General features: G+C 44.4%; 1 protein-coding gene and 1 pseudogene across 1 annotated transcript; one reads left to right on the top strand and one right to left on the bottom strand.

Annotated features, from left to right (window-relative positions):
• Window positions 1-16,458: 16,458 nt before the first annotated feature.
• Window positions 16,459-91,305, bottom strand: LOC147610952 (uncharacterized). Its single transcript, XM_086785618.1, has 4 exons — window positions 90,940-91,305; window positions 90,642-90,850; window positions 17,945-18,052; window positions 16,459-17,728 (listed from the first exon to the last, which is right to left on the bottom strand). The coding sequence occupies exons 1-4, from the start codon at window positions 91,214-91,216 to the stop codon at window positions 16,856-16,858; spliced, it is 1,467 nt and encodes a 488-aa protein (XP_086641744.1). The 5' UTR covers window positions 91,217-91,305; the 3' UTR covers window positions 16,459-16,855.
• Window positions 91,306-121,213: 29,908 nt separating this feature from the next.
• On the top strand, window positions 121,214-121,878 carry LOC147610951 (mitochondrial uncoupling protein 4 pseudogene; annotated as a pseudogene).
• Window positions 121,879-128,018: the final 6,140 nt, after the last annotated feature.

The following is a 128,018-nucleotide window of genomic DNA, read 5'->3' as shown; positions in this document are numbered from 1 at the left end:
TGATGGATATTCTTCCTCGCATGGTTCATGAAGAACTTAAAGGATTTTTTTAAGCAAAGAGAAAGGTCGAAAGCAAGCATGGAAAGGTGGTGGTTAGTGCAAGAAGTGTGCATCCATATTTCACAGTATCTCTCAAGTCATTAGCAAAATTATGAGCTCATTTTGGGGCCCTCTAAGGAGTTTTATGCTCTTTATCTCTCTAAAAAATGGGTCCACGATGAAATTTGAGCACATCATTCCCAAATGTTTTGGAGTTTGTAGATTTAGAATGTACTTGTCAAGATCTTTCCAATGGTATATAACATGATGGTGTTTTAACATAGGATAGTGAAGCTCCCCAAAAAGTGGTTTTTCAAAAGTGATGATGAGGCATGTAATGTTACATTTGGGCATCTTAAATCTTGTTCTTGGTGCATCTTGAGCATTACTACTTGAACGTTTTTAGAGATTGTATATTTAAAATCTACTCATCTCATAAGCTTCTTAATGATATGTCACATGGAGGGGTTCTAACATTAGATTGATAGGGCTCACCATGGTAGAAAGTGTACCACCTTATCATGCTTTCACCTACCACCAACCAATGAAGATGAAGGTGTCCCTATCCAAGATTAGGACAAAACAATCGAATCCAAACATACAAATGATGACGATCTAGGTGATGATAATGATGTGGAGTCTGCCTAGCACTGGCATCCATAGATCTTTTTGTCAATCTTGCAATGGGAGAAGATATGGATCTTGAGATAGACCAATTAGCATGTATGGATTCAATTGAAGAATGTTGCCAATGTCGGGCCAAGCTCACCCTAATACGTTATTTATTTTCTTAATTAGCAATGTTAATTTAATATTTGTAATTGAGTTCTTATTTCTAAATATGATCATGTAGATCTCGATCCTCCTCAAAATTGAAGATACGTGATAAGTGGTCTCAAAAGGACACCTCTATTACATTGGGCCAACATAAACCAACACACATTTTCTCTCGAGTGTCTATGAAAATATTACTCTTGGGTATGCCTCTAGAATTTTATAATAGCACGGTTATATATGCGGATGTATATGTGTATATAGCTGTGTGCTATAATGCGACACTTCTACAACATTCACTTAGTGCAACTGCCACTCTCACTATATTCTCTCACTAGTGGCATACCTATATCATGCAACTATGCCCTCATCGTGTCTTGTAATAAGGGTTTAAAAATGTACTTTATGCATTTTCTCGATGCTTGGGATCACAGAGATAACAAAATCCATGATGAAGCTTTTTGCTAAAGGACTGCATGCATATATTGGTGGCAATGTGGGGAATACGTCATGAGTACGGTTTGCATGCCAGATTTGTTGTTCAGAGTTGAGGATATTGAAATTTCTTACTCGGGGATTTCACCTAAAAGTATGTAAGTCTAGTACATGTGTTCAAAAGGAGGGGTTTTTTTACCAAGATTTTGAGAAAAATTTACAGAAATCATGGAAGATGGTGTTGCTATCATTTACATGAGTTTTTTAATGACACTTTGGAAAAAATCCCATAATCTTATAAAGAAAAAGGGGGTCATTTTATTGAGTCAAAACTCACATAAAAGAGTATCTTTTAATACCCTTTAAACGCACATTATAAGCAGTTCTTCTTAAGAGTGCAATCACCAAGGTTTCTAACTCACCCATGGCACATTATAAGCAGTTCTTCTTAAGAGTGCACCCACCAAGGTTTCTAACTCATCCATGGCCTTCATCAGCCAACTATCTAGATAGCAACATCCTCCTCCACTTCCCATCTCAGTACAACACATCGAGGCCATAGCAGCGTTTTCTAGCAGTGCTCTAGTAACATTGAGGCAATGGGAATGTTGGGGGTTTTTCTGCTACACCCAATAGTGTCCTTTTACTGCCCAATGACGTTATTTCGCTACCTAGCTGCTCTGCGAAATATTGCTGCTAGAGATAGCATTTTTTTACAGTGTAGCAATGAAATTTTGTTACACTGAGTAGTGACCATAGCAGTGAAATTTTGCTACTTTGCTACACTATTTTAAAAAAAATTTGAGAGAGTGGGGATTGATTTTAGGTCAAAGATATCATATCTATACAGAAAGGAAAGATGGTTTGCAAAAAAACATTGTTCAGAAGTTTGAAAGATAAAAAGATAGCTTGAAAGAAAAATCTTCAAATGAAATAATCACATAATAATTTTGAGATCATGAATCCATCCCATCTCATAATAGATCGATTTATGTTGCTTTATCAATCTCTACATCTAAGGACAATGAAAAAAATGGGGTTTGATGTCAATAGATCACTATCATTATTCAATAAAGCATCTTATAATAGATCGATTTATAATAGATCCATCCCATCTTATAATAGATCGATTTATGTTGCTTTATCAATCTCTACATCTAAGGACAATGAAAAAAATGGGTTTTGATGTCAATAGATCACTATCATTATTCAATAAAGCATTGTCATGATCAATAGGTGATTGATCATTATCTTCTTCAGAATGAAGTTTCTCATGCTCTTGATCAGCCTTCTCTAGATTGTTTTGTTTATTTTTGTCATCATATTCTTCCAATGAGTCGATTTGGGATAGTACTTGCACCTCATCTAGAGATTCTACCTCAACATCTTTATCTTGAAAGATATGTTTTGAACAAGGGGAAACTTGTATAACATACCACCACTTTGGATCAATTCGATCTGTGTGAAACACAATCTAAAATCATAAAGCAAAGGGCATATTATTAATCATGCTTGCAATCTACACATTCATTATACTACATCATGATTTACTGGTAATTGGTTTGGAGACAGTGTTGAGGTAGTACGAAAGTATCTTTTTCTCATCATTGCAAAACTTGGTGGAATCAATTTGAAAAAACCCATTGGGATGTTCCTTCACCAGTGATGATTGAGCACCTCTATATATCACCTTAAACCATTTGATATCAAAGATGAATAGACTGAATGCTCTAAACCCAACCTTAAGAATATCTTGAATAGTTCCATAATACTCAAGATTGTCCTCTATGATGGACATCGGTATCATGTCTAGTAGCTCTTCTTACTCAAAAATTACCATGATACCACGATGTGTTTCTTTTAGAATCCACATGCTCTGTGCAAAAGTGTCTTCCCTCTAAACATATTGCATTATATAATTTGTACTAATATTAAACAAAAGCATAATCTTTAGTACAGTGCATCAAATAAGGTATATAAGAATCAAAGCATGACAAAGAGATGAAGGAGGATATAGTTACTTGAGAGTCACATCCTCGCATACTAATGCTCTTCTGTTGTGATTATGTCTTATTTTTTAATAACTTTAATATTGCCTTATGAAGCCATTCTATATTAATCACACTTGAGATGGATTCTAAGTCAGATAGTGGCAAGCGTCTATTTACTCGGAGTGTAGAGTATGAACATCCCTCATATACAAAGAGGTACTTGCCTCTTTGCATAAGTTTTTCTTCTCTTGTGACATTGGAGCTTGCTCTCTAACATCTATGATTATGCATGCATATTAGAGCTATTCTTGCTCTATGTGTGCTTCGAGAATGCATAAGAAATAATATGCATGCTTAGAGAATGCATAAGAGGCTTATATGCATGTGCATTACCTCTAGTCTATAATTGTAGATCTTCTTTGTTTTGTTCCATATGTAGGCTTTATGCATGTTCTAAGCATGCTTTAATATGTACACATAATATGCAAAGCTACAATAATATGTATGCATAGAAAATACATATGTTCTATCTATGCATGCTCTATGTGTGCTCTAATATGTATGCATGCATATGTATGCTTTGTGTATGCTCTCTGTAGACTATGCATAGGAGTTTTAAGTATTTATGTTTATGCATGGATAGATGGCAAACAACTTGTAATGCCATGTTACGTGTAAAGGAGGAGTAGATATCCCAGCAGTCTTTATAAGTGTGTTAGATATCCGTAACGCCGCTACGGGCGTTACCACAAGAGGGGACGGCCTCTGACTCACCACCCAGCCATAGAGGAAGAATGAGGATTGCCCCTCATCCCCCAGGCTATATAGTGTGTGGCCTGCCGTCCACACTAGCCTGGCCGCCCATGACTCCGCATGGGCGTCCTCTCCCACTGAACCCCGGATATGGCCATCCGGTCTGCCGTCGGGTCTTACAGGCGTTACAGCCTACATGACATTACCCCCCCCTTAAGAAGAGTTTTCGTCCTCGAAAACAAACTGGGGAAACCTTTTGGTATTTGCACTACGGCGTTTCCAGGTAGCTACCTCCTCATCCCTATCTGTCCATTTAACAAGTATCTCATGGTACACTTTATGTCGGGTTTGTCTACCACGATACTGTAGAATCCTTTCACGTTCATGTTGTATCTTTGGTGGCTCTATCAAGTCCACCAAAATCTCTGGAGAAACTATGTTCTCTAACCCGTGAACTGATTTCTTCAGTTTACTGACATGGAAGACAGGATGGACTTGAGAACTCTTCGGTAACTCAAGTTTATATGCTACATCCCCAATCTTCTTAAGGATTTTAAAAGGACCACAATATCTCGGAGAAAGTTTATTACACTTTCCCGTTTTCATGGTTTCTGACTGCGCAGGAACCTTGAGGAATACAAAGTCACCTTCTGCAAAGGTCACCTTTCTACGTCCTTTATCCGCATAAGTCTTAGCGCGATCCTGCGCTACGAATACTCTCATGTGCGGCTCTGAGCATATCATTTATATCTTCAAGGAAATCCTTGACAGATTGAATCTTCTCCTTTTTTAGGCCTACAGCCATCGGAGATCTCGGCTGAAAACCATACATCAACATGAATGGTGTAAATCCAGTCGCTCGCTGAGTGTTTGGAGCTGTTATAGGCAAACTCCAATAAGAGCAAGTACTCTTCCCAATTAGATTGCTTCTTACTAACATAAGAACGCAACATATCCTCTAGAATTTGGTTAACTCTTTCAGTTTGACCATCAGACTCCGGATGATCTGCCGTACTCATACTCAGAGTAGTATCCAACTTTTTGAAGACTTCCCTCCAAAAATGACTATTGAACTTTCTATCTCTATCCGACACTATATCTGTGGGCGGGCCATATAGTTTGTAGAGATGTTTAATAAAGAGTTTTGCCAACTTTGGCGTTTTAACAGTTTTCTTCGTGGCAATAAACTTTGCCATTCTAGTTAATATGTCCACTACCACCCACACCGAGTCATTCCCTCGACTCGTCTTGGGTAAACCGGTAATGAAATCCATGGAAATGCTTTCCCATTTCCCTTGAGGAATCTCCAGCAGATGGAGTAGTCCTCCAACCTTAAGACGTTCATGTTTATTGACCTGGCACTTACTGCTATTCAGCACATAAGTCTGGACGCTCTTAAACTAGGCCAATAAAACTGTCTTTTTACTAGTGCATAGGTTTTCTGAATCCCAGGATGACCCGCACTTGGAGTATCATGACTTTCTTTAAGAATTTGGGCCCGAAAGTCACCAATAGTTGGTACACATACTCTACCCTTGTAAAGTAAGTACCCGTCTCGTCAATGGAGTAATTAGCATATTTCTCCCACGTGTCCGATCGAGCTCACCGTCGCTACGGGCAATCCGACGTGCCATTAACTGGGGAAATCATTGGTAAGCAAATGTCTAGTAGTACTCACGCAAGCCGTGATTTGGTATTTCAACCAAAACCCCAAGGCAAATTTCATGCCTTGATTTTGCATCATGTCATTAGCACAGAAGCTAATGTACTGGAGAGCACTCTAGTAGCGCAAGTTCTTAGACTATGCTAGTAGATATTTGTAGACTACGCTACCATGTTGCATCACCAACTTGTAAAAACTTCTCCTTGGAAAGCTCTACGACCATAGGAGAAATAAACTAGAGCCAATCTAATCATGCATCACAAGGATTAGTTCCAAAGTTGAGAGATACTTTCTCTCTTAGAGTAACATCTTTGCACAAGCATATGCTCTAGAATCTTGTTGAGTTTCTAACTACCATCAATCTACGGATGGTTAAACTCCACTCTAACTCAGAGTAAATGTAAGTTTTGAAAATTTCCCTTCAAATATAACAATCAAACTTCTATCTCTTATGCCATACTATATATGCGGGCAGATCATATAGTATGTGGAGATGTTTGATAAAGATTCTTGCACCACTACGGGTGTGTAGAGTTACATCCAATCACTTACAACTCTTTGTTGCTATTACCAGACACATCCCTTCAAGTATTGTCTCGACTCACACAACTATTCGAGTTTATGTGATATTTGAGGATATCCCTCCTTTCCCTCAAGAAAGGTTTTTGTCCTCAAAAACTCTACTCTCAAGCGGACTACGCGCTAGTGTCATAGGTCCAAGAACAAATCTAGACCGTGTTTAATATCATATGTTATATTCTTGAGTCCTTCCAAGAAACTTTTAGACATCTTGCAACGAAGATGTGGTATAGTGTCTACGCACATATGGTGGTACTATTGATAAACTGCTTTGCAACAGATCAATGGTTTCACACTTGTAACAAAGTGCTTCATTTTTGCATATTATTACCCTTCATAAGCGGTTACACACTTATGAATCATTTGGGTGGGTTGCACCATCTATCAAGAAAAATTCCAAACTACTAATAACCACATTATCAATCCACAGATAATGACTGAGCTTGCTGCGAAGCCATAGGTTGCTAGATAATTGATGGTAATTACACAAGCCCAATGTCTCATTACATCATACATTCAATATAAATGTAGCATCACAGTACTTCGTGATGATGAACTTAGGAATTTCATCCTATTCCTATTTGGTGTTGGTATGAAGTATAACTATGAGAACATTATTTGCTGCCTCCTCATTATAGCGGCAAAGCTACCTACCCATCACAGGTGGCAATCTCTACCAAGCTATAACCAATGACAAGCAAATAAACGAGTACTCTGGTAAGAACTTCATAACCATATCTCACACCAAACTCATAATCACTACGGATTAAATGCTAGGGCTTGCAAAATTGAATGAGGTAGAGAGGATCATCAAACTACTACGGATGACCTCGACAACTCACTAGGACTAGTGATGTGTAACTTTTAAGTTACTCCACTCTCCTTGCTTATTCCATACCATCGAACAAATCGGTCCCTCGATTTGAGCAACGTCAACATATTTATGAGTACCTCGATACTCATGGATTGTGGTTCGGTAATTTAAAATATTGATCTAGAGTATCTTTCACTCGAGGATCTTAATTTTATTAGCAGCTATGTATTAGTAGTGAGTAACTACGTACCCACTATCATCACACTAGTAGCTCCATACTAGTCTGTGAGTAACTCCGTACCCAATGGCGTACATCCCCCGAGTGGGAGTACCATATACAACCATCTATAACAAGATGCTTAAGTCACTTGCTGCTAAGAAGTGACTACACAAATTGACATACTAGTCTGTGAGTAACTCCGTACCCAATGGCGTACCTCCCCCGAGTGGGAGTACCATATACAACCATCTATAACAAGATGCTTAAGTCACTTGCTGCTAAGAAGTGACTACACAAATTGACCCCTCCATTGCACATTGCAGTACAATTTCTGGTATTACAACACGAATTTTTGGACGTCCTTAATAGAGGTCAACTTAAAAACTAGTGCATAGGTCTTGTGGAGTCTCGGCTGACCTAACCACACCACTGGTGGCTTCCTACAAAAAAATGTGGCGCCGAAGTCACCACCTATGTACTTTAACTCCGTAAAGTACATGGTCTCATCTATCATTATGGAAAGTTGTAAAACATTCCTACGATGGATTTTTATCACCCTAAAATTATTGTGCACTATTTTAGTGTGAAGAGCTTTTTTCCTGGGTACCATGGTTCACCCCAAGCTCATCTTTTGCTAAATTGTCCGATTTAACAAAAGGTATGTCTGCCTCCGAACACTCCAGTTCAGCCCCAGACTTTGAGTTTACTTCTTAACACTCCGGTTAAGTCAAAACTCACCAGATACAGTAGGATTTACCACTAAGCTCTCCGGCTTAGCCTCCTATCCTAACTCAGCCCGAGTTTATGTACACTACATATGTCGGATTCGATACTAACAACAACCAGGCTCGTCTGGAGTGAGATACTACTCACTATTGCCATGTAAAACCTTATTAAATCCTAGAAATGCTCCACTCATTCCCCAGGGGTCATACGACTTATAGGGTTTACATGCACATAAACTTTGTAAGCAAAATAGCCTATCATGCAATATTACAATTGCTTATGTAGGAAAGTAATATATTTACCAACTTCATATGGTAGCAACTAAAATGTGCTCACAATCGCACACGTATGTTGAACATAGGCAAGACTACGCTTGCTAAATGCTATAGGGCGTCCCCCATGCATGAAACTGTCCAACCAAACTAGTCTTACTGCTAACCTCTAGATTTAGATCACTCCGGAACTAAATCACTCTGTTAGCACTAGTACACCATCATGGTCTTGCTACCTAGAGCTTCTTCGAACTCTGTAATAACTGGGTTTTATCCCAACTTATGGCTATATTTGGTAATTTTCAAAGTTCAAATTTTATCTTGCACACTTTATCACTATAGACAAGTGTACATATAGACTTGCCAAAGAGTCAAGTTACATGCACAAGCCTTGGCGTCCCATTCCACCAAGACTACAATCGATTCCGTGAGAATTTGATGTCCCATACCATCAAATTACCACCAAACCAATTGATGTGACATATAAAAAGGCTCTTTCCCCCCTCGAAAGATCACCACAAACTCTCGAGCAGTGGGATGTCAACGCATGGCAATAAAAAGAAGAGAAAACCATGCTAGTAAGTTTAAGAACAGTTCTCTTCGTCGATCAACTTCTGTAAGGGCATTGAGCATTACATCTCAAGACTATACCCCTTCAGATTTACCTTTGATTTCTACAAATCAATCCTAAATCTGCTATTATTATCTAGGCGTATGCTAATCCCTCAGATTAGTACTCCTAGATAAACCATTCAATTGAGTACTGCTAGCAGCACTACTAGCCCCTTTATCCCAAGTAATACACACCTTAGGGATTACTTTGACAAGGCAATCTACGTGACTAAATCAAACTAGTCACCACTCTCTAGGCCCAAGTAGTGACACTATTTTGTTACTACCAACAAGGGCCAGCTTGCCTGTACGGGCCAAGGCTCTCTTGTTGCTACAAACAGTAAGCAACTTGTTTGGACACAAGGCATAACCACATCAAGACTACGCTTGTACATGGTTCTCATTTGCCAAAGTTTATCACAATCTTCTAGCAACTGTTAAAAGATTGTGAAGGGTTATGAGCACTACGGCTCAATTAGGCTTACCTTGATTTCTCGTGATAAGCACTTCGTGTAATTTGGGCACAACTGACACCACTACCGGTCCTCTTAGCCCAAGTAAAACACACCGCAGTTTTAGATTTACACTATAGCCAAACTACGTGACTTTGATGGTCAATACTAAGTCTATGCTCAGCTTAAATTTAGTCTCTCTGAACCAAATGTGTGATCACCACATGTGCTACTTTCGAGGCGCTATGGCCATAGAAGTGTTCACTAGGCACAACGGCCATAGAACGACTCTCTCTCGAAGGACTCGGCCCTACGGCCGTGGGATTTGTCTCTCTCTTAGCACGCGGCGCTACGGCCATGTGCGGTGGGTCTCTTTCGTGGTAGAAAACGGGCACTACAGCCACACGACGCGACGGCTGTGTTGGGTTTGTTTCGTGGGGTGCACCGTTGTTTTGCGTTTTTTTTATAAAAAAAATAACAAGCCGGGCCGTGGCCGCCCGCCCGTGGGGGGAGTGTTCGCCTGGCTAGCTAGCTGCCGTTTGGCTGGCCGCCCGCTGGGCTCGCCGCCTGGGCTCTGGCCTGCCCAAGGCTGGCCTGGCCGCCCACACTGGGCTGCCGCCGGGGCTGGCCGCCCCCCTCAGACGGCGCACATGCGGCGGCAAAGTTGGCTCCGCTTTCGGTGCAGTTGGCACTGCCCTAGGTGGAGCTGGTACGCTCGTGGTGGTGGTGGTGGTAGGCTTCGTTTGCGCTTGCAGGGTCGACATTTTGCCACGTGAGCTCTCTTGTGGAGAGTCGTCTGCAAGGGCAGATGAACTGCACTGTACACGCTTACTTGCCTGCGTGTCAGTTTGTTCTGTCTCTTCTGGCCACTTGCCACTGCGCGTACGTCTGGTTCCATGGCCTCCGCCGCCACCACTACCTCCATCTTCTTCTTGTGTAGCCGGCTCCTTCTTTGGGCTTCGAAGCTTTGGCGCCATATCTCTACAGATGGAGTTCGCCCCACCTCAAAGCAGGCGCTCCAGCACAAGCTTCGCCGTGGGTCTGGTTTTCGGCCCCCCCCCCCCCACACCAAACGTTGCCTTCGCCCCCCCTCCCCTCCCCCACACACAGTAAGTCGATTTTTCTCTCCTACCAAACGAATTCGGTTTGCAGACAATTTCAACGCAGAGAGAAAAAAAAAACAAAACAAAACAAAACGAGATGCTTACCTGCAATTCATATAGTTGTGTGAGACGGGGAGAGAGAGAGAGAGAGAGTTCTTCCCTTCCATTCTTCTTGGTCGCCTCCCTCCACACACTCCATTGGAGATAAGGATAAGGAGATGAATGGTTGAAAACCATCGAGTGGGCTCCGGTCCCCCGGTCACGCGCGGGCTCTGACAATCCCATCGAACCACGCTCTGATACTAGTGTTAGATATCCGTAATGCCGCTACGGGCACTACCATAAGAGGGGACGGCCTCTGGCTCACCACCCAGCCATAGAGGAAGAATGAGGATTGCCCCTCATCCCCCAGGCTATATAGTGTGTGGCCTGCTGTCCACACTAGCCTGGCCGCCCATGACTCCGCATGGGCGTCCTCTCCCACTGAACCCCGGATATGGCCATCCGGTCTGCCGCCGTCGGTCTCACGGGCGTTACAGCCTACGTGAAAATTCGTATAGTTGTGTGAGACGGGGAGAGAGAGAGAGAGAGAGAGAGAGAGAGAGAGAGTTCTTCCCTTCCATTCTTCTTGGCCGCCTCCCTCCACACACTCCATTGAAAATAAGGATAAGGAGATGAATGGTTGAAAACCATCGAGTGGGCTCCGGTCCCCCGGTCACGCGCGGGCTCTGACAATCCCATCGAACCACGCTCTGATACCAGTGTTAGATATCCGTAACGCCGCTACGGGCATTACCACAAGAGGGGACGGCCTCTGGCTCACCACCCAGCCATAGAGGAAGAATGAGGATTGCCCCTCATCCCCCAGGCTATATAGTGTGTGGCCTGCCATCCACACTAGCCTGGCCGCCCATGACTCCGCATGGGCGTCCTCTCCCACTGAACCCCGGATATGGCCATCCGGTCTGCCGCTCGATCACAGGCGTTACAGCCTACATGACAAAGTATATAGTCTCGAACTATATTTTATCTTTTAAGAAAAAAAGGTTACCTTATGACAACACAAAATCAATGTTCATTTGCTTCAGGAAGTGGACCACTCCTCTGTGCAGGATGAATATGACTTTGCACCCTACTGGTATGTCTTGATAATTGTACATGTGAAGATTCAACCACCCACAATCTAGACAAGATAATTTCCTCTATCCTTTTCACCGCTGTTAAGAGGATTAAACAATTCTGTAACTGTCTATGAAACCATCACAAGATACCAAGGGGAGGCATCCATAGGTCCCTACAACATTTGATTATAACGGAATTTTTTTTAAATCGCTACTAGAAGGATGCGAGTTTTAGCAAAACAACGTCATTGTTTTGCCAAAACTTGCACATTTCTGGCAATCCCTTTTTTTAATTTTGTGTTGAAAAAAATGTTGTGGAGGGCCTATGGAAGCCTCTCCTTAGTATTTTGTGATGGTTTCATGGACACTTATAGAATTTTTTAATCCTCTAACACCGATGTGAAAAGGATAGAGGAAATTATCTTATCGAGATTGTGGGTGGTTGAATCTTCACATGTAAAATTATCAAGGCATGATAGGGCACCTTAGCAGCTAAATAAGCTCAACCAGTTAGATTTCATGATGGTTTCATGGACATGAATTCACATTTTTAGCCTCTATAACACTAGTAAAAGGGACAAGAAACTATCTTTGTAGAGAGTTGGGAGATGAATATTTCCATAGACATTTAATATGGGCATGGTAGGGCACCTTAGCGAGGGGGGCCTATGGAAGCCTCCCTTGTGTTTTGTGATGGTTTCATGGATAGTTATAGACTTTTTTAATTCTCTATAGCACCGATGAAAATGACAGAGGAAATTATCTTGTCCAAATGGTGATGGTGGGGGTTTAAATCTTTAGCTTTTCTGCTATCCATACTTTTGTGCCCTTCAAGTTATTTGACCACTTTAAGATACCTTTTTCTAAGAACTTGAGTTATGCATAATAATTGCAAGGCTTCCACTATGATTCATTATTGTTACTACTAGCATATTTCCCTTAATTGTTGTCAATCACATTGTGGTTATACACTTTTGGGCTTTGTAGCATTTATCATCTTTCTACCACCTCTCAAGTAATCCTATTTGAGTGGGCACAGACTCCCTTTGTCTTCTCTATTCCTCAAACTCCACTATGCCTTAAGTCTTCATTTGCCCAACATTCTCTTGAGAAATCTTCTTTTCTTGGTGGGCCTCTCTCCAAGCTCAACTCAAACTCTGTTGTACCAAATCATGTGAAGTCATCCAACATTGAGTGACATGTTTTCATGTTAGAGGTGGATGACATATTGCTATAAGGAGACAATCCACTCATTTTGCCGAATGTGATCTTTTAGGTAATCCCAAAGTGCCCACAAACGAGAGGATGGTCTATGTATGTGAATGCATATGGCACTTCTCTACTCCATATGAACCCACTCAAAAGTCCTTAATACAAAATATGATATTTTAACCTTGAAAAGCTAGGATGTGGGCAAATTGAGCGTCATCGGTTCATGGTGAACCCAATGGTATGGAGGAGGTTATAGATGCACGCTGGAATATGATAAGCTGTATCAATGGCTATAAAACAAAGAATTGAAAACACACCTTTACCCAAGTATTTGTGCGTACTATTGTGGTTATTGTACTATCGATAGATTGTGAAGGGTGTTATTAGATTGTGAAGAGAGAGAGAGAGAGAGAGAGAGAGAGAGAGAGAGAGAGAGAGAGAGAGAAGAAAGATTTTATTAACGTCTTCCAAAAGACCGAACTCGGCCTATGAGACAAATCGGAGTACCTGTATGGGGTATCCTCTGTCATCCCAACAAAATGAAAAAGTACTGAACTAAAAAGCTGAATCTGGGTGTGCAATAAGTACAATGAGTGGTGAAGGGGATGGAGCTCTACTACTAGGAGAATGCAAAGCTATATGCATGGTGGCGTCGGTATGTGGGGGGCTGGTGATACTGGTGATCCGGCTAGTGAAAATGCCAAGTATGTATGATCTACCCCAATAGGACGAGGTGGAATGGAGGATGAGGTGACAAGCTGTGATGCCTCCAAAGACCCCATAATGTAGTCTACCACCGTGCCTCCGGTCCGTGTATGACCCCCATGTGGGAAGCATGTCAGCCCTCCTGATCCCGGCCACTGTAGCATCCCGTTATAAATAACGAGACGATGTCTGGCTCCCAACTCTAGTAAGTGGTCCCCATAATGTCCTCTGTCTGGTCCAATGTCCTCTGATGCCCGACTAGCCCCTATCTCCTCTGGATCCACAGAGTGGAGGATCTCCATGTCATCAGTCATACACCTCACACTGTCTGCTCTGTGTGTGGGCATTGAAGTCGCCCGTAAGAAATACTTCCCCTAGTGTAGAATAATGCATAATCTCCTCTGTGAGACAGACAAGTGTATGGCGAGGCTCCTGTCTCCTCCTCCTCTGGCATGTCCTCTGTAATGACATAGGAGGATCCTGATGGAGAAAAGTAACATAGAGCTATGTATATAACCCTGTCCTGTGAGAGCTGTAAGCTGATCCACATGTATCTTGCCTCTGGATCCTGTGCTACCACTCTCAGTCTCCCTTGTAGCTCCCGTTTGAATAGAACTGCTACTCCCCCCGACCCTCTCGAGGTACCCTGGCGTGTGGTCCTCCTGTATGCTAACTCCCACTGGAATCCCTCTACTCGAGGTAGCCTTCTCTCTCGGCTCTGATGTGTCTCTGTCAGAAGTATGATGTCTCTCCCCACCATAACATGCTCCAGTCGTCCAGGCTACACCCATAGTGAACCATTACAGTTCCATACTACCATATGTATCTCTGTCAGTGGCCTCGTCTGTGTCCCATAGGCCCCAAACCGCTAATCCATGGGCCAGCCATCAATGATGACCCGACCATCTCGATAGAAGGCCTTCTTGCCTTCTCTCCTCGCGTGTAAGAGTATAACCCAAATAGCGTGGGGGAAAGTGGGCATCCTTGCTTCACACCAATTGTGCTAGCAATAGTCTCGGACATACCTCCTGGGCATCTGACTCGCCCAAAAACCTGCTCATATAATGCATAGATGCCCCATGTCATATCTGCTGGTATGCCAAGAGACTGCAGGCGCTGAAAGAGCCTCTCTCGTGGTACTGTGTCAAATGCCTTGCGGAAATCCACAAAGGAGTAATAGAGCTTTCTCTTCCTCACTCTGGGGCTCTGACGTGTCTCTGTCAGAAGTATGATGTCTCTCCCCACCATAACATGCTCCAGTCGTCCAGGCTACACCCATAGTGAACCATTAAAGTTCCATACTGCCATGTGTATCTCTGTCAGTGGCCTGGTCTGTGTCCCATAGGCCCCAAACCGTTAATCCATGGGCCGACCACCATCAATGATGACCCGACCATCTCGATAGAAGGCCTTCTTACCTTCTCTCCTCGCGTGTAAGAGAGAGAGAGAGAGAGAGAGAGAGCTTAACTATGAAGAGTGTTGATTTATCTACCCCTTGTTTACTAAGTGGAAAGAGTGTGTATGCACGTGTGTGTGTGTGTGTGTGTGTGTGTGTGTGTGTGTGTGTGTGTGTGTGTGTGCGCGTGCGCGTGAGAGAGAGAGAGAGATGGGCATGAATGTGTCCTGTACTACTCTCTCTAGGTTGGCATTTTTCAACTATGGGTAGATGAGAGGCCATATTCTTCACCATGGTTTTCTTTATTGAGGTGTTTATATGTCCTCAAGTAGATAATTGGGACGTCTACCCCCTAGAAGGCAAGTGAATACACTATGAACTCTAGGATTAAATTTAAAAAGGTGACTCTGTCTTTGCTTAAAGAAGCTATGTTGTGCCTAAAAGTTTTACACAATTGTCAAGTGCAAATCCCTTGAGTTTTGATGTTGATAGTCACTCTTTATTCCTCATTATTGTGTCTAGGATATGAAATTTGATATTTGCCACTACCTACTTAACTGAAATGTTGACATCATGTGCATGTGCATGCATGCCTGCACGAGAGAGAGAGAGAGAGAGAGAGAGAGAGAGAGAGATTTAATCCTTGTTGTCTTGAAGATAGATTGATCACCATCAACTAGAAACTCTTTCTAATTAATTCAAAATTTTGATTCTCTATTTGGAAGCAAAAATTGACCACTACTTCGTTAAAATTTTAATTTTAGTAATTTTTTCCAAGTTACCTCTTTATTGTTATTCACATTGAAGACTTGATTACAAATAGCATGCACACCAAGTCTATCCACACCAATAAATGTAGGATTCTAAAACTCGTCCGTAAACAATCATATTCTCCCCATTTAATCAAGATGACTTCTAGGAGGAGGTGGTTTTTCAATCTGAAACAAGTGCACAATGACACTGAATCTCAAGCCTCAAGATAAAGTGCCAATTCAAAGATCTTACAATTCTTGGCTCTGACATAAATCTTATAACTTTGCCCCATAATAGATGGTAGCAATCTTGATGAGGCCTTTTTTATTGCTCTCTTGTTCCAAGGTTCACTACATATCATGTCTAAGACCTAGCCTAGGGAGATCTCAAGCCTTGTATCAAGGTACTATAAATGAATAGGTCAGAATGATACTAAATGATCCAAGTATCAATCTAATACAACTCACTTCACTATGAAAATGATACATGGCAATGCTAAGGAAATTGCTCTATTTTCCACACCCAAACTAGAGCTTTTAGCATTTCAACCCCTCCTTGCTTTAGAAAAACCACTATAACTTGTCTAGCCTTCTAACTCCGGAAATTAAAGCTCTTTTAACCTCTTCTCACTTTACACTGAAGTGCCATTTACATGTCTTGTCATGAAGCTAAGCTCATGTAGCAGCCTAGGCTACTGCTCCAAGTTTATGAGATGCTTTTGAGATGACCAGGCATGAAGTAAGTGCAAATTGTAACCCTTCAAATTTCTAGGGTCTTCAACATAGAGCATTCAACATTTGACACTAGGTTGATGGCTTGCTTGTATGGACTTATCATCAAAAAAAAAAAAAAACATAGCTTTTCTTGAATCCATGCAAGGTTTTTGTCCAACAAGTCAAATGACACGAGAGATTTACAAAGAAACTTTAAGCTTCCAGCTGAGATCACCAGTCTCTCTCTCTCTCTCTCTCTCTCTCTCTCTCTCGTTATCATGAGCAGAATCACACCATAGAAATGCTCATCACCCCTTCTCTTCCACAGTACAGCCCAAAGCCCACTGAGATGGCATACCTACTGCCTTTCTTAGATTCATAACAAGGCCCTAGGGGTTCATGTCTTGCTGCCATCACTAGTAACAACAGAGACAGACCAGTGATGCTCCACTACCAACCTTTCTCTTCCACAGTACATCCCAAGCTAGCTGAGGCTGCATATACCTGCAGCAAAAAATGGGTTCATGTCTCAGACCATAGAAATGCTCCACCACCTCTTCTTTTCCGCAGTACAGCCCAAGCTTGCTGAGCTCGTTTACATGCAGCCTTTCTGAGTGTCTTTCTACCTTGCACTTTTCTGCAAAAATGGTGGTCTTTACCCGTGTGTACGAGATCCTCATTCACAATGTGGTAACAGTCAAGTACACTCGTAGGCATACTCATGCCCTTATTGTGTATGCCATCCTCATTCACTATGTTGCAACGTTGCACCCTTACATCATGCTTATGCATACTCATTGTACGACTCGTCTCATCAAACCTTGGAAACTGCTTTGGGTTCTCCTCTTTGATGCAGCATGTTTGGTGCAGAGTCTGGCAAGGGTTGATATCCACATGAGAAGAACTCAGATTACCCTTCATGGAGGTAGGGTTGACAAACTCCACAAACTCTTTTAACTCGGAAAAGCAGCTATGGAGTGAGTACGACACAAAGAAGATGTCTTTTCCTATCAACGCTGGCTTCACTTGACCATTTTCACCCTCTTCCCCACAAACATTCAGCCCATTGATAGGTGTCTTTGAAGAATGCAAGAAACCATACTCCAGTCCTGCTTTGGCCTTGGCATATGTATTGCCAAAACAGCTATCACTTTTACTAGTCCCAAGTGTTCCATTCAGACATGAGTTGGAAGAGTGAGCCTTAGTGGAAAGACACCATAGTCCACTAGGAAGGACTGCTATTGTTGGCTTTATTTCATTCAGCATGCGAAGTGTCTCATGCGAGATACTGTACCGTGGAACTGCACGGATTCTGGTGGCAGTTGTATCAGTTATGAAAAATTCCGAAATCCCAAGCAGTCGCATGGTTTGTAGACGCTCTGGCCAAATCCAAAGCTGTCAAAAAAGAACGCTTTTAGAACTACTAGAACTAAATCCTGGAACAAACGAGTGGATGAGTTCACCATCTACAAAACTTTAGGTAGGTTATAGACAAGACAAGGATGCACCCGTTGGCATGGGCCCAACCTGGCTGCCCATTCATGACAAATGAGCAATCTTGCCCATCCAACCCGGTGGGATAGATGGGGACATTTGTGTAACCAGCCTCACCTTTGTTTTCAAAGCTTTTGCTATCGAAATCAAAAGCTCTTCCTTGCCCAGCATATCAACTCCAACGAGTACATCATAACCCTCATGGCTGGTGATTATATCAACAACCTGGAACCTTTCATTCATATCCACATTGTGAGATTATGGATATCCAAGAGGTTATCACTTGAACTATCCCAATGAAGCCTACATCCAGTGGATAATATATCTTCAAAAAACAAAACACACATTCAAATTAATTTCATCTCCTCGGAAAATATTTCACACGTGTTCAACTGCTGGCATGGCTATTCTCATCACACAGCCACTTCCTTATTGCAAAATGGCCAAGAAACAATCACAGAAACATTCAGTATCCCAATTTTGCAATGTATGATTCACAGAACAATCTCATTTAGCAACAATGTGTGCAATGCATACAACCTTCTCTATCAAAGCAGCCAACAATCAAGAAGAAACCCTTAAAATGATCACCAGATGCCCCTTCCCACCACCAATGACCAGTCGGAACTAAATTGACCAAGATGAACTGGGTGTTATGGCTGGAAGAAGTTCTGGAAACGGGATCAGATCCTTGGCATGGCATGTAACCGTGTCTAGGGTTTTTGGGCACACTTGAACTCAAACATGAACTTCAAAATCTATACAGAAGCTTTTGCAATTTCTATGGTGTCCTGGCTGGAGGAAGTTCTGGAAACGGGATCAGATCCTTGGCATGGCGTGTAACCATGCCTAGGGTTTTTGGACACAAACGCAAACATGAACTTCAAAATCTATATAGAAGCTTTTGCAATTTCTAGGGGGTTTGTTCCTAGGAACGGGTGGACGTGGACTAGGCTATGGGTGAGGGATGGGAAGTTGGAGGCTGGGGAGGAGCCACAAGTGCTGCAAGTGGGCGGGCGCCCGGCCGAGGGGGGAGGGTGCTTTCGGCAACCTAAGGGGGAGGAGGGACCTCTTTGCCTCCTTAGGAGTGGCCTTGTATAGTCACTTATATAGTGCTTATTGCTGCTACAAATAACAATCCACTTGGATTTATTAATATTGAACCTTAGCCACCCATCCAAGCCTGCTTTCCCTAATCCCAGGTCCTTGATCAGGAGGGCATATTCAAGGATTCTTCTTCTTTCATTGCACAGAGAGGGGACTCTAAGGATGCAAAGCCGAAGGGGTCTTCAGCTCCTAATTCATCCGCAACCAGAAGGTTTGTGATTACTGCTGCAAACAGGGGCACTTATGGCAACAATGCCGGAGTCGCATGTGGAACTTGGAAGGGAAGTCAAAGGACAAAGGGGCGAGCTCATCCGCCAAAGTTGTGGAGTCGTCAGCTTTCCTCACCCTAATTGATCTAGAGTCCAGTACTCCCCATCTAGTGGTGGAGCAAGCTTTTCCTTCTTGTTCCAACTCTCATTGGGTTTTGGACAGCGGTGCCATACAGCACTTGACTTATCGCAAGGATTGGCTTGATGAATTGTAGCAATGTCGCAGCAGAGTTGCCATTGGAGATAACTCTTTTGGCCCCATTCTTGGCGAAGGGACAATAATGCCCCTCATTCCGGATGGTAACGGAGGGAAGTACACCTTGAGAGTACTATATGTACCAGATTTAGGATTCCATCTCCTTTTTGTATATGAGATTTGCAAATTGGACACTAAGGTGGAATTTATGGAGGACTTTGTGATCATTTGTGACCCTATCACTAACAGGATCCTATGGCAAGGCATAGAGGACCACAACCTCTACAAACTCACAGCTCTTTACTCTCACACAATTACCCGCACAGGTGATCCTTAGCATACTCGATTTGGACATCTTCATTTGGAGGCCTTGTGGATGGCTTTTCAGGAGTAATTGGTGGATGGATTGCCTGATGTTGGCACACGTGAGGACCCTTGTCACTCTTGTCTCAAAGGGAAACAACATCGCGAGGCCTTTAAGAAGGCTACACCGTGAGCTACAGCACCTCTGGAATTAGTTCATGCCGATTTGTGGTGCTTGATGCGCATTCCGTCTCTGGGTTCTACCAAAATTTTTTTTTTCTTGATAATTTTAACATGTATACCTAGGCCTATGTTCTCAAATCCAAAGACGAAACTTTCGACAAATTCCAAACATGGAGAACCTTGGTGGAGAAACAGTGGGGACACTCTGTCTTGACATTACGAGCCAACAAAGGAGGCGAGTTTACTTCTCGCCCCCGGTTTAAACAATATTGTGAGCTCCATGGCATGCAATGGGAGTTCACCAACACAGGTACTCCTTTAGAGAACGGCATGGTGGAGCGGAAGAACCGAACGGTGATTGAGATGGCTCAAACAATGTTGGAACATCAGAGTCTTCCTCAAAAGCTTTGGGTAGAGGCAATGGCTGTTGCCGTTTACATTCTCAATCGGTCCCCTACTATTGTTGTTCCAAGGCAGACCCCCTTTTAGGCCTACCTAGGAAGAAAACCCTCAGTTTCACACTTTCGGGTTTTTGGGTCAGATACATTTGTACATGTACCTGATGGTGACAGGGGAAAGCTGGACGCTAAGTCCAAGCATCATATTTTGGTTGGTTACAGCTCAGAATCCAAAGGTTATCAGCTCTACAATCCTCCATCTTCGAAGACCATCGTTAGCAGAGATGTGGTGGTTGATGAGACTTCATCTTCAATGCAGAGGGGGTTTCTTCATCATCAGGGACTGAGTTCCTCGTAGTCCTCTAGTTCCTCTTCCTCGACTTGAGCCGGCACGTCCTCCAACATCCCCGGTGGAGGATTCATCCGACATTGATCAAGAGGAGGAGATTTCAGTGGATGCTCCACAACAGGTTACACCTGAGGAGCAAGGTTCAGACTTTTGAGGGGGGATCTCATATTCCCAATTGGTTGTACCAGACATTACGGGACGGAAGGGTAATGCGATTGCCTTCACCTACAACAAGGGGTCCCCATCAATCCGAGCAGGCATACCACGACATCATCTCAGGAGAACCCGTGCGTCAATGATGCACTGATGTCACGCATCCAAAAGGACTCGGAACCTACTCATGTTGGGGAGGCACTCTCCAAACCGACTTGGCAGTTGGTTCAAATGGGTCTATAAGATCAAGTACAAATCAAATGGGACTCTAGATAAGCCAAAGGCTACTCTTAGAGAGTTGGCGTGGATTTTGAGGATACTTTTACACCGACTGCTCAAATGGCGACCATACAGACAGTTCTTGCTCTTGCTGCACACTCTCATTGGCCCATCTTTCAGATGGATGTCAGGTCGGCATTCCTCAACGGGGAGCTAAAGGAGGAAGTTTATGAGGACTAGCCCTCAGGATTTCAGATTCATGGCTCCAAAGGTATGCTCTACTAGCTGAAAAGGGCCTTGTATGGTTTGAAACAAGCTCCCAGGGCTTGTATGAGAACATTGATGCTTTCTTTCAACGGAAGGGTTTCAACCGGTCGGCAGCTAATCCAAATCTCTACATCTTTGGATACTCTTATCATTCTCTATGTGGACCACTTGATCATCACAGGTAGCTATCAAGCACACATTGCTCAGACAAGGGTTGCCCTTAATAAGGAATTTGAGATGACAGATCTCGGGTTGCTTCACTTCTTTCTTAGATTGGAGATTTTTCAGCGCTCAGATGGCATATTCATTTCTCAGCAGCGGTATGTTACAGAGCTATTAGAGGCTTTCAGGATTATAGATTGTAAGCCCATCACTTCCCCCATGGATTCCCACCATCAAACTGTCATGTACAAGACATGCACTGGATTGATCTCAAGGCTAATCCTGAGGAGAGCAACCAAACAAAAAACATATCAGAACCAGATAAGAGCAAATTTTGGAGCATGAGTTGCTAGATTTGGCAAGTGATGGACTAGTGATGGATGAGGAACTCCTGTCGGCTGTAAGGACAGCAGTCAGCTGCAGCCCGACTTGGATTTGTTTGTCCAGAAGCTAGCCGCAGCCAGTTCACTAGGTCCTCCAAGGCCTATAAAAAGGCACAATTGCTCATCGTTTTCTTCATTCAGTCCAGACTTGGGGTTGAGTCATAGAACTAGGATTAGACTAGGTTTTTTACCTTTTCAAGGAGGTAGCCTATGGCTGCAAGACAGATGTACCTTTTGTACCATATTATATACAGAATTCTCAACTATCTCTCTCTATCTTCTCTCTCTTCCACTTGCATTTTTGCATTAGCATGTTCCAAATGGTGTTTAGGGCTGAAAGAAGACTCCCAGAGCTTTCGCATGTAACATTGGTATCAAAGCATCAGGCTCAGCAAGGCTAAACACTGATTCAGTCCCAAATGAAGGTGTACAAGTCCAAGGTACAAGAAAGTGCACATGTACGAGGCCCAAGGCAAGGAACACGAGACCGGGAAGAACTCTTGGGAGGTTTGTTGGTGGTGTTCCACAAAGCCCAAGGGGATAGCAGTCCTGTGAGTCCGGGTGCCACTTGGGGCACCCAGGAAAGGCTTTCAGGCAACGGTTCCAAGGGAGGTTGATCTTCCAAGGGGTGGAGTGAGAGTGCCAGACTCATTTCTCAAGAAAGAAGACCAAAGACAATGTTCAGGGACAGCGCAAGAACGGAATGGGGACTGGATGGTGTGAGGTGAAAAAAAGAAAGAAAACCCTGCCTCTATAGCCCTTCCACCTCCCAAACTTGGAAACACACACACGAACGGGGGCACCACCAGCCACCGGCTGGAACACTTTCACTTTGTTCACCACCCACCCACACCATAAGAAAGCTCAGAACCACGATGAACAGATGATTATCCAGCAACAAACATACAAGCACCAACCATGTACAACTCAGCAAATATACCAAAAACCAGGACTCTGGCCAGGATTTACTGCCAAGGGAATTCCACCCTTGCGTCTGACAACCAAAGCCTCTGTCTTCCCGTCTCTGCAATTTCCAGAGGGCGCCCACACCAGCAACCTTCTTCACTTCCTCTGTAGCCCGGCTACTCTCTGTCTACTGCTACCTGCCAAGTGTCGTAGGCAAGCCCCACTGTCTCCAGCCCACGCATCAGCACCTCTTCAGCCAACACACAAAAAACCCAAGGCTCTCTCTCTGGTCAGCATCCACTCTCTGCCTGCAACCACCGCCCACACAAAACCAGCTACTCTCTCTTCAGAAGGCGCCCACACCAGCTAACCTTCAACTCAGCAGCTCCCTCTCTCTGTGTGTCGTGACCAGCAGCTCGCCAACCTTCTGAGCCTCTGCACAATCCTCACCACAATGAACCACTGCTCAACGCAGCATCACCATCTGCATCCAGCCCAAGCCACATCTTCAGTCCTTGCTAACAGCCCGACTCTCTACTTCCACAATTGGCACCTTCTTTCACTCATGTAGCCAACCGCTACACATCCAAAACCCCAAACCCTCCGTTGCGGCCAACGTTACCCCAGGGACCTCCCCTTGATCACATGACGGCCACCTGCGTTCTCTTTGAGGGCTCTTCTCTGCAATATCACCCCCAGCTCTCCACAAGGTGGCCAATTCTTCCTTCACCACCTCTCTTCGCAACCACTTCAGTGCTGCCACCTTCCCTTCGGCCCCAGCTGCGCCTCTCTTATCTGCAGCGCCTACCCAGCAGCTCAACACAGCTGCGTTCCCTTCACACGATCACCTCCAGTCCCTTCACGACTCCCAGCAGCTTGCTCTGCCCAAGGCGGCCTTCTTTTCCCTTCCACAGCTGCAGCGCCTCAGCAGTAGAACCACTCTTCATCGCTTCATGTTTCACTCGCCTCTGGTGGTCTGCAGCGCCTCGCCAGGCGTTTCTTCTACTCAGCAACCCCCTCTCCTTCAATCAGTCTCTGTAGAATCCCGCCAGCCCTCTACTGCGTGGCGGCCACCTCTTCCAGCACTGCGCCTTCCTTGACGTCTCTTTTCTGCAGCGCCTCGCCAAGGTTATTCTTCTACTCCCCGGCTCCTACTCCTTTTTTGCGGCCTCCTCTTCCCGCATTTTCGCCACCTTCCAGACCTTCGTGCTTTCGAGATGTTGCGCTGGTGGCAGCCTACAACCCTTCCATGTGGCTATTAACATTATTGGCGTCATGGATTATATATATATATATAATCATTTGCCCTGTTAGGAATCTGAGAGGGTAAAGGATACATATCACCTCCCATTCGCTGAGGCTTATCACAATCTGTACTTAGATGACCCAATTCACCACAATTCCAGCATGTAGGAATAAACCGTCTACCCCTGCCATAACCACGGCCACTTCCATAGCCTGTCTGACCTTCAGCTCCATCCTGATTGTAGCCTCTGCCTCGGCCACGTCCACCACCTGTGTCATCATCTTCAAGCTCAGATTCTTCATACAATCTACCATTTGCCTCATGTCCTGTTTAAACCCTTCATCAGAAGCTGTAACAGCTGTAGGTGCTACCTTTGTCCCCTGTGGTATGGCATTATTCACCTGAACTTCTGTCGGTTGCACTCTTTCCAGCACGGTTCTCATCGGTACCGCTTCTACTCTTCTCATTTCAGGCCTCACTGCCACTGGAACCATCCCAAGCTGGTTCATCCGTTGCAATTTCCAATCCTTTCACTTAGCAATCTCCACTACATCCTCATAACTCCACCTTCCAGCGAATGCCTCCTTTCAATCCTGCAATAAAACGATCCTTCTTCATCATGTCCGGAGGTACCTGATCATCTCCCAAAGCCCTGCATAAAGTCTCCCACAGCAAAGAGAATTTCTTCACATAATCCTCAATCGGCTCCAACTCACCCTGTATCAACCCCTGCACTTCATGCCAAACTTTATCTGGATCCTCAACCTTCTTGAACCTGTTCATCAGTGCAGTCTTCAACCCATCCTCAGTCATCTCAATGCGTGGAACAGCATCCTTCAATGACTCCTCATAAACTCTGTACCAAATCCTTGCATCCCCTTTCAAACATATGCTTAGCAGCCGCAATACCTGTGTCGGCTCATTGATGTGGTTGCTTATGCATGCAACCTCCATTCTTTCCAGAAAATCTGCCACCTCTTCATTTGGACCACCAAAAAACTCCGGATACGACATCATCTTGACCCTCAAGCTTCACTTCAAATCTCAAGAAAAACCAGAAAACACTTTCCTTCAATCTCTCACTCTGGGGCATACACCCTCGTAAGAGAAATCCCTGAGCAATCCTCAGTGGGGGCACCAGAAGGATGTGAGGTGAAAAAAAGAAAGAAAACCCTGCCTCTATAGCCCTTCCACCTCCAAAACTTGGAAACACACACACGAACGGGGGCACCAACAGCCACCGGCTGGAACACTTTCACTTTGTTCACCACCCACCCACACCATAAGAAAGCTCAGAACCACGATGAACAGATGTATCCAGCAAAAAACATACAAGCACCAACCATGTACAACTCAGCAAATATACCAAAAACCAGGACTCTGGCCAGGATTTACTGCCAAGGGAATTCCACCCTTGCGTCTGACAACCAAAGCCTCTGTCTCCCGGTCTCTGCAATTTCCAGAGGGCGCCCACACCAGCAACCCTTCTTCACTTCCTCTGTAGCCCGGCTACTCTCTGTCTGCTGCTACCTGCCAAGTGTCGTAGGCGAGCCCCACTGTCTCCAGCCCACGCATCAGCACCTCTTCAGCCAACACACAAAAAACCCAAGGCTCTCTCTCTGGTCAGCATCCACTCTCTGCCTGCAACCACCACCCACACAAAACAAGCCACATCTTCAGTCCTTGCTAACAGCCCGACTCTCTGCTTCCACAATTGGCACCTTCTTTCACTCATGTAGCCAACCGCTACACATCCAAAACCCCAAACCCTCCGTTGCGGCCAACGTTACCCCAGGGACCTCCCCTTGATCACATGACGGCCACCTGCGTTCTCTTTGAGGGCTCTTCTCTGCAATATCACCCCCAGCTCTCCACAAGGTGGCCAATTCTTCCTTCACCACCTCTCTTCGCAACCACTTCAGTGCTGCCACCTTCCCTTCGGCCCCAGCTGCGCCTCTCTTATCTGCAGCGCCTACCCAACAGCTCAACACAGCTGCGTTCCCTTCACACGATCACCTCCAGTCCCTTCACGATTCCCAGCAGCTTGCTCTGCCCAAGGCGGCCTTCTTTTCCCTTCCGCAGCTGCAGCGCCTCAGCAGTAGAACCACTCTTCATCGCTTCATGTTTCACTCGCCTCTGGTGGTCTGCAGCGCCTCGCCAGGCGTTTCTTCTACTCATCAACCCCCTCTCCTTCAATCAGTCTCTGTAGAATCCCGCCAGCCCTCTACTGCGTGGCGGCCACCTCTTCCAGCACTGTGCCTTCCTTGACGTCTCTTTTCTGCAGCGCCTCGCCAAGGTTATTCTTCTACTCCCCGGCTCCTACTCCTTTTTTGCGGCCTCGTCTTCCCGCATTTTCGCCACCTTCCAGACCTTCGTGCTTTCGAGATGTTGCGCTGGTGGCAGCCTACAACCCTTCCATGTGGCTATTAACATTATTGGCCTCATGGATTATATATATATTTTTTCCTATTTCAAAACTTCAATTAGATGGCCACACTCTCCTCTCTTTATTTTGTGCTTCAGGTTCGCATGCGGGCCCATGACCTTCCAAAACCAGTGCTACCCGCCAACTTTCGTCAGCTACATCATTATTTCCAAACACAACCATTCCAGTCGGTGCCCAATATCAGTAACCACCCGCACATCATATTGTTGCCATAAAAACTTCCAGATCCCAGCATTTGCTCCCAAAAAAACACGTGCATATACCAGCTCACAACAAAACCGCTCGGCCTGTACATTTGCCAGGGCATTCAGGGCAAAGTTTTATTGCACATCACGCACACCATATGTACACGGACTCAAAACATCTTTCAAATTTTTACCTGACATACTTTGCCAGGATGTGAGGTGAAAAAAAGAAGAAAGAACCTGCCTCTATAGCCCTTCCACCTCGCAAACGAACGGGGCACCACAAGCCACCACCGGCTGGAACACTCTCTCACAATTCGCCACCCACCCACACCAGACAGACAGCCAAAAACAGGGGCACCATAGACAAAGCAAACACCCAGCATTATATTTCCAATCAACACATCATACAAGCTTCTCTCGACACAGAAGCCTTACTCACACAACCATAAACACTCAGACCTGTCAACACTGCCGAGGATACACCACATCCCCAATCACCATAATCCATTCGCCTGCCTGCTGTACCAACCACACCAGAATGAACCCGGCCACTCTCACTTCAGAAGGCGCCCCACCAGCTAACCCTCAAGTCTCTGCAGCCCATCACTTCTGCATGTGTCGTCAGCAGCAGCTCGACCATCATCTCTCTCTCTCTCTCTCTCTCTCTCTCTGTGCTGATCCTCTGCCAGCCTCACCCTCGAACACTTCCTCTGCAACCACTGTAATGCTACTGGCCCACCACCAAGCAGCAACACTTCATCACTCTCTGTTTCACTCGGCACCCACTCTGCTCTTCACTATCAGTCTCAACTTACGTGGCCCACACCAGCCCTCACATGGCCAGCCTTACTACTTTCACACAGCCTCTGCTTTCACACAGTTTGCAGACGGCCATCACCTCCGCTGAGCGCCCCAGCTGCTCTACGCCAGGCCACCCACTTACATGTCCTCTCTACTGTCGCCTAGCCCCTTAGTGCTCGCCCCAGCAGCCATACGCAAAAGCCTCCTGTCCTCTGGCAGCTCTCCCCGTGTCAGTCAGCTGCGCTACCCACTTCTCTTCTGCGCATCCAACTGCTGTTTTGCCCACAGTTGCCTTTGCTACCACAGACGGCGCCCTCTACAACTGACGTATCCAGCCACTGCAGCACTTCCTAGCGGCTCCTTCTCCCCAGCCTGTCTCTGCAACAGAGGCCACGCTTGTTTTGCTATCACCAGCTCCCTCTGGTCTGGACGCTCAGAGCCCGTCCTCTCACCGCTCGCGCCCTCCACACCAGCTTCTCTGCACCACTCTTTCTTTGGCATTGTCCTGCAACTACGCCAAAGAGCACCTCGACCACCCTCTGCTTTGCCACTTCTCTGCGCTCCTCAGCTTCCCTTCGCTTTATCTTGCAGCTGCGCCAGACCTTGCCCATAGGCGGCCTCTACACGCCTGTCTTCGCTGCTTATTCTCCTTTCGCCAGCAGTTCCTAGGCGGCTCCCACACGCCAGCCTACGCTTTAACACCCACTGTACGCCAGCCCAAGACGGCCTCCCTTGCTAGCTCTCCTTCATACAGCTGCGCTCCACAAGGGATGCCTGCGGCTCTGCCTTTGCGTCTCTACTCGCTGACGACCATCACACTCTGGCCTCTTCTCTGCACGCTTGCAGCAGCTTCGCTCCAGGCCGCTGATCACCCAGAGAGCCCTCCTTCTTGCCAGCCAGCTGCGCTCACTGAGGTGGTCCAGCCCCTCTTCTGCTACACGACGGCCACACACCTCTCCTCGCCAGCTTCTCAGACTGACCCAGGCCCTCTGAAAACAAACAAGGCGATACCTTTTCTATCTCCCCGGCCAACTCCATGCTTCGCCAGCTTCGTTAATCTTCTGGAAGATGCGCTGGCAGCCAAATAAGTCTCCACGCCAACTTTGCCAGCTGGCCACATCATCCTTTTTCTATATTTTATTTATTATAAAAAATGGCCACCATATTATTCCTTTTATTGTTCAATGCTACCTTGGCCCTTTTATCATCAATTATCCCCAAGATTTTCCACACACATTTCACATATAACTTCGTGTGCCCACTGTACTTCTAGGACGCCCACACACTTCAAGACGACCGAGCAGTTCATATCATCTCCAGCGGACCTCCAGTAGACCACTTCCGGACAGGCGTACAACAACAGGCCCAAAACAAATCCATCCACACTGAACACCTGGCAACGCCCTCCAAAGCCAAATCTTCACACACGCCACGCATCCATATATACACGAGCCCAAAAGATCTTCCACAAAAACGCCTGACATACTTTGCCAATCCCCCCATCTGCTAGAGCATTCATGCTCAGCAGCAAAAAGCAATATCCAATAGCTATCCACCAGGATCAAAAGGAAACAGCTCCTCACCATCCAATTCCTCGACATCTTTGAAACACCATGGCTGCATCACTGCATACCAAATATCAACCATATGGGCCACAAAATCATCCACGTCCACTTCACCCACAGCAAACCTCTTCGTCTTCAAAATCTGTGGCATTGCAACCTTTAGCATCCCATTCATCAACACCAGTGAAGGCCAGGTTCCAACATTTTGACTTTTATCCACACAAAAATCCACATCCTTTCCAACAGCAGTGTCCACCAGCACTTCCAGCTCTTGTAATTCAGGCATCTCTTCAAAACCATACAGCTCAACTGCTTCACAACCTTTGTCCTCCATAGACTTTGCTTTTAGCATTTCAGCAACACGCAAAGAAGCCTTAGCTACACTCTCAACCATATCAGCATCCATATCCATCTCTGGCTCCTGCTCATCAAGGCTAGCAACTTCCCATATATCATCCTCAAGCACACTACTCTCATCACAATGCTCTTCATCAGCCAAATGCATATGCATACCTTCTTGAGTGTTGCCAACCCCCCTGGTATCATCGTCCAAAGACTCCCCAGCACATAATGCATCAAATGGAAAAACATCCTCATCATTCATCACAGGTACCATACCACCATCAAGCTGTCCAAGAAAATCCAGAATAATAGGATCTTCCTCCATGCTCTCCACATCTGCATCACAAGCCATCTTCACTTCATCACAAGTCTCTACCCCATCCTCCTCCCTTGTAGAATCTGGCAAAGAATCATCCTCAAAGCATCCTGTATCCAGCTCCTCTTCCTTCTCATCATCAGCCAATCCCAAGACATCATCCTCTTTGTTTTCATGTGCATGCATGTCATCCAGATCCAAATGCAAATGATATCCAATAGAACCTTTCAACTCACTGTCATGTACAGCCATGACCTCCAAATCCAAAGAAGAATCCACTGGCAACTCCTCATCTTCACTTTGTTCCTTCACCTGCTTTTCATCCACCTTCGCCTGCTTCAAAAACTTTGGAAAAAAATCAGAAGGCAAATAGAACATCCCCCTTTGCACCTGTATCGGCCTTTGAGGCTCCTCTCTAATCAAATCTTGCATAGGACTCTTATCCACCTCAACCAAATTTACCTGCATATCCCTTGTTGCAGACACAACACCTTCATACGGATAAATACCCATCTCCATCTGCTTCAAAACCTTGCCTTCCTTTTCCCTAGCAACCCTAACTGCATCATCAAATGACCTGGGATTCTTCAACTCAACCCTGATCCTCAAATGAGGTAGCAAACCATCAATAAACAAACTCTTCTTCAAAAACATAGGAGGAACTTCCTGCTTCAATGTCATACACCACTTACTCCACAAACATGTAAATACCTGCACGAAATCATCCAATGATTGCCCATGTACCTGCTTCAAGATGCTCAACTCCTGCCAAAGCACACTAGAATCCTCCGCTTGCTGAAAACGCTCCAAAAGGCCTTCTTTCAACCTGTCTAAGGTCAAAACACCATGTATCTCACATGCTGCATCCTGTCCTTCAAAATCCTTAAGCCAGCTTCGCGCATCTCCCTTCAAGAAAATCTTTATCAGCCTCAAAACCTACTCTTCATCTGGGACATGGTTGCTAATGCATGCCAACTCCATCTGCTCCAAGAAGTCACACACATCTTCACCGTTCCTGCCATGAAACTCCGGATAAGACCACATCATGTGACAACCTGTACAATCCCTGACCTCTCCTCAGTGAAACACACGCCCTTCTAGGCAAAGACCAACGCCAGAGCTATCCTCAGTGGGGGCACCAGAAGGATGTGAGGTGAAAAAAAGAAGAAAGAACCTGCCTCAATAGCCCTTCCACCTCGCAAACTTGGAAACAACACACACGAACGGGGCACCACCAGCCACCGGCTGGAACACTCTCTCACAATTTGCCACCCACCCACACCAGACAGACAGCCAAAAACAGGGGCACCATAGACAAAGCAAACACCCAGTAATATATTTCCAATCAACACATCATACAAGCTTCTCTCAACACAGAAGCCTTACTCACACAACCATAAACACTCAGACCTGTCACTGCCGAGGATACACCACATCCCCAATCACCATAATCCATTCGCCTGCCTGCTGTACCAACCACACCAGAATGAACCCGGCCACTCTCACTTCAGAAGGCGCCCCACCAGCTAACCCTCAAGTCTCTGCAGCCCATCACTTCTGCATGTGTCGTCAGCAGCAGCTCGACCATCATCTCTCTCTCTCTCTCTCTCTCTCTCTCTCTCTCTCTCTCTCTCTCTCTCTCTCTCTCTCTCTCTCTCTCTCTCTCTGTGTGTCTGCTGATCCTCTGCCAGCCTCACCCTCGAACACTTCCTCTGCAACCTTTGTAATGCTACTGGCCCACCACCAAGCAGCAACACTTCATCTCTCTCTGTTTCACTCGGCACCCACTCTGCTCTTCACTATCAGTCTCAACTTACGTGGCCCACACCAGCCCTCACATGGCCAGCCTTACTACTTTCACACAGCCTCTGCTTTCACACAGTTTGCAGACGGCCATCACCTCCGCTGAGCGCCCCAGCTGCTCTACGCCAGGCCACCCACTTACATGTCCTCTCTACTGTCGCCTAGCCCTTTAGTGCTCGCCCCAGCAGCCATACGCAAAAGCCTCCTGTCCTCTGGCAGCTCTCCCCATGTCAGTCAGCTGCGCTACCCACTTCTCTTCTGCGCATCCAACTGCTGTTCTGCCCACAGTTGCCTTTGCTACCACAGACGGCGCCCTCTACAACTGACGTATCCAGCCACTGCAGCACTTCCTAGCGGCTCCTTCTCCCCAGCCTGTCTTTGCAAAACAGAGACCGCGCTTGTTTTGCTATCATCACCAGCTCCCTCTGGTCTCGACGCTCACAGCCCGTCCTCTCACCGCTGGCGCCCTCCACACCAGCTTCTCTGCACCACTCTCTCTTTGGCACTGTCCTGCAACTACGCCAAAGAGCACCTCGACCACCCTCTGCTTTGCCACTTCTCTGCGCTCCTCAGCTTCTCTTCGCTTTATCTTGCAGCTGCGCCAGACCTTGCCCATAGGCGGCCTCTACACGCCTGTCTTCGCTGCTTATTCTCCTTTCGCCAACAGTTCCTAGGCGGCTCCCACACGCCAGCCTACGCTTTAACACCCATTGTACGCCAGCCCAAGACGGCCTCCCTTGCTAGCTCTCCTTCATACAGCTGCGCTCCACAAGGGATGCCTGTCGCTCTGCCTTTGCGTCTCTACTCGCTGACGACCATCACACTCTGGCCTCTTCTCTGCACGCTTGCAGCAGCTTCGCTCCAGGCCGCTGATCACCTAGAGAGCCCTCCTTCTTGCCAGCCAGCTGCGCTCACTGAGGTGGTCCAGCCCCTCTTCTGCTACACGACGGCCACACACCTCTCCTCGCCAGCTTCTCAGACTGACCCAGGCCCTCTGAAAACAAACAAGGCGATACCTTTTCTATCTCCCCGGCCAACTCCATGCTTCGCTAGCTTCGCTAATCTTCTGGAATATGCGCTGGCAGCCAAATAAGTCTCCACGCCAACTTTGCTAGCTGGCCACATCATCCCTTTTCTATATTTTATTTATTATATAAAATGGCCACCATATTATTTCTTTTATTGTTCAATGCTACCTTGGCCCTTTTATCATCAATTATCCCCAAGATTTTCCACACACATTTCACATATAACTTCGTGTGCCCACTGTACTTCTAAGACGCCCACACACTTCAAGACGACCGAGCAGTTAATATCATCTCCAGCGGACCTCCAGTAGACCACTTCCGGACAGGCCTGCAACAGGCCCAAAACAAATCCATCCACACTGAACACCTGGCAACGCCCTCCAAAGCCAAATCTTCACACACGCCACGCATCCATATATACACGAGCCCAAAAGATCTTCCAGAAAAACGCCTGACATACTTTGCCAACCCCCCCCATCTGCTAGAGCATTCATGCTCAGCAGCAAAAAGCAATATCCAATAGCTATCCACCAGGATCAAAAGGAAACAGCTCCTCACCATCCAATTCCTCGACATCTTTGAAACACCATGGCGCATCACTGCATACCAAATATCAACCATATGGGCCACAAAATCATCCACGTCCACTTCACCCACAACAAACCTCTTCGTCTTCAAAATCTGTGGCATTGCAACCTTTAGCATCCCATCCATCAACACCAGTGAAGGCCAGGTTCCAACATTTTGACCTTTATCCACACAAAAATCCACATCCTTTCCAACAGCAGTGTCCACCAGCACTTCCAGCTCTTGTAATTCAGGCATCTCTTCAAAACCATACAGCTCAACTGCTTCACAACCTTTGTCCTCCATAGACTTTGCTTTTAGCATTTCAGCAACACGCAAAGAAGCCTTAGCTACACTCTCAACCATATCAGCATCCATATCCATCTCTGGCTCCTGCTCATCAAGGCTAGCAACTTCCCATATATCATCCTCAGGCACACTACTCTCATCACAATGCTCTTCATCAGCCAAATGCATATGCATACCTTCTCGAGTGTAGCCAACCACCCTGGTATCATCGTCCAAAGACTCCCCAGCACATAATGCATCAAATGGAAAAACATCCTCATCATTCATCACAGGTACCATACCACCATCAAGCTGTCCAAGAAAATCCAGAATAATAGGATCTTCCTCCATGCTCTCCACATCTGCATCACAAGCCATCTTCACTTCATCACAAGTCTCTACCCCATCCTCCTCCCTTGTAGAATCTGGCAAAGAATCATCCTCAAAGCATCCTGTATCCAGCTCCTCTTCCTTCTCATCATCAGCCAATCCCAAGACATCATCCTCTTTGTTTTCATGTGCATGCATGTCATCCAGATCCAAATGCAAATGATATCCAATAGAACCTTTCAACTCACTGTCATGTACAGCCATGACCTCCAAATCCAAAGAAGAATCCACTGGCAACTCCTCATCTTCACTTTGTTCCTTCACCTGCTTTTCATCCACCTTCACCTGCTTCAAAAACTTTGGAAAAAAATCAGAAGGCAAATAGAACATCCCCCTTTGCACCTGTATCGGCCTTTGAGGCTCCTCTCTAATCAAATCTTGCATAGGACTCTTATCCACCTCAACCAAATTTACCTGCATATCCCTTGTTGCAGACACAACACCTTCATACGGATAAATACCCATCTCCATCTGCTTCAAAACCTTGCCTTCCTTTTCCCTAGCAACCCTAACTGCATCATCAAATGACCTGGGATTCTTCAACTCAACCCTGATCCTCAAATGAGGTAGCAAACCATCAATAAACAAACTCTTCTTCAAAAACATAGGAGGAACTTCCTGCTTCAATGTCATACACCACTTACTCCACAAACATGTAAATACCTGCACGAAATCATCCAATGATTGCCCATGTACCTGCTTCAAGATGCTCAACTCCTGCCAAAGCACACTAGAATCCTCCGCTTGCTGAAAACGCTCCAAAAGGCCTTCTTTCAACCTGTCTAAGGTCAAAACACCATGTATCTCACATGCTGCATCCTGTCCTTCAAAATCCTTAAGCCAGCTTCGCGCATCTCCCTTCAAGAAAATCTTTATCAGCCTCAAAACCTGCTCTTCATCTGGGACATGGTTGCTAATGCATGCCAACTCCATCTGCTCCAAGAAGTCACACACATCTTCACCGTTCCTGCCATGAAACTCCGGATAAGACCACATCATGTGACAACCTGTACAATCCCTGACCTCTCCTCAGTGAAACACACGCCCTTCTAGGCAAAGAACAACGCCAGAGCTATCCTCAGTGGGGGCACCAGAAGGATGTGAGGTGAAAAAAAGAAGAAAGAACCTGCCTCTATAGCCCTTCCACCTCGCAAACTTGGAAACAACACACACGAACGGGGCACCACCAGCCACCGGCTGGAACACTCTCTCACAATTCGCCACCCACCCACACCAGACAGACAGCCAAAAACAGGGGCACCATAGACAAAGCAAACACCCAGCAATATATTTCCAATCAACACATCATACAAGCTTCTCTCGACACAGAAGCCTTACTCACACAACCATAAACAATCAGACCTGTCACTGCCGAGGATACACCACATCCCCAATCACCATAATCCATTCCCCTGCCTGCTGTACCAACCACACCAGAATGAACCCGGCCACTCTCACTTCAGAAGGCGCCCCACCAGCTAACCCTCAAGTCTGTGCAGCCCATCACTTCTGCATGTGTCGTCAGCAGCAGCTCGACCATCATCTCTCTCTCTCTCTCTCTGTGCTGATCCTCTGCCAGCCTCATCCTCGAACACTTCCTCTGCAACCTCTGTAATGCTACTGGCCCACCACCAAGCAGCAACACTTCATCTCTCTCTGTTTCACTCGGCACCCACTCTGCTCTTCACTATCAGTCTCAACTTACGTGGCCCACACCAGCCCTCACATGGCCAGCCTTACTACTTTCACACAGCCTCTGCTTTCACACAGTTTGCAGACGGCCATCACCTCCGCTGAGCGCCCCAGCTGCTCTACGCCAGGCCACCCACTTACATGTCCTCTCTACTGTCGCCTAGCCCCTTAGTGCTCGCCCCAGCAGCCATACGCAAAAGCTTCCTGTCCTCTGGCAGCTCTCCCCGTGTCAGTCAACTGCGCTACCCACTTCTCTTCTGCGCATCCAACTGTTGTTCTGCCCACAGTTGCCTTTGCTACCACAGACGTCGCCCTCTACAACTGACGTATCCAGCCACTGCAGCACTTCCTAGCGGTCCTTCTCCCCAGCCTGTCTCTGCAACAGAGGCCGCGCTTGTTTTGCTATCACTAGCTCCCTCTGGTCTCGACGCTCACAGCCCGTCCTCTCACCGCTGGCGCCCTCCACACCAGCTTCTCTGCACCACTCTTTCTTTGGCACTGTCCTGCAACTACGCCAAAGAGCACCTCGACCACCCTCTGCTTTGCCACTTCTCTGCGCTCCTCAGCTTCCCTTCGCTTTATCTTGCAGCTGCGCCAGACCTTGCCCATAGGCGGCCTCTACACGCCTGTCTTCGCTGCTTATTCTCCTTTCGCCAGCAGTTCCTAGGCGGCTCCCACACGCCAGCCTACGCTTTAACACCCACTGTACGCCAGCCCAAGACGGCCTCCCTTGCTAGCTCTCCTTCATACAGCTGCGCTCCACAAGGGATGCCTGCGGCTCTCCCTTTGCGTCTCTACTCGCTGACGACCATCACACTCTGGCCTCTTCTCTGCACGCTTGCAGCAGCTTCGCTCCAGGCCGCTGATCACCCAGAGAGCCCTCCTTCTTGCCAGCCAACTGCGCTCACTGAGGTGGTCCAGCCTCTCTTCTGCTACACGACGGCCACACACCTCTCCTCGCCAGCTTCCCAGACTGACCCAGGCCCTCTGAAAACAAACAAGGCGATACCTTTTCGATCTCCCCGGCCAACTCCATGCTTCGCCAGCTTCGTTAATCTTCTGGAAGATGCGCTGGCAGCCAAATAAGTCTCCACGCCAACTTTGCCAGCTGGCCACATCATCCTTTTTCTATATTTTATTTATTATAAAAAATGGCCACCATATTATTCCTTTTATTGTTCAATGCTACCTTGGCCCTTTTATCATCAATTATCCCCAAGATTTTCCACACACATTTCACATATAACTTCGTGTGCCCACTGTACTTCTAGGACGCCCACACACTTCAAGACGACCGAGCAGTTAATATCATCTCCAGCGGACCTCCAGTAGACCACTTCCGGACAGGCGTACAACAACAGGCCCAAAACAAATCCATCCACACTGAACACCTGGCAACGCCCTCCAAAGCCAAATCTTCACACACGCCACGCATCCATATATACACGAGCCCAAAAGATCTTCCAGAAAAACGCCTGACATACTTTGCCAACCCCCCCCATCTGCTAGAGCATTCATGCTCAGCAACAAAAAGCAATATCCAATAGCTATCCACCAGGATCAAAAGGAAACAGCTCCTCACCATCCAATTCCTCGACATCTTTGAAACACCATGGCTGCATCACTGCATACCAAATATCAATCATATGGGCCACAAAATCATCCACGTCCACTTCACCCACAACAAACCTCTTCGTCTTCAAAATCTGTGGCATTGCAACCTTTAGCATCCCATCCATCAACACCAATGAAGGCCAGGTTCCAACATTTTGACCTTTATCCACACAAAAATCCACATCCTTTCCAACAGCAGTGTCCACCAGCACTTCCAGCTCTTGTAATTCAGGCATCTCTTCAAAACCATACAGCTCAACTGCTTCACAACCTTTGTCCTCCATAGACTTTGCTTTTAGCATTTCAGCAACACGCAAAGAAGCCTTAGCTACACTCTCAACCATATCAGCATCCATATCCATCTCTGGCTCCTGCTCATCAAGGCTAGCAACTTCCCATATATCATCCTCAGGCACACTACTCTCATCACAATGCTCTTCATCAGCCAAATGGATATGCATACCTTCTTGAGTGTTGCCAACCCCCCTGGTATCATCGTCCAAAGACTCCCCAGCACATAATGCATCAAATGGAAAAACATCCTCATCATTCATCACAGGTACCATACCACCATCAAGCTGTCCAAGAAAATCCACAATAATAGGATCTTCCTCCATGCTCTCCACATCTGCATCACAAGCCATCTTCACTTCATCACAAGTCTCTACCCCATCCTCCTCCCTTGTAGAATCTGACAAAGAATCATCCTCAAAGCATCCTGTATCCAGCTCCTCTTCCTTCTCATCATCAGCCAATCCCAAGACATCATCCTCTTTGTTTTCATGTGCATGCATGTCATCCAGATCCAAATGCAAATGATATCCAATAGAACCTTTCAACTCACTGTCATGTACAACCATGACCTCCAAATCCAAAGAAGAATCCACTGGCAACTCCTCATCTTCACTTTGTTCCTTCACCTGCTTTTCATCCACCTTCACCTGCTTCAAAAACTGTGGAAAAAAAATCAGAAGGCAAATAGAACATCCCCCTTTGCACCTGTATCGGCCTTTGAGGCTCCTCTCTAATCAAATCTTGCATAGGACTCTTATCCACCTCAACCAAATTTACCTGCATATCCCTTGTTGCAGACACAACACCTTCATACGGATAAATACCCATCTCCATCTACTTCAAAACCTTGCCTTCCTTTTCCCTAGCAACCCTAACTGCATCATCAAATGACCTGGGATTCTTCAACTCAACCCTGATCCTCAAATGAGGTAGCAAACCATCAATAAACAAACTCTTCTTCAAAAACATAGGAGGAACTTCCTGCTTCAATGTCATACACCACTTACTCCACAAACATGTAAATACCTGTACGAAATCATCCAATGATTGCCCATGTACCTGCTTCAAGATGCTCAACTCCTGCCAAAGCACACTAGAATCCTCCGCTTGCTGAAAACGCTCCAAAAGGCCTTCTTTCAACCTGTCTAAGGTCAAAACACCATGTATCTCACATGCTGCATCCTGTCCTTCAAAATCCTTAAGCCAGCTTCGGGCATCTCCCTTCAAGAAAATCTTTATCAGCCTCAAAACCCGCTCTTCATCTGTGACATGGTTGCTAATGCATGCCAACTCCATCTGCTCCAACAAGTCACACACATCTTCACCCTTCCTGCCATGAAACTCCGGATAAGACCACATCATGTGACAACCTGTACAATCCCTGACCTCTCCTCAGTGAAACACACGCCCTTCTAGGCAAAGAACAACGCCAGAGCTATCCTCAGTGGGGGCACCAGAAGGATGTGAGGTGAAAAAAAGAAGAAAGAACCTGCCTCTATAGCCCTTCCACCTCGCAAACTTGGAAACAACACACACGAACGGGGCACCACCAGCCACCGGCTGGAACACTCTCTCACAATTTGCCACCCACCCACACCAGACAGACAGCCAAAAACAGGGGCACCATAGACAAAGCAAACACCCAGCAATATATTTCCAATCAACACATCATACAAGCTTCTCTCGACACAGAAGCCTTACTCACACAACCATAAACACTCAGACCTGTCAACACTGCCGAGGATACACCACATCCCCAATCACCATAATCCATTCGCCTGCCTGCTGTACCAACCACACCAGAATGAACCCGGCCACTCTCACTTCAGAAGGCGCCCCACCAGCTAACCCTCAAGTCTCTGCAGCCCATCACTTCTGCATGTGTCGTCAGCAGCAGCTCGACCATCATCTCTCTCTCTCTCTCTCTCTCTCTCTCTCTCTCTCTCTCTCTCTCTCTCTCTCTCTCTCTCTCTCTCTCTGTGCTGATCCTCTGCCAGCCTCACCCTCGAACACTTCCTCTGCAACCTCTGTAATGCTACTGGCCCACCACCACAATAACTAACCTTGGCCACCCTTTTATAGGCTCTTGGCCGGTCATCGGGCGTCCACACTTGCCCGCCCGCCCGTCCATACTTGGGTGCCCGCCCGTTAGTATTTCCCTAACTCAGCTCGTCAATCAGCCTGCCTAGTTCCAAGCTTCCCCAAGCCTCGAAACTAGTCTTGCATGCGTATAGCACACGGTAGATACACACTGTGCACATGACAGTAATCCACATCAATGACAACAAGAGAGCAAAGCATAGCTCTGTAACTGCACCAGTGATAAGCATAAGAAGTGGTAGCAAATATACGCATGTGTAAAGGCAACAAGATCTAGAAGTCATGCCTGTGAGACATGCAATGTAAAGCTGCAAGAGAAAAACTCATCAATGGAGGATTCGATGAGGAAAAATCAGCAATGGTAGGGCTGATAAAAGTAAAAATTCAGCAATGGGAAAAGCTAAAATCGGGAGATAAAGTGGGGGCTTGAGGCAGGCATCAGCCAATGCTATGAGAGGATGGGTAAACTCTTAGCAATGCCATGATCAGTGGCATGTATGGCAAGTGTAAAGATGCATAATCCCACAATGAATAATATATATGTGACATGTCAAAACCATGAGAGCAAGCCGACACTGGCCAAGTGTGTAGAAGGCACTCCCAGTTAACATCACATGTGAGAAAGTGACAATGTCAATAGTGTAGAAACAATCCTGCTGCAAGGGAAAACAGCATTAACGGCATCTCCAGTAGACATCACATAAGAGAAAGTGTCTAGCATAGACAAGCATAAGGGTCAACAAGCATAAGTGACCATGAGGCATCACCAACTGCATGTGGGCAAGTAAAATCCCCCCCCTGAAATGCATCTGCCAGACAATGCATACCAAGGAGTACTGACTATAGAGCATAGTCATCAAAAGCAACGGCATCAGAAGACATCTCTGCAGGTGATGAAGATGTAAGGGTCAAGGCTGATACATGTGTAACCAAATTGGCCTGATCCGCACCTGTGGAAGAAGATGCCAGCTTCTTCTTTTTTTCACTCTCAATACGCTTCTTGCATTCCTCTATGGTGTGCCCTGTTTTCTTGCAATAATTACAACGCTTTTTCTTTTCAAGCTTGTCCTCTGTCTTGGGAGGATCCGATGGGCTAGGTTTAGGTCCAGATCTATTCCCACGAAAGGGAGCAGCCATTGCGGACTCAGCAGACATCATGTTGTTCCTGTTGGAACGAGATTGCTCTTCACTGAGCAAGAGAGTCACAAGGTTGTCAAAAGTGATCGCATTAGGTGCATTGCCAGCCAACAACCGCAAAGTGGTGCCAAATGTCTGATAAGAGTCGGACAAATTACGCAGAACCGTCTGAACAAGATAGCCATTTGTCAAGACCTCATCAATGTTAATGAGCTGCTCTCGTAGGTCTTTCACGTGCGTAAGGTACTGATCGATAGAGTCAACTTCAAGCATGCGGTCAGTCTCAAGCTTGCCTCGAAGAAGGTAAGCTACACCAGCCTCATTGCGACCTGAATACGCCGCCGCCAAGGTATCCCAAGCACCCTTTGCAGTGGTGCAAGAATGAATGTGCCGAATGATATGCCTGCGGCACGAGAGAGCAATCAACGCATGGGCCTGAGCATCCCTAGCATCCCAAGTACGTTGCTGCTGAGTAGGAGGAGGACGAGGAGGTGGACCTGTAGAGGGTGAGCGGGAATCACTTCACCTTCCGTTTGGAGTGAGTGCAAGAGGGCGCTCCTCAGTGCCATCCACATATAGCCATACATTCTTGGCAACCAATACATGATGCATCATATAAGCCTACATAGGGTAGTTATCCCCATTGAGCTTGTCCTCTTGAGATAGCATTCCAAAGAGGTCATTATTACTGTTGGCCATGATAACATAGCAAATTTGTCACAAGTCACCATGAGTAGGCAATGCAGGGAACTCCTTCACCACGAGAAATACATATGCATGTCCCAAATCTGCAAGTGTACTGCATGATGATGCAAATTTGTCAAAGTGTCCACAATGGCATACATATAGTGCAGCAAACCACAAATGTATACATGTGCCGTGAAAAACATGATCAACTGACACCTGTAAGAGCTACAAGTACTCAAATCCTGGCAAAATCAAAGGTAAATTGGTTGAATGCTGTAAAAATGGGCTCAATGTAGAAAAGCCCCAATTTTTAGGCAGTTAGACCAAATCTGAATCAGATTTGCACCTGTAAATCTGCTAAAGCAATTGTCACCTATACCAAATGCTGTAATGCCCAAAAAATTGGGGGAAATACCCCAATGCCAAGTAAATGTGCCTATAATATCCAAAATGCCTGCAAATAGTGCCAATTTCTGCAAAATCCCCAAATTTCTAGTGCGATTTCGCACCAAATTTACTGAAATCAATGTCAATGTGTGCCAATGTTGGAATTGCAGGCTCAATGGTGAAAAGCCCCAAATTTCAACAGGCAAAATGTGCAATTTCAGGTCAAAAACTGCCAAATCTCACAAAGTCAACCTGTATGGGTTGAAATTTTTGAAAATTTTCAAATAGCTCAAATTTTCCAGTGTGTAGGTACACTTTGCAGGAGCGGTGTAGATCTGTACGGATGGGTAGCTAGGCAGGGCGGCACAGATATGAGGCGCAGATCTGAAGCAGGCGGCAATACCAAGGGCAGGCGGCGACGGCGGCGCAGATCACACAGATGAGATGCAGGCGGTGACGGCGCAGGTACAGGGCGGCGCAGGGCGCACAGATCTGAGGCGTAGAGGGCAGCGAAGTGCAGGCGGTGCAGGGGTAGCAAAGTGCAGGCAGTGCAGGGAGGGTAGCGTATGGTTGGCGGCACAGTACAACATAGGTACAATCGGGAAGCAGCGTGCACAGCAGCGTACGATCGGGCTGTTGCAGTAAGTAGCAGGTAGACGGGCAGTACAGGTCGCCACCAGCAGGGGAGAGAAAACACGACTTAAAAAAAGAAAAGAAAAAAGAAAAAAAGAAAGAGAGAGAGTGGCGTGTATGCACGATAGGCTAAAGCTGAGCAATAAGGGCAAACCCTAGCTCTGATGTGTAACGCTAACCCTAACCCTAACCAAGCTCTAATACCAATGTTGGGTAGGAGGACAGCTAGCCTGCGCGCGCGCACACACACACAACCTCAAGCTCAGAGAAACGTGAGTGCTGGAAAAGATGTACTCAATAATGATATGAAATGAAAGTACAAGTGAGTACTAAAAAGCCTAGGGCTAAGTGCCCAACACACATAAGTGTGTTCACACGGGGAAAAAACCTGTGTCCAGTGAGAAAAAGTGCCCGTGAGTAAGTTGGGTTCACACTTGAACTAGCCGGGAGTGGACATGACCAACAAGGATGTCTGTCAGCCCTATCAAATGGGTAAGCAGCATCGCTCCCATTCCCCCAACATGCTACTCATCGTGCTTCGGGAATCCTCAAGTTGATTCATTTCGACTTAAGTGGCCAATCCCCAACCCCTTCCTTGAATGGATATCTCTACTACATGCTGATTGTTGATGATTATTCAAGGTAATGTGGGTATATTTCCTAAAAGCATAAATCCAACGCTTTCCAATACTTTTCCACATGGGTTCGGTTAGTCACTAATCAAATGGGCGTCTCGATTGGGAGTCAACAATGCGGTGTACCTTTTGAACCGTTGCCCCACGGTCGCTGTTCCCCACAGGACTCTATTTGAGGCATTTTTTGGCGAAAAGCCAACTGTTTCCCATTTCCGTGTCTTTGGGTGTCGTGCATACACTCATACTCCGAATGACAAGGGGCAAGCTTGAGCCAAGGAGTGAGTTGCTCATTTTTGTGGGCTACTCTTCTGAATCAAAGGCTTACAAAGTTTTTGATCCACGATCAAACAAAGTTTTCGTTCGTCGAGATGTTGTCTTTGATGAGCGAGACTTACTTCGCCTTCCGCTGCCCATACCAACTAAACAAGAATCTCTGACTGTGCCAAATGAACCCCATTAGTCACCTACAACTTCACCTCTTGAGGAGGCTTCCTCCTCGCGACTGCCACCCAGGGACCCTTTACCTCGTTGGTATCAACAAACCATGCGTGATTCTGGCATGCTTCCCCTTGATATCCCTTTGGACGGTCCCCGTCGGTCAACCAGACTCGCTCCTTGTGCCACGTTCACCTCTGTTTTTTCCACAGACTATGTGGCGCATGATAAGCCAACATCGTGGAAAGATGCTATCAAACCTCCATCCTGGAAACAGGCTATGGAACTAGAACTCGAAAGCATTGATTGTAATGGCACATGGTCCCTTGTGGATCGCCCTCGTCATAAGAAGGTCATTGGAACCAAATGGATCTTCCGTACCAAATTTAAAACCAATGGTACCTTGGACAAATACAAAGCCCGACTGCTTGAGCAAGGCTTTCGCAAAAAAGAAGGCATTGATTTCGACGAGACCTTTGCACCCACTGCTCGAAGGATGCCAATCCGTCTTTTACTCAATTTGGCTACTCACCACAAATGGCCAGTCTATCAGATGGATGTTAAGAGTGGCTTTTTAAATGGCATTCTCGAAGAGGAGGTCTACGTTGACCAACCTCCGGGTTTCCTGCTCCCTGGCTTTGAGGACAAAGTCTTTCGCTTGCATAAAGCTCTTTATGGGCTTAAGCAAGCCCCTCGGGCGTGGTATCATCGCATCGACAAATTTTTTCGTAGCCAAGGTTTTCAACCATCTCACTGTGACCCCAATACCTACATTTACACTGATCAGGGGATGGTTTGCTACCTAGTACTGTATGTCGATGAACTCATTATTTCAGGTTCACATCAAGCCAAAATGGCTGATCTCATGGCACAGCTCAGACGAACTTTTGAGATGATTGATCTCGGTCTTCTCTCATATTTCCTTGGCATGGAGGTGATCCAACATCTTGATGGTATTTTTGTGTCTCAACACAAGTACTGTCTCCAACTCATTACTTCCTACTTTCTTGATGGTGCTATCCCAGTGGCTACTCCATTGGATCCCACCGTCAAAGTGTCAAAGGAAGTGGACTCACCTCCACATGAAGAGCGAGCCTACCGCCAAGTGGTTGGGAAACTTATTTGGCTCACAAATTCTCATCCTAATATCTTTTATTGCACATCCATTTTAAGTCAGTATTTCAATGCTCCTAAGGGGCCACATTGGAGTTCAAAAATGAGAGATGTTCGCTATCTAGCAGGTACCTATTTGTATGGACTTCACTACAGTCGTGGGATCACCCTGCGTGGTTACATGGATTCCGACTGGGCTGGTGATTTCGATTCCCGACGTTCTCTGTTGGGGTAAAGGCATTATGCCCACCCTTATAGTGTGTACAAGCCCATAAGTTATAGTACATAGTACACTTAGTACTTTTAATGTACTAAGTGCACTATGTGTACTAGTGCAATATACATGTGTGATAGGGGAGTCACACACTCATACGCTGAGTTGACTTATCCCCACACTCTCTCTCTCTCTCGTATGTCTCCAAAACCTAACCCTAATTAATTCTCCCATTCAACTGGTATCAGAGCCCTGGTTTTAGGGTTTTGTTCTCAAGTGCTGCATCGCTGGAAATCAACTGTAGAAGAGCTGCGTGTGGTGCCGCCTGTTTGTGCTCCCTGCGTGTGCTGTACGGACTTGTTTGCTGCGTGTGTTGAACTAGTCGCAGGCAGGTGGGGGGAAAGAGGAGGAGGCGAGGGCAGCCATTTCTCCTTCAGCAGAGCGACGGGTGAAGCTTGCGGGAGGGCGGAGGTGGAGAACGGGTGCAACGGGGAAGGGCGAATCCAGGGGGGCATCGGCGTGGTACCCGGATTCGAGTGGTGGCCCATCAAAGCCTACCGCCCCTGCCCGGCCTTCGTCCAATCGGGTGGCCGGCACAGGCGGTCCGGCCAAAGCCTCGACGAGATCGCCTTCGGGCGCAGAGGAGCCAACGATGACCTGGACGTCTCGGAGAGGCTCAAATGGTGATGTGCCTCTTGCTTTCTACAAGCATTGTTTCGTGTCTCGTCAATCACCTCTCAACGCCTGGCGGCCAAGGCGGTTCTGATCTACGTGGCCCTGCCAACACGACTACAAAGGTCAACGTAGACACGTGTAGTCGTTTGCAGTTTGCTAGAGCGTGGATCTGTAGCATCCGTACCTTTTCAGCAGCAGCAGCACCTGCACAGCAGCAGCATCATCACCCCCTTTTCCTGCAACAAAAAGAAAAATAAAAAATTACAAGGTATTTGCTTCATTTTTTTTTTGGGATTTGCAATTGAGCAGGTACAATTATCAATTGAGCAAGTACAAGTGCCAAATTGCTCAATTTTTGAGCAAAATTGGCAAAATTGGATGACATTGGTCACATTCAAGATCAATTTGCAGGAAATTGGATGTCGAAATTTGGGGCTTTTGATGTATTTGTGCAATTGGGCATTCATACATGCTGAATGATGTGAGCAATCTCACATTCGGGCCTAAATTGCAGAAATTGAAGTGCAGATCAAAGGGCTTTTGTGCCGATTGGGTTGATTTGCATGCAGGCACTCGCATTTGATGCTTTGGGCAATGTGTTGATGCCTGTCAAGCACTCAATGTGCCTGTAAATCAAGGGGCTTTTATGTACTGGATGTATATGTGGCCAGGGGGAAGCATTGTGAAGACTCTGGATGCCTTCATGTGCGTTAATGTACCATGAATGATCAGAAATTGATCTTGAATCAAGGGGCTTTTCAAGATTTTATGCTTGTTGAGCTTGGCAAAGCAGCAGGCAAGACTTTTATGCCTTGAATCCTCAGAAATCAGCTTGCAGTCAAGGGGCTTTTGCCCAATTTCTGTTCGGGACTGTTGTATACAGTGATCGGGACTATAAAAGTCTGATTTTCACTCATTTGGACAGCCAGGAGAGCATTTATTGCTGCTGTACTTGCTGGTACAGATTTGGTACATCTTTGTACAAGTTTTGGCATGGCTGATCATTGATTTGAGTGAGGAAAAGGTTCATTTTCAGCTATTGTACTTGCCGGTACAAGTTTGGTACATCATTGGTAAGCACTTAGTACTGGTGTACAGTACTTTGGAAGGGCAACAGAGCACATTTAAGGTGCTGTCCTAAATCTGCAGCAACCAGATTTTGGTGATTTCATCACATACAGTGGGAGTAGAGTTGCATTTGTGCTTCCGCAGTGGGAGATAAACTTTGGGAGAACAACTGTGAGCACTTTGTGTGCTTTTGGTGCAGTGTTTGCACATTTTGCAGGGAGTCAGGCATTGAAAGGTTGCATATTGCTATGGCAACCACAGGTGAGAGCTCTTCATTGCTTCACATCAAGAAGCTTGAAGGCTCACATAACTATGATATTTGGCAAACCCAGTGCTATAATGTGTTGCTCCAGAAGACGCAGCACAAGCCTATCAAAGAAAGGGGTGTAATGCCCGCTTCTCTTACTGCTGAAGAGTGGGAAGATATGGATGAGCTAGCAAGATCCACCATCATGTTGTCTGTGTCAGACACTTTACTTTTCAGCATTCGCGAAGAGAAGACAGCTTGGGGAATGTGGCAAAGATTGCAGGACTTGTATGCCCAGCAAAGTGCCTCAAGCAAAGTGTATTGGTTGAAGAAACTCATAGGTCTTCAAATGAAGGAACGGGCATCTATGACAGCCCATCTAAATGAGTTTAATGGTATTGTCAGCCAAGTTATAAATCAAAAGTTCGCAATGGACGATGAGTTCAAAGCCACCTTTCTCTTATGCACTTTGCCAGAGAGTTGGGACACATTCAGGACAGCCACTAGCAATTCGAATGCTATGCTGTCATATGCAGATGTTGAGGGTGCTCTTCTTCAAGAAGAGATGAACAGGAAGAACAATTCTGTTGGAAAGTCCAATGCAATGAATGCACATGGGAGATCCCAGCAAAGGGGAAAAAGCCAAGAACGGGGAAGGAGCAAGTCTCGCTCCAAAAAGGACTTGGAATGCCATTATTGTGGCAAGAAGGGACACATCAGAAAGCAATGCTACAAATGGAAGAATGATCAAAAGGAAAAGGGAAAAGGCAAAGACAAAGACAAAGATGAAGCCAAAGGGCAAAAGTGGAGTCAAGATTGAAGAAGTCAATGTGTCACATGCAGGTGACAGTGAGGATGAGGTCCTATTCACGTCTTCACTTGATGCCCATTCACTTCTTACAGGAGATGGTCATGGTATGCACTCATCGATCATTGATTCAGGTGCCTCCTTTCATGTCACAGGTTGCAGAGACTTGTTTGTCAGGTATACTGCTGGCAGTGAAGGAGTAGTTTATTTGGGTGACAACCATGCATGCAAGATTCTTGGTAGAGGTGATGTGAGGCTTGTGTTTTCAGATGGCTCACAGCTTATGCTCCATGATGTCAGGCATGTGCCTGAGATCAAGAAGAACTTGCTTTCTACTGGACAGCTTGATGATGCTGATTATGTTACCACATTTGGTCGTGGAAAGTGGAAAATTAGTAAGGGCTCACTGGTTGTTGCCAGAGGCTCTAAGGTGGACACTCTTTACTTCATGCATGCACGTGTTTGTCACCATGCTAATGTAAATGCAACCGAGCTGCCGGAAATCTCTATGTGGCATAGCCCGGTTGGGACACACGAGTGTCAAAGAAATGGAGCAATTGTCTCGTTTTGGTTACTTGCCTTCTCTAAAGTTTTCAAGTTTTCAGTTTTGTGAGCATTGTATATATGGCAGGCAACTCCAGTGCCCCCACAAGAAAGCTCTTGGATAGAAAGATGCTCAATTAGAGCTTGTGCATACAGATGTATGTGAGATGCCTCAGCTTTCTTTGGGAGGGGCAAAATATTTTGTGTCTTTTATTGATGATGCCACACGCAAGGTGTGGGTTTATCCTCTTCGTTTGAAGAGTGATACATTCTCAGTGTTTGAGAAGTTTGTTGCTCATGTTGAGAATCAAACTGGCAAAACACTGAAGGCTTTGCATTCCGACAATGGTGGAGAGTATATGTCCGAACAGTTTCAGGACTTTTGTGATGCTAAAGGCATCAAGAGGGAGCTCTCTACTCCTTATGATCCTCCACAAAACGGGATAGCAGAGAGGATAAACAGGACGATTCAGGAGAAGGTCCGTTCTATGTTGTCACATGCTGCGTTACCTCATTGCTTTTGGACTGAAGCTGTTATGACAGCCGTTCATCTTATAAACAGGTCACCTAACACGAGGCTTGGTGGGAAAGTGCCAGAGGAAGTATGGATAGGGAAGCCTCCGTCATACAAGCACTTGAGAGTGTTTGGTTGCGTTATACGCAGGGAAATGCGCACCAAACTTGATCCTAAGTCTCACAAATGCATATTCCTAGGATATGGTGACAGAGGTGAAATGGGGTATAGACTTTGGGATCCAGTGCATAGAAAGATTATACGCAGCAATGATGTCATTTTTGATGAAACATGCATGTATAAGGAGCCTGCAAGGCAACAGGAGCCTCGCAGAGTCATCTTTGATGATGATGGACATTATGGACAACAACAAAGGGCTGTAAATCAACCATTACAGCAGCACAACCAGCCCTTAAATGGTGCTGAAAATGGTCCAAATGGACAGCCAGAGTTGGCAAAAGATATCCCTATGGATATCCCAGAGTTTGAGGAGATACCGGGCATGATTTTTCAACCTTATGGCATGGAACAGGAGCCACCAATGGGTGATATGCAGATTGGACAGCAACCTACAAATGATGGTCGGAGGTCCACAAGACCCTCCAGAGCCCCTGACAGGTTTGTTCCAGGGGTTGACTACTTGATGCTTACTAACTGTGGGGAGCCCTCATGTTATAAGGAGGCTTTACAGAGGGCAGACAAGGCTCTTTGGGAGCGTGCCATGAAGTCAGAGATGGATTCTCTGCACAAAAATGGAACATGGAAGTTGCTGCATTTGCCTGCTGGCAAGAAGGTTTTGCCATGCAAATGGGTTTACAGGCTCAAAGTTGCACCAGATGCAAAGCCAAGATACAAAGCCAGGTTAGTGGCTAAGGGCTTCAAGCAGGAATATGGTGTGGACTTTGATGAGATCTTCTCTCCAGTGGTCAAAATGACCACACTTAGAGCTGTGTTAGCTTTGGTTGCGCATGATGATCTGGACTTGATTCAGATGGATGTGAAGACTGCTTTTCTTCACGGTGATCTCCATGAGGAGATATATATGCAACAGCTAGAGGGTTATGCAGTGAGTGGAAAGGAGAAGCTTGTATGCAAGCTGAAAAAGAGTCTTTATGGGCTCAAACAGGCACCAAGGGAATGGTATCATAAATTTGATACATTCATGAAATCCCAGAAATTCAGGAGAAGTGACATAGATCACTGCTTATACACCAAGAAAGCTTTGGATAGCAGTCTATTGATCCTCATCTTGTATGTTGATGATATGTTGATTGCCGGGAAATCTCGTAAAGAGATGGATGCCTTGAAGAAGAGGCTGCATCAAACCTTTGATATGAAGGATTTGGGTGATGCAAATCACATTTTGGGTATGCGGATACTTCGGAACAGAAATCAGCATGTGTTGTATTTGTCTCAGAAGGAATACATTGGCAAAGTTTTGCAGAGGTTCAATATGGACGGGGGGGAGAAGACTAGTACTCCTTTGCCTCTATATGTGAAACTCAGTGCTATGGACAGCCCACAGTCAGATAGTGGCAGGGCTGATATGGCCAAGATTCTGTATGCTTCAGCTTGTGGCAGTCTCATGTATGCCATGGTTGCTACTAGGCCGGACATTGCGTTTGCAGTGGGAGTGGTTAGTAGATACATGGCCAACCCTGGCAAGAAGCATTGGGAAGCAGTGAAAGGTGTCATGAGATACCTGAAGGGCACACAGGATATGTGCATTTGCTTTGGCAAACAGGATGCATTAGTGCATGGTTACACGGATTCGGATTATGCCGGTCATCCAGATAACTGGAAGTCTACTACCGGTTATGTGTTTACATTCACAGGAGGTGCTGTGTCATGGATATCCAGGATGCAGAAGTGCACTGCCTTATCTACTATAGAGGCCGAGTATATTGCAGCCACAAGGCTTGCAAGGAGGCATTATGGCTATCTCGGTTAGTGGTTGATTTGGGTTATACAGGGGATATTCCATTGTTGCATTGTGAGAGTCAGAGTGCCATCCTGTTGGCAAAGAACCCAGTCTTTCATGCAAAGACGAAGCATGTGGATGTGAAGTATCACTTCATCAGAGAGGTGATAGAGAACAAGCAAATTCAGCTTGTTAAGATCATACGGATGACAACCCGGTTAATCTGTTGACAAAGAATTTGCCTCCAGAGCGGTTTGCTCATTGCAGACACTTGATGGGCATTGGATGAGGCCAGTTTCAGCCTTGATATGGCTGTTAGAAGTCATCTCCTGTCTAGATTTATACACCAGGGCCTTTGTTGTGGGTGTGCCCGCCCTTATGAGGTGTTTTCCCATTTTTCCCTACTCTCCGTATTTTTCCCCTATTTTTTCCCATTTTTCTGAGGCTTGGGAGGGCTGCCAGATGATGCCGGGAGCACCCCAGTGCTGGCCGACTGGATCTTGATCAGTCGTGGGCTTCAGGGCTGCTGGCCGACTGCATTTGATCAGTCATGGGCACCTGTTTTGCTGGCCGACTGCATTTATGCAGTCGTGGGACCTTTTATCAGTCGTGGGCTTCTCTTATGCTGGCCGACTGCCCTCTAGGGGAGTATATATAGGTCCTCAGCCCCCATACCTCATTTGTATCATTCCTCGGGATCTTCTTGTGTATATCAGAGCAAAGTTACACGCCTACATCTCTCTCTCTCTTGTGCTGTTTTTCTGCCTGCGTTTTTGCTTTTGCTCTTGTGTTCCCCGATCTAGTCATCATCTCCGCTGCATATTCTGACATGGTATCAGAGCCTAGGCTCTAGATAGGTCTTGGGATTTGTGTGAGCAAGAGGGGGCTGTTTTGTGGCTGATTGGTGGACTGTTTTGGACTGTTCGGGAAGAGGAGAAGCAAGAGGAAGGCGGGCTGATTTGCTGGACAGCCACTTGCAGGTATCAGTTCTTCTTTGTTCCCACCCACCCACCCTTTTCAGAGTACATCCCCGCTATGGCAGATCTGTTTGAGATGGCCGAGAGACATGTGAAGATCCCGACACTCCCCACGTTTCCGCGTGGACCGTCAGTTGGACGGGAGCAACTACGGCATATGGAAGGTGATGATGGAATCCGTTCTGGAGTCCTACGATCTCGCCGATTTCGTCGTTGTTGGTGTTCCACGGCCGGAAGTAGAGGAAGGGGAGGTACCGTCAACCCGAAAGGACCGGGAGGCCCAGACGCAGATGTGGGATCGCGTCAACGCTAGGGTCCGTTCGTTTATTTTCCTCAACTGCACACCACAAGTAATCAATCATGTAAAGCACATGACGCTGGCCAGAGGTATATGGCAGCATTTGGCCTCACTTTACAACAGGGTATCGCCCATGAAGAGGATTTCCTTGGAAGTACAGATGCGGGTTATGAGCCCTGCATAGTCGTCAACGATGCGGGAGCATATTAACAAGCTGCAGGCTCTTCAGCAGGAAGTTCTTCAGGCTGGGAAGGAGATATCGTCAGAGGACATGGCCATAACGTTGCTGTCACATTTGCCCTCTTCGTACTCAGCATTTTACTCCTCTTTGATTACCAGTGGCAGGCTCAGCACCATCACGTGGGAGGAGCTTGTGCCTATGGTCCTGGACCAGGAGGAAAGATTTACGAACCCTCCTCAGGATGGAGGTTCGGAGGCCTTAACTGGCCAACGGTCGAAAGGCCGTAACACGGGCAAGGGGAAGGCTTCATCGGAGAAGTCTTCTGAGAAGAAGTCCGACGCTGACCGCGAGAAACTGAAGGCAGAGAGGACCTGTAATGATTGTGGCGAGAAAGGCCACTACTGGAGGCAGTGTCCCAAGCGGAAGACCGAGAAGGGTGAAGACTCCTCAGCAATCATGAAGACTCCGGCTTTTGTGCACTTGGAGGTGATGGACACCGATGCTTCATTTCCTTCAGGCAGGGAGGAGATTGGAGGACTCTCCGCAACGGATACTCGGGAGTGGATTCTCGATAGTGGTGCTTCCAGGCACATGACTCCTTCCCGTTCCGGTTTACAGGATCTCTGCAGGCTTTCTGGTCATATTCTTACTGGGGATACGTCCACTATCCCAGTTCACAGTGAGGGCAGGATGGAGATAGTTCCCAATGGCAGAGGGGGGAAGCATTCCTCCCAGGTGTTGTATGTTCCGGCACTTGGTTTTCATCTGTTGTCAGTGCATCAGGTTTGCAAGACTGGCGTACGGGTGGAGTTTGATGAGCATTTTGTTGCTCTCCGGGACAAAGCAACAGGCCAAGTGGTTTGGGAAGGTGGAGTGGAGAATGGAGTCTACAGGCTTTCAGCACTCTCTCTCCCAGGTCCTCAAGATTGTGATGAGTGGCAGTGTGGTAATAGCTACTCAGGGGTGGATACGCTGCAGAAGCGGGCTTTCCGAGACCAGGTGGTGGATAGCTTGCCAGTAGATGGCAGCAGTTGGCAGGAACTTTCCAGTACTGAGGTTGGTAGTTCTTGTGTTCGTGAGTCAGAGGAAGCTGAACAGGTCACGTATGCTCTGATGTCTCGTCGTGTTCGGGACAAAGAACCTCCAATAGATGAGGATGTTCTTTCCACGGGGACCTTTCGGAAAGCCAGGCAGGTGGCAAGTGCTTACTTGCAGAAGGAGGTGGTTTCTCCAGGCTTTGTGGTTCCGGATTCAAAGGGGGTGTTTGACAGGTTTCATCAGGTTTCCAGGACTTGTTTGTGCACCGTAACAGGTGTTGATCCTTGTGAGCAGTGTGATGTCTCTGTGACTCAGAAGCTGTATGGTTCATTGATCTGGTTGATGGACACCGGATTGGACGGGAGCTTCCTGATGAGGCAGTTGAGCTCTTGGTTGCAGATGTCTCTTTGTGAGGCAGGATTGCGTTTCCTGTGGTTTCTGCGGCATGCGAAGGATCATGGACTCTTGTACACAGGAGGGGGATTGTTGGATGGAGTCCGACTCCACGGTTGGAGTGACTCGGTTTGGGGAGGAGATCCGGACACGAGGGGATCTACTTCAGGCCCAGGAGCAGTTTTACGGAGCAGCAGGAGGAGGTTACATTGCAGGTTTGGGCTTCCATTGGAGGAACCCATGGTCATCCAGAGGCACTTTGTTCGTGAACAGATCGTTGCTGATAACATCTTGCTGGAGTTCTGTTCGACGGAGGACAGTACGATGGACCTCTTCACAAAGTCGCTCTCAGGATTTGCTCAGGCGGCACCCCAGCTCCCAGTGGTTGGTTACACAGCCAGGAGCTGAGAGGGGGTGTTAGAAGTCATCTCCTGTCTAGATTTATACACCAGGGCCTTTGTTGTGGGTGTGCCCGCCCTTATGAGGTGTTTTCCCATTTTTCCCCACTCTCCGTATTTTTCCCCTATTTTTTCCCATTTTTCTGAGGCTTGGGAGGGCTGCCAGATGATGCCGGGAGCACCCCAGTGCTGGCCGACTGGATCTTGATCAGTCGTGGGCTTCAGGGCTGCTGGCCGACTGCATTTGATCAGTCGTGGGCACCTGTTTTGCTGGCCGACTGCATTTATGCAGTCGTGGGACCTTTTATCAATCGTGGGCTTCTCTTATGCTGGCCGACTGCCCTCTAGGGGAGTATATATAGGTCCTCAGCCCCCATACCTCATTTGTATCATTCCTCGGGATCTTCTTGTGTATATCAGAGCAGAGTTACACGCCTGCATCTCTCTCTCTCTTGTGCTGTTTTTCTGCCTGCGTTTTTGCTTTTGCTCGTGTTCCCAGATCTGGTCATCATCTCCGCTGCATATTCTGACAATGGCCTTGTATATTATCATGTACATGCTGATTTTTCTTTTCCTTCATTTAAGGGCACTTTGCCTTTGAGTGGGAGGTTGTTGGGGTAAAGGCATTATGCCCACCCTTATAGTGTGTACAAGCCCATAAGTTATAGTACATAGTACACTTAGTACTTTTAATGTACTAAGTGCACTATGTGTACTAGTGCAATATACATGTGTGATAGGGGAGTCACACACTCATACGCTGAGTTGACTTATCCCCACAACTCTCTCTCTCTCTCCCCCTTCTTCTCTGTGTGTATGTCTCCCACATGAAAACCTAACCCTAATTAATTCTCCCATTCATTCTCATGGTGGTTATTTGTAATCTGCCCCTTTCTCTTGGTCTAGCAAAAAGCAGGACACCGTTTGCAGGTTCTTCCGCAGAAGCTGAATACAGGGCCCTCTATGACACCTTGTTGGCAACCCTATTTTTTCTAACCGTACCATGCATGTGGGTGTCCATTTTCATTTTACAAGGGAACACGTTGAGCTTGGTACCATCCGACTCCAGTACATTCCTACAGTAGACAACCATGCAGATATCCTTACGAAGTCCGTCAACCGCCCCATTCTCGAGCGTCTTCGCGATTGGATCGGCATCGGTCCCACCACCACCATCCTCCGCACATTGAGAGGGGGATCTTCCTCTCCCTTCACATTTTTTTTATCATTTTTGTATCGGGCACACAAGTCAGTGAAAACCCCATGAGGGCACACGGCTCATGTGAAAACCCACTGCATTGCATTTTTTTCCATTCTGCATTTTCCCTACGCACAGCATTCTGTTTTTGTGTTTGGGGCGCACGTATGAATGAAAACCCAAAAATGGGCGTTCATGCATGTGAAAACCTCTTGCATTGTGGCATTCTTCCAGTACCTCCCAAACCCAGAAGGCTCTACTTTGGTCTCAAATCACATGAATCCTCATCTTCGACAACCAAAGTTGTTTTTTCCCCTCATCTCCTCTCATGATCCCTTTTTGGTCTGAGAGGGGGGGTGTGAAAATATACTCAAAAGGGTAACCCAGCCCAAAAAAGGGCCATTTACTCATTTACACGTTATTTTTTATCTGCTGGCCGACTGCCTTTGCTGGCCGACCAGCACCCTACCTTTCATATAAATATGAGGCGCCTCCTAATGATCTCTACCAATACGAGTACTTCCCTGCTGGGCGTCTACTTCAGGACTGCACCTCAGTGTTTTACTCCTCTCTGCTGCTGGATTGGTTGCCTGCTTGAGGACTGCACTTCTGTGTTCTTCTGCTCTGGCGGCTGCTGTTGGAACAGGCCACCTACAACAGGTCGAACCTTTCCCTGCTGCTGCTGAACTGGAGGCCTACATCACCAATGGTTGTCAGCGTTTTTTTCACCAGTTGTTGCTGCTGGTACAGGCCGCATATATCTGCTTTTTCACCTCAGCATACTTCTGCGTTTTTACATCAGCAGCCATCAGGACATAAGCGCTTACATCTGTGCTTACATCAGCGCTTACATCTCTGCCCTACATCAGGCATATATCGGCGCGTACATCAGGCTTACTTCGGGATTGTTATTTGCGTTTTTGGGACAACAGCCTTCCCTACTCGTTCGGAGTCTCATGTAGAGCTCTTGTACTGGACTTCATCATTTATATACATATCACCATTGCATGCTGTGTGATTTGCTCTGATCTTTCATATATTTGGTCCTTTGGTCTCTTTTGCCCTCACACACTCAACCTTATTTATATTATTATTATTTTGTTTACTAAAGTCTATGGTTGCAGGTTCACATTCATTAAAGTTTCGGCGGACAAACTTATATTTTATAAGATTGTTCACATTGGGCTGGACTTTTTTAATGAACCGAGACCAATTATGAGGTTTGGGCACCCGGGCATTGGACCAAAAGCCCACGAATTGCTAAAAGAGACCAAGGAGTTATTTTTGACTTCCACGAGTTGCTTTTCTGGGTGATTGGGGTGTGGACCAAGCTAAGGGCAGCCAAGAGAGCTGGTTGGCTGCTTCTCTAGGGAACATAGGCCTGTTGGACAACAGGGAACAGATCTTTGTGGCTGGCCGACTCCATCTACTGCTGCCAGACAGCTGGCCGACTCATGGAACAGTGAATATGTGGCTGGTCGACTGTTGAAACATCAGCTACAGGGCTGGCCGACAACGTTTCCTCTTTTCTTTAGTGCTGGCCGGGATGTATACAGGCTGTAGGGACTAGATGAGTTGCATAAATGCTGCTTAGGGCTGTTTTGGGCCTGTTTGGAGCTGCTGAATTGCACAATCATGTGGATAGCCGTGAAACTAAGGAACAATTGGTGACTGTTAAGCCTAGGTTGGTGACCAAGGGCTTGGTTTCACGGGACAGCAGTTGGTGACTGCGTTGGCCCTGGTTGGTGACCGAGGGTTGGCTTTATCTGGACAGCAGTTGGTGATTGCTTTGGCCTTGGTTAGTGACCGAGGATTTTTTTTCTCTATTGGGCAGTTGGTGACTACCTTGCTCTAGTTGGTGACCGAGAGCTTGTATTGTTTTGTTTTCCATAGATTTGGATAAATCTGGTGCTGGTTGAGGAGTGGAACTCCCGAGCACCCGCATCTTGTAAAAGAGAACACTCTGTTGGTAATAAAGATATCTCAGGGGGAGGCTGGCCCAACTTCAGCCCCTAGTGCTATCATGTGCGAGATTATCTTACGTGGTTTCAGGATGTATATGTACATGATGTATGTGACAAATGTGTTGATTCATGCTCATGTTGTGATGGATGTTGAATGTATGGTGTGATTTGGGCCACTAGTTTTCTGTATTACACGTGCCTGCTTGTGACACATATGGTTGGCCAGTGCCCCAGTAAGCCAAAGAAGGAGAATCAATTGCAAAAATCACCTCAAGTGAATGCTCTCCTTGAAGAACTCATGCAACTGGATGATACTCCTTCAGAGAAGAGGAAGCTGCTTATGGCTTGGGGCAAGGCTGCCAGTCAGCCTGTTCTTATCTACTTTGATACTGGTACTACCCACCATTATATCCATCCTCGGATCATTAAAGCTCTCAAACTGCGTAAGGAGAGGTTTGGCACTCCAGAAACGTCAGGTGTTGCCTCTGAAGGGATGCAATCTCAGATCACCCCAATCCTCCGGAAACTTAGAATTGAGATAGAGTATGTAGATCATGAGAATTTTGTTATGGAAAATCTGAGCCATTGTGATATTGTACTTGGCATACGTTGGCATAAGAGAGTTGATCTAGCCATTGATTGGGACTGAAGGAAGTTTAGGTTTCCTTTCAAAGGCAAGAATGTATCTTTTGATGTGGGAGTAGAAGGAAACCCTATTCCCATGATATCCTATGTACAAGTTTCCTAATGAAATCTTTTGTTTCCTTGTACTTGCTTTTTGTAAAAGACTCTAAAAATAAAGAGTATGAGCCTAAAGAGTTCCTCTCTAGTTTGGATACGGAGAGAGTTGATTTCTTAAAGAGGTATGAAGATTGTTTTGCAGATTCTTTACTAGATGAACTACCACTAGAGAGGCAAGAAGATCGTCAGATCGACCTCATTCCTAGGAGTTTGCCTCCAAACCGGCCACCTTACCATGTAAAGCCTAGCCCAACAGGAGGAGATTATGAAGCAGGTAAATGAGTATTGGAAAAGGGTTTGATTAGGTCTAGTTCTTTACGCTTTTGCTCTCTAGCATTGTTAGTCCAGAAGAAGGATGGGTCTTGGCGCATGTGTGTGGATTATAGAGTCCTCAACAAGATTACTATAAAGCACAGGTTCCCCATACCTAGGATTGATGATATCCTAGATAGATTGGATGGATCCAAAGTGTTTAGCAAGATAGACTTGAAGAGTGGCTATCATCAAATAAGGATTGCTCCAGAGGATGTGCACAAAACATCGTTCAGGACTACCTTTGGACTATACGAATTTCTTAAAGAGGTATGAAGATTGTTTTGCAAATTCTTTACTAGATGAACTACCACCAGAGAGGCAAGAAGATCATCAAATCGACCTCATTCCTAGGAGTTTGCCTCGAAACCGGCCACCTTACCATGTAAAGCCTAGCCCAGCAGGAGGAGATTATGAAGCAGGTAAATGAGTTATTGAAAAAGGGTTTGATTAGGTCTAGTTCTTTACATTTTTACTCTCTAGCATTGTTAGTCCAGAAGAAGGATGGGTCTTGGTGCATGTGCGTGGATTATAGAGCCCTCAGCAAGATTACTATAAAGAACAGGTTCCCCATACCTTCTAGGATTGATGATATCCTAGATAGATTGGATGGACCCAAAGTGTTTAGCAGGATAGACTTGAAGAGTGGCTATCATCAAATAAGGATTGCTCTAGAGGATGTGCACAAAACAACGTTCAGGACTACCTTTGGACTATACGAATTTCTTAAAGAGGTATGAAGATTGTTTTGCAAATTCTTTACTAGATGAACTACCACCAAAGAGGCAAGAAGATCATCAGATCGACCTCATTCCTAGGAGTTTGCCTCCAAACCAACCACCTTACCACGTAAAGCCTAGCCCAACAGGAGGAGATTATGAAGCAAGTAAATGAGTTATTGGAAAAGGGTTTGATTAGGCCTAGTTCTTTACGCTTTTGCTCTCTAGCATTGTTAGTCCAGAAGAAGGATGGGTCTTGGTGCATGTGCGTGGATTATAGAGCCCTCAATAAGATTACTATAAAGAACAGGTTTCCATACCTAGGATTGATGATATCTTGGATAGATTGGATGGATCCAAAGTGTTTAGCAGGATAGACTTGAAGAGTGGCTATCATCAAATAAGGAATGCTCCAGAGGATGTGCACAAAACATCGTTCAGGACTACCTTTGGGCTGTACGAATTTCTTGTGTTACCCTTTTAGAGCCCATCGAAAATTTACAGGTACTTTCTTTGATGATATTTTAGTATACTAACAGAGAGGAAGAGCATAAAAATCATTTGGATATTGTTTTCCAAGAATTGAGAAAGCACAAGCTTTATGCAAATGGCAAGAAAAGTGAGTTTTTCTTGTCAAAAATTCACTATTTTGGCCATATAGTGTCCAAAGATGGGATTCATATGGATCTAGACAAGGTCAAGGCTATTATGGAATGGCCAGAGTTGACCAGTGTGCATGAAGTTACAGGCTTTTTGGGACTCTGCTCTTACTACAGAAGGTTCATCAAGTGGTTTGCAGTAGCTTTGAAGTTTTATGCTAGTAAAGCTCTAGTATTGATTGTTCCAGATTTGTCAAAGCTGTTTATTGTAGAATGTGATGCTTTAGGAGAGTGTATTGGTGTAGTCTTAAACCAAGAAGGGCATGCAGTTGCTTATGAAAGCAGAGGATTACAAAATTCGGAAAAGAATGCTCCCACCTATGAAAAGGAATTAATGGGTGTCATCCATGCTTTGAAAATTTGGAAGCATTACCTCTTGGGTGGTGATTTATCATCAAAACAGACCATCAAAGCCCCATGTATTTTCTATCTTAGCCAAAGATCTCTGAAAAGCATCTTAGATGGGCCAGCTATTTGGCACAATTTCATTTTTAGATTATGCACACACTTGGAAAAGAAAATAAGGCAGCTGATGCTTTGTCAAGAAGACCCTAGATACATGATGTCTCCATAATCTATCATATAGATTTCACTGATATGAAAGAGATGTATGCTTTTGATGAAGATTTTCAGCTCGTGTGAGACAAATTGATGCATGGTGAAATAGTGACTTCTTATGTCATCAAGGATGGATTTCTGTTAATGTAAGACAAGTTATGTGTAACAAAGGATTTCAGGTCTAAAGTGAGGGAGGAATGTCATGCTCCTCCTTACATGGCTCATTGTGGTATTTCAGCCACAACTTAGGCCTTGGAGATGTATTTCTTTTGGCCAAGTATGAGAAGAGATCTTGAGCAGTATATTAGGGGCTTGATCTGTCTAAGGGTCAAGTTTGATTGACGGAAACCAGCTGGACTTCTGCAGCCACTGCCAATTCTCAACCAACCCTTGGAGAGTATTGCTATGGATTTCATTTTTGATTTGCCAAAATCAGCCAATGGAAATGATGGGATATGGACCATCATTGACAAGTTCAACAAGCAGGCCCATTTTATTCCAATGAAGAAAACTATCAAGGTAGAGCATATGGCTAAGTTGTTTATCCAACAAATCTTTAAGCATCATGGTTTACCACAATCCATTGAGGGAGACAAATCCGAGAACTACTAGTCTTTTCTGGAGGGCTGTCTTTGATAACATGGGTACGAAGCTAACTTTTTCTTCTTCTTGTCATCCCCAGACAAATGGATAGAGTGAGATAGCAAATCTCACCCTCTTGGATATGTTGAAGTGCTATTGCTATGAAGCCAAAGTACAATGGGAGAAGTACTTACCATTAGTAGAATATGCTTAGAATAACACAGTACACACTTCTACAGGTAACGCTTCATTTGAAATCATTTATGGCCAGCCACTCTTGTTACCTGGTCTTAGAACCAAAGAAGAAATTTTCCACGCCGATGAGTGATAAGCATAGAAGAACTCTTACGTTTGAGGAAGGGGTTAAAGTTTGATAAAACTAGACTCAAGAAATCCAAAGAAAACATCACCAAATTTCTAAATTAGAAACTATGGACCTTTTCAAGTCAACAAAAAGATTAGTTGTTGGTGTTGGACTCACACTCACATACAGAATCCTACAAATTAGGGTTAGGTGCAGGAAGAAGAAGCTCACACAGAAATGAGAGAGAGAGAGAGAGAGAGAGAGAGAGAGAGAGAGAGAGAGAGAGAGAAATGAAATGAAATGAAATGATATATTAACGTCTTCAAAAGGCCAAAATGACCTATGAGACCAAAAAGGTTACAACAATTGGTGGATCTCATACTATGTCTGTGTAAGAGAGAGCCTTAAAGTGTGGTAGCCACAAAATGCAAGTCAACCCTTGCATGTGTGTCACATCCATGTAATATAGAAGTACAAAATATTATATGGATAGAGTGTCCTTTCACACTTGATATCCAAGGGAAAAAACCACATGGAAAAAAGTGCCCCTGGTTAAGCCCTGTTCACACACAGCACTACCATAAGTGAGCATATGCCTACAAATCCCCCTTGTAGTGAAAGTGCGAACCTGTACAAGGTAGCATATTACTCACTGTATGAGAGTAAGCCCAAAGCTTTGCGGAAAGCTTCAAACTTTTCTCGAGGTAAAGCCTTTGTGAATAGATCTGCAACATTATCCTGTGTAGGGCAGTAAGATAAACTGATCTCCCCTGCATGTAATCTCTCCCTGACATAGTGATAATGAATCTCAATGTGCTTGGTACGTGCATGAAATATGGGATTTTGTTCCACGGCCATAGCACTCTCGCTATCAGTGAGAATGGTGGTGGGTGTCTACTGACACTCATGAAGATCAGCCAATAATCTCCTCAGCCATACATAATCTACTATAGCTGTGAAGACTGCCCTGTACTCAGCCTCACAAGTAGATGTGGCAACAGTGGGTTGCTTTTTGCTCAACAAGAAAAAAACAATTCCCACTGGTGGATTGCCTTGTATCATAATCACCAGCCCAATCTGAATCACTGTATGCACAAAGCTGCAAGCTGCTCCCCTTGGGACAGAACAAACCAAGATCCAAGGTACCCTGAAGATAACGAAAAATGCGCTTGATTGCTTGCCAATGCTTTGTGCGTGGGCTGTGCATGAATTTACTCAACAAAGACACCCCAAAAGATATGTCTAGCCTCGTGTTACACAAGTAAATGAGACATCCCACTGCCTGGCTATAAAAATGTCGGCCTCAAAAGGCTCTCCAATATCATGCATAGTAAGCCATACACCTGGTTCTACTGGAGTAGAAATGGGCTTACATTCATCCATGTGAAATCTTTTTAGCAAACTTTTTATGTACTTAGTTTGTTGCATAACAATGCCATCATCTGTATGCATAAACTGTATGCCGAGATAGTAGTGTAAAAGCCCCAAATCTGACATATCAAATTCAGCTTTCAAATTGGCTTTGAAATCTGAAATTTGTGCTTTGCTAGTCCCTGTAATGAGCATGTCATCTACATACAAGATGATTGAGAATATCGGCACCGGTTTTCTTCACATACAATGTGCTTTCAGCTGGACTATTCACATAACCTGGGCTGGTTAGATGAGCATGTATTTTATCATGAGCTTGCTTTAACCCATACAATGCTTTGTGTAACCTGCATACTCTATGTTCCTTACCAAGAACTACAAAACCAATGGGCTGATTTACATATACTTCCTCTTGTAAATCCCCATTTAAGAATGCAGTTTTGATGTCCAATTGATGCACTTTCCATCCTTTATGTGCAGGCAATGCAATAACTGATCTTATTGTAGTCATTCTCAAAGTAGGAGCAAAAGTCTCCTCATAATCTATTCCCTTTTTCTGAGAGTAGCCTTTAGCCACAAGTCTTGCTTTGTACTTGTCAATAGTACCATCAGACTTCCTTTTGACTTTGTACACCCACTTTGTTCCAATGACATGCTTGCCTTTCAGCAAGTCCACAAGATCCCAAGTATTGTTCTTCATGATAGAAGAGATTTCATCTTGCATAGCTTGCACCCAGTGCTCATTCTCATGTGCTTCTTCATAAGAAGAAGGCTCTTCTGAATCAAAGAGACCACCCATGGCTAATGCAGACTCTCCATGATGCATATTCAATGCATGGTTGGAACTAGCCCTTGTTCTACCTGTGAATGGAGCTGCAAGTTTGCTTTCTTGCAAAGTTTTCAGCAACCATCTTGGCACTGACTTGGCTGTGTCTATGGCTGTTTGCTTTTCCCTGACAAGGTCTTCCACTTCTTCCATAGAAGGGGACTGAATGGCTGGCTGTTCCACATGTTCTACATGAGGATTTTCTTGTGTAGGGGTTGGCTGATCTGAATCCCCTCTAATTGCAATGGGTAATAGTCCATCAAACATGTCTTGTATGCTTGTATCATTACTTTCATACAAGCTGTACATGGGCTGTACTGAATTTTCAGCAAATAACACATCTCTACTGACAAAAATCTTGCGTGTTGTTGGATTATAAAGACGGCATCCTTTGCTCTCATTGCTGTAGCCCACAAAAATGCATTTCATTGCTTTATCATCTAGCTTGTTCGGAGTTGTTCTGGCACATGTGCATATGCCAAACACCCAAATGTACGCATATAATCCACTTTTGGCTTTCGGCTATACCAAGCCTCAAACGGTGTTATGGTTTTCAAAGCTTTTGTTAGACACCCGTTCAACACGTGAGTGGCACACATTATAGCTTCCATACAAAATTGTGAGGCAACTTTTGCTTTCACCATGCATCTTGCCATCTCCATGAGAGAGCTATTTTTCCTCTCAGCTACACCATTCTGCCACGGTGTATAAGGCATAGTACATTGGTGTTTGATGCCCTTTTGAAGCATATAATCCTTGAATGCATTTGACATGTATTCTCCACCTCTATCTAAGCGGAGTGTTTAGACTTTACATCCACACATATTTTCAGCCATTGCTACAAAATGTTGAAAGCATGTAAACACCTCTGCTTTCGCTTTCAAGGGGTAAACCCAAGCAAACCTGGAGTAGTCATCAATGAATGTGATGAAATAAAGATGCCCCCCTATGGATGGTGTCCGCATTGGACCACATACATCACTGTGTATGAGCTGTAATTTACTTTCAACTCTAACAGCTCCATCCTTGGGAAATGGTTTTCGATGCATCTTTTCCAAAATACACCCCTCACATACATGTCTTGTTGGAGACTCAAGAGGCGGCATATTATCAACCATATGATGCTTCTGCAAAAGTATCAAACTCCGAAAATTTACATGCCCAAAATGTTGGGGTAAAGGCATAATGCCCACCCTTATAGTGTGTACAAGCCCATAAGTTATAGTACATAGTACACTTAGTACTTTTAATGTACTAAGTGCACTATGTGTACTAGTGCAATATACATGTGTGATAGGGGAGTCACACACTCATTCCCATGAGTTGACTTATCCCCACAACTCTCTCTCTCCCTTCTTCTCTGTGTATGTCTCCCACATGAACTCTAATCCTAATTCTTCTTCTCCCATTCAACTGGTATCAGAGCCCTGGTTTAGGGTTTTTTGTTCTCAAGTGCTGAATCACTGGCTGGTAGGAGTTTCTTCTTCTATCAGCATCTGTAATTAATTCAGTGTGCAAGGGAGCGTAACAGCTCGACTCTCCAGCAGCTGCTTTGCTGCATATGTTGGACTAGTCGCAGGCAGCCAGAAGCTTGCGGGAGAACGGAGGTGGAGAACGGGTGCAACTGGGAAGGGCGAATCCAAGGGGGCATCGGCGTGGTACCTGGTGCGTATGCGTGGACACTTAACTGGCTGCGAACCAGAACAACACGCATACCTGGTGCGGTAAGCGTGGACACTTAACTGGCTGCGAACCAGAACAACACGCATACCCCGCTACCAGCGATAAGGAGGCGGCGAAGGCTGCAACGCCTACGTGGTGGTGGTCCGCGTAAGTAGGCGAAGGCGTAATCACTATCGCTGGGCGATTTCAACTATCGCTATCACTGGTCGACTCCAACGTGACCCTTGTTCACTATCGGCAACGAGGACAGACAAGCACCTGGATCACGGGTACGGGCGTCCATCGCTTCGTTCCACGTCAGCCAGCGCTTCATAGCAGCCAGCCATCCGTGCATCAGCTACAGCTACAGCAGCTTCATCACCCCCCTTCTGCAACAGCATCACGATTTCTGCTGCAGCACCAAATTCAGCAAACCCCCCCTTTCCTGCAACAAAAAATCAGAAATTACAAGGTATTCTGCTTCAAGTTTTTTTTGGGATTTGCAATTGAGCAAGTACAATCATCAATTGAGCAGGTACAGGTGCCGAATTGATCAATTTTGAGCAAAATTGGCAAAATTGGGTGACATTGGTCACAATCAGGATCAATTTGCAGGAAATTGGATGTCTAAATTTGGGGCTTTTGATGTAATTGTGCAATTGGGCACTCATATATGCTGTATGATGTGAGAAATCGCACATTCGGGCAAAATTGCAGCAAACTGCAGTGCAAATCAAGGGGCTTTTGTGCCGATTGGATTGATTTGCATGCAGGCAATCGCATTTGAAGCTGTGGATAATGTGTTGATGCCTTACAAGCACTCAATGTGCCTGTAAATCAAGGGGCTTTCATTTATTGGATGTATATGTGGCCAGGGGGAAGCACCGTGAAGACTCTGGATGCCTTCATGTGCGTCAATGTACCATGTATGATCAGCAATTGATCTTAAATCAAGGGGCTTTTCAAGATTGTATGCTTGTTGAGCTTGGCAAAGCAGCAGGCAAGAGTTTTATGCCTTGAATCACCAGAAATCAGCTTGCAGTCAAGGGGCTTTTGCCCAATTTCTGTTCGGGACTGTTGTATGCAGTGTACGGGACTGTAAAAGTCTGATTTTCACTCATTTGGACAGCCAGGAGAGCATTTATTGCTATTGTACCTGCTGGTACAGATTTGGCACAGCTTTGTGCAAGTTTTGGCATGGCTGTACACTGATTTGAGTGAGGAAAAGGTTCAATTTCAGTTGCTGTACTTGTCGGTACAGGTTTGGTACATCACAGGTGAGCACTTAGTACTGTTGTACAGTACTTTGGAAGGGCAACAGAGCACATTTAAGGTGCTGTCCTAAATCTGCAGCAACCAGATTTTGGTGATTTCATCACATAAAGTGGGAGAAAAGTTGCATTTGTGCTTCCGCAGTGGGAGATAAAGCTTGGGAGAACAACTGTGAGCACTTTGTGTGCTTTTGGTGCAGTGTTTGCACATTTTGCAGGGAGTCAGGCATTGACAGGTTGCATATTGCTATGGCAACCACAGGTGAGAGCTCTTCATTGCTTCACATCAAGAAGCTTGAAGGCTCACATAACTATGATATTTGGCAAACCCAGTGCTATAATGTGTTGCTCCAGAAGAAGCAGCACAAGCCTATCAAAGAAAGGGGTGTAAAGCCCGCTTCTCTTACTGCTGAAGAGTGGGAAGATATGGATGAGCTGGCAAGATCTACTATCATGTTGTCTGTGTTAGACACTTTACTTTTCAGCATTCGTGAAGAGAAGACAGCTTGGGGAATGTGGCAAAGATTGCAGGACTTTGCCCAACAAAGTGCCTCAAGCAAAGTGTATTGGTTGAAGAAACTCATAGGTCTTCAGATGAAGGAAGGGGCGTCTATGGCAGCCCATCTAAATGAGTTTAATGGTATTGTCAGCCAAGTTATAAATCAAAAGTTGGCAATGGACGATGAGTTCAAAGCCACTTTTCTCTTATGCACTTTGCCAGAGAGTTGGGACACATTCAGGACAGCCACTAGCAATTCGAATGCTATGCTGTCATATGCAGATGTTGAGGGTGCTCTTCTTCAAGAAGAGATGAACAGGAAAAACAACTCTGTTGGAAAGTCCAATGCAATGAATGCACGTGGGAGATCCCAGCAAAGGGGTAAAAGCCAAGAACGGGGAAGGAGCAAGTCTCGCTCCAAAAAGGACTTGGAATGCCATTATTGTGGCAAGAAGGGACACATCAAAAAGCAATGCTACAAATGGAAAAATGATCAAAAGGAAAAGGGAAAAGGCAAAGACAAAGACAAAGATGAAGCCAAAGATGTAAAGCCAAAGGGCAAAAGTGGAGTCAAGATTGAAGAAATCAATGTGTCACATTCAGGTGACAGTGAGGATGAGGTCCTATTTACGTCTTCACTTGATGCCCATTCACTTCTTACAGGTGGTCATGGTATGCACTCATGGATCATTGATTCAGGTGCCTCCTTTCATGTCACAGGTTGCAGAGACTTGTTTGTTAGGTATACTGCTGGCAATGAAGGAGTGGTTTATTTGGGTGATAACCATGCATGCAAGATTCTTGGCAGAGGTGATGTAAGGCTTGTGTTTTCAGATGGCTCACAGCTTATGCTCCATGATGTCAGGCATGTGCCTGAGATCAAGAAGAATCTGCTTTCTACTGGACAACTTGATGATGCTGATTATGTTACCACATTTGGTCGTGGAAAGTGGAAAATTAGTAAGGGCTCACTGGTTGTTGCCAAAGGCTCTAAGGTCGACACTCTTTACTTTATGCATGCAGGTGTTTGTCACCATGCTAATGTAAATGCAACCGAGCTGCCGGAAATTTCTATGTGGCATAGCCGGTTGGGACACATGAGTGCCAAGGGAATGGAGCAATTGTCTCGTTTGGGTTACTTGCCTTCTCTAAAGTTTTCAAGTTTTCAGTTTTGTGAGCATTGTATATATGGTAGGCAACTACAGTGCCCCCACAAGAAAGCTCTTGGACAGAAAGATGCTCAGTTAGAGCTTGTGCATACAGATGTATGTGAGATGCCTCAGCTTTCTTTGGGAGGGGCAAAATATTTTGTGTCCTTTATAGATGATGCCACATGCAAGGTGTGGGTCTATCCTCTTCGTTTGAAGAGTGATACATTCGCAGTGTTTCAGAAGTTTGTTGCTCTTGTTGAGAATCAAACTGGCAAAACACTGAAGGCTTTGCGTTCCGACAATGGTGGAGAGTATATGTCCAAACAGTTTCAGGACTTTTGTGATGCTGAAGGCATCAAGAGGGGGCTCTCTACTCCTTATGATCCTCCACAAAACGGGACAGCAGAGAGGATGAACAGGACCATTCAGGAGAAGGTCCGTTCTATGTTGTCACATGCTGCGTTACCTCATGGTTTTTCGGCTGAAGCTGTTATGACAGCCGTTCACCTTATAAACAGGTCACCTAACACGAGGCTTGGTGGGAAAGTGCCAGAAGAAGTATGGACAGGGAAGCCTCCGTCATACAAGCACTTGAGAGTGTTTGGTTGCGTTATACGCAGGGAAATGCGCACCAAACTTGATCCTAAGTCTCACAAATGCATATTCCTAGGATATGGTGACAAAGGTGAAATGGGGTATAGACTTTGGGATCCCGTGAATAGAAAGATTATACGCAGCAATGATGTCATTTTTGATGAAACATGCATGTATAAGGAGCCTGCAAGGCAACAGGAGCCTAGCAGAGTCATCTTTGATGATGATGGACATCATGGACAACAACCAAGGGCTGTAAATCAGCCATTACAGTAGCAAAACCAGCCCTTAAATGGTGCTGAAAATGGTCCAAATGGACAGCCAGAGATGGCAGAAGATATCCCTATGGATATACCACAGTTATAGGAGATACCGGGCATGATTTTTCAGCCTTATGGCATGGAACAGGAGCCACCGATGGGTGATATGCAGGCTGGACAGCAACCTGCAAATGATGGTCATTGGGTACGGAGGTCCACAAGACCCTCCAGAGCCCCTGACAGGTTTGTTCCAGGGGTTGACTACTTGATGCTTACTAACTGTGGGGAGCCCTCATGTTATAAGGAGGCTTTACAGAGGGCAGACAAGGCTCTTTGGGAGCGTGCCATGAAGTCAGAGATGGATTCTCTGCACAAAAATGGAACATGGAAGTTGGTGCATTTGCCTGCTGGCAAGAAGGTTTTGCCATGCAAATGGGTTTACAGGCTCAAAGTTGCACCAGATGCAAAGCCAAGATACAAAGCCAGGTTAGTGGCTAAGGGCTTCAAGCAGCAATATGGTGTGGACTTTGATGAGATCTTCTCTCCAGTGGTCAAAATGACCACACTTAGAGCTGTGTTAGCTTTGGTTGCGCATGATGATCTGGACTTGATTCAGATGGATGTGAAGACTGCTTTTCTTCACGGTGATCTCCATGAGGAGATATATATGCAACAACCAGAGGGTTATGCCGTGAGTGGAAAGGAGAAGCTTGTATGCAAGCTGAAAAAGAGTCTTTATGGGCTCAAACAGGCACCAAGGGAATGGTATCATAAATTTGATACATTCATGAAATCCCAAAAATTCAGGAGAAGTGACATAGATCACTGCTTATACACCAAGAAAGCTTTGGATGGCAGTCTATTGATCCTCATCTTGTATGTTGATGATATGTTGATTGCCGGGAAATCTCGTAAAGAGATGGATGCCTTGAAGAAGAGGCTGCATCAAACCTTTGATATGAAGGATTTGGGTGATGCAAATCACATTTTGGGTATGCGGATACTTCGGAACAGAAATCAGCATGTGTTGTATTTGTCTCAGAAGGAATACATTGGCAAAGTTTTGCAGAGGTTCAATATGGACGGGGGGAAGAAGACTAGTACTCCTTTGCCTCCATATGTGAAACTCAGTGCTATGGACAGCCCACAGTCAGATAGTGGCAGGGCTGATATGGCCAAGATTCCGTATGCTTCAGCTTGTGGCAGTCTCATGTATGCCATGGTTGCTACTAGGCCGGACATTGCGTTTGCAGTGGGAGTGGTTAGTAGATACATGGCCAACCCTGGCAAGAAGCATTGGGAAGCAGTGAAAGGTGTCATGAGATACCTGAAGGGCACACAGGATATGTGCATTCAGCTTGTTAAGATTCATACAGATGACAACCCGGCTGATCTGTTGACAAAGAGTTTGCCTCCGGAGCGGTTTGCTCATTGCAAACACTTGATGGGCATTGGATGAGGCCAGTTTCAGCCTTGATATGGCCTTGTATATTATCATGTACATGCTGATTTTTTCTTTTCCTTCATTTAAGGGCACTTTGCCTTTAAGTGGGAGGTTGTTGGGGTAAAGGCATAATGCCCACCCTTATAGTGTGTACAAGCCCATAAGTTATAGTACATAGTACACTTAGTACTTTTAATGTACTAAGTGCACTATGTGTACTAGTGCAATATACATGTGTGATAGGGGCACTCATTCCCATGAGTTGACTTATCCCCACAACTCTCTCTCTCCCTTCTTCTCTGTGTATGTCTCCCACATGAACTCTAACCGTAATTCTTCTTCTCCCATTCACAAAACGTGCATGCCATAGCTTTGCATCATGCATAGCAGAAGTGTGGGCAGCCACTGTATTTGCATCATGAGTATGCTTGTTATAGCTGTCTAGCTTATACAAGCCTTTGTATCGCTGTCTAGCTTATACAAGCCTTTGTATCGTGTTCCAGAAGTGACTATTTCATAACCCTTTGATGAGTCTTTTACCAAACACTTCCCATCTTCAAATTCAACCTTTAAACCTTGGTCGTTTATGGCTGAGACGGAGAGCAGATTTTTCTTTATCCTTGGAACATACAACACATTTTTCATACATATATTGGCACCATTGCTGCAATAAGTATGACATTGCCAATTCCCTTTACTAGATATGTGGTATGATCTGCACATGATACAGTGCGGCCATTTGAAGCATAAACCAAGCGCTGAAATACATCTTTGCATGAAGTGATGTGGCTCGAAGCACCACTATCAAAATACCATGATACATCCTGTCTGTCAGATGCAATGCAAGACATATCATTGTCTGAAGCACTTGGTGTGTCACTAGTGCATGTGACCAAAAAAGTGTACTCTTCTTGAATTACATTAGCCGATTGCTGTGCTTTGTCATCAGAAGAGTCTGCTACTGCATTGCCTGCATCTTTCTTTTTCTCTTTTGCAATGATCAATCCGCTTTCTACATTCATTGATGTAGTGGCTAGGCTTATGGCAGTAGTGACATTTGCCCTTCTTTTTAGGCTTTTTTGCATCCCCTTTATGAGATTTTTCACCACCAGAAGAGGGTTGTCCATGACCAGCCTTACTAGATTGTTGTCTCCCATGCCTAAAGATCTTTGCTTTACCCTTGTCCTTGGCTGTAAATGCCTCGTCTCCACCACGGTTGCTAGAAAAGTTTGCTCTTGTTTGCTCTTCTTGCAAGAGTAAACCCACTAGCTCTTCAAAAGTGACGAGATCGCCACCTCCTCTCATAGAGAGGTTGAGAGAGGTGTGAAAGCCCAAGTAGGAAGGTGGTAAAGAATGAAGAGTGTTGGTGACCAGCTGTTTGTCTGGGATAACCTCATCAATGTTGAGCAATTGTTCCTGCAAATCTCACTTTGGTGAGATGATTTGCCATGGAGTCACCCTCATCCATAGAAAGAAGATCCAATTGCCTCTTCAAGTAGGCAACTCTTGCCTCGTTGCGTACTTGATACATTGCTTCCAATGTGTCCCATGCAAGCTTCGATGTCTTGCAAGACCGAATGTGTGGAATAATAGTCCTTTTCACTGAAAGGGCTATCAAGGACATGGCCTGTGCATCCCTAGAGTCCCATCTCTCCTGAAATCCTTGGTACCTTTCAAGTACCGCAACATGCAGAGTGCTGCCTGCCAATGAACATCCAAAGGTGCCTGCGTGAAAGCATTGAGAGTTCCCACCTGAAATGTACAATCAAGCCATGTGTTGAGCAACCAAATCAAGGAACCAACCAATTTCTTGTACAGAAGTGTATCTGTCACTGCTCGATCAGATCTAGAAGAGGAGAGTTTGTGTGACATGCAGAAGCTTTGGGAGTCTTCTTTCAGCCCTTTCACCATCGGGAACATGTTGATGCAAAACGCAAGCAGAAGAGAGAGATAGCTGAGAATTCAGTATATAATATGGTACAAAAAAGTACATCTGTCTTGCAGCCATAGGCTGCCTCCTTGAAAAGGTATAAAACCTAGTCTAATCCTAGTTCTATGACTCAGCCCCAAGTCAGGACTGAATGAAGAAAACAATGAGCAATTGTGCCCTTTTATAGGCCTTGGAGGACCTAGTGAACTGGAAGATCTTTTGGGCTCGTGTATATATGGATGCGTGGCGTGTGTGAAGATTTGGCTTTGGAGGGCGTTGCCAGGTGTTCAGTGTGGATGGATTTGTTTTGGGCCTGTTGCAGGCCTGTCCGGAAGTGGTCTACTGGAGGTCCGCTGGAGATGATATTAACTGCTCGGTCGTCTTGAAGTGTGTGGGCGTCCTAGAAGTACAGTGGGCACACGAAGTTATATGTGAAATGTGTGTGGAAAGTCTTGGGGATAATTGATGATAAAAGGGCCAAGGTAGCATTGAACAATAAAAGGAATAATATGGTGGCCATTTTTTATAATAAATAAAATATAGAAAAAGGATGATGTGGCCAGCTGGCAAAGTTGGCGTGGAGACTTATTTGGCTGCCAGCGCATCTTCCAAAAGATTAACGAAGCTGGCGAAGCTGTTAGAAGTCATCTCCTGTCTATTTGTATACACCAGGGCCTCTGTTGTGGGTGTGCCCGCCCGTATATCATTTTTCCACACTCCCCGTATTTTTTCCCTATTTTTCCCATTTTTTTCTAGTGACTGGAGGGCTGCCAGTTGATGCCAGGAGCACTCTGAAGCTGGCCGACTGCATCTGTATCAGTCGTGGGCTGTCTGAGTGCTGGCCGACTTGTTCTGTCCAGGCGTGGGGCATCAGATGCTGGCCGACTGCTATATTCAGCAGTCGTGGGAGTTTTGCTCAGTCGTGGGCCCTTTCCAGTGCTGGCCGACTGCCCTCATGGGCTTGTATATATTGCCCCCCATCCTCCTCCACTTTCTCATTCAGTATCTTCGGGATCTTGTGTATAGAGAAGAGTTTACACACATCTCTCTGTGTTTCTTGTGCTGATTATTTTCTGCAGTCTACTTGCTCTTGTCTACCCAAGTTTGGATATCATTTCCGCTGCATATTCTGACATGGTATCAGAGCCCTAGGCTCTAGGAGATCTTGAGCGTTTTTCTGAGCAAGAGGGGGAGCAACAGGTTACTGATCGGTGGACTGTTTCGGGCTGAACGGGAAGTGAAGGTGCAAGAGGAAGGCGGGCAGAGGGGCTGGACAGCCACTTGCATATTTTCTAATTTTCAGATTTTTCCCACCCACCCACCCTTTCAGGTTACTCTCCGAGATGGCGGATTTACTCGAGATGGCGGAGAAGCACGTGAAGATTCCGACTCTCCCCACGTTCCCAGTGGATCGGCAGTTGGACGGGTCCAATTATGGCATCTGGAAGGTCATGATGGAGTCAGTTCTGGTGTCATATGATCTTGCTGATTTTATTATCAAAGGGGTGCCAAGACCGGAAGCTGAGGAAGGGGAGTTATTATCGACGAGGAAGGACCGAGAGGCACAGGCACAAATGTGGGACCGTGTCAACGCCAGGGTCCGGTCGTTTATATTCCTCAATTGCACACCACAGGTGATCAACCATGTGAAGCACATGACGCTGGCGAGAGGCATATGGGAGCACTTGGCTTCTTTGTACAACAGGGTGTCACCCATGAAGCGGATATCCTTGGAAGTGCAGATGCGGGTTATGAACCCTGCAAAGTCTTCGACGATGTGGGAACACATTAACAAGCTGCAGGCCCTTCAGCAGGAAGTCCTTCAAGCTGGGAAAGAGATATCGTCCGAAGATATGGCCATCACGTTACTTTCCCACTTGCCTGGTCAGTATTCCGCTTTCTATTCCTCGTTGATCACTAGTGGCAGGCTCAGCACCATTACTTGGGAGGAGCTTGTGCCAATGGTCCTGGACCAGGAGGAACGTTTCACGAACCCTCCTCACGGCGGAGGTTCGGAGGCCTTAACTGGCCAACGGTCGAAAGGCCGTAATACCAACAAGGGCAAAGGGAAGGCTTCACCAGATAAGTCTTCCGAGAAGAAGCCTGATCCAGAACGAGAGAAGCTGAAGGCCGAAAGATCGTGTAATGATTGTGGCGAGAAAGGCCACTACTGGAGGAAGTGCCCTAAGCGGACAGGGAAGAGTGCTGAGTCCTCAGCCTCAGCTGCGAAGACTCCGGCATTTGTGCACTTGGAGATGGTGGACTCCGATGATTCATCGTCTTCGAGCGAGGAGGCAGTTGGCTTCACCGCAAAGGATACTCGGGAATGGATTCTCGACAGTGGTGCTTCCAGGCACATGACTCCATCCCGTGACTTCTTCCTGGATCTGAAACGGCAGTCAGGTCGTATCTTTATTGGCGATAACTCCACTATTCCGATTCATAGTGAGGGCCGGATGGAGATCATTCCCGACGGCAAGGGGGGCAAGCATGCTTCCCGTGTTCTTTATGTCCCTGCTCTGGGCTTTCATCTTTTGTCACTGCATGAGGTATGCAAGACTGGCGTTCGGGTGGAATCTGAGGAGCATTCAGTTGCTCTAAGGGACCGTGAGACAGGCAAAGTTGTTTGGGAAGGCGGTGTGGAGAACGGCATCTACAAGCTCTCTGCACTCTCCTCACTGACAGGCTCTCAGGTCGGAGATTTGTGGCACTTTCGTGTTGGCCACTTAAATGTGGATGCTTTGCGGCGCGTCTTCCGGGACCAGATGGTGGTTGGCTTGCCAGATGTTGGTAGTAGGCAAGGACGCTGCAGTTCTTGCATACGTGGTAAGCAGCACAGGGAATCCTTTCCGAAGCAGGCTTCCAGGCGGGCTTCGAAACCTTTGGAGTTGATTCACACTGACTTGTGTGGACCACAGCAGATACCATCCTTGGGAGGATCTCTCTACTTCATGCTGCTTGTTGATGATTGTACTAGATTCACGTGGGTCTACTTTCTTTCACAGAAGGACCAGGCTTTTGCTTGGTTCAAGGATTGGCACGTGATGGTGGAGAAAGAGTCTGGATTTCAGGTCAAGACTCTCAGGGCTGACAAAGGAGGGGAATTCTCCTCGACTGTATTCTTTCGGTTTTGTGCAGATCATGGCATCAAGAGGGAATTGGCCAATACCGGATCGCCTTCGTAAGAACAGGACTGTGGTGGAGATGGCGAGGACCATGCTGGAGCATCGAGATCTTCCTCGTCCACTTTGGGGTGAGGCTGTGGCGACAGCTGTCCATACCATTAACCGCTCTCCGACGACTTCTGTACCCCATATGACTCCATTTGAGGCATATTTTGGCAGGAAACCCGATGTCTCGCACTTCCGTGTCTTTGGGAGTGACGCGTATGTACATATTCCGAAGAAGCAGAGGGGGAAGCTTGACTCCAAGTCCCGCAAGCTGGTATTTGTGGGGTATAACTCTCTTTCCAAGGGATACAGGTTGTATGATCCAGAGAGGAACGAGATTGTTGTCAGCCGGGATGTGGTCTTTGACGAGCATGTTCCAGCATCCACTGTCGAGGAGCCGCCACTTCTTGGAGATCCAGAGTCTGATGATGATTCCCAGTCTACCACTCCAGTTGATCCACCTCAGTCATCACAGGAGGTTGAGCCCGCAGCTGGAGTTGAGCCCCCGCGACCACAGGAGGCTCCACGATCTGTTCGAGTACCTAGGTGGTTGATGGACACCCTTCGGGAGTCAGGTGTCACGGAGCTACCCTCCGAGTGGACCACACAGGACGGCCCTCGAAGATCACATCGAGTTCGAGATAAAAGCAACACGGCGGAGCTTCTTCAGGTGAACTATGCTCTTATGTCTCGTATCATGCGGGATAAAGAGCCCACTTCCGTAAAGGAAGCCCTTTCACAGGATACTTGGAGGGAAGCCATGCAGGTGGAACTTGACGCCATCCAGAAGAACAACACTTGGGAGTTGGTACCGAGGCCGTCGAAGCGGTCAGTCATTGGTGTCAAATGGGTCTTTAAGACCAAGTACGCGGCTGATGGGTCGGTGGACAAACACAAAGCCAGGCCCGTGGCTAAGGGTTATGCTCAGCGGCCAGGCATCGACTACGAGGATACCTTTGTACCGACAGCGAGGATGACCACGATTCGGACCGTTCTTGCCCTTGCTTCTTCTCAGAGGTGGCCCGTGTACCAGATGGATGTAAAATCGGCGTTTCTTAATGGTGACCTGCAGGAGGAGGTGTACGTTGAGCAGCCTCCAGGCTTCATTGTTCCAGGATCGGAAGGGATGGTTTACAGGTTACGTAAGGCCTTGTATGGTCTTAAGCAAGCTCCGCGGGCTTGGAATCAGAAGATTGATTCCTTCTTTATTCGGACTGGATTCCAGAGATCGGTTGCAGATCCGAACCTGTATCTCTTTCGGGAACGCGGCATGGTCACACTCATCATCCTTTATGTGGATGATCTCATTCTCACCGGCGGTCATGTGGAGCACATTGGAGTGACGAAGGCTGCCTTGTCGAAGGAGTTTGAGATGACCGACTTAGGCTTACTCCACTTCTTCTTGGGATTGGAGATCTGGCAGACCTAGAGGGGGTTTTTCGTCTCTCAGCAGCGGTATGTTCATGAGTTGCTTGAGGCCTTTGGGATGGAGAACTGCAAGCCTATTACTTCGCCGATGGACCCGAACACAAAGTTAACCGTTACAGATCCTTGTGAGCCAGTTGATGCCTCGCAGTACCGGAAGTTGGTTGGTTCATTGATCTGGTTGCTGAACACCAGATTGGACTTGAGCTTCTCCGTGGGGCTGTTGAGCTCTTTTATGCAGACGCCATTGAAGACTCATTGGGACGCAGGATTGCGGATCTTGCGGTATCTGCAGAGTACGAAGGATCTGGGACTCTTTTACACAGGAGGGAATGGAGTCAAGCTCCAAGGTTGGAGTGACTCCGATTGGGGAGGAGATCCAGACACGAGGAGATCTACTTCAGGATACACTTTTACCCTCGGCTCAGGAGCGGTTTCTTGGAGCAGCAAGAAGCAGCCAACTATTGCCCTTTCTTCGACAGAGGCAGAGTATCGGGCTGCTTGTGGTGCTGCTTGTGAGGTTGTATGGCTGCGGAGGCTGCTTGGCGAGATGGGGTTTCCACAGAGGGAGCCCACAGTCATCCAGTGTGATAACCAGAGTTGTATAGCTATTGCTCGGAACCCGGTTTTCCATGCCCGGACCAAGCATATAGAGATACAGTATCACTTTGTTCGTGAGAAGATCTTGGCGGGTGACATCTTGCTACTTTATTGTTCGACGGAGGACAATGCGGCGGACCTCTTCACGAAGTCTCTACCTCAGGCTACGCTCAGGCGGCACTCCAGCTCCCTGGGGTTGGTTACACAGCCAGGAGCTGAGAGGGGGTGTTAGAAGTCATCTCCTGTCTATTTGTATACACCAGGGCCTCTGTTGTGGGTGTGCCCGCCCGTATATCATTTTTCCACACTCCCCGTATTTTTTCCCTATTTTTTCCATTTTTTTCTAGTGACTGGAGGGCTGCCAGTTGATGCCAGGAGCACTCTGAAGCTGGCTGACTGCTATATTCAGCAGTCGTGGGAGTTTTGCTCAGTCGTGGGCCCTTTCCAGTGCTGGCCGACTGCCCTCATGGGCTTGTATATATTGCCCCCCATCCTCCTCCACTTTCTCGCCTGTATATCATTTTTCCACACTCCCCGTATTTTTTCCCTATTTTTCCCATTTTTTTCTAGTGACTGGAGGGCTGCCAGTTGATGCCAGGAGCACTCTGAAGCTGGCCGACTGCATCTGTATCAGTCGTGGGCTGTCTGAGTGCTGGCCGACTTGTTCTGTCCAGGCGTGGGGCATCAGATGCTGGCCGACTGCTATATTCAGCAGTCGTGGGAGTTTTGCTCAGTCGTGGGCCCTTTCCAGTGCTGGCCGACTGCCCTCATGGGCTTGTATATATTGCCCCCCATCCTCCTCCACTTTCTCATTCAGTATCTTCGGGATCTTGTGTATAGAGAAGAGTTTACACACATCTCTCTGTGTTTCTTGTGCTGATTATTTTCTGCAGTCTACTTGCTCTTGTCTACCCAAGTTTGGATATCATTTCCGCTGCATTTTCTGACAGAAGCATGGAGTTGGCCGGGGAGATAGAAAAGGTATCGCCTTGTTTGTTTTCAGAGGGCCTGGGTCAGTCTGAGAAGCTGGCGAGGAGAGGTGTGTGGCCGTCGTGTAGCAGAAGAGGGGCTGGACCACCTCAGTGAGCGCAGCTGGCTGGCAAGAAGGAGGGCTCTCTGGGTGATCAGCGGCCTGGAGCGAAGCTGCTGCAAGCGTGCAGAGAAGAGGCCAGAGTGTGATGGTCGTCAGCAAGTAGAGACGCAAAGGCAGAGCCGCAGGCATCCCTTGTGGAGCGCAGCTGTATGAAGGAGAGCTAGCAAGGGAGGCCGTCTTGGGCTGGCGTACAGTGGGTGTTAAAGCGTAGGCTGGCGTGTGGGAGCCGCCTAGGAACTGCTGGCGAAAGGAGAATAAGCAACGAAGACAGGCGTGTAGAGGCCGCCTATGGGCAAGGTCTGGCGCAGCTGCAAGATAAAGCGAAGGGAAGCTGAGGAGCGCAGAGAAGTGGCAAAGCAGAGGGTGGTCGAGGTGCTCTTTGGCGTAGTTGCAGGACAGTGCCAAAGAAAGAGTGGTGCAGAGAAGCTGGTGTGGAGGGCGCCAGCGGTGAGAGGACAAGCTGTGAGCGTCGAGACCAGAGGGAGCTGGTGATAGCAAAACAAGCGCGGCCTCTGTTGCAAAGACAGGCTGGGGAGAAGGAGCCGCTAGGAAGTGTTGCAGTGGCTGGATACGTCAGTTGTAGAGGGCGACGTCTGTGGTAGCAAAGGCAACTGTGGGCAGAACAGTAGTTGGATGCGCAGAAGAGAAGTGGGTAGCGCAGCTGACTGACACGGGGAGAGCTGCCAGAGGATAGGAGGCTTTTGCATATGGCTGCTGGGGCGAGCACTAAGGGGCTAGGCGACAGTAGAGAGGACATGTAAGTGGGTGGCCTGGCGTAGAGCAGCTGGGGCGCTCAGCGGAGGTGATGGCCGTCTACAAACTGTGTGAAAGCAGAGGCTGTGTGAAAGTAGTAAGGCTGGCCATGTGAGGGCTGGTGTGGGCCACGTAAGTTGAGACTGATAGTGAAGAGCAGAGTGGGTGCCGAGTGAAACAGAGAGAGATGAAGTGTTGCTGCTTATTATAGAGAGTCTCGCGAGTTTGTGAGAGCTCTATGGTCTTGGAGCCTGGATCTAGTGCAGACGTGCACCTGCTTTATGCAGCCGAGGCCGGCAGCAATCTCGAGGCCCGCGAGGGCAGCTTCGTGGCGGTATGGGACGTCGCGAGGAGGAGATTGGTCGGTGAGTCATCCTAGTTAGCTCAGCTCGTGGCTCGGTGGGGACAGCCAAGACTGTGGGCTTGCCCACGGCTGTCATGGTTGGGAGGTGAGTCAGGCCTGCACCCCCTTGCTCGTTTGTTTGTTCGTTTGTTTGCAGGATTCGAGTTTCGAACCAAGATCGATCACGAGGGGATCCGTGGGGATTTGACAGTGGTATCAGAGCATACCTCGTGAACGAGCAAGTCGGTAGGTAGAGAAGATGAGGTCGAAGAACGGTATGTGTTAAAAAAGCTTGCTGTTTTTTCTGTGCATACTGCAGTTTTCAGATTAGTATGTGTTTTTTCTTCATCTAAGACACCCATGTTGATGGGGGAGGTGGTAGTCTAAGTAGGGTTGATTGCTTTGCAAAGAAGAGGCATGTTTGTTGTGCATATGCATAAACTGCACGGAGAGAAACAGAAAAAAAAAAAGAAAAAGCATATTGCTTTTCGTTGAACGAACAAGAGAGAGAGAGCGTTTGTGTGAACGATGATCGGGCAGATTTGTGCGTTGGCGGGAGACGCTGGTTGGCTATCGGCGGCGGCTGGCAGGCAGGCGCATGTACCTGTGTAGCCAGGCGGCCAGGCAGCCAGGCCTACGCAGCCTAAGCGCAGGTGTCCCGGCCAGGCCCGGCCATGCACTGGAGGCGCCCAGGCCACGCACAGCAGGTTGCCGCCCAGGCCACGTGGCCTTGTGGCCAGGCATACTCGGGCGGTGGCAGGCGCAGGCTAGCGTGAAGCGCAGCTACCAGCAGCAGCCGACGGCAGGCAAGGTGACGCTGGCGGGACGACTCGCGCAGGCCGATGGTGACGTCAATAGCAACGCCGGCAGCTAATCCATGGGGGTTGAGAAAAAAAACAAAACAAAACAAGGAAAGCACTCGTTTTGGGCTTTCGTTTTTTTTTTTTTTTTTTAAGGTTTAACAACTCCTCCAAGGTTTCTAAGGTGTTTTATTTTTTTAAGAAAAGAGAATATATATATCCATATATATGTATATTAATATATATATATATATATATATATTTATATTTATATTTATTCAAGAAAAAAAAAACACAAAAGCAAAGCAAAAGTTAACCCTAGCTTTTGAAGATTTTTGGCTTTTGGGAAACCTTTATAAACCCCCTCAAGTAGGCTTCTTGCCACACATCTCTCAAGTTCTCAAGTTTTCAAGCTCTCAAGCTCTTGAGCTCGCTCGCACTTTTGTTGTGCAAAGATCGAATTTTCTCTCCGCGTACCCTCTTCACGATGTCGACCCAAGAATCAGAGTTGGAGCCCCTTGTGGAACGCGAAGGCTTGCCGGCTACGGAAGGTACCGATGCCGATCTTTTTGACGATTTTGTGTCAAAATCAGATTTCCAAGAGTTCAAAGTAGCTCTCGAAGCTTCTTCGATGGAACGTCAGGCACAAATCGCAGCCCAGATGCAGGCTTTGCAAAACTCCATCGCTCTATTGACCACTACCCTCTCTACTTTCTCGGGTATGGATACCTTGGCTTCAGCTTTAGGCCCCAACATTACTCCAGAACCGTTCGGGGGCGAGCAAAAGCAACGAACCAAGGAGATCGTGGACACGTGGCTACACAAGTGGCAAGTTCACTTTCAGTTTCATCCATATGATGATGGAAAGAAGATCCAATTAGCAGCAAGTTTCTTGTCCGGCAAAGCTTTGCTTTGGTGGAAGGAACTCAACCCTAAGCCAACGACTTGGGCACAATTCGAAGACGTTTTCAAGAAAGAATTTCTCAAGAAAGAGGATGATTACGATGTTGTTGCCCGGTTTTCAGCTTTGACCATGACCTCGCAGCACCTCACTTATGAGGTCTACCTCCAGAAGTTTCGTGGCTTGCAGATGAAAGCTACAAAGATGGATCCCACTACTCTTTTGGGGTTTTTCGTAGCTGGTTTACCAGACTCGTACCGATTACAGGTTAAAAATAACAAATGTAAAACTTTGGACGAGGCCATTCATTCAGCTCGTATCTATGATGATACGATGGTCTCTTCCAAGTCGAAACCCGTTACCGAGCAGGGGAACAAGAATAAAAGAAAGTTCTCCGCACCTATGGCTAACACCACTGAAGGGAAGTCTTCGGACCAACCTTCGAAGAGTTCAAGTTCGACACCAGCGAAGAAGAAACGACTCCTTAGGGCTTTGAAGCTCAAGAAGGAAGGACGTTGTTTTATCTGCGAAGAAAAAGGACACATGCGTAATGTGTGCCCGAAGCAAAAGGATACCAAGTCAAACGCAGGACCCAAGCCTACATTTTGGGTTAACCAATGCTCCAGCCACTTTCCAGCAAATGATGAACGATCTTTTTCGTGAACATTTAGGGAAATTTGTGGTGGTGTTCCTGGATGATATTTTGATTTATAGTCGTACTCTTGAGGATCATGTCAGACACCTCACGATTGTCTTAGCTATTTTAAGACAGAATCGACTATATGCTAAGTTAAGTAAATGTGAGTTCTTTATGACCGACATCATTTACTTGGGACACAAGATCACTAGAGATGGATTGAGCATTGACTATGACCGAGTTCAGAAGGTTTCGGACTGGCCTATACCACGAACAGTGAAACAACTTCGTTCTTTTCTCGGTTCTGTTGTTTTTCTTCGGAAATTTGTACGCGAGTACTCTCAGCTCACACTACCGATGACTGTATGTGTGTGATGCGGATGATTTGAGAGGAAGGAAAGCTCGTTGGGCAGAGTTAATGCAAGATTTTGATTTTGAGATCCGTTATCGGAAAGGGTCCATGAATAGTATTGCAAATGCGCTTAGTCGGATTAGAGAGGTGAATACTTTGTTGTTCACCGAGATTTCTACTGACTTATTTCAGTCATTGAGAGGGCTTTGCAGGACTAATAGTTATTTTGGTCCATTTTGGCAAAAGATCCAGGACGGAAGCTCATTGATTGACCAAGACTCGATGGCTGAGCAATCTACTCTTCAGGCTACAGGTGGTCAGTGGATGATTCGGAATGATTTGCTATTCCGTAATGACAAAATTTGTGTACCACAGATCTCGGACATTAGGTCCAAGATTCTGAGGGAGTGTCATGACGCCCCTTCTGCTGGACACCCTAGGGTACACAGGACACTATCATTAGTGAAACACACTTTTTATTGGCTGAAGATGAAAGGGTATGTAGAAGATTATGTTCTCAAGTGTCAGATTTGTCAGGCAAATAAAGCTGAACGCTTTAGACAGGCTGGGTTGTTACATCCTTTGCAAATCCCAAGTAATAAATGGGAAAGTATTTCCATGGATTTTATTACCGGATTGCCAAGAACACATCAAGGCCACGATTCTATTTGGGTTGTGGTAGATCGCTTGACAAAAATGGCTAGATTTTTACCAACCCGGAAGACTATTACAGCTACGCAATTAGCTCGGCAGTTTATCGAGCAATTGTTTAGATTGTACGGGTTACCGCACGACATAGTCAGTGATAGAGACGCTAAGTTTACGAGTGATTTTTGGAAACTTGTTTTTGAGAAGTTGGAAACAACTTTGAATTTGAGTTCCTCAGATCATCCTCAATCTGATGGCCAGACTGAAAGAGTGAATCAGATTTTGGAGGATATGCTTCGAGCATATGTATCCAAAAGACAGAGTTCATGGGAGGATTATCTTCCTATGTTAGAATTTGCATATAACAGTACTAAGCATACGAGTACAGGGTTTAGTCCTTTCATGCTTATGTATGGTTTTCAACCAAGATCACCTGTTACAGTAGGATTCTCAGGACTTCAGCATGATGTAACACGTACTTTTTTGCAAGATATGTAAGAAATGTTACAAGTTGCGAAGGAATCTATTAGAAGTGCTCAAGACCGAGACAGGTTTTATTCTAATAGACATCGTTCACCTAGAGAGTTCTCTGAAGGAACGATGGTGTATTTGCGAGTTCCGAAAGATTCCGAGACTTTACGGACAGGTAGATCTCCGAAATTATCCCCTAGATACTGTGGACCATTTCGTGTTACACGACGGATTGGTTCAGTTGTATATGAATTGGATTTGCCTTCTCATGTGAAAGTTCATCCTGTATTTCATGTTAGTAGACTTCAGGAAGTACTGGGTGGAGCAGATCAGTTAGTTACTCCTCAAGAAATTATAGATGTTGAGGACATGACATTTGTTCCGCACGAACCTGAAAAGATTCTTGGATTTCGTGAACGAAGATTGCGTAATACGCTTATCACAGAATATTATAGAGAGTCTCGCGAGTTTGTGAGAGCTCTATGGTCTTGGAGCCTGGATCTAGTGCAGACGTGCACCTGCTTTATGCAGCCGAGGCCGACAGCAATCTCGAGGCCCGCGAGGGCAGCTTCGTGGCGGTATGGGACGTCGCGAGGAGGAGATTGGTCGGTACGTCATCCTAGTTAGCTCAACTCGTAGCTCGGTGGGGACAACCAAGACTGTGGGCTTGCCCACGACTGTCATGGTTGGGAGGTGAGTCAGGCCTGCACCCCCTTGCTTGTTTGTTTGTTCATTTGTTTGCACGATTCGAGTTTCGAACCAAGATCGATCACGAGGGGATCCGTGGGGATTTGACAATTACATGCAGATCAGCTTGGCATTTTGATGCTTGCCTTCAAGGGGGTATTATGCGATGCCTCTTGATTTGATGCAATTGATGTCCACATGATCTTTGCCATGCATTTCAGGTGATGCGTTTATGTACTACTCTGCTCTAGCATTAGCACTGTGACATTGGGGATTCTCCTTTTCCCCGTCATATAGTGCTTGCTTTTCCCTCACTTGTACTTTCATTTCATATCATTATTGAGTACATCTTTTCCAGCACTCACGTTTCTCTGTGCTGTGTGTGCGCGCGCGCGCGTAGGTTAGCTGCCCTCCTACCCAACACCTTTGTCAGTTTGAGGCTAGGTATGCCTTCAACTAACTTATCTCGAGATAGCTCGTAGAGTGTGGCATAGGGTAGATGACCATAGCGAAAGTGCCATAGTCGTTCAATGTCGGAGGGAGCTTGGGTCACATAGGCCCGAACCCAATGAAACTCTGAACCAGCAAAAGATGGCTCAATTAGAAAAGTAGACATCCGGTACAAACCATCCTCTGAGCTTGACCTCTGGGAACAATAAGACCGGTAGTTTCATCAATTACCTCGACTGTCGACAACTCATTTCTTGAAGTAAACACCACAATCGAGTTGGGTCAGCTGGGATAATGAAAGTAAGTTGAGACCTAAATTAGGGACAAGATAGACATTGTCCAAGGTAGCCTAGTTGGGGCCATAGAAAAGTAGACATCCGGTACAAACCGTCCTTCTGAGCTTGACCTCTAGCAACAACAAGACCAGTAGTTTCATCAATTACCTCGACAACTCGTTTGTTGAAGTAAACACCACGATCGAGTTGGGTCAGCTGGGATACAAAAAGTAAGTTGAGACCTAAATTAGGGACAAGATAGACATTGTCCAAGGTAGCCAAGTTGGGGCCAGTGTTGGTGTCAAATAAGACAGTGCCAATGGATTTTATGGGCATCATTGTGTTGTTGCCACATCGATTTTCTCCCTTAACGGGATGCTAAGAGATGAAAATGTCAGCATTGCGTGCCATATGGTGAGTAGCTCCACTGTCAACTACCCAAGTGACTAGATGACCACAGGGAAGAGTTGGATGGGCCTCAATGATGGGCACAAAAGGATTGTCAGGTGACTGACAGATCTAAATGAAGGCAGAGGCTTTCCCCCGCGGATGGCCTCATTTTAGGCCCTTGTTTCTTCTTCTTTCTAGAGGAGTGGCTAGAATCAACCTTAAATGTGACCAGAGCGATATTGGCTGAGGGGCCGGGATGAGGTGTAAGGGAAGACCAGTCAGACATCTCTTCAAGGGTGGTAAAAGAAACTGACTAGAAAGGTGGGGCTTGAGCAACCTGACCAGTGGATCGCCACTGAGAGGAACGCGGACAAGTAGAACCATTGCCTTGTTGCTGGGTCCTTGGCGAGGAGCCCGGCAGAGTAGGTGCTGGATTACTACCCCCTCTAGATCTCCAATTTGGGGCATTGCTACCACCTTGGTTGGTTTGGCGTGTGGAGGTAGTGGGGTTGGAGGTGTTGCCTCTATTTCCTTGGCTTTAAAAACACACTCATCATCAAAATGTCCAGGCATTTGGCAATAAGTGCAAAATCTATTCTTTTTGGGAATATTTTGCCAGTGGGGAATGGGTGTTGAGGCAAGGTTTTTGGAATGAATATTGATGCCGGGAGGTTTGCCTTGATTTCCTGAGTTGCTGTTCCCCTTCTCTTACTGTCCTTTTTGAGTAGAGGTGGTATTGGACACAAGGGCCCCCTCTTGAGTGGAGTAAGAGGATGACTTCTTGGGATGAAATTGGTCATGCAACCGAGCGAAGCGCAAGAGTTGGCACTCACACTCATATAGGTTAGGCATAGGTTCTAAACTAATGGTCTGTGTGACAAAAGTAAAGAAGCTAGGCAGCAACTTGTTTAGTAAAGTGATAACCTGGTCTTCCTGGGACTTGACAGAACCAGTGGTGGCATACGCAGGACCCAAAGGAGGTGCAAGCGGTGATGACTGCAAACCAACACTAGTAGGAAGAGATATGGGTTGGGCGGAGGGTTTTGTGCTTGAAATTGAGCAGTATTCCATAACACATTAGCAGTAGGAACAGAAAGTGAACCAGAGGAGAAAACAGTGTCACCTCCTTCTTGGGTTCACAAAATGCCACGGATCAAGGGTAGTTGATGGTACCGTTTGCTGAACCTGTGCTACAAAAGAAGATATCCAAGTAGAGTTAGGCACATACGTACTAAAAGGCAAATACGAACCTAACGTGGTCACCAGCACGGATGATGATGGATCTCCGAACGACCGAGGAGGTACGTGTCCTTCCTAAGAAAAAGTCCCATGCCGAAGTCCAGTTTGTCGGCTAGAATGACAAGCAAGGTTCTCCAGTCGAGGCTAAATACCTAGGTCCAATACTGGTACACTGGCTATGGGCATGTATCCTCCTCTAGAACTAACGGCGGCTGATGAGCTCGGAGAAGAGAAACCATATGCCAAGGGTGTAGAGGGTGAGTGGGTAAAAATGGGTTGGTCGTCTCTCAATGAAAGACCTCGAACAGGGCTCTCTAGTGAATGAGGAGTCCCATCCTCATTCACACAGAGGAGTCCCATCCTCTGTGTGATCACACAGAGGAGTCCCATCCTCTGTGTGATCTATATCTAAATAAGGAGAGTCAATATCTGGTATGAAAGGCTAATCCTCCGGAATCGAGGATAGACAATCCATGCTGTGTACTCCATGGTCACCACCATGAAACTCGTTTCGGTGGCTTTGAAACTCGTTTCACGTTTCAGTGTTGAAACTTTTCATGTGCACATTGAAACCATATCGTTTCATGTGGGGAAAAAGGTTGTGATTTTGTGTGCTTTTTAGCTTTTATAATTCTTTCTCTTTCCTTCTTTTATTCTATTTGTTCTTTTCTCTTCTATTTTGTATGTCTTCTTTGTTTACTGATGATAAATATGCTAATATCATCTTATAACTATTGGCTAGTACCTTCACATTTTATGTATATGATCATTTCGGTCCAACGTTTCATTGTCCACCTACTTAGTAATGAAACGTCTTGTTCCAAAATAAATCGTTTCAACATCGTTTCGTTTCGATAGTGAAACGTTTCGCAGTGACCTTGGTGTACTCTCAAGGTCTTCAATCCTTTTGCTCACGATAGCTCTGATACCATGTGAGAGCAAAAGAGACCAAAGGACCAAATATATGAAAGATCAGAGCAAATCACGCAGCATGCAATGGTGATATGTATATAAATGATGAAGTCCAGTCATGGTCACCATGAAACTCGTTTCAATGGCTTTGAAACTCGTTTCACGTTTCAGTGTTGATACGTTTCATGTGCACATCGAAACCATATTGTTTCATGTGGGAAAAAAGGTTGTGATTTTGTGTGCTTTTTAGCTTTCATAATTCTTTATCTTTCCTTCTTTCATCCTATTTGTTCTTTTCTCTTCGCTTTTGTATGTCTTCTTTGTTTACTAATGATAAATATGCTAGTATCATCTTATAACTATTGGCCAGCACCTTCACATTTTATGTATATGATCGTTTCGGTCCAACGTTTCATTGTCCACCTACCTGGTGTTGAAACGTTTTGTTCCAAAATAAATCATTTCAGCATCGTTGCGTTTCGATAGAGAAACGTTTCACGGTGACCTTGAGTCCAGTACAGGAGCTCTATGTGAGACTCCGAACGAGCAGAGAAGGCTACTGTCCCAAAAACGCAAATAACAATCTCGAAGTAAGCCTAATGTAAGCGCCGATACATGCCTAATGTAGGGTTGAGATGAGAGCACTGATGTAAGCACGGATGTAAGCGCTTATGTCCTGATGATTGCTGATGTAAAAAACGCAGAGGTATGCTAAGGTGAAAACGCAGATATATATGCAGCCTGTACCCCTTTTGGGTGGCTTAGAGAGATTGGGACGCTGATCTTGCCATATTATACTTTTCACTTTTAGTTGGATCACATGGCTGATATCTAATGTATTGGGCAGCCTTCGTTATCAGTGTGGTTTCGCTTTAGATGTCTTGTTGTATGACCAGAATGCAATGGAGAACGCTTGCCATTTTTCAAGAGGGGGGTATTTCATGACCCTATGAAATTGGTGCAGCATAAGTGTGAGCATGGTAGAAGCGTGGTCTGTAGGAGGGAGTACAAGGCTGGACAGCGGGTTCATCCACAGGTGTTCTCTCTCTCGGCTGCAAGCCAAGAGGGCAAGAATGAACGGGGCTTTTCCTTGCAACTCTTCTCTCTTGTGAAAAGCGACACAAGGACTGTAAGTTTCTCTCTTTGTGAGCAAGTGGGACTGCAAGAGGTGTCATATTGAGTCTCTCTTTTCACTGGCTCGTGACTGTTCCGGAGTTGTTCCCTCTGGCCCTTCGTGAGAGGAAGGGTTTGGCAGTTCAGAGGGTGGAAAGAGGGCAAGATTGTGGACTGATTTGGAAGAGTTTGTGGACTGTTTTCATGGCTGAGTTTGTGGCTATGTGCATGGTTCAGTCAGATGCATATTCAAGGCCTCATGGATGCACTAACTTAGTAGATTAGAGGAGATAACAGTGTGGTGTTCTTGGGACACAAAGCTGTGTGTAACCTCTATGCTAAGAGGTCCAAAAGATTGGCAGATTGGACTTGCAGATATAGGAGCCATGAATGGCCATGTTGTAATCATTTAACCTTTTCCATTGAAATTGAATAAAGAAATACTAAAAGGGGCGCCAAACTTTGGGGCCAACAGGTGTCGTTCTCTTTCATGTGTTGAAGCACTCTAGCTGCTATTTATTTGTTCTATTGGCTGGACTACAATTGGATTGGGTGACTGATAATCTACCGCACTTGGGTTTCTACCAGAGGCGGGTTTCAAGGTTCCGTTGTTGCCGGGACCATCATCAACTTTCTTAAGGGGGTTAGCTCGTGGTTGTCTCGAGGAAAGCCATTGCTGAAAATTTCAGCAAGATGTTAGACTCTGAAGATGATTATGATTTTGATGATGAGGAAGTACAAGAGACCACTCCTGAGAGGACTGAATCTGAGGATGTACTTGCAGGAGAACAGGCTGCAGAAGATGCACGTTATGAGGATGTAACGCAGCCAGAAGACATGCCAAGTAAAGAGGAAGATGATGCCCAGTTTAAAGCCCGTTTGACAGCCCATTTGCCAGTTTGAGAAGTATTGTTGTCGGTTGCCCAAGGAAGTGCGTGACTATTGCATTAAGACTAGAGTAACAAATATGTAGCAAATGATAGAGAATGCCATGACGGCAAATGCATTACTCACTGGAGTTTCAACTGGATTTAAGGGCAGCAAAAGCACAGGCAAGAAAACTGAAAAGTCAGGCCATGCATCGCAAGATGCAACAGTGCTTGCAGAGAAGCAGCGTAAGAAGTTACCGATGCCCAAAAGAACTGAGGAGAGAGAGGCTTTCATGGATGCCAAGAAATGCTTTTTCTGTACCGAAGAGGAACATATGTCTTTCAATTGTCCCAAGCGTAAGTCCCACAAGGACTCTGACACTAAAGGGGAGCCCAAGTCTAAGAAAGCAAAGCCTTTTGCAGGCTTAGTTCTTGATCTTGTTGGGAACAGCCAGGTGGTGAGGAGACTGAGTTGTGCAGGACATGGGGCAAAGTTAGAGATCAGAATGCTTTGATTTTCTTTGACACAGGTGCTAGAGCCAACTTTATCTCACCAGATTTGGCTGGCAGATTAGGGATCCATGCAGAGGAGATGGGATCTTTATATGAGGCTAATATGACTTGTCCTGGGTATGCAGAACCCATTACCCCTATTATTGGGAAGCTGAGGCTTCATGTGCAGGGTTATGTGGACAGTGAGGAGTTCTATATCATGCCACTTGATGGGTGTGATGTTTTGTTGGGTATGCCATGGTGTCATAGAGTACATGTGGTGGTGGATACGTACAACAGGAAGATTACACTCATAGAGACAAAGAGCATATTTTAGATGTAAAGCTTAAAGGGAAATTTGTTTCTATTGTATGGCTTCGGCCATTTCATCAGTAATGAAAAAGCATCTTTCCGCGTACTTGGTTTTTGTAAAGGATGCAAAAGATGATGAATCTTAATCTAATTGTCTATGTTAGATAAAGACAGGACTGATTTCCTACGTGAGTACCAAGATTGTTTTTTTGAGTCATTGCCAGGAGAACTTCCTCTGGAAAGGCCAGAAGATCATGCTATTGATCATGGCTAATCTGAAAGAATGCAGAACAACAAAGCATCACACGAGTGGAAGCATCACACGAGCGGAAGCATAGAACGCGGACGGAGGCCAACGACCGGCTAGGTCCCCCCCCACACACCTGAAGATCCCGTGAAACCACCATAAAGGTGGGGGATGAGGGGAGACCAATGGGCATTTAGCCCTATATAGAGGGTAAGTTGACCCCAACCCATTATGTGGGATATTACGCTGCCACATGGCAGCAAGAGGAGCAAGAGGGCAAGATTTCATTCCAACATCCCCTTGGAAGCGAAACCCAATGCCAAGCAGGAGCCGACGAGACTCAGATGCGAAGCCCGATGCCGTGCACGAGCCGACGAGGCTCTGATACCATGAAAGAACGCACTCAGTAAACAGAGGCGCAGCACACGGAAGATGGCCATCAATCGGCCAAGTCTCATAGTAGGAGAGCACTACTAAGAAAAAATGCACCTCATTGTAGCTAAAATCATGGATAAATCATGTTTGGGTATGTAAAACGCAACAAATGAGCAACTCACGTAAGATTTCCATCCACAGCTGCATATGGAGTGTGTGACTCGCATGTGCACTTGCACCCGCACAAAAGATACTATAGCAAAGCACAACCCTACTAAGATAAGCCTTGAGAATACGAAACTTTCTTGATGCAAAACAGGAGAGGGTAGGTAGGTAACCTGCTGTGCGGCGACATGCCGGGGAGGAAAAGAGAAGCGGGCATTGCAGAAAGTGTTGTCCAAGCAAAGGAGGTCCACACGAGAGCCGCCCGTGGCCGCGGCTATGCAGCGCTTGATGGCGTCCAGCTTGGGGCTGCCGAATTCCCAACGAAAGTCACCAGTGTGGAGGATGCAGCCAAAGGCTCCACGGAAAACAAACATGACAGAGCCTAGGAACAGTAAAGATCAGATCAAAACAGGAGAAATTTTGGCCATGAATGATAATGTACATGAGAAAAACAAAGGTGAGCGCATATACCAGGGCAATGGTCTGCGTCGATAGGGGTGACCTCGAGCAATTGGTTTTTGGGGAGGGGTATCAAGGAGGGGGTTCCGAGGGGCAGGACGTGGATGAGGGAGCCGTCGAAGGAGGGGAACTTGAGGAGAAGGAGGGCGGCCGTGATGCGGGAGCAGTAGAGGGGGCCCTGCTGCCATCGCTCCGAGAGGCCCTTGGTGTGATCCGCATGCATGTGCGTGAGGAAGAAGGCCTGGCCCTTCCTGCACGTCCACCTGTCCACCGCGACCAGGCCTTCCATGACCTTGTTGCAAATAGCTTGTGCTGGAAAGCAGTGCGGTAGAGCAATTGGTGAAGGTGTGTGTTTGGATGGGGTAAGAAGAGCGATTGTTTGCTTTTTCTTGGCCCTTCTCGATTGCTCACATATTTCTTCTTTGCCATGGCCATGTGTTGTTCACTTTTATTTTCTTTTTTTGGACTTTTTTTTTTTGTTTTGCCCCCTCTCGTGTGACTGTTGAATCTTCTTCCTTGCTCTGTCATGTAGTGCACTAATTTCAGTTTATTCCATCTATCTTCTGCCCGTTCAAGATGGCTCCCACATCACAAATCAGAAGAAGAGCCCTTCACCATGGTTTCCATCTCCTTCCTTGCTCTGTCACTCCATTGCTCTGCTCTCAAAGACCGACTCCTCAACATCCACCATGTCACATGTAGGAGATCTTCCTACACACTCTATTGATCCTTGTTCTAGGATACAAACTCCTCGTAAAGGTGATGCTGATCTCTACAATCTTCATTGGGTAAAAAAGAAAGCTTGCTCATCCACCATGTCACATGTAGGAGATCACCCGATTGATCTTGCTTGTTCTAGGATACAAACTGCTCGAGAAGGTGTTGCTGATCTCCATAATCTTTATTGTGTAAAAAAGAAAGCTCACTCATCTAGTGAGTGTTCTTTGCACTTCTTCTAAAAGAGCCTATGCTATTCCGTATGCCTTTTGTTTTTTTATTATCTGCAACAACGGAATGCTGGCTTTCTTTCTCTGATTTCTTATTTCCTTTTTTGTGTGCATGTTACTTTCGATTCCTCTAACCCAATTGCAAATTTGTGTGCGAAATGCTAGTTTCTCAAAGCTGAAGAGCTTTCCTCAATTTGGAGTGTGATTTTTGAAGGAGCTTTTCTTGGCTGCCCTCTTTCTCTACTTGAACAATCTCTCTCTAACTATTGCCACCATCATCTCCTCCCACCACTGCCCAACCCAGCCCACCAACCCATCCCACACCACCAACCTTGCTCCTTCCTTTCTCTCTCTACTCACTCTCCTTCATCTCCCTCTTCCTCCCTCCCTTTTCACTCTCCCCCTCTCACTCTCTCTATCCTTCTCTTTACTTACTCTCTCTATCCTCCCCCCCTCTCTCTCTCTCTATCCTTCTATTGGCTCTCTCTCTCTCTCTCTCTCTTTATCATTCTCGTAGCTAACTCTCTCTATCCTTCGCTCTCGTTGGTAGCTCTGTCTATCCTTCCCCTCTCTCTCTCTCTCCTTCATTTCCCTCTCCCTCCCTCCCTCTCTCTCCTTGTCCAACCCTCTTCCCTCCCCCTCTCTCACTCTCCTTGATCTCTTTCTCCCTCCCTCCTTTTCACTCTCTCTATCCTTCTCTTTACTCACTCTCTCTATCCTCCCCCTCTGTCAGAACATGGGTAGGACTAGGGGGAGTCGGGCGCTTCAGGGGAGTTTAGACATGTGCGGACAGCCAAGGCTATTTTAGCCTACTAGGGTTCCTATATCTGGTTGGGTGAAGAGTTGCCCTATTCTCTTCTAGCAGGTTTCACGGTGGCCTCTCACTAGTATTAGAGCTATGCAATGTACGTGCTAGTCAAATGCCCCATCACAACGTTGTTCTGATACCTTGATACCTGGAAGCACACAACAGCTGCGCGTTGCCGTTCAACGGCATCTTCTCTCTTTGCACTTTTACAAACCGCGGAGGAGAGTAACTATTCGCCCTCTCTCTCTCTGTGACGTTACTTGTCCGATGGGAAGGAGGGCTTTATCGCTTTATCAACTTTGAGAGCAACCACTCTCTCTCTCTCTCTCTCTCTCTCTCGTTATCTGTCCGCACGAGAAGCGCAAGCAGCCACCAAGCACAAACAACCACCCAAGTGTGCTGGTTGTGAAGACGTCGATGGCATATACGTCTACAGAGCCAATAGCCATAGCATATGGTTGTCTAGCTGTTGCACAGCTAGCACACAACAAAAGTCAACAGCGTAGCCGATAAGCGCACAACAGCTAATAGGCCATCATGTGGAGATCAACAGCGACACACAGCCTTGTCAGAGCACACAAGAGCCGCTCGCACACAGTCCGCACCCGACCGACCAAGCTCCACACAACCAGCAGTCGACTACAAAAACGACGCACATGCAAGGCTGTCTCTCTCTCTCCATTGCTGCACAGCAGTTCTGCTAACACCTATCGTAACAAAGAGAGACGACATAAAGCTTTTCTTTAAGTCTTAATAATCATAAAAATCAACCCTAAGCTAAGGTTTCTGGAGCCTGTTCAAGCATAGTAATGTTCGACATCCCTATTCTTCAACAATTTTCGGTGATCAACACAGCAGCAGGAAGCTTTCTCCCCTGCTTTCTTTACAGCTGCGTAAGAGAGTAATCTCTCTCTCTCTCTCTCTCTCATATTAGTGGAAGGAGAGAAGCATCTCTCTCGTATCGACGGAAGGAAAGAAGCAATACCACAACTCCAACACCGAGGGATGTCCAAAAGAAGGAAGAGTAATCAACAGCGAATTGAGCCGATTTTGGTCAGGTATCATCTTCATCTTCTTGCATTCGAATTTGATTTGTTATGATGACCTCAAAAGATTCTGAGCACCCCAAGGGTCAGCAGCATGGCAGTCATCCATCTTTAGATACCAATATGGCTGATCTGGATGTGGGTGATCACGGATTTGTGGATTTACATGCACATACTTTATTAGAATCACGCACACAGCATATTAAGCAAAGTTTACTTGTTCTTTCTCAAAGTTTACAGACCATGCAAGAGACTCTTAAGCAGTTGTCGCTAGTTCAGGGTTTCCGAGTGTCTCAGTTGATACTCCAGGGGCATTGTGAGACCCCTATCCCCTCCGCGCACTGAAATCCGGGGAGCTAGCAGCGGAAGTAGCAACCTTGTGCGCAGGGCAAAGACTCCCACTCAGGGCCTTGCCTAGAGATGTCCGGACAAGAGACTAATCCCTCGGTTCTCCCATCACTAAACCCAGAAAAAACTTCCCTCGCCCAGAAAACATAGGCGATTAGCCGTTGATTCTTTTTCATAGAACAAAGATTATCCGTGATTTACTTCAACTATTGTAACTTGAACAAAATTGAATTTTAATTATAGGGATCCATCAGTCCAGTCTAACCCCATCCAATCCCATGGGGTTAGCCAACCGCCCAACCATTGTATTGATAGGATCCATTATAAAAATTTGGTTATGTTTTGTCTTGGGTACCAAGACAAAAGAGTTCCCAGACTCTTTTCCTTGGGTACCAAGGAAAAGAGTTCTCAGGCTCCCTAACCGGCACTCATGCACAATACAATTCAGACATACCACTTACGCACCCAATATGAAATTGCCTTTTATAGATTCAGTTGTCTTTAAAGCAGAATTGAAATGAAACCATAGTATTTTGAATCATAATCCTCCAAAATATCCAGATCCAATTTTCAACTTTTCTCCTCCCAACCATAAAATCCAATTTCAGTCATTCCTTCCTCAGCGTACCTATGGCATCATCATCGGCAACTAGAACGCTCACCACCTACTCACTCGGGGGCCTTTTTAATAGTCCCTAGCCCATAGTACCTAGGAATATAATCACATAAAAATCCAGATAGACTCTCCGTGTTGTTGAAGATCACCTAGATCAATCAAAACAAGATTCATGTAAAAGGTCATGAACTCATCCGTTGTTGAAGACCAGCAAGGCCAATCAACCAGATCCATGCCCGTGTTCAGAAAACAACTCCAACTCATTTTTCTTCCCCGACCCACACGTGGGTATCTTCGGCGACCCAGAGCCCGAGCACCATATGGTCAGCACCCTCTAGGTTCCTTAGAGAGCAGGTGACCTAGCGCTTCACTCGTAGGCCACTTCCTTGGTCCCTCATCCATTGTACTGGAAGCTCACCATTTTAATCAAACCAAGGCTAGTCAATCAAGACCTCGGCCGACCTTGCCACGCGAGACGTCCTTCATTGACTCTCTATCAGCTGTGTGCAACATTTTCACTTAGGTTCTCACTCACGACCTCATTCGACAAGATAATCAAAATGCTCCCCCAGCATTCTTGACATAAAACAATCTTTGAAAAACAGATTTCATATACAAATACAGTTTCCAACAAACTCCACATTATTCCACGTCATTTCTCATCGCATCATCCACATCCATTCATATCTATTCCCATTGTCCTACATCCATTCACATCATTTCCAAATCAAATCATATCCATTCACATCGTCCTACATCCATTCACATCATATCATATATCCATTCACATCATATCACATCCATTCATATCCATATCACGTCCATTCATATCCATTCACATCCATTCACATCATATCACATCCATTAACATCTATTCACATCATATCGTGCATCCATTCCCATCCATTCACCTCCATTCACATCATATCACATCCATTCACATCCATTCACATCATATCACATCCATTCACATCCATTCATCTCCATTCACATCATATCACATCCACTCACATCCATTCACATCCAGTCACATCATATCACATCCAGTCACATCATTCACATCCATTTATATCCATTCACCTCTATTCACATCATATCACATCCATTCACATCTATTCACATCCATTCTCATCATTCCTACATTCATTCATATCCATTCACGTCCATTCACATCTATTCACATCATATCACATCCATTCGCATCCATTCTCATCATTCCTACATTCATTCACATCCATTCATATCATATCACATCCAGCCACATCATATCACATCCATTTACATCCATTCACCTCTATTCACATCATATCACATCCATTCACATCTATTCACCTCTATTCGCATCCATTTACATCCATTCACCTCTATTCGTGTATCCATTCACATCCATTCTCATCATTCCTACATTCATTCACATCCATTCACATCCATTCACATCTATTCACATCATATCACATCCATTCACATCCATTCTCATCATTCCTACATTCATTCACATCCATTCTTATCATTCCTACATTCATTCACATCGGTTCTCGTCATTCCTACAATCAATCACATCCATTGAATGATTCTATAAAATTTGTGCATAACTTTCTTTATTTTTTTGACTATTGAATAATGCTCAAAACTCCACTTTTAGCATAAAAATATATATGCCTAGAATATGATAGGAATTCCTCTTTTTGTTTTATTAAAATTATGCATAAAAATAAGATTTATCTGTTTTCTGAAAAATTTTACCATTTGCTGCAATTACTAAGAATGTTTAATTTTTTATTTTAAAATGAATACTTGTAATGGAAATATGATAGAAACTCTTCTTTTAGACTAAAATTAAATTATGTATACACTAAAATAACCATTCCTCATTTCTGAAAATGTTAGCATAACCCTCTTTCAATTTAGAATGAGTTAATATGATTTTTCTTACTCATAATCAAGCTAAAAAGAATTAAAAAATCATGAAAATATCTAATCTCTTTCTCTAGCTTATCAAGCCTAGAGTTTTGATTAAAATAAAGAGATTATCATTGAGAATCATCCTTCTAACAAGGATCTAATCATAAAGATGATTAATATTTCCAAAAGAGAGATTTTCTTAAAGAAAATATTATAATTAAGCATAAAGATTAGTATTAATCTAATTAAACATTATGAATCATTTGAAAACTTGATTTCAAGAGAAAACCATTCCATTGAAAGCTTCTCAAGCTTTAGAGGGGTTGAGAAGAAGAAAATCATTGAGAGGAATATAAAAAACCATTAAATTAGAGCTTACCCTTGATTTTGGCTTGATTCTATGGATAGAAGTGAAGCCCACAAGCAAGTCCTTGGCCACCAAGAGGGGGAGGGTAATCTTCAAGAGAGGATGGAGAATAGAGAAGCTCCAAAGCTCCCAAGAGAAGAGGCAAATAGAGGGATAATAGAAATTACACTAAAATGAAGATAATAATGGCATGTAAATTCACAAAGATGAAAATACAAAGGAGTGAGGGTCTATTTATAGGTGAGGGAGGCCACTAACCAAGTCCAACTGGGTTCTAGAGCCTTCTAGCTTCAGTTTGACCCAATTCAGACAAGATTTGCATCAGTTTAGCCCCCTTTTTGATCCAGTTTGGCCCCCTTTTTGATCCAATTTGGCCCCCTTTTTGATCCAGTTTGCACCAAGAGAGATGAGAGATGAAATATCTTGATTTTTTTGAATTAAAAATGTCAAGCAATGATGATAAAAAAGGAGCCTACCTCAAGTGGTTTCCCTCCTTGCTGAGGTGTCAAAAATGCATCATTTTACTAAAATATCCCATTTCTTTTACTAATATACCTTATTTTTTAACTAATAAACCATGTACTCAATCAACTCTTCATCTTATGTGAGCATTTACTCGTTTTTGGGGTATTTTCATTTATTCTTTGTATTTTTGTCATCCCAACACTTGGATTAATCCTATTGGCCCTTTGGAAGGATAGATCGGAAGAAGGTTGTTTTTGAGGACGAAAACTCTTCCAAAAGGGGGGAGTAATGAGAGGACATGGGTAGTAGGACTAGGGGGAGTCGGGTAGTTCAGGGGAGTTCAGACATGTGTGGATGACTAGGGCTATTTTAGCCGGTTAGAGTTCCTATATCCAGCGGTTGGGTGAAGAGTTGCCCTATTCTCTTCTAGTAGGTTTCATGGAGGTCTCATGGTGGCCTCTCACCCTCTCTCTCTCTCTATCCTTCTCTTGGCTCTCTCTCTCTCTCTCTCTCTCTCTCTCACTCTCTCACTCTCTCTATCCTTCTCTTTGCTAACTCTCTCTATTCTTTGCTCTCTTTGGTAGCTCTCTATATCCTCCCCCCCTCTCTCTCCTTCATTGCCCTCTCCCTCCCTCCCTTTCACTCTCCGACCCATCCTCCCTCTCCTTCTCCCACCCTCTTCCCCCCCCCTCTCTCTCATTCATTTCCCTCTCCTCCCTCCCTTTCACTCTCCCATCCTCCCTCTCTCTCCTTCTCCCACTCTCCCTCTCTCTCCTCTCCCTCCCTCCCTTTCACTGTCCCACCCACCCTCTCTCTCCTTTCCCACCCTCTCTCTCTCTCTCTCTCTCTCTCTCTCTCTCTCTCTCTCTCTCTCTCTCTCTCTCCTTGTCCCACTCTCCCTATGCATAATCTCTTCTTCCCTCCCTTTGCCCCACGTCTCTCTTTCACCTTATTTCTCTCTCTCTCTCTCTCTCTCCCATATCTTCACATGACTTTGCATAGCATTGCATTTGAGTTTATTTTCTACATTTGTATTTTTGCGTTTGCATGACATTGCCTACTCTTTATTATCCTTTTGTATGTCAATGCATGTATATTCCATTAGAATACATTGCAGTACATGGCATGCCATGGCATTGCAGCTATATGTTATTACATGTGCATGCCATGGCATTGCAGTTGTATGTTATTACATGTGCATGTTATTACATGGTACTTCTTGCCCTTTTGCATAGTGTTGTATGCCATTTGCATAGTGTTGCATGTTATTACATGCCTTTACATGTGATTGTATGTCATTTGAATCCTTTGCATATGACCTTATATCATTGTATGCGAGTACAATTGAGGTGTTGTATGTCATTTGCATAGTGTTGCATGTTATTACATGCCTTTACATGTGATTGTATGTCATTTGAATCCTTTGCATATGACCTTATATCATTGTATGCGTGTACAATTGACAAGGTGAATAATGTTTATAATTATACATACAAGATAATTTCATTTTAGGCATGATATCTAGTATGCCTTGTGTACTGTTTCATAAGAAACAGTGAAGAATGTTAATTTATTAAAGTGAATAATTTTTCAATTATGATTGAGGTCACGGCATAATTATTTAACAAGAAGAGGGAGAGGGAGAGAGAGTGAGAGAGAAGTACATGATGACATCAAATCCTTAGGATCCAAAATACCGGTTTCAATTACAAATAAAACCAAGTTCATTCACATACAACTTCGAAATATAACTCTTCTATCATAACTAGTATTCATAACTCTTCTATCATAACTAGTATTCACATACAACTTCGAAATATAACTCTTCTATCATAACTAGTATTCAAAACATGACAACAAACTAGAAATTTCATTTAATTAATCAAAACAACAATAAACCAAAAATTTGACAAGGCAATTAATACAAAAGACAAGGCAATCTATAGTTGAGACCACTTTATTCCATAAAAGTTATTACATCATCCTCTCGGGCTAAAGATAACTATGTACTCATAAGGGCTAATCAAACATTGTTTACAATTGATAACATACCATAACTACCTGCGGTTCCTACACCTATGCGCTTTTTTGGGCTACTCTATTCTTTAACTCCTCTCGTAGGGGCTCCTCTGTCTCTTCGGCAATGTACCATAACTCTGCCAAGTGCCGATAGTGCTTCTAATCTTCAAATTCCACATATACAAATCACCAGAATTAATAGGCTCATCGTCGCTAGCATCTTGCTCCATTTCGGGCTTTTGTCGTGATTCTCAGATGTTTTATTGTATCTCCGTCTGTTTTCTTGCACAAATCTTTGCAAACCCTATCCATGTTTCCCTTCAGAGTATAACTCGGGCCATTAAAAGAAGCCATTAGAGATCAACAAAGGTTAGTTGATGATGGTGAACGTTGTAAGGAAGAGAATGATGGTGAGGGAGAGAAATACAATGAGAGGGAGAGGCAGGCAATAAGATTTGGAAGTGAGGATTAGAGTAAGAGGCCAGGGTTATATTTATAGATACACAAAGCTAAAAGCAAAAAGGGACTTTGCATGGCTATCCACCAAATTTAGAAAAGTAAATGCATGACTTTTTTCTAAATTTAGAAAAGTAGATGCATGGCTATCCCCTTGATTTAGAAAAGTAGATGAATAGAATGAACATATTTAAGCCATTGACATACAACCATATTGAATGGAAAGGCTTTCCCCCTCTCTTCATTCTTAAATTCAGCCTTTCTTTATCCTAGATAAGTAATCAAATTGTTAGAATTAAACTTTTTATATTTTTTCTCTTTTAAAAGTGTAATTTGATTAGTTTAGAATGCTTTAAACCATTTGGGATAATTTTTAAGTAACTTGAGGATAGAAAAAACTGAAAAATGATGAGCCATACAAAGGAGGTTATGGCAAAATTTTCTTAAATTTTGTGAAATAAGTTTTATCTTTTATTATTCAAAAGGAGTAATCCCCACCATTTGTGTATTCTAAAAGTGTTATTTTCAATCTAGGCATAAAAAAATGCATAGTAGAAATATTTTTATTATATAAGTGTTATTTTCATTAAAATTTAAATTCTATGCATAGAAAGATGCATATTGGTTATTTTTTTAATTATAAAAGAGTGATTTTCATTAGATTTAAATTCTATGCATAGAAAGATGCATATTGGTTATTTTTTAATTATAAAAGAGTGATTTTCATTAGATTTAAATTCCATGCATAGAAAGATGCATATTGGTTATTTTTTTTATTATAAAAGAATGATTTTCATTAGATTTAAATTCTATGCATAGAAAGATGCATATTGGTTATTTTTTAATTATAAAAGAGTGATTTTCATTAGATTTAAATTCTATGCATAGAAAGATGCATATTGGTTATTTTTTATTATTATAAAAGAATGATTTTCATTAGATTTAAATTCTATGCATAGAAAGATGCATATTGGTTATTCTTTTTAATTATAAAAGAGTGATTTTCATTAGATTTAAATTCTATGCATAGAAAGATGCATATTGGTTATTTTTTTATTATAAAAGAGTGATTTTCATTAGATTTAAATTCCATGCATAGAAAGATGCATATTGGTTATTTTTTTATTATTATAAAAGAGTGATTTTCATTAGATTTAAATTCTATGCATAGAAAGATGCATATTGGTTATTTTTTTAATTATAAAAGAGTGATTTTCATTAGATTTAAATTCTATGCATAGAAAGATATATATTTGAAATAAATTTTTTTATTATAAAAGTGTTACTTTCATCAATGTTGATTTTTATGCATAAAATGATGCATAAAAGAAATTTTTTATTATAAAAGTGTTACTTTCACCAATATTGATTTTTATGCATAAAAGAATTTTTTTAGTTCTAAAAGTGTTACTTTTATCAAAATTGATTTTTTTACATAAATAGATGCATAAAAGGATTTTATTTTATATAAAAGTGTTATTTCCATAGAAGTTGGATTTTATGCATAAATAGATGCATAAAGAATTTTTTATATCAAAATAAGAGTTCTCTTTAATCCTATGTTTAAATCCCATGAATATTGGTGTAAGGTTCCTCCCTCTAAAATGGGAGAAACACTTAAGATAGTCCGCTAAGTCTTATCTTAGGATAAATTTCCTATTCATCGACACCTTGACCCTGTAGAGATTCAAGGATACGATTCATAGGTATGACCTAGCTCTATCCCGCAGGGGGAGCGTGATTTCCTAAACATCAAATCACCCATAGGGCAATTGATCAAAAATTGGGCAACTACTTAGACTTGATTTCTAGGGACAACGCTTTTTTCCTCATCTTATGCAAGGCACAGCCGCTGACCTAGTCTCTTGAATAGAGTTGCCCAAGAACCTAACTATCTAACGTAGGGCTTCCACTTAATTTGTTGGAAAGCTACCCGACTAATCGGGTCCACCCATCCGTAGGATGGTGCCGTCAGGGCATTCCATCCTCCCACTTTCCACCCTACTCACGCATCAATTTGTTTTCTAATTAATACTACCACACTGTTTGACATAAATAAGCATATTCCTTAATTAGGGCCCTTCTTCACAAGGTTCGTTATAACAGCCTTCTTACACAATACAATCATATCAAAGACAAGATGCAATTATATAAAAAGTTTATACATGAATCCATTTCCATACAAGCCAATCCGGCTCTCTTATTCTTATTCTGCCGATGATCTAGAATTCGGCCTTCCAGCCTCTACATGCTGGGCAAAACCCTACGGGACCATACACCTCATCGTCGGCCGCTGGCGAGGACTCAAGCCGGCCTGTCGCCCTCTCAGGCTCCATCGCTCGATCCTCCCGCCCCTCAGAGGGATGTCTGCGCACTAGGGTGGGCTTATTTACCGCACTAGCCTGGGCCCTCAGAACTAGGCAGCCTCATAATCTCTCGCCTCAATCGGCGATCCTTATTCCTCCAAAGGTATGAGGGATACCTTGGACCATTACCGGGCTTTACTAACGACGCCGCCCGGCTACACAAGCACGGAACGGAGTTAGCGTTAAAGCCAAAAAAATCTTGAATTCCAAAGATAACAACTTCAATGCAATTTTCTAAGTATAGCATTCACAATTCATGAAGATAGCAATTTCAACGTAATTTATCGAAAACAACATCACATAATTCATAATTTCATATAATTTTTATGTCGTCATTTTAAGAGGAAAAGACACCATTCATTAATACTAATTTTTAAGAAAAAAAATCTCTTCTTTTGAAAATTAACCAATCTAACCTGGCCACCGTTTCCTTGGGCGGCTTGAAAAGGGACTGGAGCCGCGTTGGGCGCATCTCCCTCCATCTCGTTGTTACGTGCGCCTCTTGAGGTAATATTTTGCCGTCTCCGAGATGAGGCCATCGTAGGTGTCGCCTTGTAGAGCTCGCTGCTGCGATCGAAACGCTTCAGTCGGATCTGAATTCCGAGCTCGTTTGCTCACCGTACGAGCAAAAGAAAATGGCGCACGAACCCTCGCTTGAGTAAAAAATCCCTTACTAAAGTCTACGCAAATGGGGGGGGGGGGAATTGTGAGGGTGTCCTTAAGGCCAAAGGCAAAAACGTGGAGAGGGCTGGGAGGGGTGGCTGCAAGCCTCTCTGTAAGTCTATTCACACGGGGGGGGGGGGGGGGGGGGGGAGAAGAGTTAAGGACACTGGTCCATGGCAAGAGGAGGATGGAGGAAAATTGGCTTATCTGAAAAGAGCCAAATGAGGGGCTGTGAGAGGGGTGGCTGCAAGGGCGGCTGTACTTGCAGCAAGTACGCTACGACGGTACGGACAGCAGCACAACAGGGCATACGCTACACAGAAGTGTGTGCCGACTGAGGAGCACCCCGGGGGTTTATATAGCTGAGGGGTGAGGGTGCGGGCGCTGCGCAAAGCAGGGACGAAAGGACGGTGTACCTTCAAAGGCTCTGGACCAGTGGTCTGCATGGGTCTACGGGAAAGGTACGGTGCTGGCTGTCTGGGAAAGGAGTGGTACGCATGTACCTTATCCGGTCTGGGTGTCCGCCCAAGGGTACGCGTGGACCAAACAGTGGGCGGCCGTCCTTTGGTTCTTGGGCGGCCATTGTACGGGCGCCCTAGTAAGTGTGTACGGACCAAATTTTGGGGCGGGGTACCCAAATTTGGGGCACCCGCCTCGATTTGCGTGCCGGACCGCCCCGGGGGGCGAAAATTTTTTTTGTCCGGGAGGTTCTCCTGGTCGCAGGGGTTCAGACCGTTCGTCAAACGGACGTGCGGTCGTGCATTTATTAAGGTTTAAAGGTCGCCGTTTTATAACTAAAATGATTGAAATTAGCGTATAGGCTTGATCCGGTGTCCGTTTTGGATGCTGTAAAATCCTATATTAGGGTAAAATCGCGCGCAGATTCCAAATTTGAGCTCAGAATTTGAAGATTCTAATTGGAAATGACTCAAATAATAAAATTATTGATATTTATACTATAAAAACTCATAATTACATGGACATTTCTTTATTAGTGAAGATGGGTACGTTACATCCTTCCCCCCTTAAAGAAATCGAGATGTCCTCATCTCGTCATGAATTGGGGATAATCCTTTAAGAGTGTAGCTTCATCTTCCCAAGTTGCATCCTCTTCAGGGTAATCTTTCCACTGAACTAGATGTTCTACAAGAGTTCTATTTCGGAGTTGCCTTTCCCTAGAATCTATGATGCTATTGGGCTGTAATTCAAGGACTCCTTGAGTAGGGATTACAACTTGTTCATCATCAAGAATATGATCGAGACTGGGGACATATGGCTTTAACAGACTTACATGAAATACATTATGGACTTTGATATGGGCTGGAAGTTGGAGTTTATAGGCACTTTTACCTAGACACTTGATAACTGTATAAGGACCACAATACCTAGGGCTGAGCTTCTTATATTTCCCAAGTGATAGAGAACTTCGTTTGGGGCGCACTCGTAGAAGAACTCTGTCTCCTTCCTTGAAGATCCTTTCAGACCTCTTGTTGTCAGCATAATGCTTTTGTCGATCTTGGGCAGCTTTAATATCCCTTTGGATAGCTTTGGTTTGTTCCTCCATCTCTTCGAGCATTTTCCTGGATGCCTCAACTCTTATGGTCGGATCAGAGAAATTTAGAGGAGACAAGCATTCTTGCCCATAGAGTGCTTTGAATGGTGACATTCCTATGCTTTGATGATAAGACGCATTGTAGGCGAATTCCACCAGAGGAAGGTATTGAATCCACCTTCTGGGTTCCCGTCCACAGTATGCTCTGAGAATGTCTTCAATTACTTGATTGACTCTTTCAGTCTGGCCATCGGTTTCTGGGTGATAAGCTGTGCTAAAGCAAAGTTGGGTCCCCAGAGCTTGAAATAAAGACTGCCAGAATTTTGAGGTGAAGTCAGAATCCCGATCACTTACTATTCTTTTTGGGAGACCATGAAGTTTGAAGACTTCCTTGATGAATATACGAGCAACATCAGAAGCTTTGAAGGTCTTCTTTGCTGGTATAAGGTGAGCTACTTTGGTAAGTAAGTCCACTACTACTAGAATGGAGTCATATCCTCCTTGAACAGTGGGGAGACTTGTGACAAAATCCATACTAATGCACTCCCACTTCATTTGGGGAATATCTAAGGGTTGAAGCTTTCCAGGCATCTTGACTCTTTCAGCCTTGATCCTTTGGCATGAGAGACATTGTTTCAAGTACCGAAGCACATCATTTTTCAAGCCTGCCCAATGAAAGCTCCTTCTTACTGCATTTAATGTTTTTGCATAACCTGGGTGTCCTGCAGTAGGGCTATCATGAGCTTCATGGAGGATTAGTTTCTTTAAAGCAGGATCCTTAGGGATACATAGCCTGTGATTGAAGTAGAGGCTTCCTTCATGAGTGGAGTATCCCTTGATTAGATTCTTCTCTTTCTCTGAATGTCCCCCTTCTTCTACTAACTTTATCATCCTTTGATAATCTGAGTCATGAGATGAGACTTCTTCCACCTTGACCAGTATGGGATTATTTGGCATTGAAATTGCATTCAAGAAAGATTTGCGGCTAAGTGCATCAGCTACCACATTATCTTTCCCAGGGCGGAATTTGATGTCGAAATCATATTCTTGTAGAATTTCAATCCATCTCCTTTGCCGCATGTTGAGGTTAGGCTGGGTGAAGATCCACTTTAGACTTTTGTGGTCAGTTACAAGCTGGAATTTGCCTCCCAAGAGATAATGTCTCCATAATTTGAGGCAATGAACAACTGCTAAGAGTTCCAAATCATGGGTGGCATAGTTTGCTTCATATTGCTTCAGCTTGCGGGAAGTATAAGCGACTGGTCTTCCTTCTTGGCCTAAGACACCACCAAGTGCTAGACTACTAGCATCGGTAACCACTTCAAATTCCTTGGAGAAATCAGGAAGCTTTAAGACTGGGGCAGAAGTAATAATGACTTTCAGCTGATCAAAGCTGTTTTGATGGATTGGCAGCCACACTATTTTGCAATCCTTCTTAAGAAGATCTGTCAAGGGTGCAGCTACCAAGGCATAATCTTTGATAAAAATCCTATACCAACCCGTGATTCCCAAGAATCCACGAACTTCACGAACTGATTTAGGGGGTGGCCATTCTAGAATATCCTTGACCTTGGCGGGGTCTACTGAGATGCCATCCTTGGAGACGATGAATCCAAGATACTCAATTTGTTGAGTAAAGAAGGTACATTTGCTCTTCTTGGCATAGAGTTTGTGTCTGCGCAGCAATTGCAGAACTCTACGCACATGCTCCTCATGCTCTTCCATTGATTTGGAGTAGATTAGGATGTCATCAAAGAAAACAAGCACAAACTCATCCAAGTACGGGCGGAATATATCTTGCATTAGGCGGTTGAAGGTTGCAGGAGCATTGGTTAACCCGAATGACATTACAGTAAACTCATAGTGGCCATAACGGGTATTGAAGGCTGTTTTGGGTATATCTGCTTCCTTGACTTTGATCTGATAGTAACCAGACCTCAAATCTATTTTTGAGAAGACTTTGGTCCCATGAAGCCTATCAAGAAGTTCATCGATGCGAGGGATAGGATACTTATTCTTGACAGTGACTTGATTTAGCCCTCGATAATCTATGCAGAGGCGGAGAGTCCCGTCCTTCTTTTTTTGGAAAAGAACAGCTGCTCCCCAAGGAGAGCTACTGGGGCGTACAAATCCTTGTTCAATGAGTTGGGAAAGTTGCTCCTTAAGTTCAATGGCTTCAGGAAGGGACATTTTATAGGGAGTTTTTGAGACGGGTTGAGCTCCAGGGATCACCTCGATTTCATGGTCGACTTCTTGAGGAGGCGGTAACCCTGTAAGCTCGTCAGGGAAGATGTCAGAGAATTCTTGGAGCCAAGAGGGTTCTGTCTCCATACTAGGTTCAATGACTTTGTTGAGTTTGACTAAGAAAACTTGCTGACCCTTACGTGTTCCCTTGAGAAGATGTTTTGCCTTGACTACTCTAGACTTAGGTTTTCCTGTGATCCCCTGAACAGATATTACTTGGCCATGCTCATTTTCAAAAGTGATACTCCCCTGGTTACAATGAATGCTAGCTTTGTTTGCAATTAACCAATCCATCCCAAGGATTCCATCATAAATTCCTAATGGCAAGACTCTAAAGTGACCGTGAGTTTGCTCATTACCCAGCTCAAAATCAAGGTTTCCTATAGAGTGGCGAGATATTACTTCTTTCCCACTGGCTAACTCTACAATCATTTTTCTAGCTGATTTTTGACTCAAGTTTAATTTTTGCAAGCACCTAGGAGAAAGGAATGAATGGGTACTGCCACAATCAATCAAAAGCTGAAATGGCTTACCGTGATGAGTGGCGGGGGTTTGGATTACACCAAATTGTTTATTCGGACCTTGGTGTTCTACCGCCGCATGGACGGTGGCGCGCTCTTCTTCAGCCTCTTCCAAGGTTGGTTCTTCACTTATAACACAGGCAGTTCTAGCAACTGTTCCTCCGCGGCCTCTGCCACGACCACTGCCTCTTGCACCTTGGTGGGTAGGGGTTCCACGGCCTTGATTTCCTCTGTTACCTTGGGGGAATGATGTTGCCAACTTGGGACAGTTGGCTCTAAAGTGTCCCGGCTCATTGCACTCAAAACACAGAGGGCCTTCTCTAGAAGAAGCAGCATACGAGCGGGGGGCAAAAGAGTTGCCTTGTCGCCCTCTGTTGTAGTAGGGGAAATTCTGTTGAGGTTTCTTGTAGGGTTGATCTCTAAGGTTTGCCTCAGGGTAAGATCTCTTTTGATTCTTCGGTTTGTTAGTCTTCATTTCTTTCACAAGGGGCTTTGCCCGTATTAGAGCATCCTGTAAAGTGGTTGGCCTCATTGCTTCAAGGCGGGAATCTAGGGGTTCATTTAGCCCTTGGCAGAAACGAGCCACTTGCTGGGAAGTAGTCATAGCTGGGGCATACTTCCGAAGGGTAATAAATTTGGAATAATAATCCTCAAGAGTTAAGGTGCACTGTCTAAGGCTAAAAAACTCATTCATCTTTATGGATTCATGGGATGGAGGAAGATATCTTTCCTTCACTGCCTGCTTGATGTCTTCCCACGTTTGAGAATGCTCGGTGACCTCCTTGTCACGGCACCACTGTTTCCACCAGAGTTTAGCATCTCCAGTGAGGCGAAACCGTGCGAGCATAGACTGATTTGCTACTCCAGTACCGGCAGCAGAGAAATAATCGTCCATCGCCTCAATCCAGACTTCAGCATCCTTCTCAACCTTTGAACCTTCTCCTTTAAAGGAGGGAGGTTGCATTTGCTTGAGCAGGAGCTTCTTCTCCTGGGTATCGGTATAAAGCGCATTGGGAAGAGGAGGGTGGTCATCCTGGCCATCATCGTAAAAACAATTTTTAAGATTACAAGATTCATATTTGCACAACGCTTAATTTTTGGAGAGTAAAACATTGAAATTATTTTATTTCCAAATATTTACAAGGACAAGTTTTATTACAAAGATCTGAGACTAATATAATTAGTCTTATTTGACATCAAGGGAAATTCCTAGGCTTCACTGTGACATAAGGGTAGAGCGGTCCACATATGTGAAATATGGGGGTTCTGCTGTAGTTTCTAAGACTCTAAAAACTGATGGTAAGGGTGGTAAACTCTGGATTGGGGTGGGTCCTACCACTGCTACTCTATCAGCAGGTAAGACCTGCATCACTTTGTCATACACCCAACGATCCTGAGGTATGCGAACCCCATCTATAGTCACCGAGGTGTCATCCCTGGGGGTACCGACGAACCAAAATAAGCGGACCATCTTCAGCTTCTCAATCCAACGAATCCGCTTGAGGTCGGTGGTGAGGTTCCCAGTCTGATCTGCTCGGATGAAGAAGTATCTCGGCCCACGACTCCAGAAATCTCTGCCCCATCCTCTCTGAATACGAGAGAAATGAGGGAGGGATATCTTCTCTAATATCTGCATCATGGTGTCGCGAAACTCGAAATTCGAGGAGTGACTAGCAGTCTCGAAGATGCATTGGAAAACTAGAAATTTGGAGTAGGCATCTTCCTCTTCCTACAAGCATTCAAACATCATTTCAATCTTATTTGTTTTAGTAGGATGTCTTTACTAATTAGCATTATGTTAGGTAAAACGTTTATTACAAAACAATCCTTAAACTGCAATTCCTAGGAGTCAAACTTGCTCTGATACCAATTGTAAGGTTCCTCCCTCTAAAATGGGAGAAACACTTAAGATAGTCCGCTAAGTCTTATCTTAGGATAAATTTCCTATTCATCGACACCTTGACCCTGTAGAGATTCAAGGATACGATTCATAGGTATGACCTAGCTCTATCCCGCAGGGGGAGCGTGATTTCCTAAACATCAAATCACCCATAGGGCAATTGATCAAAAATTGGGCAACTACTTAGACTTGATTTCTAGGGACAACGCTTTTTTCCTCATCTTATGCAAGGCACAGCCGCTGACCTAGTCTCTTGAATAGAGTTGCCCAAGAACCTAACTATCTAACGTAGGGCTTCCACTTAATTTGTTGGAAAGCTACCCGACTAATCGGGTCCACCCATCCGTAGGATGGTGCCGTCAGGGCATTCCATCCTCCCACTTTCCACCCTACTCACGCATCAATTTGTTTTCTAATTAATACTACCACACTGTTTGACATAAATAAGCATATTCCTTAATTAGGGCCCTTCTTCACAAGGTTCGTTATAACAGCCTTCTTACACAATACAATCATATCAAAGACAAGATGCAATTATATAAAAAGTTTATACATGAATCCATTTCCATACAAGCCAATCCGGCTCTCTTATTCTTATTCTGCCGATGATCTAGAATTCGGCCTTCCAGCCTCTACATGCTGGGCAAAACCCTACGGGACCATACACCTCATCGTCGGCCGCTGGCGAGGACTCAAGCCGGCCTGTCGCCCTCTCAGGCTCCATCGCTCGATCCTCCCGCCCCTCAGAGGGATGTCTGCGCACTAGGGTGGGCTTATTTACCGCACTAGCCTGGGCCCTCAGAACTAGGCAGCCTCATAATCTCTCGCCTCAATCGGCGATCCTTATTCCTCCAAAGGTATGAGGGATACCTTGGACCATTACCGGGCTTTACTAACGACGCCGCCCGGCTACACAAGCACGGAACGGAGTTAGCGTTAAAGCCAAAAAAATCTTGAATTCCAAAGATAACAACTTCAATGCAATTTTCTAAGTATAGCATTCACAATTCATGAAGATAGCAATTTCAACGTAATTTATCGAAAACAACATCACATAATTCATAATTTCATATAATTTTTATGTCGTCATTTTAAGAGGAAAAGACACCATTCATTAATACTAATTTTTAAGAAAAAAAATCTCTTCTTTTGAAAATTAACCAATCTAACCTGGCCACCGTTTCCTTGGGCGGCTTGAAAAGGGACTGGAGCCGCGTTGGGCGCATCTCCCTCCATCTCGTTGTTACGTGCGCCTCTTGAGGTAATATTTTGCCGTCTCCGAGATGAGGCCATCGTAGGTGTCGCCTTGTAGAGCTCGCTGCTGCGATCGAAACGCTTCAGTCGGATCTGAATTCCGAGCTCGTTTGCTCACCGTACGAGCAAAAGAAAATGGCGCACGAACCCTCGCTTGAGTAAAAAATCCCTTACTAAAGTCTACGCAAATGGGGGGGGGGGGAATTGTGAGGGTGTCCTTAAGGCCAAAGGCAAAAACGTGGAGAGGGCTGGGAGGGGTGGCTGCAAGCCTCTCTGTAAGTCTATTCACACGGGGGGGGGGGGGGGGGGGGGGGGGGGGGAGAAGAGTTAAGGACACTGGTCCATGGCAAGAGGAGGATGGAGGAAAATTGGCTTATCTGAAAAGAGCCAAATGAGGGGCTGTGAGAGGGGTGGCTGCAAGGGCGGCTGTACTTGCAGCAAGTACGCTACGACGGTACGGACAGCAGCACAACAGGGCATACGCTACACAGAAGTGCGTGCCGACTGAGGAGCACCCCGGGGGTTTATATAGCTGAGGGGTGAGGGTGCGGGCGCTGCGCAAAGCAGGGACGAAAGGACGGTGTACCTTCAAAGGCTCTGGACCAGTGGTCTGCATGGGTCTACGGGAAAGGTACGGTGCTGGCTGTCTGGGAAAGGAGTGGTACGCATGTACCTTATCCGGTCTGGGTGTCCGCCCAAGGGTACGCGTGGACCAAACAGTGGGCGGCCGTCCTTTGGTTCTTGGGCGGCCATTGTACGGGCGCCCTAGTAAGTGTGTACGGACCAAATTTTGGGACGGGGTACCCAAATTTGGGGCACCCGCCTCGATTTGCGTGCCGGACCGCCCCGGGGGGCGAAAATTTTTTTTGTCCGGGAGGTTCTCCTGGTCGCAGGGGTTCAGACCGTTCGTCAAACGGACGTGCGGTCGTGCATTTATTAAGGTTTAAAGGTCGCCGTTTTATAACTAAAATGATTGAAATTAGCGTATAGGCTTGATCCGGTGTCCGTTTTGGATGCTGTAAAATCCTATATTAGGGTAAAATCGCGCGCAGATTCCAAATTTGAGCTCAGAATTTGAAGATTCTAATTGGAAATGACTCAAATAATAAAATTATTGATATTTATACTATAAAAACTCATAATTACATGGACATTTCTTTATTAGTGAAGATGGGTACGTTACAATTGGTAAATGAATAAGTAAATACTCTGCGAGATAAAATTTTCTATGAAACGGTAGAATTTTTCTAACAAGGTCAAGATACTAAACTAACCTTCATCATGAATATTGGTAAATGAATAAGTAAATACTATGTGAGAGAATCCCTTCTTGATCTTGTTAGAAAAATTCGTTTTAAGAAATTCAAAATGGTGGAATCGTCCCTATTTTTCGGGCATGGAAATTTTTCTAGTTTCAATTTTTGGAATGACCACCAGCTTAGTCTCGTGCGTGCCCAGACATTCGACGGCGACGGCGAGGCCCTGAGTGGGAAACCCTGCCCTGTGCATGAGGGAGCTGCTTCCACTGCGAGCTACCAGGAATCCGATGTGCGGAGGGAGCAGTGGGATCCTACAGTTGGTATCAAAGTGCCTTAAAATTTTAAAGTAAATCTGGGAAATAATGTTTTCACTTGTTAATATTATGTTGAATGAACTTCAAAAATTAAAAACTCATAAATTGAATTGGAAATTTATAGATGGATACCTCGAATCTATCTGGCATTCCTGAACTCTCCCAGAGTCAAGATATGATAGCCTTTGCATTCGAGCACCTCATCAACTATGCTAACGATCCGAGTAAACAGCGTGAGACTCGCATGTCATTTTGAGAGTCTTTACTTTCCTGATCCTATTGAGCGACGTCGGTATATGTGGTTCTTTGGAGGACGATGTATTAATGTTAGTACCAGTCAGCGTTAGAGGCTTAGGCAAAATATTTCCTTAGCCATGATTCTGATAAGGCTAGTTCTTGTTCAGCATGTTCAACTCTTTGATCATTCACCTAGGAACTTCAGAATTTCATGCCGAGTTTTTAGGCTTCTTAGCCGATTTATCCCTAGAAGTAGAATTACAGCACCTCTTTCTATAATGAATCGTGTGTACCTTGGTATGTCTCCTTGGCAGTTTCGCTTCTTTATGCGTATGCAATTGAGGTAGTGATTTTGGGAGGCGTGATGCTCTATGTATATATCGAAAACTTTTGATAATAAACGATGTTTTGTAAAAAAATTCACAGGATAGCTGGACAATTGAAGAGTACCATCAAGCTTTTGCCCTTCTCCTCAAATATTCTCCACAATTGGATGAAGAGCATCTGATGGCCATGTTCATTCGAGGAATGAACGAGCCATTGGACACCTTAGTAAAGAATGCCAAACCTATCTCAATGGGGCTGAAGCACTAAGAATGGATGAAGAGCATCTGATGGCCATGTTCATTCGAGGAATGAACGAGCCATTGGACACCTTAGTAAAGAATGCCAAACCTATCTCAATGGGGCTGAAGCACTAAGAATGGCAAAGGACTTTGCCAAAGCCTTTGTAGTTAAGGTCCCGCCGAAGCCTGCACCCTCTAATTTTAAAAGATTCTAGACCCCGGGAAGTACTTCAAACTTTCCTCCCCCAAAGAGAGCAAGGTCCAAATCAGAATCAGGATACTGGGAGATTCAGAAGTGAAGGAAGACCCTTCCTACAGAACACTTTCTCAGGAGCCCCACCTCTTTCAAGGATTCAGAGGGATGAGCTCAGAAGTGAGAACCGGTGTTTTGGATGTCAGGGTTTTGGTCACCAGCTGAAAGACTGCCTGACTCCTGTCATGTCAAGGGGACAGGGAAGTCAAGGACCGAGAGTGCAGAGACCAGCCCCTTCCTATCAGCCAAATCAGGGTCGCTAAAATAAGGGCAATCCCAAGAGAACTCCAACTTCGCCATCTGCCTCTGTCCAAAGTAGCTTCAGAAGTCCTTCCCAGAATTGGGACAACCAAAGAGAAAGAGTTCCGCCTCAGACTGCAGCAGCAGCCAGAGCACTCACAATAGCAGAAGTAGTGGAAGAGGAAAGAGGACAGATTTATGCAACAATTGAAAACCAAGGGCCAAATCGCCAATTCTCCGTCATCCATACTCCAGCCGAGTATCAGGGTAAGCCTTTTAAGCTTTTGATTGATTCAGGCAGTACTCATTCTTTCATCTCCCTAGGATGCTTGCGTAAGCTAGTCTTAGAACAAAAATCAGGGAAACATATGCAAGTTGAATTAGCCAGTGGGGGAAGATTCTTTTCACTCACCTTGAGACAGATCGTATTCAGTTCAATCTTAAATGGAAATTTAACTGATTGTCATTTCAGAGTTATACCTTTGGGAGTTTTCGATGGGATCCTTGGAATGGATTGGCTCCATAAAAATCAAGCTGACATTCATTGTCATAACGGAACCATTTCCTTCCGTGACCTTCACGGAAATAAAGTTCAAGGAACCGAAATTTCAGGATCCCCAAGTCTGCAGTTAGTAAAGGCTTCTAAGTTACTAAAAGGACTTAGAAAGAAGCAGCTCATTTATGTTGTCAAAATGAATCCAGTAGACGCAAAGTTAAAAGCTAAAGAACCTGAATGGTTAAGTGATTATGATTATGTATTCCGAGTAGAATTAACAGAGATGCCTCCAATTCGAGAAGTAAATCATGTGATAGAATTGACCCCCGGAGCTCAGCCAGTAGCCCTGCACACGTACAAAATGCCAGCTCCTGAAGCCATCGAACTCAAGGAACAGCTTAGACAGTTGTTAGAACAAGGGTTTGTAAGACCTAGTGTTTCACCTTGGGGTGCACCAGTTCTCTTTCAGAAAAAGAAAGATGGAACGCTAAGACTCTGTGTAGACTACAGAGGTCTCAATCAGCTGACAGTTAAGAATAAGTATCCTATCCCCAGAATTGATGAGCTTGTGAACAGGCTAAGTGGAGCCCAGATCTTCACAAAGATAGATCTCAAATCAGGGTATTATCAGATCATGATTAATGAGCAAGATATCCCGAAGACAGCCCATCAATACTCGGTATGGGCATTATGAATTCACTGTCATGCCGTTTGGATTGACAAATGCCCCAGCTACATTCAATCCCCTAATGCAGGACATTCTTAGAGAATACTTGGATGATTTTGTTCTTATTTTCTTTGATGATATTTTAATTTACTCAAAGAATGTAGCTGACCATGAAGCTCATGTTAGAAAAGTTCTTGAGATTCTAAGGAAGCACCAACTCTTTGCAAAAAAGAGCAAATACGCTTTCTCTGCCGATCATGTTGAATGCTTGGGCTTTCTGGTATCCAAAGATGGAATTTCTCCAGATTCCGCAAAAGTCCAAGCACTCATAGATTGGCCTGAACCAAAGACAATGAAAGAAGTCAGAGGATTCTTGGGATTGACTAGTTGGTATAGAATTTTTATACCAAAGTATACTCTCATACCTAAGCCTGACTAATCTTCTCAAGAAGAATACCCATTTCAATGGTTTGCCAGGTGCCAGAGTGCTTTTGATAAGCTGAAGATCGCCTTGGTAACCAATCCTGTTCTAAAGTTGCCACAATTCTCTCTACCCTTTGAGGTAGTAATAACTGATGCCAGTGGTTTTGCCTTGGGCACTCATGCAGGAAGGTCATGCAGTGGCCTATGAATCCTGAAAACTTAGAACGCATGAGAGAAATTATGATGTCCACGACCTCGAACTACTTTCGGTAGTATATGCCCTGAAGTTGTGGAGACATTACCTACTGGGTCAAAGATTCACTTTGATGACAGATCATCAGAGCTTAAAGTGGATCTTCACTCAGAAGGATCTCAACATGCGCCAAAGAAGGTGGATGCAGACCCTGCACGAATTTGATTTTGAAATCAAGTACCGCCCAGGCAAAGAAAATGTGGTAGCAGATGCTCTCAGCAACAGAAAAGCCTCCTTGCTTGCAATTACTGTAGTGTCAAATCCTTTGATTATTGAAGCAAGAGAGAAGATCATGCAGGATAGATTCTTTGGCCCTATTGCTATCCTACTTATGGAGGAAAGCAAAACTCCACAGGAGTTGAACCGAGTTCAAGAGTACAACCTGGATGATGGAATTATGTATTATAATCGCAGGCTATGCATTCCCAATGATGAGGGAATTAAGGGTCAAATTCTAAATGAAGCCCATGACAGTCTTATTATAGGACATCCAGGTTTCATCAAAACCTACGTGTTTGTGAAGAAAAGCTTCTTTTGGCCTGGTCTAAAAAAGGATATACTTAATCATGTACGTCAATGTGTCTGACCTGTCAGAAAGTCAAGGCCGAGAGAGTAAAAATGCGTGGAAAGTTACATCCATTAGACATCCCCCAGATGAAGTGGGAATGTATCAGTATGGATTTTGTTACTAGATTACCTTCAGTGCAATCAGGTTACAACTCCATTTTCGTGTGGTAGTTGATAGACTAACCAAAGTTGCCCGTCTGATTCTAGTAAAAGAAACCTACACTGCAGTGGATGTGGCCAGAGTGTTCCTCAAGGAAATCTTCAGATTGCATGGCCTACCTAGGAGAATAGTAAGTGATTGAGATCCTAAGTTCCCGTCAAGATTCTGGACAACATTTTTCAAAGCAGCAGAAACTTTCTTGGATCTCAGCACAACTTACAACTCCGAGACCGATGGTCAAACTGAAAGGGTGAACCAAGTAATCGAAGATATACTTCGGTCATGCTGTGGGCAGGGAACCCAAGAAGTGGCTAAGCTATCTGCACCTAGTCGAGTTCGCCTATAATGCTTCTTATCACACTGAAGCATTGGGATGAGCCCTTTCAAAGCTCTCTATGGACAAGATTGCTTAACTCCATTAACTTGGTCCGACCCATTGATTAGGGTCGAGATGTCCAGACAGATGCTTGACGACATGGAGCAGCAGATGCAGTCAATTCACAAAGATATAAAAGTTACCCAGGATAGACAAAAGCAGTATGCAGGATAGACAAAAGTTACCCAGGATAGACAAAAGCAGTATGTAGGATAGACAAAAGTTACCCACGATAGACAAAAGCAGTATGCAGATAAGAAGAGGACATACAAAAAATTCAAAGAAGCAGATATGGTCTTCATTCGAGTATGCCCCAAAAGAATTTCTCTATCTCTTGGGAAGTACAAGAAGTTATCCCCCAGATATTGTGGATCATATTTGATTACAAAGAAAGTAGGTGACTTAGCCTACGAGCTTCTTCTGCCTCCTCAACTTAAAGTACATAATGTATTTCATGTCAACCTTCTTAAAAAGTATATACCAAGCCCGAATCACGTGCTTGATGATGAAATCTTAACTTCTTCAACCCAAGGGCAGATGGAACTCCAACCTGAAGAAATCCTTGATGTTCGAGAAAAGGTTCTCAGCAGGAATAGAATTATGAGAGAATTATTGGTGGTTAAATGGAAGTTCTATCCTTTTGAAGATGCCACTTGGAAGTTTGCGAGACGAGGACATCTCGCGTTTTTCTAGTGGGAGAGAATGTAAGATTCTCTCCCCAGCCCCTCAAGATGTCCAGTATCTTCCCTTGTAATCAATTGCCTCTTCAGAATAATAAAAGATCTTGTATCTATCCATTTTGGCTTAGAGAGGGAAAATGTTCTAGAGAGAGGTTATTCAGATTTTAGATATTTTTGGATGCAAAATATCTCTTCTTATTAAAATAAATTTTTCCAAAACAGAAGTTCAAAAAGATTTTCAGAAGGTGCATTAGAAATAAATTACAATCTGTTCAAAAGGCCTTATCCTAAGGGTCTAGATTTTTCAAAAATTTTAAATTAAGGTTCTGAGGGTTCATCCAAATGTATGGAGGAGATAAATTGAAGAAATAAAGAAAACCCTCCCAAGAATGAGTAGATACTCACATAAGATGAAGAGTGGACGAAGGACCAAAGGAAATACTAAAAAAATAAAATTTTGACACCTCCAGAGTGGGGATTTTCCCTCATGAAGGAGGCACCTATTTCACATGTGTGGTGGAGTTTTAAATTCTCAAATATTGAGATATTTCATCTCTCCTCTCTCCTAATTCAAGTCTAGTTTCATCTCTCCTCTCTCCTAATTCAAGTCTAGTTTCAAAAAGTAAGCTAAACTGACACAAAAATGGTGAAAAATTGACCAAATTGATCTAGAAAATTCTAGAATCAGTTTGCTTGGTTAGACGCTCACTTTTTTCTATAAATAGAAGCCTTTCCCTTTGTAGAAGCTTAATAGTGTTTTATGCAGTGTTACTCTACTCCACCCCAGAGCCAAAAATAGTAAATTTATTGATAATTCATTAGTTTTTGACTTTTCCCTCTTCTCAAAAGAATTGGTGGCCACTCTTGTTGCAAACAAGAGTAGATCCCTCAAACCAAGCTCACAGAAATTCAAGTAAGCTAGAAATCCTACGTTTTCTTTATTCCTTTTAATGGTTTTCTAATTTTTATTTTCTTTAAAATGAAAAAATGATGTTATGCCTTGTTGGAAAGGCTTTTCCCCTCTCTTCATTCTTAAATTCAGCCTTTCTTTATCCTAGATAAGTAATCAAATTGTTAGAATTAAACTTTTCATATTGTTTCTCTTTTAAAAGTGAAATTTGATTAGTTTAGAATGCTTTAAACCATTTGGGATAATTTTTAAGTAACTTGAGGATAGAAAAAATAAAAAATGATCAGCCATACAAAGGAGGTTATGGTAAAATTTTCTTAAATTTTGTGAAATAAGTTTTATCTTTTATTATTCAAAAAGAGTAATCCCCACCATTTGTGTATTCTAAAAGTGTTATTTTCATTCTAGGCATAGAAAAATGCATAGTAGAAATTTTTTTATTATAAAAGTGTTATTTCCATTAAAATTTAAATTTTGTGCATAGAAAGATGCATATTGGTTATTTTTATTATTATAAAAGAGTGATTTTCATTAGATTTAAATTCTATGCATAGAAAGATGCATATTGGTTATTTTTTAATTATAAAGAGTGATTTTTATTAGATTTAAATTCTATGCATAGAAAGATGTATATTGGTTATTTTTTATTATAAAAGAGTGATTTTCATTAGATTTAAATTCTATGCATAGAAAGATGCATATTGGTTATTTTTTTATTATAAACGAGTGATTTTTATTAGATTAAAATTCTATGCATAGAAAGATGCATATTGGTTATTTTTTATTATTATAAAAGAGTGATTTTCATTAGATTTAAATTCTATTCATAGAAAGATGCATATTGGTTATTTTTTTATTATAAAAGAGTTATTTTCATTAGATTTAAATTCTATGCATAGACAGATGCATATTGGTTATTTTTTATTATAAAAGAGTGATTTTCATTAGATTTAAATTCTATGCATAGAAAGATGCATATTGGTTATTTTTTTATTATAAAAGAGTGATTTTCATTAGATTTAAATTCTATACATAGAAGGATGCATATTGGTTATTTTTTTTAATTATAAAAGAGTGATTTTCATTAGATTTAAATTCTATGCATAGAAAGATGCATATTGGTTATTTTTTATTATTATAAAAGAGTGATTTTCATTAGGTTTAAATTCTATGCATAGAAAGATGCATATTGAAAATAATTTTTATTATTATAGAAATGTTACTTTCATCAATATTGATTTTTATGCATAAAATGATGCATAAGAGAATTTTTTCATTATAAAAGTGTTACTTTCACCAATATTGATTTTTAATGCATAAAATGATGCATAAAAGAATTTTTTATTATTATAAAAGTGTTACTTTCATCAAAATTAAATTTTTTACATAAATAGATGCATAAAAGTATTTTCTTTTATATAAAAGTGTTAAATTCATAGAAGTTAGATTTTATGCATAAAGAGATGCATACGGAATTTTTTATATCAAAATAAGAGTTCTCTTTAACCTTATGTTTAAATCCCATGAATATTGGTAAATGAATAAATAAATACTCTGTGAGAGAAAATTCTACCGTTTCATATTCTCTAGGATGGTAATGAGAAAATTTAAAAAAAACTATCGAAGTCGAAATTTTAGATAAATGATTAATTTATTCCTCATATTAGTTTTAAATTCAGTTAAGCAAAATACTCAATGATTGAAATTCAGTAAAGTAGTAATTGAAATATTACCCTTCGAGAAAGTTAGTTTAGAAAGAACCTTTCCAGACTCAAATCCTGAATCAGACTATGACCAAGACTTAATCTCCTTTGTCAATTTCAAGAAAAGACAATGTGACCAGTTCAGAAAAATTTCACTCAAATCACCCACACCGAATCTGAAATCAAGTTAAGACCCTTGATTCTGATCTGAGGATCAAGGTTACATAATTCAGAAAATTCTGTTGGAATTTTAGACCTGTGATCTAGAAGTATTGGGATATGGATTTAAGATATACCCATTGTATTCAAAAGAAAATCAAAACTGAAAACTTGCATAGAAACCCTGTTTTCTGTCTTACTGATATATGTGTTTTTCTAATTGCAACAGCTGGCGGGGAGTGTTCAAAGGATGACTCACGCGACAAAAACCTACCCAGGTCTTGAGGACCAGCTTAGGTATGGTGAAAAATGGTATGCTTTCGGTACGATGGGCGAGGGCCGACGAAGAGGTCCCTGAGTGAAGTGCCAGGACACCTAAGGAGGATCTTGGAGGGTTCTGACCAGGCGATACATGGGCTCGCGGTGCTTAGGACACCCATGTGTATGTCGTGAAAGATATATATATGTATGATGACGAGAAAATTATTATAATCTGCTCTGGATCTCGTTTTTTGCTGACCTGATGGTCTCAATGGAGAGTCCAGAGTGATATTGTTTTGTGAGAAACAAGGATTGAATGAAAATTTTGAGTTATGACATCTATAACCAATAATTGTTTGTCAATGGATTGTTTTAAAAGTTAAAGTTTAAAGAGGAGTGTGTGCGTATCTGTATTCTAAAGCAAAAGTTAAGAAAGGTATTTAATTATGGGTGGGTGAGTACTTGTCTGGTTCTACTAATTCCAGTGGTTGGACGGTTGGCTAACCCATGGGCCGGATAGGGTTAGGAGAATTAGTAGAGTTTTAATAATAAAATTGATTAATAAGAATACGTTTAGAACTTGAGTAGTTAAATAAAAGCTTGAAGACTTCTCTAATGAATAGATCAACGGCTGTGCCTGATTTAATTAAGAAAAAAGTGTTTCAAGTTAAGTTTGTAATAGTTTCCCTTCTATTTGGTTTATTTAGATGAAGGTTAGTTCAGTATCTTGACCTCGTTAGAAAAATTCGTTTTAAGAAATTCAAAATGGTAAAATTATCCCCGTTTTTCGAGCATGAAAAATTTTTCGGTTTCGATTTTCGAAATGACCACCAGCTTAGTCTCGTACCCAGACATTCGAGGGTGAGGTCCCGAGTGAGAAACCGTGCCCCGCGCATGAGATAGTTGCTTCCGTTGCCAGCTACCGGGAATCCGATGTGCGGAGGGAACAGTGAGATCCTACAGAGAAGATAAAGAAAGAGTAGACCCATGGCTTGATGATGATAGCAATGATGGTTTTGATGAATCCCCTTGCGTCTGAGAAGCCCGCCTCCTTTCCCAAGACCCTTAGTTTGGGGTGCCACCCCTCAGCCTACTAAGGGCGATAGTAAGGGCCCTCACTAAAGGCAACGATCGCCTTAGTGAGCATCTCCCTTAGTGAGGGTGAGGGGGCGGCACACCCCCTTGGGTCGCAGCTTGTTCCTTGTGCTGACCTTGCCATGGGCGTCAAAGGGTTCGTGGAAGGCGGCCTAGCCTCGGTGGTGGTGCCTCGATCTCATCAAAGGTTCGCATGCAGCTGCAGGGTGAAAGCCTCCCTCAACGTCTAGCCGCACCAGCTCTTTCCTTGGTGTCCTCGTCCAGCCACATAGTGGTTCTGCGCTTTGCCTCGGGTCCTCCAATCGGCGTCGACGTCCAAATTGCACAGGCGGGGAGGGCCTGCAGGCGCTGTTTTCAGGGATCTCCGCTACTGTGCTCAGACAATGCCTCTACTCCACCAATATGTGCATGGGCCTCTACGAGCTGCTCAAGCAGAAATGGAGCAAACCCTCTTTGGAAGGGAGTTTTCTGGTCGCGAAAAAGATTGAAGCTGGCCTGGTTCTTGGAGCCGCGGTGGGGAACCCAGTGGATGTGGCCATGGTGAGGATGCAGGCCGCCCAACAGAGGTGCAATTGATTCGGCGTGGGGGACGTGTTGGCTAGAATGGTGCGGAAGGAGGGCCGGGGGCTCCTCCCTCATTGTCTAGCGGGTCATGGTAGTGACCGCCTCACAGCTCACCACCTACGACCAGCAGGCCAACGAGAGCCTCATTCAAAGCCACTTAATGAAGGACGGGCTAACCACTCACGTCGCCGCTAGCTGCATAGCGGGGCTTGTCTGTCACTTGTTGTGGCCTCGAATACCATCGATGTCGTCAAGACACGCATCATGAACATGAAGATAGAGGTTGTGGGCTAAGAGGCCGCCTACAAAGGGGTGCTTGACCGCCTCCTCAAGACACTAAGGGCGACCCTCACCCGTTGCCCTCACTAAGGCGACGGTCTCCCTTAGCGAGCCCCCCAACTAAGGGCAACCTTAGTTGGTGGGGGTATCCCACCCCCCACTAAGGGTGACCTTTGTCCTCTTTCTATTCCTTTTTCTCTCCTCTCTTTTCTTTTTTCTTTTTGTTGTTTCTTTCCTCTCTTTTTTTTTTCAAAACATTAATTTTAAAATTTTATTTTAAAATTTTATTTTTTCTCTCTATTTATATCTCTTTCTTATGTCCTTTAGGACTCTTTTTTCCTTGTTCAATCTCCTTTCAACAAGTGATTTTATTTGGTAATCTATCTCTTCTCTCTTGTGCTACTTGTTCGTCTTCTTTTTTACATGGCGTCTTCTTAATTCCAAAGAGGGACACGAGTGTCTTTGATGTTCAATGGTACCAAAATAACTATTGGGACCATTTTACATATAGACTCCATTGTGGATACTATTCATGGAATTATTTTACCACTTGGTCATGTTAACGTGTCAATAGAAGATGCTGGCATGTCGATAGAAGATATTGAAGCATCATGTAAAGCAAGGCCAAGTGATAGTAAAGCGTTATGCTAGATGTGGAGATTGTGCTATGGTAGCATAAAAATTAGACATGAATATTGTTTGTATATTGATCTCGAAGAGGATGTAGTGGAGGATGTTTTGATGAAGATTTCATTGTAGTGTAATAAACATATTTATTTGTGAATATTCAAGTGACTGGGTTTAGCAATTGTTTATGATTGTGTCATGATCTTATTTTTCATATTAAAAAAGAGAGAAAGAGGGCGAGAGCAATGCATGTTGAGATTTTACAAATAAGACATCATTCATAGTTGCAACGATGTTTATCTATGACATGTTATACAAACCAATAAAAAATCAAGATTTTCTATATTGTGTGGATGAATAAGATAGTGAAGAGTTTGTAGACTCGAGGATCTGTACACAAAACATGAGTTAAGTATGTTGTGTTGAGAAATGATAAGGAAATATAGAGAGTGAGCAAAGAGAAGGCCAGAAAGAGAGTGTGTGTGTGTGTGTGTGTGTGTGAGAGAGAGAGAGAGAGAGAGAGAGAGAGAGAGAGAGAGAGAGAGAGAGAGAGCAAAGAGAAGGACAGAAAGACAAATAGAGTGACAAAGACAAGGGTAGAGAAGAGAGTCAGGGAGAGGATAGAGAGAGTGAGTAAAGAGAATGATAGAGAGGTAGAGATAGGGAGAGGAGAGAGAGAGCTACAAAAGAGAGAGAAGGATACAGAGAGTGAGCAAAGATAAGGATAGAGAGAGAGAGAGAGAGAGAGAGAGAGAGAGAGAGTGAGTAAAGAAAAGGATCGAGAGAGAGAGAGAGAGAGCAAGTGAGAGCCAAGAGAAGGATAGAGAGAGAGGGGGGAGGGAGGAGGGTGGGAGAGTGAAAGGGAAGGAGGGAGAGGGAAATGAAGGAGAGAGAGAGAGAGAGAGAGAGAGAGAGAGAGAGAGGGGAAGGATAGAGAGAGCTACCAAAGAGAGTGAAGGATAGAGAGAGTTAGCAAAGAGAAGGATTATATATATATATATATATATATATATATATATATATATATATATATATATATATATATATATATATATAGAGAGAGAGAGAGAGAGAGAGAGAGAGAGAGAGAGAGAGAGAGAGAGAGGGGGGGGGGGGATAGATATTGAGTAAAGAGAAGGATAGAGAGAGTGAGAGGGGGAGAGTGAAAGGGAGGGAGGGAGGGAGAGGGAGATGAAGGAGAGTGAGAGAGGGGGAGAAAAGAGGATGGAAAAGGAGAGGGAGAGAGAGTGGGAGAGTGAAAAGGAGGGAGGGAGAGGAAGGGATGGTGGTAATAGATAGAGAGAGAAAGAAAGGAGCAAGGTTGGTGGTGTGGGCTGGGGTGGGCGGAGATGGTGGTGGCAATAGGTAGAGAGATATTGTTGAAGTAGAGAGAGAGGGCAATAAAGAAAATCTCCCTCCACCAAGATCCCTTGGTGACCATACCCCTCAATTTCCTAGCCAGAAGAAGTCCAAGATGTTCAAGGTGTCCATTATTGTTTGTTGAGATATCGAGCTCAACTAGTGCTGTGGACATTGATGACCTGCCTGGGTGATGGCTTCCACATCTTCCCATTTTTGATTCCCAAGTACCTACTAAAAACAAGTGGGCTCTATCTCTTGGATTGATTTAACCATGTAAACATAGTAATGGGTTGTATATCCATCATATCTCAACCTATCATCAACAAGGAATCTAACCCAAGTAGGCTTACGTACACTTGGATCACTGTCGAGTGTCCTCAAAACACTTTGTGCACCATTGATAGAATGCTAAGCTCCTCACCAAGGCTTTGCTTGGAGCCACTAGAGTCACTATCTCTACACAAGAGTAACTTGCTTACAGATTAACAAAAGGTTGATCTATCTTTTTCTTCCCTTTATATGGTGATACATATGTACTAACACCTATAGTACCACAAGATGATGTATCTACATTCCTTGCATCTTTCCTTAATCTTCTTGACTATGGACTAACACTAGATCTAGTTCTAGAGAACTCTCTAGGTCCACTACTGTTAAAACCCTAAGATCTCTCTAGCTAATAACCATGTATAAACATGCATGAACCATGCATATACTTAACCACCTGACCATCCCCGAGCCCAAGGGTGCACACATAAATACAATGAAGTACCACATACCTTACCTTAGAGATATAACTTCATTCCAGTAGCACATAGCTCTAGTGTGAAATGGCAAGAGAGTGGACACAAGGCTCTACCCAAGAGAACCTCCCTTGAGAGTGCCCCATGCTCCTATTTATAGGAGAGCTCTCAAGTGACTCTTGACCTTTCTATTTCCAGAGTGACCCTTGACCTTCCATTTCCAGAGTGACTCTTGATCTTCCATTTCCATGTGTGACCCTTGGTTGTATGACCCTAATCTCAATCCAAGGTTAGACCTAACCCTTGCCCCATTAGAGCATGTTCCCATGCTCCCATGTTCACATGCCTAGGGTGGGTTAGCCTCCTAGTATATGCACATATAATGTGCACATAACATACTTCCTCTCTCTCAAAACATTGCACTCTTGCAATGTAATAATGAAAATAAGGAAATTGCGCTGAACGTTCTCAACTGACTCCCAAGTCGAATCCTCGATTTCTTTGTCTTTCCACTTAATTTTAACCTCAAGGATTAGGCGACTACGAAGTTTCCTTCCCCTGAATTCAAGTACCTTTTCAGGCTCATGTGGTGGAACATAATACAAATCTTTAACTTCAACAAGTTCTTGAGGAGTAACTGTATTATCCTCACCTCCCAACTTCTCTTTCAGTCTACTGACATGAAAGACTGGATGAACTCTGACATGGGGAGGTAGTTTTAGTTCATATGCAACCATACCAATCCGACGTATAACTCGAAATGGACTGCAATATCTAGGAGATAATTTTGAGCACTTTCTTGTTGACAAAGTCTGAGAATCTTTAGGAACTTTTAAATAAACCAATGCTCTTGGCTTAAAAGACCGAGCATAAATAGATGCATAAAAGAATTTTTATTATTATAAAAGTGTTACTTTCATCAATATTGATTTTTATGCATAAATAGACGCATAAAAGATTTTTTTTTAAATTATAAAAGTGTTACTTTCATCAATATTGATTTTTATGCATAAATAGATGCATAAAAGAAATTTTTATTATAAAAGTGTTACTTTCATCAATATTGAATTTTATGCATAAAATGATGCATAAAAGAACTTTTTATTATAAAAGTGTCACTTTCATCAATATTGATTTTTATGCATAAAAGAATTTTTTTAATTATAAAAGTGTTACTTTCATCAATATTGATTTTTATGCATAAAATGATGCATAAAAGATTTTTTTATTATAAAAGTGTTACTTTCATCAATATTGATTTTTATGCATAAAAGATTTTTTTAATTAAAAGTGTTACTTTTATCAATATTGATTTTTATGCATAAAATGATGTATAAAAGAATTTTTTATTATTATAAAAGTGTTACTTTCATCAATATTGATTTTTATGCATAAATAGATGCATAAAATAATTTTTTTAATTATAAAAGTGTTACTTTCATCAATATTGATTTTTATGCATAAAATGATGCATAAAAGAATTTTTTTTATGCATAAAATGATGCATAAAAGAATTTTTTTTATTGCAAAATTGTTGCTTTCACCAATATTGATTTTTATGCATAAAATGATGCATAAAAGAATTTTTTTATTATAAAAGTGTTACTTTAATCAAAATTAATTTTTTAATGCATAAATAGATGCATAAGGATTTTTCTTTTATATAAAAGTGTTATTTCCATAGAAGTTGGATTTTATGCATAAATAGATGCATACATAATTTTTATATCAAAATAAGAGTTCTCTCTAATCCTATGTTTAAATCCCATGAATATTGGAAAATGAATAAGTAAATACTCAGTGAAGGAAAATTATATCGTTTCATATTCTGTAGGATGGTTATGAGAAAATTCAGAAAAACTATCGAAGTTAGAATTTTAGATAAATGATTAATTTATTCCTCATAAGAATTCGTGACTAGTTTTGAATTCAATTAAGCAAAATACTCAATGAATGAAATTCAGTAAAGTAGTAACTGAAATATTATCGTTCGAGAAAGATAGTTTAGGGAGAACCTTTCCAGACTCAAACCCTGAATCAGACTATGACCAAGACGTAACTCCATTAGTTTCAAGAAAAGACGATGTGACCAGTTCAGTAATCTACACTCAAATCACCCACCGAATCTGAAACTAAGTTGAGACCTTTGATTTTGATATGAGGATCAAGAATTCAGAATTCGAGCAATTCTGCTTGGGAATCCAGACCTCTGATCTAGAAGTCTTGGGATACGGAATTAAGATATACTCATTGTATTCAAAAGAGAATCAAAACTAAAAACTTGCATAGAAACCCTGTTTTCTTAAAGGGTTGTCTTACGCCAGAATGCTAGAGGGAGCATTTGCTATATGTGTTTTCTAAGGGAAGTTTGATTGCAACAGCTGGCGGGGAGTGTTGAAAGGACGACTCACGCAGCAAAAACCTGCCCAGGTCTTGATCAGCTTGCGTATGGTGTGCTTTCGGTACGATAGGCGAGGGCCAACGAAGCGGTCCCTGAGTGAAGTGCTAGGACACCTAAGGAGGATCCTGGAGGGTTCTGACCAGGTGATGCACGGGCTCGTGGTGCTTAGGACACCCATGCATATGTCGTGGAAGATATATATATGTATGATGATGAGAAACTTATTGTAATCTGTTGTTGCTGGATCTCGTTGGCTGACTTGCTGGTCTCAACGGAGAGTCCAGAGTGATACTGTTTTGTGAGAAACAAGGATTGAATGGAAATTTTGAGTTATGACATCTGTAACCAATAATTGTTTGTCAATGGATTGTTTTATAAATTAAAGTTTAAAGCGGAGTGTGTGCGTATCTGTATTCTAAAGCAAAAGTTAAGAAATGCATTCAATTATGGGTTGGTGATGAGTACTTGTCTAGTTCTACTAATTCCAGTGGTTGGGCGGTGGCTAACCCATGGGCCGGTTAGGCTGGAATCAGTAGAGTTTTAATAATAAAATTGATTAATAGGAGTACGCTTAGAACTTGAATAGTTAAATAATAACCTGAAGACTTCTCAAATGAATACATCAACGGCTGTGCGTGATTCAATTAGGAAAAAAGCGTTGATCCCTTCAAGTTAAGTCTGTAATAGTTTCCCTTCTATCTGGTTTATTCAGATGAAGGTTAGTTCAGTATCTTGACCTCGTTAGAAAAATTCATTAAGAAAATAAATTGTGGAGTCCCCGTTTTCCAAGCATAGGAAATTTTCCCGGTTTCGATTTTCGGAATGACCACCAGCTTAGTCTCGTGCCCGGACATTCGAGGGCGAGGCCTCGAGTGGAAAACCTTGCCCCGCGCAAGAGGGAGCTACTTCCACTGCCACCAGCAATCGAGAATCCGGTGCGCAGAGGGGGCAATGGGATCTCGCAGTTGGTATCAGAGCACTGTTGTAAATTTACGTAACAGCATCAGAAATTGCTTAAACTT

This window comes from Cibotium barometz, chromosome 48 (assembly GCF_041138505.1).
Source record: "Cibotium barometz isolate CiBa-2024 chromosome 48, ASM4113850v1, whole genome shotgun sequence".
Lineage (NCBI taxonomy): Eukaryota > Viridiplantae > Streptophyta > Polypodiopsida > Cyatheales > Cibotiaceae > Cibotium > Cibotium barometz.
This window is presented reverse-complemented; position numbering and strand designations above follow the sequence as displayed.

Bases quoted from the DNA above. Each gene is read 5' to 3' on its own strand.
- LOC147610952 (XM_086785618.1), bottom strand. From the start codon at position 91,216: ATGGAAGGCCTGGTCGCGGTGGACAGGTGGACGTGCAGGAAGGGCCAG. The intron at 90,851-90,939 runs GTATATGCGCTC...TACTGTTCCTAG, and splicing joins CGACGCAGACCATTGCCCTG to GCTCTGTCATGTTTGTTTTC. The intron at 17,729-17,944 runs GTGAGGCTGGTT...CTTTTTTGACAG, and splicing joins CAAAAGCTTTGAAAACAAAG to CTTTGGATTTGGCCAGAGCG.